The 144,179-nt window shown below is 47.1% G+C and overlaps 4 protein-coding genes across 14 annotated transcripts in view; 1 reads left to right on the forward strand and 3 right to left on the reverse strand.

Annotated features, from left to right (window-relative positions):
* Clip4 (CAP-GLY domain containing linker protein family, member 4) overlaps positions 1–17,241 on the reverse strand; it is an 89,738-nt gene extending 72,497 nt beyond the window's left edge. For 2 of the 5 annotated variants that reach the window (XR_010052058.1, XM_063261626.1), the window contains exons 1-2: positions 16,981–17,241; positions 7,122–7,185 (exon numbers count right to left, since the gene is read on the reverse strand). The gene's annotated coding sequence lies outside the window, so the exon portion shown is untranslated. Of the gene's footprint in view, positions 1–3,824; positions 4,022–4,125; positions 4,185–7,121; positions 7,186–16,980 lie in introns of those variants that run through there. The other 3 variants (NM_001013942.1, XM_063261628.1, XM_063261627.1) reach the window with 3 other exon arrangements.
* Positions 17,242–37,107: 19,866 nt separating this feature from the next.
* Positions 37,108–46,417, forward strand: Pcare (photoreceptor cilium actin regulator). 2 transcript variants are annotated; one of them, XM_006239771.5, is made up of 2 exons: positions 37,108–41,600; positions 45,388–46,417. In XM_006239771.5, the coding sequence occupies exons 1-2, from the start codon at positions 37,996–37,998 to the stop codon at positions 45,596–45,598; spliced, it is 3,816 nt and encodes a 1,271-aa protein (XP_006239833.1). In that variant the 5' UTR covers positions 37,108–37,995; the 3' UTR covers positions 45,599–46,417. The 2 variants fall into 2 exon arrangements, with proteins under 2 accessions (XP_006239833.1, NP_001386165.1); NM_001399236.1 differs by having other exon boundaries at positions 37,693–41,600; positions 45,391–46,417.
* A 12,641-nt stretch (positions 46,418–59,058) lies between these two features.
* On the reverse strand, positions 59,059–116,880 carry Togaram2 (TOG array regulator of axonemal microtubules 2). Of its 6 annotated transcripts, none has more exons than XM_017594408.3 (20): positions 116,271–116,880; positions 104,451–104,589; positions 101,829–101,927; positions 100,553–100,840; positions 99,297–99,493; positions 98,394–98,584; positions 94,586–94,632; positions 92,230–92,393; positions 89,206–89,356; positions 88,822–88,986; positions 85,213–85,369; positions 84,229–84,334; positions 82,824–83,059; positions 81,751–81,909; positions 77,098–77,215; positions 76,669–76,763; positions 74,822–75,038; positions 73,858–74,074; positions 64,394–64,480; positions 59,059–59,545 (listed from the first exon to the last, which is right to left on the reverse strand). In XM_017594408.3, the coding sequence occupies exons 1-20, from the start codon at positions 116,652–116,654 to the stop codon at positions 59,208–59,210; spliced, it is 3,555 nt and encodes a 1,184-aa protein (XP_017449897.2). In that variant the 5' UTR covers positions 116,655–116,880; the 3' UTR covers positions 59,059–59,207. The 6 variants fall into 6 exon arrangements, with proteins under 6 accessions (XP_017449897.2, XP_017449899.1, XP_002729645.5 ...); XM_017594410.3 differs by having other exon boundaries at positions 116,156–116,880; XM_002729599.7 differs by having other exon boundaries at positions 74,822–75,014; positions 116,271–116,879.
* A 16,605-nt stretch (positions 116,881–133,485) lies between these two features.
* The window catches only part of Wdr43 (WD repeat domain 43), a 39,345-nt gene continuing 28,651 nt past the window's right edge, over positions 133,486–144,179 (reverse strand). The window contains exons 12-18 of the mRNA NM_001037791.2: positions 143,751–143,837; positions 142,517–142,548; positions 141,897–141,960; positions 139,756–139,869; positions 139,180–139,249; positions 135,113–135,162; positions 133,486–135,028 (exon numbers count right to left, since the gene is read on the reverse strand). Coding sequence (NP_001032880.2) covers positions 134,855–135,028; positions 135,113–135,162; positions 139,180–139,249; positions 139,756–139,869; positions 141,897–141,960; positions 142,517–142,548; positions 143,751–143,837 — 591 coding nt within the window. The 3' untranslated portion in view covers positions 133,486–134,854. The remainder of the gene's footprint in view (positions 135,029–135,112; positions 135,163–139,179; positions 139,250–139,755; positions 139,870–141,896; positions 141,961–142,516; positions 142,549–143,750; positions 143,838–144,179) is intronic.

A 144,179-nucleotide genomic window follows, 5' to 3' on the forward strand; every position in this document is an offset into this window, starting at 1 on the left:
CCAGAAGCAATTTCTACATCTAAAGGGTTATGGCACCTGGAACCTTGATCAAGTTTAGAGATGTACTGAACTGAGTTGAGTAAGCATGTAGGCATTTTTTCCAAAATCTCCTAAGGCTGATGAGGTGAGAGCTGTTTTGAAAGAAATCATCCCTGATGAAGTGGGTACAACCACTTCTAATACTTTCAATAACGAACTAAATTCTCCAAACTTTCAGGTACATGGGATCCTATCTTACTCCATTAACTCAAATGGCTACTGAGTAAAAGCCTATGGTCATATCCCCAACAGCCCCTGCTTTTCCAAGGAGCCTGATCGAGCCTTGACACATCAGTAATGAGAAATATCAACCAACCAACTTCTGCAGAGAGCTCTGGGGGTGTCCAGCCCCCAGCTGAAGCAAAAAAAAATCGCTTATTTCTGTGAAACTAAGGACTGAACCCACAGCCTCACATATACCAGGAAAGTGCTGTACCACTGAGCTACACCCCAGCCTCTCCCTCAAATGTGCTTGAGCTAGGGCTCAAGAGCCACATATTGGAGTTTCTTGACTAACAAGGAGACCCAAGCTGTGTGCACATTTATAAGAATCACAGTCATTTCACCCAGTGTCCCATAGCAGTGGGTCATGCTGTTCATTTTTGTGAAATTCCAAAATATGACTAATTATTTATGTTTCATAAACACAACTTCAATGATCCTTCTTTTTGCTACCTATAAAACATCTGTTCACTTGCCACATATATGTTGCAAGTATGTAAGCCTTTGTTTTCACAAGGTTTAAAAACAAACCTAAGCAAATAAGCATGTAAAAGTAGGACCCTAGAGACTCGTTGACATGCTACAAATGAAACTGGAAAAGCAGCCCTGAACCCTACATAGCATATCAGACATGAGCCCTCAAGGAGTTCCATCACGCATCCAATAAACATTGTTTCTCATTAAGTCCTAAGCTGTGAGTCCCAGAGATAAGAGTTATGCACTTTCCCTCCTGCAGATGCTAGCCCAGGGCTAGGTTGCACCAGAAAGCACAAATAGTTATAATTAGTACTGACAAGAGCTGGTACAATGCCCAGTAGGACTTCTGGGCCCTAATAACTAGGGGCCGATGACAACCTAGGACACGTGGCTAGCTACATGTAGATTCTAAATTTTTAGTTGGTCTAGCTCGGAGTTTCTTAAAACTGTGGGCTAGGGAGGGGGCATCACACAAATATATAGAGTGACATACATACATACACACACACACACACACACACACACACACACGGCAATCTGAAATAATTCAGGTTTTCAAATACATACTGTGTCTGGGGCGTTTCAGACCATGCTTACAGTGTTGTCGTGTGACCTCACTGTAGCCTTGGCTCTCACCACACAGTGTGTGCACTCAGCACTGTGCATGTAGACATGCCATTCGGTGCCATCTGACATTTCCTGAAATAGCTGCTCCCACATGCTAGACCAGGTGTATGTCACGGGTTGCAGTGTTTTTACAAAATATTCTGCTCTTACAGAAACATAATGCTTTAATTGCAGAAAACAAAGACCTTTAATAAGTTCCCATTGTCGTTCCTCAGCATGTAAGCATCAAATTAGCATATTTTAGAATTAGATTTTGTTCCAATGTTCATTTCACTAATTGCTGTTTGTGTTCTAAATTTAAAAAAAAAAAATCACTAGCTGGGCATGGTAGTACATGCCTTTAGTCCCAGTACTTGGAAGACCGTGGCAAGCAGATCTCAATGTGTTCAAAGTCAGCCTGGTCTACATAGTGAGTTCCAGAACAGCCAGAGCTACACGGTGAGACCTTATCTATAAATAAATAAATAAATTTTTAAAAAATTTAAAAATCATTGACACTAAAGAGATAGCTCAGGCAGTCAGGCACACTGACTACCAAGTTGGGTTCCCACCAATCACATGGCAACTCCAGTGCCAGGGGATCCAACACCTTCTTCTGGACCCAGCAAGCAGCACCAGGCACATCTATTATCTGCAGGCAAAACACTCATGCACGTAAATTAAAAATAAAACATTTTTAAAACTCATAAATTAATTCTGGTTTTGGATGAGGACAGGATTTCCAACAATTTCTGAAAGGGTTCTAAGTACACATGTACGTATTTGTGTATATTTATAATACTTTCTATTTACGTTCCTATAAAACAGCACTGTCAGCACTGTAGATCAGTTATACAAAATGTTGAAGATACTCCATATCCTGTAGTACCAAATGTTCATCCAACTTACACACAAAAATTAACGAGCAAATCATCTCGTCAGCATGCAAATTCGTTTTCATCTTTAAACTGCAAAAATCTTATGTATACCTTTATTACAAGACAAATATATGATTTATTGTCAATAAATGTTTGGCTAGTATACATATTTTATATACCTGGGACTGTGTAACATTCCCTGTTTTAGCTGTCTGAATGTTCAAAGGGTCAATTTGCATGTGGCTAGCCAGAAGGACACTCCACCTATGGACATTCCCCTGACCACCACTGAAGGAAAACAGTTCTGCCTACTCTTCAGAGAACAACTTACAGATGCCTGAACTGAGAAATAAAGTCTGATGTGCCAAGCAAGCTTACAGCAGCATAATTATAAATAATTAAGAGAACAGTCAGACTAAAAGCAACCAGATGCTTAAAGGGTTTTAGCAGAGAGACAGGGAAGTTGATTCTGCCAACTCAAGCTCACGAATATATATTTGAAACCTTCGACTGTTATAAGCAAAGTAATACCACTATAATCATTGCTTTTTAAAAAGGCCTTGCTGTTGGGATTGTATCTGGGAATAGGAGTTGCGAAATAAATCTAAGGAACGGTGTGCACCATGTACTAAATCTATAAAAGAGATATAAACACTTCGGTTGTGTCAAGTCCATCTTTGAGCCCAAACAGTGGCCAACAAATGAAAGCATTACCAAAAAATGCATTATATTTATGTTTAATGAAACCAAGATGGTTTCAAACCGGCAAAAGGTAGAAAGCTTGGAATCTGGCCATTTCCAAGTCTCTTTCCCTCCAGTCTCTGCGTCCTATCTGCTCTTCTGCCACATAGTCAACTTAAACTGCAGCATACTCACTGACAAAAGTCAAAGCAACAGTCGACTGCAACTAAGTGTCTGATGAAGGTCTCCACTGAGGAACACATCTCAGAAGAATTTCAAAGGCACTCTTTTTAGGATATGATAGTGCTACAATGTATCCACAGCGTAGCCTGGAACGGGCACCAAGTTCCTCTCCCACCATAAGAGCATTCTGATACAAGTCAAAACATTGTCTCAGATCGGACTTGGAATCCCAAAGGCCTACCCAGAGTCTGGATGAAGTGAACCGCCTCACATCTATAGCTATGAACCGATTCGTCTAATCCTTGCAGTTCCGCACGGGACAGGTCTCACTCAGTCCACACCCTCCTGCAACTTCTCAATATGATTTGAAGTACGAAGGAATCTCAGAGCAGCTAGGTGAGGCAAAGGCAGTTCAGTTTTGAACCCTCACAGTCACGGGTTTCTTAAAGATCTAAGTCAGAAGGGGATGAGAGTGAGAACCTGAAGAGGCCGGCGTGTGGAAACCCACCAGGGTGCGCAGTCACGCGTGGGAGATACCCCAGGCGTCCCGGGAGCGCGGGCCTCAGCCAGGCACTCATCTCAGCCAGAGAGCGAGCGCCACAAGCACCCCTTTCCCCGCCCGCCCGGACACGTCCTAGGAGGCCTCCGAGCACCTCGGTGCGGCCCGCACCGCCAACCGCCTTGCGGCCCGGCCTCCCGGCCTCCCGGTCCCGCAGCCCCCAGCGTCCCGCCACCTGCCTGCTCCGGGTCCCTGCGGAGCGCCGGCTGCGGACGCGGGGCGCAGAGGCAAGGCGCAGGGGCGCGCTTCCCCCAGGGGTCCCGTGGCCGCCGCGGAGCCTCCAGCAGGGGAGCAGCAACCCGCCGCTTCCACGCCGCGCGCGCCGGAACCGGGCCCCACGCGGGTCGGCGCGCGCGCAGTGCAGCCGCCCGGGCTGCGCGCAGGCCTCGGCCCTCGGCCCCGCGCACGCGCCTGCGCTCGCTCGCCTCCCGCTTGCGCCCCTTTGCCCCTCAACAGCGGGAAGGTCTGCGGCTGCTGCACCTGCTGTCCCCCAGCTCATGGTGTCTTCCCGGAGCCCGGCCGAGCTGTGCACAAGTGGGGATCTGTCCAGCGCAGCACAACCAGGCTCTAAAAGAAACCTTGACTGGCCAGGACAACGATTTGGTGCTGCAGCCGGCATACCCTCCTCCTGCAAGGTCTTAGCTGACCCTATTTGACCACCCTTGCTTCCTAGCATCCTGGGCCGGAAGAGCTCCCGCCCACAGCATCTGGCGGCAGAAACCACATTTTACCCTTTTAAATAGTGTGGCCATGCATGGCCTAGGGTAAGATCCATCAGTGAATTATCTGTTTGCAGGTCCTGCTATGAAAAACCTTCTCAATTCCCAGCTTAGCAAATACAAAGAAAGTGCTTTAGCCAAGGGAAGAAATGAATAATCACAGCCCGCACTTATGTTCCTAGTTTCTGCTCCCTCCTCACCTACCTTCTAGTTCCCATCTCATCTGTCTTCCCATAACCGGAAGTAGTGAAACTGACCACTAGCAGATGTGGGCACTGGCACCCTAGTTCTTCCCCACGCTGCAGAAAGATGTTGATCTTTAATGGGGGGGGGGGAGGGCTGGGGATTTAGCTCAGTGGTAGAGCGCTTACCTAGGAAGCGCAAGGCCCTGGGTTATCGGGAAACCTGGTATGATCGACAAGTTTGTAAACTTGAGTGTCACACCACAGCCATGTTCTGCGAGGCCTCACAAACTATTACCCCGTTGGTGTTTCTTTGCTATCATGGGGTAACTAACATGTTGAGAGAACATATGAATGAATGTCCATCCGTACCTCTGCCAGCCCAGAGGTAAGTGCCCACCACACTCGTTAGAACTATTGGCTCTAGCGGCCAGGAAAACAAACACAAATACTTTCTCATTGCTTGAGTCCTCACAACATTCTCCCACCAAGTGGCTCTAGTTGGACACTCTTAAGAAGAAGGGACTTGCTAACTCTTAAGGTAGCTGTAATGACTGGTTTTGTGTGTCAACTTGACACTAGCTGGAGTTAACGCAGAAAAGGAGCCACAGTTGTGGAAATGCCTTCAGGAGACCCAGCTGTAAGGCATTTTCTCAACTAGTGGTAAAGGTGGGAGGACCCAGCCCATTGTCGGTGGTGCGGTCCCTGGACTGCTGGTCTTGGGTTCTATAAGAAAGCAAGCTGAGCAAGCCAGGGGAAGCAAGTCAGTAACTAACATCCCTCCATGGCCTCTGCATCAGCTCCTGCTTTCTGACCTGCTTGAGTTCCAGTCCTGACTTCCTTTGGTGATGAACAGCAATGTGGAAGTGTAAGCTGAATCAACCCTTTCCTCCCCAACTTGCTTCTTGGTCATGATGTTTGTGCAGGAATAGGAACCCTGACTAAGACAGTAGCTTAGACTAAACTTTTGCGAAACATCCTTCCTTGGGAGCCAAAATCCAGGGTTGTTTCTGCCGTGGAACTCAAAGAACATCTGAGTCCAGTTCAAGACAGAACGGTGAGCATTCTGTCCCTCAGACTGCCCGACTATAGCATGGTTGCAACCCTACTCACCAGTCTGTTGAAGGACTCCTCGGGCTGCATCCTGGCTTGTCTTGAGCCCTCTTAAATGTGATGCTCGGAACGAAACGGTGACCTGGCGAGTCCCAAGGAGAGCCTGCCACCTCCACCTACCTCTTATGCTTCTACTAACTCAACCCAAGATATCCAAATAGTTGTTTGAGGCAGTCAGACCACAATGGAGAACTGGGTGGGGCATGGGGCCAACTAAAACTCAGGGTGCTTATGCAGTATTAAATTCCACCATCCCACACCCCTGGACAGCTGTCAAGTTCTCTTTCCCTGCAGACTCTGTCTTCATGCACTCTTGAGGATGGTAATGCAACACAGATGCTTATCCCTCCCTTGGAGGACTCCACCCCACCCCCCTTTCCCTGTTTTTATCACACCCAATTCTTGCCTAACCCACCCACCTTCTCAGCTGGCTAAAAGAGAAAGCAATTTGCCTTTAGTTGGTTCTAAGTACCTTTAAATGAATCCTGTTGCCACTGAAACACAGAAACTCATAAAGATCTGTTGTAACAGGAACTGCTGGTGACATTTCCGAGCTACACAGTCTACTTTTCATGCTTTCATTAAAAGCATCCATTAAGATACCACTATTAGTAGGTGACAGGGTGTGGCAGCTGAGTTGGTCTAAGTGGTTCTAAGCTATAATGAAGATCTCTGTTAGAACCAGCCAGACTACTGCCTCTTCTTGCTACACCCAACATACACGGCACACAGGCAAATTCCAAGGACAACAAGTCACCAGGGAGGCTCTCTTAGTTGCCTTTATTCCAAAACCTGAAACCACTCCTCCGCCATCAGGAACACACACCCTTATTGCAGTGCTGTTCCCTGGCACACACACACACACACACACACACACACACACACACACACACACACATCACAACACATCACACAAATTTTGCAGCTAGGACTTGTCAATTATTAACAAGGAAATGGGACAATTATATGGGGCCAAAATTCGGAGCTTGAACTAGCCATTGGGATGGCTAGGCACTTGGGATATGACCCATCACAGGTGCTGAGCAGAATGTCACAATGAAACAAAGTGCCAAGAGGGATGGCATCCATCAGTGGGTCAGTACCATGGAGAGAAGAGGCATGGCCAACTGTCCACTATACACAACACTACCCGTAATAATATCTTGTCTTCACCACAAATGAAGTGGAACGAAGACTGACGCTAAGTATGATCTGAAAGTCTCTCAGGACCTTGATTGGCATCGCCCACATAAAATATCCTTGTAGCCACTGGCCCCAGAGATGCCTGAAAGATGAGCAGGGGTCACTCAGAAATTCAGACATTGCTCTTCCTCACTCCACACATTGGGCAAGGGCATCATTCGGAGAGAAGGAGGAGATTCACTTTCCCAAAGTGAATGCATGAGATACAGTCTTCTGGGAGAGCCAGACGTATGGGACCTCAACCAGCAGGGATGCTTACAGTGCTTAGCCGAACTCGCAAAGTCTTCTTCTCTCCTGTATTCACTGGCGATGTGACTCTCTGCCTGGAACACCCAAAAGAAATCAGCACATCATTAGAAGGATTCGTTTAGCAAGGCTGCCACATACAAGATCAGTTTATAAAACCCGTTAGTCAACATCAGCAGCCAATAAGCGAGGAGAGGGTGAGACATTTTGCACACTCACAGCATCTGGAGATTGACTTAACAACTTTTCAGAACTTTATGGAGAAGCTCTTAAAACTCTATTGAAGGACATAAAAAAAAAAAACTGAACAGATGAAGAAATATGCCATGGACAGGGTGGCTTTGCACTGTAAAAATGTCAAGCTGTTCACTAGATTCAATGTTTCCTTATAACTAAAATTTTAAGGTGCTCAATAAACATAAAATATGTAAGGACAAATATAACTTTAAATAGGGCAAATTTCTAAAAGCAAGAACAAAAGGAGACTTGCTATACTAGAGATTAAGTCTTTACTATATCATATTAAAAGTAATTGGATGCTGCTCTAGGAATAAACAGAAAAAATGACCTAGAAAGTAGGGCTCTGAAAGACAGCCCTGGGTAAGCATGTCCTTGGTGTACATAAAAGTGGTACCACAAGCAGATGATAAAATAAGTGTGAATTATATATAGGACAGTGTTGGTCAAACAGGCTTATTTAATAATGGAAACAAAAAAGAAAAGCATGTGCCAAATACATAGAGTAATTCTGCATGAACACACAAAGGGAAAAGAAAGTGTGGGAGATGCTGTGAATCTGCTGTAAGAATTCCTAATACAAAACTAAAGCTCTCAGGGGGAACGAGTGGGCCAGACATGCTGGAGGGTCTGGGGCCAATGACAAAGATGGTGGAGAAAATGCTATAGAACAACCTCATGTGTTCTTAGCAGGAACCAGGACTAACAAAGAAAAATTACAAAATTCTTCCACCCAGTAGCCATAGGTGAACACCTCCAGCAAAAATGAAGTAGAGAGACAGCTTGGCAGTTAAGAGTGCATCCTGCTCTTGCAGAAGACCTGAGTTTAGTCCCTGTACCCAAGAAAGACCAGCTTACAGCCGCCTGTAACTCTGGCTCTATCAGATCCAATGCCCTCTGCTGGCCTCAGTGGGTACTACACCACGCGTCTACCCAAATACAGATACACACTTTTAAAAAAGAAAAATGTAAGGTATGATGATAAATTGAAAGAAGCTATGTGAAATATACAAGCATAACTAGGAATTAAGACCTAAAACAAAATCAGTCAAAAAAACTATTAGAAAACTGAAGAAAGGGTAGCAGTAGACAGTTTGTGGGGATATATCTTGGTTCCCTCCCTTGTTGCTGTGATAAAACACTTTAAGAAACACAACTTTAAGAGGGAAAGGAGTTATTTTAGTTCACAATTCAAAGACTCACCACCCCAGGGAAGTCAAAGCAACAGAGCTTGAAGTGGCTGGTCACATCACATCCACAGTCAGGAAGCAGAGAGAGATGAATGCTGGTGCTCAGCTCACTTTATTTTAGAATCTACTGCCTGGGGAATGGCTCCGCCCACAGTAGGTAGGTTCTCCAGCATCAATTAACATAATTAAGATAGGCATCCTGTAGACATGCCCAGAGGCCTATCCAACCAATTCTAGATGCTATGGGATAGAAAAGTAACATAGCTACTTTCTGTCAACTTGACACATGTTAGAATCATCAGGGGTGGGGGCAGGGGAAGGGGCTGAGCTGAGAAAATGCCTCCCAAGATTGGGTTATAGGCAAGCCTGGAGAACACTTTTTTAAAGTTGGTGATTCATGTGGGAGGGGCCCAGACCATCGTGGTCATGGTCAGTTTGACCCCTCTGCTGGTGGTCCTGGGTTCTATAAGAAAGCAGGCTGAGCAAATGAGGAGGAGCCAGGCAGTAAGCAGCATCCCTCCATGGCTCCTGCATCAGCTCCAGCCTCCTGGTTCCTGCCCTGCTTGAGTTCCTGCCCTCACTCTCTGCTGATGATGAGCTGTGATATGGAACTGTGAGTGAAATTAACCCTTTCCTCCCCGAGCTACTTTTTCATCCTGGTGTCATCCCTAAGACACACAGGCTATCCAGACTGTCCAAAGGAAAGCCCAGAATGGTGAGCAAGCAGTGAGATGGGTGAGAGATAAAAACAATCACAAGATGTCCAGGAAACGGATGGACTTAGAGTGTACAAAATTAAGCAAAGTCACCCTGTCTCAGAAAAGAAAAAAAAAAAAACCCACATGTTCTCTCTCACACATGTGCGGGTTCTAGCCTACAATGTATGCATGTATGTGTGCAAACAAATGTCCTGTGGGCATAGTATATGTAAAAACAAGAGTGCCCAAGAAAGGGTAAGATCAGGCCATGAGGGAGGACCAGATGCAGTTGTGAAAGGTGATACAAAACTAATTGTTTTTCTAGTTTTAACTCATGTGCTTTTTCAATGTATGTTATATGTGTGTATGTATGTATGTGTGTCTGTGTGTGTGTTAGATATGTGCCTAAAAATATAATTGAAAGTTAAAGTATAAAAGTGATGTATATATAGACTTCTCTCTATCAGAAGCAAAGAAGTCAAAGATAATCCCAAGTGTTGGCAAGGATATGGAATCCTCCTGCACTACCTATGGGTATTTAACGTGAAAAACAGACTCTGTAGCATAGTCTAGCAGCACTGAGTGTAGTCAAGATGCTATGGCTCAGCAAGTGCTCCTATGTATACTTCAGAGAAGCCCTACCATAGTCCCCAAGCACTTCTCCATGGGGTTTCCAGGAAGCCAGTCTTTCACCGGGTGATCGCATCTAATCCATGCCTTTATATTATCTCACTTCCTAACCCCAAGCACATATTTTATCTGTGCTATATACAGAGAGATACAGATATGATAGGTACATATAGATGATATAGATATATTCAAATGTGTCCCCGTCATCTACCCTGTGATATGTCCGATATACCGTGTACAAAATGTAACCCTTTCCCGCGACCTTGCCCATGGAGACACTATATTTTTCACTTTGCTCACCGGGGTCATCCTATTTGGACTCCCCAAATGAAAAGCCCAATCTCATATTTCAAAACCTTTATGTCATCGTTTATTGAAGAAACTCACCAGTGCCATCAGCCTACAGCTGCTGAGACCCCAGACAGACCTTCCTACTGCCTCTCCTTGGCTTGCCCTTCTCTGACCACCTCCCCTCTCAAGGCTGCACATGGAGACCAGTGTTAAAATAGACACTTCCATCCATCAGACGACCACTTTCAAAGGCCAAGCTTGTAAGCCTACATAAGGAAAGGCAGGGACCAAGGGAATGTTTCACAGCATTAGGGTCAGAAGGTCAGAACTACCGCTGTGGCTCAAGGGCCTTTGTTTTCAGGGTCTGAAGAGATAGATGGCTCAGTCAAAAGGCCACCTTCCACACAAATATGGGGGGCCTGAGCTCAAATCCCCTGCCCCACATATAAAGCTGGCTGTGACAGCATAGGCCTATAACTCCAGCACTGGGGCAGAGACAGGGAAATTCCTGAGTTCCCTGGCCTACCATCCTTGTTAAAATCAGTGAGTTCCAGGTTCTTCGAGAGACCCAGTTTCAAAACAAAAGGTGGAGAGTGACCTCTGACCTCCGGGCTCACCCTCATGCATGCATGCATGCACATACACACACACACACACACACACACACACACACATACACGCACACACACACAAATACAGGAATGCACACATACATAGGCACAAGAACTACATTTTTTCACACCAGTTACTTAAATTTCGAGTGACCAAGATACCTCTAGAAACATCTCTGGCACACATAATAGCATCAAGCTACTTTCCAAGAATTTTAGTTCAGTGACCCCCCTTTCCTACCATTGAAACTGACATTGACAAAACCTCTTTGCATAGCCATCATTTTACAGAAAAGGCAAAGCTCTAAGAAATATTATCAAGAGAACATAAACGTGCCATCCAACAAACTCATATATGGGAACTTCTAGAGAACAAAGAACTCATTCCTACAAACCAGCAAAAGAACTCAGAGAAACTGCCAGAGACCAGAACAATTCAGAGCCCTATTCAGAGCCTACAGTGCAGATCTCGTTTGGATTCAAACAAATACATATTAAAAAGAAATTTTCAAGCCAGGCATGTGCCTCATGTCTATAATCCTAGCACCAGGGAAGAGGAGAATTTCTATGAGTCTCAAGCCACCCTGGGCTACGTAGTGAGTTCCATATCAACCTGCACTACAGTGTGAGAGGCCCTTCTAAAGGCAAAAAGGTAGGAAACACGAGGACCGTGAGAGGAAATGTAACCCAAAGTGGATGTTAAATTATATAAAAAATGTTTATTAATTCTGCCATCTATGATCACGACATTGCAGTTACATTTTTATTTAAAAAATCTTTATCTATTAAACAGTCATGGGGATAGGATAAAGTGTCTCCTGCCTGAGGTTGCTTTGAGGTGTTTCACTAGCAGTAAATGTATGGAAGGGAGGAGAGGTCAACAGTACTGATAAATAGTAATAATTAATGATGAATGATGACTGAGTGCACCCTCCTGCCTTCTTTTGCATGAAGTCAGAAATTCTTCTATACTAAAAATGTTTTGCTTTGTTTTTTTGTTTTGTTTCCCAGGAGCTCTAAGAGGGCAGGGATTTCATTGGGCTTCTGTCACTGCTCTGTCACAAATACCCAAGCAGTCTCTGGAATAGAACAAATTCGGCAAACATGAGCTGATGGAAGGGACCAGGTTCTTCACCCCGGTCAAGGCAGATTATACCATCCAAGGCAGTGCTTCTCAACTCTCTTTATGGCGCGACTCTTCCTCGTGTGGTGACCCCAACCATAACATTATTTTTGATGCTACTTGGTAACTGTAATTTTGCTACTGTTATGATTGTAATGTAACTATGTTACAGGCAGGATATCTGATATGCAACCCCTGTGAAAGGGTCATTCAGCACCAAAGGGGCCACAACCCACAGATTGAGAACCGATTCAGGGCCTTTAGAAGCCTAATGCTTGCCTTCCTTTCACGTGCATGCTTGACAGTGCAAGGGCAAAGCTGCCTTTGCGTCAGTTGCTTCCAAACCAGTGCAGTTTCACCCTGGGTCGTGATAAACCGTCATGGCTTTAGTAACATTGTGGTTAGGAGTTGAGAGACTATCAGCACAGGCCCCTCCCCTACTGGGGCTGCATAGGGTTTGCACCTGTCAACAAGCATCCGCTGAGTGAGTCACCTAACCAGAGAAAGCCATTGACAGACCAACGCGCTGGTTCTGAATCACAAGAAAGTCTCCTTTGTGACAAAAACAGCATTGAGAATGAATGGTTCTGGTGTCGCTCATCTAGGCATATCTGAGATTGCAGGTCATGGTCCGGAGAAAAAGAAATGTACTCTGCTTTTTTAGACTCATGTGGAGGTCAACACATTCAACAACATTCTTATAGTCGTGGTTTTAAAAGTCCACTAAATATAGCATGCATTATCTTTTTTATAATCAAGATAATCAGAGCCTTCAGGCCCTGAATAGCATTTACAAAAGCCACCAAATTATACCTGGGTCCAGCAAATTACTAGAAATGTGTTTAGGGCCTTCTACTCTGAGGTCAGCGTGGACACTGTGACCACGTATAACTTAGGTCACTCTGGTTTTCCAGTAGAGAAAGACTGCCGTGACCATAGGCCATCGTGGGCAGCCTGAACAGAACCTGAGGATCATTTCTCACCAGCTCTGCAATCCCCACCATTCTTTTACCATTTTTTTTTTTTGGTTCTTTTTTTTGGTTCTTTTTTTCGGAGCTGGGGACCGAACCCAGGGCCTTGTGCTTCCTAGGCAATCCCCACCATTCTTAACATCCCTGAACCTCAGCGTGCTCCTTTGTGGACTAAGTGGTCCCTGCCTCCTGGTGCGGTTCATCAGGCTTGCCTCAAAGTTATGTTTGCCAATGTGTGATCATCCAAAGATAAGCCGTGGACAGGAAAGCTAGGCACCTACTAAAGAAACGGGCTGGCTCTCACGGTTTTCTGAGGAGAGGCTTTCCACGCTGTAGACTGATGTGGTCAGGAAAGGCTTCAGACAGAGGCATCCTAAGCTCATAAGGAGCATGACAAGATGCTGTTAGGCGAATGAGGAGCTCGCCATCCTGGGGCTTTGTATATGCTGTGTGTTGGTGTCTTTGTGAGCCTTGGGCCTTCATGCATTAAATATCATTCAGGTCTCAATCCTTTAGTTGGAGAAGTAGGACTTCGATCCTTCAGTATAGAGTAGGGCTTGAAACTCATGATCCCTTTCACCTCCACATTCCATTAGACAACCCATGTTTCAAACCTGGACCACCTTGATCTGGGGGTTAAACTTTTTTCTCAGATTTATTTTTTATTTTATGTATGCGAGCGCTTTGTCTGCGTGTGTGTATCTGCACTGTGTGTGTGCAGAGGTCAGAATACATCAGATCCCCTGGAACTGGAGTTATAGATGATTGTGAACCACCATGTGGGTACTAGGAACTTTAATTCCTAGTGGGAACTAGAAATTCTGGTCCCCTCCAAAACAGCAAGTGCTCTTAACCTCTGAGGTGCCCCACGCCCCCAGCTCCTGGAGATTGAATTCTGTAAACATGGTGCTTTGCGAAAGAAAGCTTGAAGACAGAAAAACGTTCAAAATGGATTTAAGTTACACAAGAGTCCTAGTCTATTCTGGCTGCTTTCAGAGACTGATACAGACTGAAGGTTTATACACTAGAGATTTATCTCAGGCCTGGAGGCTGGCAAGCCAAAGATAGGGTACCAGTAGATTCTGAGTCTTGCAAGAACCTTCTTCCTACTTTATTGGCAAGCATCTTCCTTATTGCACCCTTATCTGATGGGAATGGAAGTGAGAGTTCCTACGAATGCACTAAATGCTAAAGTCATCACCGCTAAGAACTCTCACCTGGAGATTAGACTTTTAACACCAAAAATTTGAGGGGAATCCCAACACTAAAGCCAGAACAGTCGAGCTGGAGCAAACCTAACAGTGAGAAACTATGAGATGAACTAGAACGATAAGTTAGCGCTAGACTAGCCTTGAATGTCACATTAACAGCCTGAGACACTGTCCCCGAAGGTCAGGGAAAAGCTACCTCGAGTTTCCAGTGATGGAAAGTTGGGGTCTTTGTCAGTTCTGTCCTGTCCTTCTCTCAGCCCCCTGTACCTGTTACACACTATAAAGAAAAGGCAACAATTGTTACAATCACCCCCAAAATCTAAGCATTTTGAAGTAAAATTTAGCAACGGGAAATAAAGTTGCCTTGAGATCCCAGGGCTTTGCTAGCTCGGACTTTTAAGAATAAACGGATTTTACAAATGATTTCTGCCCAGACGGCTTACTTTTCATACATATAGTGTATCATCAGTGACAGCATTCATCCCAAATCAAGTCTCGATAAGCTATCCTGATGGCCTAGGTGGTTAGATCTCTGTTGTTCTGTTTCCCATCATCTCCTTAACCACTTGGCAGTGTAACAAGAATGCTCGCATTACCATCTTAATCACCGGCCATTATATAATGATATACTAGTATATAATCCTCAAGAAAGCACCCGTTGGATGAAAGCACAGTAATAATAAAGAAGGAACAGCTGTGCCACTCTCCAGAGTGATATTCTATTCATCAACATGCTAAGGGGCTTGCTGCCCCCACTAAGTACCCAGCTCCATGCGGTACCCACGTTTACGCTTCTCCAGCATCACCGTAACCCAGACTTTCCAGCAGGCAACCTCTCAAGTTCAGCTTATCAATGAGATGCCACACACATGCTAGGAACTCGTATTTTCACCAGTCAGAGGTGCTGTTCCTAGCAGGAATGGTGGTGCATCTTTGCAAGCTGTATCCAGTGACATTGTGCAAACCAGTATGGCTCTGCTATGAGGTCGGCAGCCAAGCTCGGGCAAATGGCCACCACTAAGCACACTGATCTGACGAATCCTCAGTCCAGAAACCCAAAGGGGCCCCAGAATAAAATGCAAAAGACCCAGAAAAGCCAATACAATATTTAGGAAAAAAAAATAAACTTGAAGAACTGACACAGATCAGCTTGAACTTTCAGTATAAAACTACAGTAATTGTGATAATATGGAATAGGAAAATTAGACAGGTCAAACAATTTCTCAGAAGCACACGTACACCAGCATAACCACCGTGTCTTTGGCAAAGGAGTAAAGGCGAGTCAATGTCGAGAAAATGATAGTTCCTCATCACACCTTTCACAAAAGTTGGTTATCAATTGAGCATGGAAATAAAATCAAAGCCATATAATTTCCAGAGGACACCAGAGAAAATCTAGGTGACAGCAGACTCAATGATAATTTTTTAGACACAATATCAAAGGCACAGGCCATCACACACACACACACACACACACACACACACACACACACCACACCACACCACACCACAAATAATTAAGTAAAATTTAAAGGCTATGTTAAGACAATGAAAAACACAAACCAAAAGAAAACCTTTGCAAAGTATTTATCTGATGTCACCCAAAATAACTCTTTAAACTCAACGGTAAGAAAATTCAAATTCAATAAGCAGAAGATCAGAACAGACACCTCACTGAAGAAGAAACGTGAATGGCCAATCAGGATACGAGCAGTCACTAAGTCATTAGGGAACGGAAACGTGAATGGCCAATCAGGATACGAGCAGTCACTAAGTCATTAGGGAACGGAAAACAGGAGAGGCCACTGTGCATCTGTTAGAAGGGCTAAAATTCCAAGCGCTAACAGAGGCTGATGGAGATGGAACTCAGAAATCTCTCATTCATTACTTGAGGAGGCAGCCAAATGGTACTCACACTTCACAGTATGGACTGGCAGTCTCTTAGGGTCTGACACTATGGGCCAGTAGCCATGCTCCTAGGCATTTGCCCAAGTAATTTAAAAATATATTCACGTAGACACACACACACAGACACACACACACACACACATACACACACACACAGACACACACACACACATACATACACACACACACACATACATACACACACACACACACACACACACACACACACACACACACACACACACCCTAAAACCAAGTATTGGAGCAACTAAGGCATCCTCTGCCTTCAGTAGGTGAGTGGATAAACTGTGGGAAAACACAATATTTAGCAGCAGTGATCGACTATTGCGCCACAAACAGATGAGAGGGAGTTGATTTAAGTGAATATCAAAGAGAAATGTCAAATGACTATATTGCATGTCTTCAGCTATATGGCACCTCGTCAGCGTGGGCAGTAGTGAGGTAACTGGCATCCTGGAACAGGTGAATATGGTAAACATGCATGCTCAGTGGTTATCGGGACTAGGGAAGAGAGGTTGGGTGGTGAGTGGGGCGCCAGGGATCTGAGGAACAAGAACACTATCCCGATACTGGAATGGTGAAGACCTTATGCATTTGTTAAAACACCAGATGACTTACAGCATGATGGGCTAATCGTAAATGACGGGCCCTCTTTAATAACAATGTATCGATCGATAATTTCAACGATTACGAAAAGGAAGAATAGGCTGCAGGAATTCCAACACTCTGCCCAGGTTTGGAGCACCTCCTCACTTCCTGTCGTGTATTTAAAAAAAAAAAAAAAAAGGCGTATTTCTTTGACGTACGTCTACATGGCCAGGCGGCATGTGCATTCAATAAGGATGGCCCATGTTCATTTGCCTGAGATTGCCCTGCGTGCTCTGCCGTGGTTGGGGCTATCCACCTCTGCCTTGACAGAAATGAGTTCCACGGGAGGTCTGAGTAGACACGTTTATTTATTTTTTTTTTAATACGACTTACCCAAATCATGTGACTGTCTTCTCAATGTCAAAAATGTTCAGTTCCTCATCAGCCTTCCTCAGCAGAGTACGAATTGCCTAGCGTGTTAGCTGGGGTTGTGTGGAAACGGGTGTTTTCATAATGGGCTCCCTCAGGCCCTAGGGAGATTCCGGTTCCAGAAAGCCACGGTGGTACCGGCAGCAAGCTTTGGCTTGGCTCCCTCCGGTGGAGTCCCTTTTAAGCGCCCCAGCAAGCCAGGTCACCACAGGCAACAAATACATAACAATGGCATGCTGAGGTGCTGTGGAAACAAGATTTAAAGGGCCAGGCACTAATTATGACCCTTAACCTAACACTTAGCCTAAGTGGCAGTAAGACAGGGGAAGGACCCAAGAAACCCCCTACAAGCCCTTCCTTTCACCACAGGGAGGAAGCTCCCATGCTTTAACAGACTCTTTCAAAATGACTGTCAAGTTACTGAAGAGATCAACCAACCCCAAATTCGGGCCTCCCTCCACATCAGCTTTTCTGAATATCTGGAACTTCTTCCAGTGTGTGTGTTCATGAGACAGCTTCATAGAATCCCCTACATGGAGTTCAGGCTGCAGGCTGAGTGCTTGAGTTACACTGGGCTATGTGTGACTGCTATTAGGACCCACCTTTCGAAAACAGAATTTGCCCAAATTGTCATATCACCCAAACCTAAGCTACAGGGGTTCCTTCAATTAATGAGAGACAAAGGGGACTGGAGAGATGGCTCCGTGGTTAAGAGCACTCACTGCTCTTCCAGAGGTCCTGAGTTCAAATCCCAGCGACCAGCAACCACGTGGTGGCTCACAAACCATCTGTAATGAAATCTGATGCCCTCTTCTGGTGTGTCTGGAGACAGCTACGCTGTACGTTTAGATATTAAATAAATAAACCTTTAAAAGAACAGAGAGAGACAAAGGGCACCGCAGTATTTCAAGGCTGCACCCTCTGTTGTGCTCTGAGGAACAGAGCAGGGAAATGGACATCACCGACTCTCTGTTGAGTTTCTTTCCAGCAAACAGAGGGGCCACACTCAGAATGACATCACTCCCATGCCAGGCCCAAGTTGTGTCAAGTCTCTGGAAAGATAGTCTGACTTTCAGATGGAAATCACCTGTAGTGGCATTTCCTGTAGTGGCATTTCCTAGTGTAGGCACTATAATGGTAAACCTGACACACCACACAGTCCACGGCTCTGCACACTTAACTGTAAGCCTTTTTGACCCACCTGTCACTGTGTGGTATCTGGAAGGATACCACTCACCAAGTCCCCCCACCGGAAGAAACATCTTCCAGTTGTCAGGATGATTTGCCGATTTCTAAACTAAGGTGTTCAGCTAATGAAAAACAGAACATTGGAAAATTAAGGCATCGTCCCTCAGTCTGGCATATCCAGGTGAGGGAAGGCTTCAAGCTTCTGGAACTTTCTGCAAATGGCTAGAAGCTGGAGGGATCACAATTTCCATTGAAATAATGTCGCTGGCTATAATAGATCAGAGGCTCAATAGGGCAAGCTGCCCCGAGCTTCCCTCTTTCTATCCAAAGGTGACTTCTCAGCTATTGTGAACTCAATAAAAGTGCTCACCTTAGCAGTGACTATGGCTTGCCTTAAACAGAACAACTGCACTTTAGTATCCAGAACTTTCTATTCACCATCAACACAACCTGAGCATTTCCTAGAGCAGGCAAATCAAGTAAAAAAGAAAGAAAAAGAAAAAGGAAAAAAAAGACAAGCCTTCTTATATGGGGCTTCAGACTTGTCTATAAAAGAAAACCATTCCCTTCAATCCACAGGTATTATACACCTCCCCCTAATCCACGCAGGTAGCAAAGGGTTGTTCTACAACTGTCCCTGAAGCATCAGCCAAAAACACCACAGAAGGGGTTGGGGATTTAGCTCAGTGGTAGAGCGCTGGGTTCGGTCCCCAGCTCCGGAAAAAAAAAACAAAAAAACAAAAAAACAACAACAACAACAAAAAAAAAAACCACAGAAGATGGCACAGTAGTCAGAGGAGAGTTTACAAAGGCCACTGTTTCAGGCTCGTGGGCAATGCTTTAGGAAACTCCCCATGGGAAAGAGAAGTTTAACAAGCACACTTCTGTCCTAAATGGAATGCATAGAGAACAAGAGTCCATGGGAGCTACGTAAATGTGTGGAGAAGGCTACCTGACAGGAACTATGATCTTCTAAAGGGTCTGCAGGACTGGAAGCCCAGGCCTGGAAGATGGGGGACTTAATAAGGCAAGCTCACTCTCCCTCCTCCCTCTGTGACCCTTGCCTGCCAAAGCCTATTAAAAGTCTGCGTCCTTGTGAGACACACCCTCAGGGATCCATGGCCAGGTCTCAGTGGTGTTGGTGGGGGCGGGTCCACAGGTGTTAAGCGGATTTCAACACTACCTGTGACTTCACATTTTCTTCATGTTGGTCATAGGCTGTATTCTGGACCAGGCCCCTGAAAACTTTGAAAGAAATAAGCTTTTTCTACCTCTCAAGACTTGACTCTGATTTCCGATAAAAAGAAAAGATTTTGAACGGAAATTTGAATTCGCTTCATCATGATGTCTAATAATGAGACACTGCACTGGCCTTCTGAGTTACAGCTGTGGATCAGGTAATAACTTGGAAAAACTACCCATAATGATCCATTGGTCTGTTCTTAAGATTATACTGACACCTCGCTGCCTGTAATTATTGGAGCCAACACAAATTTCACAGCCACTGACTTGAGTGTGCAAAAATGTAATTTTCTCTATTCTCCTGTAATTGAGTGTAATTTCTTCCCTGAGTCTCTCTGTTCTGCCTCAAAGCAGAGAAAATTGAATCTAGCCACTTTCAGATAAACTCATTCAAATACAGTCATGTCTTAGTCAATTCAAGTTTATAATTCAGTCACAATTAAGTTGGGAATTCTCCTTTTCTTTTTTTCTTTCTTCTCTGGAATTAAGTCGAAGCTCCTGGGGGCTAATAGAATGGGTCCCCTTCTTGGTGCTAATCATACTGTCTGCATCTTAAGATGTCAGGCGTTCCCTTAGGAGGAAGAGGCAGGAGGATCACCGAGTTTCAGGTCAGCCTGGGCTCTAATGTACTTGAAATAAATTGTCCCCGTGAGACTCGGCACTGTGTACAATGAATATACACAGATAATAAGAAAAATACAGTGGTGGTATGACATTTTGGAAGTTAATACATGTGCTCAGGACTGATGTACTGTATCTGGTACTAAATCTGCTGTATTTATGGAAGATCAAAACTAAAGTTTTAAGGGATTATGGAAAGAGTCAGCTGTAAGTATTCTTTTTGAAAATAAATGACCTTCTCTTGCTCTTTTTCCTCTCTTCCTCTCTTCCCGCTCTGCCCTTCTTTCACCATTCCCCTCCCCCTCTCCCCCTCTCCAGCTAGGTCCCCCTCTCCCCCTCTCCAGCTAGGTCCCTCTCTCTCTCTCTCTCTCTCTCTCTCTCTCTCTCTCTCTGTGTGTGTGTGTGTGTGTGTCTATGTGTGCCTTTCTCTGTCTCTACCACCCCCTCAACTCCCTTTCCCATACCCTAAATAAACTCTATTTCATACTAAAAGAAAAGAAAAATGAAAATAAATAACCTTTAGAAAAAATAGATGCCAGGTACCTAAACCTGGGTGACACATGTAAAAGGACCCCATGGCTTCTCTCTCTTCAGAATATCCTTATGTTTCTTACCTGGTCCCCACGCCTCATTCTAGACTGACTCATTGGCGCTTTCTTGCTCTGGGGAAAAAAATGTGTTTTTCTTCATGGAAGTCTTTAGAGCAGTGGCTCTCAATCTTCCTAATGCTGTGACCCTTTACCGCAGTTCCTCATGCTATGGTGAACACCCCCAACCATAATTTCGTGTTGCTACTTCATATCTGTGACTTTGCTACTGTCAGGGATTGTAATATAAATATCCGATGTACAGTATGGCTTATACGTGAAACCCCCAACACCCACTCAAATGGATGTCATGACCATGACTCACAGGTTGAGAACCATTGCTTTAGAGCGCCATAGTGCCCTCCTATGCCACTTGGACCTGTGGGAGAGAGCGGCTGCATACTCAGAGGGTTCCCCATTCTTTTGTACATAGACAGCAATCGTAATCTGCCACATCAACATGACGAAAGCTAGTTCTACACAAAGCACGATCCCTGCTCTTTCCCCAGCTTCAGACTCTGGACTCTCCAATGAGGCTTTGAGATCAGACAAAGGGGAACAAAGAAGCCCTGCATACATAACACCCGGTGGCTTCCTTCCAAACCCTTTGATAGACTCTGATGTTCTGTCTGATAACGTCTCCTTTCAGACCTCCCAGCCTTACTCCAGAGTACAGCCTTTTGGTTTATGCCCCGGCCAGAGAGGGTTCAGAGTAGACCTGGGAGGGGGCGAAGAATGGGGGACAGGAGGTGCAAAGACAGAGAGCAAGTCTGTGTTCTGATCAAGCTCTCAAAGTTTATTTTAAAAAACAGTGGCTTATAAAGACAAGCAGGCAGGAAGGCCACGTAGGACAATCCATCACTGCCACCCACTCTCCCTATAGCCCTATACCATAAATTGCAGGTATACACTGATAAGAACAGACAACTGGCTAGGTGTCCCAAGGCCAGAGGCTGTAACTGGCTTAATTTTCCTGGAGATAGGGGCCATATAATGAGCAGAGCATTCCTGGGAAGCATCCCTGAGACTGAGCATGCTTGGCTCCTGGCAGGTTTAGAAGTTGGGAATCCCAGAGACAGGTCATATGGCTGTGCATAAAAGTGCCCAGGGTGCTCTGAGGAAATCTGAAGACTATATATAACTACAGAAGAAAGCTTATTAGAATGTGATGTATTACTGATAGAACCTTCAAAGGACTAGTTAAGTGAGGTTGTCAGGGTGGCTTCTAGTCCTTAGGCACTGTAACTCATCACCATAATGGGGCACATATAGAGGAGACACCAAGAGATGTCAGAGAGGACAGCCATCTATGAGCCAAAAAAGGAGGCTTTGGAAGGAATCAAGTTTGCACCCGAACCTTGGACTTTCTTCCAAAACTTATGAGTTCTGATTGTTTAAACTAGTCAGGCTATGCTGCTGGTTTCAGTCTGGTTTTTAGAAAGACAAGATGACTCAAATGGAATTCTTACCAAAGTTATTTCATTTGAATCCAATCATAAGGGAAATAAACAAACCTACATGACAAAATAATATATAAAATATAATCTAAACTCCTGAACAATTTCAATATTCTTAAGAGGGAAAAAAAGTGTCATTTAGCCAGGTAATGCAGCACACACTTGTAATGGCAGTTGAGGGTTGGTCCTTGCTAAGTACTGAGACCCTGTCTAAAAAAACAAAATTAATGACTGGGCATGATGGCTCACCTGTGTAAGATTAGCACTGAAGGTGAGGTGGAGGAGGGGGGTCATCAAAAATTCCAGACCAGCCTAGTCTACATGGGAAGTCCCAGACAAATTATACTGCACGGGAAACACGGGAAACACCATACACACACACACACACACACACACACACACACACACACACACACGCATGTACATGTGCAAAGAAAAGAAAACAGAAAACAAAACCTAAAAAGTATGTTAAATAACACTGAAAAGGCCAGGCATGATTGTATACACCTTTAATTCCTGCCCTCAAAAGGGAGAGGCAGGAGGATCCCTGTGAGTGCCAGGTCAGCCTGCTCTACATGGCCATGGCTATGAAGAGAGGTTCTGTTTTTGTTTGTTTGTTGTTTTTAAAATAACTCTAAAAAAATTTCCCTACCTTCAATGTGTATACTGAATTTGATTCTTTTTTCTGCAAAACTCACTTTTATTTTTAATAATAAGATAAAATATAATAATACAAAACAAAAACTAACATAATCAAAATTGGATAAAAAGAAAAAGAGGAGGAGGAGGACCCCAAGAGAAGGCACAAGAAACAGAGATCCGCTTGTAGACACTCAGGAGGCCCACACAAAATGCTAAAGAAAAGAGAGAAGGCTAGGCTGATTCCATGACAGGCTTCAAATCGGCAGTTCAGGAGTCTATGCCTAAGAACTGAGCAAGTCCAGGCAAGTCAGTTTCTAGGAAAAACAAAACAAAACAAGCAAGCAAACAAACAAACAAACAGAAACCCTAGGCTTCAGATAGCTAGTCAGAAACTGCCCTGCCACTTGACCTGAGCAGATGTCTAAGAAAAATGGGAATAAGTAAAATGCTAAGAAAACCAGAACAAGGAAAGAATGCTAAGAAAATCAAGACAAGGAGAATACTCTCTTCTTCTCTTTGTCCTCTGCACATCTTTCAGAATACATGATCACATGGTAAAAAGTACATAACAAGTTTACACATAAATTCAAAGCATAAATTGAATAAGAAGTTTATAAGATGTTTATATGTATATCCATTAGGAGTACTTATCTGGCAAAACATTCACATTCATCATCTATGCCAAGCTCAACAAGGTTCATAGAGAATTAAAAACCATAACTTTTGTGACCAAGGTATTAGTGAAGTTTTGTATAGATAACCCCAGTCAATATTTTATCTTCTGTCCTAGCACCTATAGTAAATCATTAGTTCCCTTTTATGATCTTTGGTTAATGGTTTTACAACCTCATAGAATGTGCTCTGAGTAGCAGATGCCTGCTTGCTACCCCAAAAGCAATTAACTCATAACACTAAAGACTGGCAGAGTTCTCATTTCAGTTTTGATTATCAGAGAGAACTTAATGTAAGTCCCACTATAAAAGAGCTTAGTAAATACTGTTATAATTTTATGAATTCTTACAGGATCATCATTAAGAATTAAGAAGTCATCTTTTTGTCTATATAGGATCACTATAAGGCACTACATCTTTGTTGTTCTGCAGAGATCTGCTCAAAGGGGTGGACTAATACCTAGTAATTATTATATATGTTTAATAATAACAGGAAAAGAATATTAATAGCATGAATCCTTCCTAAAATGACATTCTCCTGGGCTTTGCCTACTAGAGCAAATCTGTGGTGAATTATAATCCAAGGTGGCATCATCTCAAGAAGATCACTGCTAGTTATTAGTTTCTCCTATGACGGCTCTTGACAGCATCTGTTCTCATCTCCTGCAGGAGGAAGCTTCTCTGGTGATCACTGAGCAAGACAGGGATCTACAGGTAGCAGAATGTCATTAAGAGTCATTGTATTCCTACTTTTTTTTTAGATTTTTTTTTTTTATCCTAGGTCTCTGGGCTAAATAGCCTCAGGTTCTGCATCACTCAAGCAGTATGAATTTCACCTCATGGAGTGGGACTTAATTCAAATCAAATATTGGTTGGTTACTCCCACAGGCTTTGTGTCACCATTGTCCTAACATATCTTGCAAGCAGGACACCATTGTAGATCAATGGTTTGTGACTGGTTGGGTGTTTGTGTTTTTCTTTTGCTATCCCTGTACTCTGCACTAGAGACACTGGAATGTAGGGGTGAAAGCTCTCTGAGGCACCAGCTTGACTTCTTCATGTCTGGTGAGTTATGTAGGTGTTGTTTTCCACAAAGGGGCCTTGACATCAGTTCATAGAGAGTAAACTATAGTCCCAGCAATAACTTGAGTTGTTTGGGATTCCTATGGCACCCCTTTATCCAACAACTCAATTGATTAGTTGTAACCCAGCCCTGGTATTGGAAACTTCATTTGTTCACAAGAAACACCCAGTTGGAGCTCTATCTCCTGTTGTTTGGCAATTTCAGTTAGATGGTCTTTATATATGCACATTTTTAGCGAGCTTCTACTGTAGTAGATTTCCATTCTACTTCCCAGATGGTCCTTAATTTGAGCTGTCTTTTCCCATGCTCCTTCCTTATCCCCTTCTTACCTCCCCATTCCCTATCCAGCAATGTTCCCTCATCCATTCATAACTATCTGTTCTACTTCTCTGTCATGAGGAGATCTAGTTGTACCTTCTAGTCCATTACTCTATATGTAACCTCTGTGGTTCTTGGGTTGTGGCTTATTTATCACTGATTTAACCATTAATATCCACATATAAGCAAATAAATATGGTATATTGTCTTTCTGGGTCTGAGTTACCTCACTCTGGACAACTTTTTTTTTCCTAGTCCCATCCATTTACCTGTGAATTTCATGATTTCATTTCTTTTAATGGCGGAGTAAACTCCATTATATAAATTACCACATTTTTTATACATTCTTCTTTTGAAGACATCAAGGTTGTTTCCAATTTCTGACTATTATGAATAGAGCAGCAAGTGCCTCTGTGGTAGGATGAAGCATCCTTTAGGTATATGCCCAAGAGCAGTGCAGCTAGATCTTGAGGTACATCAATTCCCATCTTCCTTAGGAACACTGATTTCCACAGTGGCTGTACACTTTTGTATTTCCATCAGCAATAGATGAATGTTTCCCTCATACCACATCCTTGTTAGCATGAGCTGTCACTTGTTTTATTGATCTTAGCCATTCTGATGGGTTTAAGATGAAATTTCTAATTGCATTTCCATGACAACTAAGGCTGTTGAACATTTCTTCATGTGTTTCTCAGGCAATAGAGTTTTCTCTTTTGAGAATTTTCTGTTTAGATATTGTATTAGTCAGGGTTCTCTAAAGTCACAGAACCTATGGGTAGTCTCTATATAGTAAGGGAATTTGTTATGATGACTTACAGTCTAACTTCCCAACAATGGTCAGTTGTGAATGGAAGTCCAAGGATCTAGTAGTTTCTCACAAGACAAGCAGGCTAAGAAGAGCAAATCTTCCTTCTTCCAATGTCCTCATGTAGGTCTCCAGCAGAAAGTGTGGCCCAGATTAAAGGTGTGTACCACCACGCCTGGATCTGGGACTTTTTTTTTTTTTTTTTTTTTTTTGGCCCACTTGAAATCATAGATTACCTTGCTTCCGTCTCCTGGGATTCATAGCCACTATGTCTCAAGATCTCCATGCCAAGGACCAGGTCAGAAACTTGTATCTCCCAGCCTCAAGATTTGGATCATAGGTGAGTCTTCCAATCCTGGATTGTAGTTCATCCAGATATAGTCAAGTTGACAACCAGGAATAGCCATTACAGATATGTACCCCATTTTTAATTGTGTTATTTTCTCTTGATATCTGAGTTTTTATTTTTTTCTTTCTTTATATGCTTTGGCTATTGTAGGATTAATGGTGGGGTCCCATGTCCATTCCCCCACAGGACTTGGGCTGCTCAGAAAGGCAGGATGTGGGAAGTTTGACAGCAATTACCGGACACTGCTGCCACTGCCCATCAGGTGTCAGGCTGTGAAAAGCTGTGGGACACTGCTCTGGGACTGGGGAAGCGCAGTCTGAGCATGGGACACAGCCAGAGCTGGCTTGGGGGTCCCTGGACCGCAAGGAGGCCAGGCCATCAGTTCTCAGACTCTTGGGCCTCTAGGCACCGCTGGGATGCCAGCACGGAAGAGCTGAGAACGGAATGGGGGCCCACAGGGCTGGATCTAGCCAGGGCAGAGGGGGGGAAGGGGGACACTCTGACTGGTCCTGCAGGGAAAATCCTTGGCTGGTCAGTGGTGGCAGTGATGGGCTTGAGCTTGGCAGGCAGGGAGGCCTTCTGGGGGAGATTAGATGTTGGCTCTGTAGGCAAGGGGCTTCTCTATGGCCTCTCATGGTGGATCTCATGAAAAGAGGCATTTATGGTTTCAAGACATTTATTGTCATGGCAGAAAGTGAATGAGTAAAACCATACCCCACTTCTCAGGGTGGACCTGAGATTAAATACCTTTTGCAGGGAAGGAATGCTTCATTGGCTAAGCCTCCAGGCCTTTAGGTTCCTCATTACAATGGAGATCTGTCTGGAGCCTATGTGACCTGTGGTCAAGTCCTCTGCCTGTGAAGGGGCTTGGGGCATTGCCCTTATATGACTGATGGTCACAAATCTATGGAGGGCTGCAGGCCACTGACCTGCCTGGCTTCCTGGGAGTCAGATCCCTTTAAGCGTCTCTGGGATTCAAAGCTCCTCAGTCTGGAACCAAGGTGTCTTTCACTGCCCCACGGGATATTAGTCCTCTCTCATATGTATATTTGGTAAAAAATCTTTTCCCATTGTGTAAGCTGCTGTTTTGTCCTATTTATGGTGTCCTTTGCCTTACAGAAGTTTTTCAGTTTCATGAGAACCCATTTATTAATTGTTGGTCTTAGTGCCTATGCTAACGGTGTTGTGTTCAGAAAGTCTTTTCCTGTGAGGTTGAGCACAAGACTATTCCTTATTTTCTATTCTATCAGAATTAGTGTATCTGGTTTTATGTTGAGGACCTTGGCCCATTTGGAGTTGAGTTTTGTGCAGGGTAATAAATATGAATCTATTTGTATTCTTCTACGTGCAGAACCCAGTCTGACCAGCACCATTTGCTGAAGATGCTTTTTTTTATTCTGGTGTTTATTTCTGACTCCTTTATCAACTATCAGGTGTCCATAGGTCTGAATTTATGTCTTAGACTTCAGTTTGGTTCCATTGATCAATATGTCTCTTTTGTTTTTGTATAATGCTGTTTTTCTTTCTATAGCTCTGTAGTACAACTTGAAATCAGGAATAGTGAGAATCCCTGTCTCAAAACATTGAGGTGGAGAGTGGTTGAGAAAGACAAGTACCACTGACCTCTGGCCTTTGTAGACATGAGTACACATGTATCTACACAGACCTGCACGTGCACACAAACCTGTACATACACATACATAAGGAACAAGAGATAGAAATTACAAGAGAGATTATATAAACTATATAAAATGCTAACTATATTATATAATAAATTTAAAGGCAAAACAAAATTTAAAAAGTAATCATACAAATAACTAGGAACAAGTAATAGTTTTAAATTTTATTATAGTGTGTGTGTGTGTGTGTGTGTGTGTGTGTGTGTGTGTGTGTGTGTGTGTCTTAGTTAGGGTTTTATTGCTGGGAACAGACACCATGTCCAGTGCAAGTTTTATAAAGGACAACATTTAACTGGGGCTGACTTACAGGTTCAGAGGTTCAGTCCATTGTCATCAAGGTGGGAGCAGGGCAGCATCTAGGCAGCATCTGGTACAGGAGCTGCTGAGAGTTCTACATCTTCACCCAAAGGAAGCCAGGAACAGACTGGGCATCCTCAGACAGCTAGGAGGAGGGTCTCCAAGCCCACCCCACAGTGACACACTTCCTCCAAAAAGGCCACACCTTCTAATAGTGCCATTCCCTGGGCCAAGCATATGCAAACCATCACAGTGTGTCTTGTGCATATCCACGACACCATGTGTATGGGTCAGATGACAACTTTCAGGAGTTGGCTCCCTTCTTTTGCCATGTCGGTCCTGGGGATTGAACTTAGATTGTCAGACTTGGCAACAAATGCCTTTCTCTGCTGAGCATCTCCCCAGCACAATAACTTGAAGATTAACAAAAATGAGCACAGCATTCTTTTAGTGAACGAAGGGGATGCACGGGTGGTTTCTGAAAGAAGAAAACCAAGTGAGGAACAAAGCACATTTTAAAATATAAGTTAGAAGGAGGCACAATTCCTCTCTTGAATCCATGGAGGCTTTCTGTGAAGATTAACAGCCAAAGCTAGGAAGCTTGCAATAATGCAGGTGCTTTCACACTGACGTGAGGAATCAAAACTGGTGTCACCTTCCTGGGAAGTCCAGTCATGAGCTACAGCAGTCTCACTAAAAGTGCTTGCACCCAGGGGAAGTGTGATTCCCCACTCCTTATCCGTAGCTGTACTCAGTGACTTATTCCCTAACAGTGCAGATGGGCGGGAAGGAGAAACGATTCTACACAATCACCCTCTATAAACTTCACCATGGCCACCAGGTGAGCAAGGTCACCGTCAGGAGTCACACATCATGTTGACAGACTGCATGATGGAGTGAAACTGGCACATTACCTTTGCGAGCATCCTCTCCCAGACCCATGACCCCATCTAGTCATGGGAGAATACATCGGAGAAATCTCAACACAGCCTATACTGTGTCTGACTGGCACTCCTCAGAATTGTCAAGGTCACCAAAACCAAGGGGGCTCTGAGAAACTGACCTCCCAGAGGAGTCTAAAGAGGCATGACTATCAAATGTAATATGTCCTGGGATGTTCCAGAATGAAAGGAGAACATGGTAAACTCCAAGTCTGAATGAAGAATGGGCTTCATTTAACAAGCGTTGTCATTGACTTGCTAATCGTAACAAAATTAGCATGGTAAAGAGATATTTATGAGACAAAGACAGACACTACCTCACAGTGAAAGGCTGGAAAACAACTTTCCAAGCAAATGGTCAGAAGAAGCAAGCTGGAGTAGCCATTCTAATATCAAATAAAATCAATTTTCAATTAAAAGTCATCAAAAAAGATAAGGAAGGACACTTCATATTCATCAAAGGAAAAATCCACCAAGATGAACTCTCAATCCTCATCTTCGGTTGGTTTATATACAAGTGTGCAATTTCTAGGCTTGAAAGTAAAATGATGCTATCTGGTGCTGGATAGAGGAGCCTTATTTTTTATTATGGCAGCTTGCTATTTTTGTAACATGGTGATTTGGTTGAACACAATAAAGTACAGTAGTAACTGATCTCCCCTTCTTCCTGGATGAGTGAGGAGATGATTAAATGTTGATGTCAGCATCCTTGAGCATATTCAGATGAGCTTCTGCTTCTGTTGAAAAGGATGCTGTGTTTGATTGTGGTCCGAAGCTTTGAAGCACTACTTGGCATCTCCTTCCTTGGAGGTCTCACTGTTTAAACATAACAGATTTGATAGCTTGTTGGTAAGGTGAGGTCCAGCTTGTCTCCACTAGGTCATCTTCATGTGAATCCGGTGGTTATACGGTTTTGTTTTAGGGATATTTCATTTTTTTTAATAACGGTTTTAGCTGACATTCATGGAGAGAATGAATCCTTAGAACTGTGCCACTAGTGAAAGGAAATCCTGTCTAGAGTATGTTTCTTTACAAAGCTGTGTCACACCATCCTTTGGGCCCTCTGCTGGAAAAGTAGAATCAAGTCTCAAATAATGCCTTTTAAATTGTATCCTCTAGTATTATAGATGTAGGACAGTACTGTATCATACCTCTGTGGATGTAAAATAGCTTGTACCTGCTTTATGATACGTAGTAGTGACCGTGCTTTATCAGAGCTGTTTTTAATGATGTTGCTCAGAATGTTTTCTTTCCAGATGATGATTGAGAAGCTAATTTAAAAAAAAAATGGTGCCAGGTACCACAAGAGTAACAGAACTGTGCTGTTTTCTCGGGTTTTGTTTTTTTAATTTTTTTTTTTTAATGGAGTGTGCTGGATGTCTCTACAGTTTTGTTCAGATGACTGCAGAACCTGGAAAAGCTGTTGCTGCTGTTGATGCATAACACACTGCTATTATTGGTCTTTTTATATAAATATAAATATATATATACAGATATATAATTTGAATTTTTTGAAACTTTAGCTGTGCTGTCAACTTTGGAAAAAAGTATCCCCGTTTACTGTGTTGAGTTGGCACTGTACAGAAATTAACAGCCATATTGGTCTAGAAATGTTGAACTTAAGTTTTTTCCATTTGTACAGGGGTAACACACTGTATTAAATATGTAAGGTCTTATCTATGTGGGTTTGATTACAAAAACTAATAAAGTATTCTCTAAATTTAAAAAAAAAAAGAGATATTTATACAAGGCAGGGAGGCGGGAGATTACAGAAACTCTGCACATTTGTCCTATAAATCTAAAACCATCCTTGAAATAATAAAGTCTATGAGGCGTTTTTAGAATGATTATTTGGTATTTACACGAATGTTAGCATGTTCGTGTCCTGATTTTTTTTTTTAATAAAATGACTGCAGATGCAGGAAAAGACGAAACTTTACACAGAGGGATATGTCAGCATTATTCACCATAGATCTAACCTGAGTGTTCACCACTAGTCTGACCAAAGAAACTAGCCTTCAATTCAATGGAATATTTTAGCATTTAGAAATGCAGTAGCCTACATATGGCATACATCAATAATCCTCAAGAAGTTAAATAAAAGCCTGACCTTCTGTAGCAAGATCCTGACAAAGAAAGAAAAGGTACAAGGGACATGGTATGGTGGCAGGATGTCTGTGAGGCCCAAGGCTCAGTCCTCAGTACTGAAGAAAAACATCAAGTATACTGAACAATATGAATATAAACCAATGACATATTAGAAGAAAAACTAGGTTGTGAAATACATAGAGAGAAAATTCTGTGCATATTAAGTCAGACATAGGATGGCCAGACAGACGGACATAGATGAAAGGCAGAGTTTGATTTCTCTTCAAGCTTGTGTTTTTTAAAATTTCCCCTTTCATGGGAAAGAACATGTAAGACATGGTTGACCATTTTAACTGTTTTAAGTTTATATTTCAGCAGCATTTAATGCATTAGCAGTGATTTACAACTTTCACTTACCTAGTTCTAGAATATGCCTTTGCCACAGAAGGAAATCCTGTCCCCAACAAGCAGTTACTCCCTATCTCCTAGGCTCCTAGGCTGACAACACCCCTCAGCTTCCCATCTCTGTGGTGGATTTGCCAATTCTGTATGTTTCCTAGGAATGAAGTACACAACACACAACCTTTTATGTCTAGCTCTATTCACTTAACACAGTGCCTTCACAGTCGATACAAGTTACGAAGTGTAAAATAGTTTATTCTCCTTTACAGCTGAGAAATATTCCAGGGTATGCACATGCCAAACCTTATTTACACATTCGTCTGTTGATAAACATTGTTTTTTTTTCTGTCTTCATTTTGAATGGTCCTGCTGTGTATATGCATACACAAGTTTTCATTTGAAAACTTTGTGTCTACAGTTTTAAAATGCTTTCCTTAAAATATATCCAACTAAGTTGTACTAAGTTCTCTGGTTTATACCACTCTGAAATTTCCTGAATTTATTTACTTGTGATCAATGATCCAGTCTTCCATTCACTGCGCATGTGAACTCTAGCCTCAAATTATATATTTGTTTTGTTTTGTTTTGTTTTGTTTTGTTTCCGGAGCTGGGGACTGAACCCAGGGTATATATTTGTTTGATTGAACAGTATTTTTATTAAGAAAAACAACATGGACAACCACACCTTTTTCATCTCACATCACAAAACATATTCATTATAGGGCGTTTGCAAGAATTAATAGGACAATATTTGAGACTGAATCACTTTATATCTCTCCTTGGAGAGTTTGGAAATGTGATTTTTATGATTTTATCCATGATATCCTGCATCATATGGACAATAATGAAGAAAACAAAATGCACCTTTAAAGACGTTTTGATTTTTATTGGGGAGGGACATTGTGGGGGTGGATGAAAATGCAGGTATGTGCTATTGTGATCCACTTGACATGGGTGCTGAGACCTGAACTCTGGGCCTCTGCAAGAGCAGCAGGAGCTTTTAACCTCTGAGCCACCTTTCCTGCCCCAGCCTTTACCCTGTGTCAACAGTGCATTATTTCAACGTTGATAATCTGTACTATGTGTAGTTCAATATTTAGTTTACCTGAGAATTGGGTTTAATAGAGCGGTGTTTAACCTGTGAGTTGTGACCCCTTTGGCAAACCTCTACCTCTAAAAACATTTACAATATGATTCTTTTTTTTTTTTTTTTTTTCGGAGCTGGGGACCGAACCCAGGGCCTTGTGGTTGCTAGGCAAGCGCTCTACCACTGAGCTAAATCCCCAACCCCTACAATATGATTCTTAACAATAGCGAAATTACAGTTATGAAGTGGCAACAAAAATAATTTTCATGGTTGGGGGTCACTATAACATGAGGAACCGTATTAAAGGGCTGCAGCATTACCAAGATTGAGAACCACTGTCTTAGGAGAAGTGTCAAGCTATTTACCAAAAGCCTTCTCATGTGGGAATACTACTGAAATATAGATATTACATTTATTATATGCATATACATACATATATACAATTGCACTGATGCACACAGCACACCAATGATCCACAATGGTAACCTCACTGAGGAAAAGACACTAACCAAAAAGAAAAAAATTAAATTAAATTATCCTATCTGTACAGAACTCTAGATTATGTTTGTTACATTAAGTTTCACATCAAAACTCATCGTACATTGAAACTGTCTCTTGTTATCTGTCTTAGTTAGGGTTTCTATTGCTATGATGAAACGCCATGACCAGAAGCACGTTGTGGATAAGAGGGTTTATTTGGCTTACACTTCCTCACTGTAGTCCATCATTAAAGGCAGTCAGGACAGGAACTCATACAGGGCAGGAACCTGGAGGCAGGACCTGATGCAGAGGCTTCCCACAGCTTTCTCTGTTTCCTTTCTTATAGAACCCAGGACCACCAGCCCAGGGATGGCAACACCCACAATGGACTGGGCCTGCCTCCATCATTTACTAATTAAAAAATGCCTTACAGCCAGATCTTGTGGAGGCATATCCTTAAGTGAAGTGCCCGCCTTACAGACGATTCTAGCTTGTGTCAAGCTGACATAAGACTAGCCAGCACACTAGCTAATTGAATCTGGGCTATTTAAATCAAAATGGAGTGCAGTTTAACTCATTGAAGAACAAGGAGCGAGCACGTTACAAACGAATATTTACACTATAGCTGAGTCCATTTTTCGTGTCATAGCTTGACCTATGACCTCCTTTTTATCGACCTTTTGAAGGTAGGGTTTATTTTCCTGGTCGGTTCCATTTAGTGTCTTCTGAATACCACAGTATGAGGAAAGTGAAGAGGCCTCATGACATAAGGGCACGGCGCTCTCTGCATCCCTCTCAGACCTCCTGTTCCAGGGAAAGCAGGCCACTATACTGTAAGAACACTCACGCAGCCCTACACTGAGTCCTTCATGACAAGGACAGAAACATGAGAGAGTATTTATGACCTTAAGCTGCTCACATAACAACAGATAATGAAAAGAGGCCCCCTTATCCAAACCAGCAACAGTTAGAACTCTCTCTGACAGGAAGTGTACAATACTGTATCGTGATTAGGAATTACGTGCAGTGTTCACAAAGTGCACCACTGCACTGTGTAACTTGAGGAATTTGTATGCATACACATATCCCTCGATAACCACCACCCAAATGAAGATATAAACTGTTTCCTCTATTCTAGGAAATTCTCCACATCCACAGCCAGTCCATAGTTCTTGCTTTAAAAAAAAAAAAATTCCTTTGATCAATAATCATAGTTTAGTTTCACCTGTTCTTGACCAGATAAATGGAATCTTCTCATATGTAGTCTTCTATGCCTGGCGTCTTTCACATATTTCTTTTTTTTTTTTATGTTTTGTTTTGCTCTGAGACAAGATGTCAGTATGCAGCCCAGGCTGGTCTTGAACTTACACTGTAGCCCAACTAACCAAGAACTCGATAATTCCCCTGGCTCATCCACCCTACTCCATATTATAGACTCTCACAACCATACCCAGGTTCCTCCTGGGGGCTGGGGTGCAGAGTTTTCCCTTTGTTTTGATTTTGGAGACAGAGTCTTACTGTGTAGCCTGGGCTGACCTGGAATTGGCTCTGTAGACCATGCTGGCCTCGAACTCAGAGAGATCCTCCTGCCACTGACTCCCACATACTAGGATCAGAGGCGAGTGCTACCACAATGGACTTTGTTTTTTTCCTTTTTGAGGCAGGTGAGACTTAAATTCAAGATTTTCCTGCCTTAGCCTCCTGGGTATCCAGGACTACAAGTGTGACCCACTGTGACCAGCACATCTATCATCATAACCAGTCTTAAATGTATCTGTGTTGTATATATTTTGTTTGTTTTCTCCTTTTATTGCCAAGTGGCGTTCTGTTTTGCACAAATAACAAATGTATCCTTCCCGGTTAACAGGCAATCATATGGTCTCCAATTTGAGGATACTGTGGATATGTCTGCAATGAATAGTCTCACACTTGTTTCTCTGTGGACATACGCATTCATACTCCTGGGGGAAAAAAAATCTTAGAATGAATGCATCATAGAGCACATGTTGAAACATGAGTTTTATCCGAAGTAGTAGCGTTTCCCATTCTCACCCCTGAGAGGTCTTTTGTTCCTGTTTCTGTTTTGTTTTTCAATCATTTGAAACAACCCCCCCCCTTAATAAGAAAGAAAAATAAAAGTTGGTTTTGATGCAAAATGAACGGCGACAAAGACAGCTTTCTAAACTATTTGTACAAGGCGAGAAACGCAGCCTAAAAGATGCAGTGCTGACAGCTCTCTCCGGGCAAACACTGTGATGGCATTCATTCGTTCGGAAATACTTTCTGTCATTTAGATCAAAGGTCTGTACACAGATAATTCACGTGGGAGACTCAAATCCCAAAAGGAGCAGAGTTTTCGTAAAGCATCCTTCAGATGCTCTTTCCACAAAGATGGTCACCACACAGGGTCCATGTTTACTCCCCAGCCCAGGAAGGTGACACATGAATCATCTCACTGCCTTACATAGCCCCGAGTACTGACTCAGCTGGGCTTCCCTTGAGCACCGCTACAAATAAACAGAGCAGGGAACTTTACTAATGATGCACTCTGGGGCACCAGCCGTGACTGGCATGGGACTCTGCACAGGGAGGTGGCTCCTCGGTCCTCTGCTTCAAAGGTGTCCTGGATCCTCAGACCTCAGAAAGGAACAACAAAGAGGGCAAAGCCAGAATACCTGCTGCGCTCTCAGGACCCTCGGGGATCACCATTGACTTTTTCTCCTATGACTCAGAGCTGACAATAAGCTAGTTGCCCAAGAATGAGAAGTGCTTATGATTAGCCCTCTGCAGAAAGATGAAGCCATTGTGTTTAAGAGCAGAGAGAGTGAGGTGAGGCATCAGAGAGTCAGGCAGGCACCCAACGGGACCTTTCCACACAGGTGGGGCACAGCAAGAAAGCAAGGCAGATTCAGAGGGCTCACAACACGCTGTTGACAGGCATTTCCAAAAAGAATTCCAAAAAAGACCAGACCTTAATAAATCATGACTTTTTCAGATGACAAGTGCTCTTGCATGAGTGTAAGGGGAATAAGAGACTAAGTTAAGTGGTTACCAGAGCATTGATTGACTTAATCCCCACAAGGACCCAGTGAATCAAACATCATTGTAAAGATGACCTCTGCCAAGCATGGCGGTACACACCTATAATCCCAACACTCAGGAGGCTGAGGCTGGAGGGTTGTGAATTTCAGGTTAGCCTTGGGTACATAGCAAGACCCTATTTTTAATAAAAACAAAAACAAGACCAAAAACAAATAAACAACAACAGCAACAAAAAGCTTCCTCAGCAGAGTTAACAAGTTTTCAGACGTTCTCCCAAACTCAACCTGCATGTTTGTACACCTGCTATATCCCATCTACTCAGGGCTGAGATAGGGCTACGTAAGCCCAAAGCCAACCTGAGATACACAGTTCCAAAAATAAAACATTGTTGTTATTATTATTATTATTATTATTATTATTATTATTATTATTAATCTCCCTTTTCTAAGTCCTTACTCTCTAGAACCTTTTGACATTACAACAGGATAGTGTCATCTATAAAATTCACACTTGAGAACTGTGCAATCAAGCCAAATGATAATAATAAATAATAATGATAAAATAATAACCTCTTAAATAAGTTTTCAGCTTCATGTTAGCCAGCATGTTGGCTGTGCCTGCTCTACACTCCTCTAACAGTTATAATGTTCAAAAGGAATCAGAGCTAGGAGTAGTGCGCACGCCTCTGATCCTAGCACTGGGGAGGCAGAGGCAGGGGATCTCTGGGAGTTCAAAGCCAGCCTGGTCGACACAAAAAGTTTCAGGCCAGCCAGAGCTATATAGAGACACCTTCACTCAAAAAAGGGATGTGGGGTGGGGTGGGGGATAGACTACATTATGTGTTACAATTATGTTCTTGGGAACAAATAACTTGCCACTGCCCAGGATTTGCTTGTTTTTCCTATAGACATTTACTAAAACACCTTTTCCCAGAAGGCCATAGCCCTGAGTCACTGGGCCCTATTGGCTAGGTTTGAGCTTGTATGACCAGACCAGGAAGAACATGATTCCTCCTATCTGACTCCATTTTCATTGCTGAAGTTCTTTCTTATTCCTGCATTTTTGTTTTATCTTGCTTTGCTTTTGTTTCTTTTTTTTTTATTCATTTATTATATATGAGTACACTGTAGCTGTCTTCAGACACACCAGAAGAGGGCATCGGATCTCTTTACAGATGGCTGTGAGCCATTTTGTGGTTGCTGGGAATTGAACTCAGGACCTCTGGAAGAGCAGTTGGTGCTCTTAACCACTGAGCCAACTCTCCAGCCCCTGCTCTTGTTTCTTTAAGACAGGGTTTCACCCTGTAGCCCAGGCTAGATTAGAACACACTGGGTAAATACGCCAGCAATCCTCCTGCCCCAGCCCCCTAAGTGCCAGAATTTCGGGCATGCATCACCATGCCCAGCTTTTGGATCTTCCTGATAAAAGAGGACCAGAGCCCTTAGCTGGTTTGCCCTTATTAAACTACGAAGGTCATTTCTTCCCCAGGCTTTACGAGCAGCAAACCCTCATTTCCCTCCCACGATGTCTTCCTAAGTCTTTTGCAATTAGGCTCGTTTCTCTAGGTTTCCTACGGCAGGCATCTGAACGGAATTAAAGCACAAGCACGTGCCAAAATAATCTGTTCCCAAGATAGTAAATGCTGAGAAGTTCTATATTGGAACGCGCCGGGCGCTGACTGGCTGGGGCGTGATTAACCTAATAAGCTTAAAGCGTCGCTTGCCATCCACATCTGTCACGACATGAGCAAAACACGGGCTCATAATCCGTGAGACCGGGGCCCCTCCGAACCGTCCCAATGCTCACTAACAGCATCAAAACTTAGGGCATCAGGCCTGTCTTCCTCTTCACTATGGCATGGACGCCAAGTCTAGGAGTTTGTACCATGGACTTCCAATCCGGCCTGGAGCTGTCCAGATAGACCAGCCAGACAGCTTCCTGTTACCAAGGATTCTCCAAAGACTGTGAAGGTAGGAGATGGTGACAAGCTGAAGCCATGGGGTGCACACCGTCACACAATGTCATCGTCAACAGCGTCGCCAAGAGTGGCATTCAGTTCTTTAAGAGGCCTAAAGCGATTTTGCCAGGATGTCAGTGGGGCAGCCAAAAATGCCCCATCCCTTTGCTAATTCAAAGTTCCACCTTCTGTGACCCTGGTGGGGAGCTGCACCCGGGAGCGAGGCTGGCAGAGGAGACAGCAAGTTCCAGGAAGCTCCCGGACATGACTGAAGGTCTTTGTCAGCTCCCAGAAAGCCAAACCTTCCACATGAACAAATCACAAAGCCGCATGGCTACAGACATTTCGTTCAGGACAGAAGGCTCCCACAGGACACAAGAAGTAGAGTTTTCTGGGAAAGAGGGTAAGGAAAACACTCCCCGGGAGACCTCAGAGCGGGGCAGAGAGCCAAAGTGCCATCCATCAGACAGCCAGGACCATTGCTGCCAAACAGTTCCTGAGCCAAAAGGCAAAGTGGACTTCCCTGAGTCCCTGGTAAAGGCCCACCAGCATGCTTACGCCTACCTGCACACCAGCCTTTCCAGATATGAAGCAATTGTGCACCTCGTCCAGCAAGCCAGCCAGACCTGGGAGCTCTTGCAGTCCATGCTTAGCTTCCTGCTGCTGGGCTTCGAGGAGGCCAGCCAGCTTCTGGGAGAAATCTCTAAAGATGGAGAGGTGCTCCTCCGGGAAGTTAGAGGGGATCTGGCATGGCCGGTGAGGAAGGGTGAGCCCTGGGAACACCCAGACCTCCTTCAACAGCTGCTGCAGTATACAGTCAACAAGCTGCAGGTGGTGCACAGCACAGTGGCCGCCCTCACGGGGAGCTTCCTGGAAGGCTCCAGCAGCTACCTCAGAGCCACTGCCGGCCACCTCGAAGGTAAGCTGAGTACCAAGAGAGGTATAGATGAATGTCTCCTGAGGGCCCTGGGACAGCTAGAGAGTCTGACCAGTGGCTCCAGTGACCCGGGGCTGCTGGGTCCACCCTTATGCTCTGAGGACAGTGGCATCGGTGCTGACAATGAGTCTGTGCACTCCGTGGAGAAGCTGGGCAAGCAAGCCAGCTGGGACTTTGCAGCAGAACTTGGAGAATGGAAGCCAGGGACTGCAGCCCAAGGGGAGGCCAGGCCGTCAGGGCATGCCTGGCAGAAAGGTCCATACTGGACAGGTCCAGACAGACCCCAGGACTGTCCACTGTCAGGCCCCAGGATAGCAAAGGTTCAACCTGCAGTGCAGGATGAAGCCCGGAGTTCGAACACTTCCAGCACTAGCCCAGAAGCAGTCACCTCCAGGCCTCCAGAGGCTGCCAAAAGCATCCCGTGGGACTCTCTGGGGACCGAGATCCCTGTGCAGACACAGCTTTCTCGACGAAGCTCAGGACTGATGGGTTCTCCGTACCTGAGTGGAGATGAGGACAGCAGCCCAGAGGAGGAAGATGAACTTGGCAGCACGGATCTGCATCCTGAGCCACAGAAAGCCCTTCCTTCAAGACCACAGTCCTCACCAGACCCCCGGGAGAGCCTGTTTCAGCCATACTCCACGAAGCTTAGGAGCCCCCAGGCCCAGGAAATGATTCTGAAGATGAAAGAGGCCATCAGTGAAAGGATCAAGTTTGTCCCCGTGCCTTCCAGACCCCAGGACTGGGCTGAGGAGGAGGAAGGGAGGTCAGTGGTCCCTCCGAGACCCAGATCTGTCAGTGGCTGCAGGAGGGCCCCTGAGAGACAAAGGAGGTCGCAATCAGAGGGATGCCTCAAGAGCCATGTGGAAGACCCCACCCTCCAGGAGCTGAGGAGGGTCCAGACAGACCTCAGTAAGAGGCTGGAGGTATTTTATGCTCTGGGTGCCACACAGCAGGGACAGAGCAGGGAGCAATGTCTGCCACCCAGGACATCACTGCTATGGCCTCCCACCAACTGCAGGGTGAGTCCCAGTAGTGCCATCAGCAAGTTCAAGGCCTCTCTCACCCAAAACTTCAGCATTTTGCCCAACCAGGACAAGAGCATCTTCCAAAGAGGTAGTCCCTGCTTTGACAGTGACCAGCCTTGCCAGGGGAAGGCTGAAAAGCTGCCAAGTGCCATCTTTTGTGGCAAGAAGAACAGTAGGGCTCCCGGAGACAATGAAAGGGACATCAGGGCCTGTCCCACCAGAACATCAGTCAAGAAGCTTATTGAAACTTTCAGTCCTACCGAGAGTCCGAGGATGCCAAGGGACTGCAGGAACTTGGGGACAAGCCCCTGCCTCAGGAAGTGGGGTGTTCCTGCCATGCCTCCCAGATTTCCTATATACAGGGGGCTAGCCCCCCTGTATCCTAAGCCCCAGATTTCTCCAGCAGTAGGCAGAGACCCTCTCAAGCTGGGCATGAGCTGGAGGCCTTCTGCACCCTTTCCCTCCCTTCCTCCAGCGGAAGCATCTGAGGGTGAAGACATAGGCGGTGAAATGGAGGAAGACCTGCAGAACCTCCCTCCACCACCTCTGGAAATCCTGATGGACAAATCGTTCACTGCTCTGGAACATCCAGAATGTAGCCTGGAGGAGACCCTGTTACCAGAGCTTCAGGAGGCCAGACGTCCAAAAAGAACATGGGCTTCCCCCAAGCTGAAAGCCTCCATGAGCCCCATGGACTTGCTCCCCAGCAAGGGCAATGGCAGCTCCCCGAGGCTACAGGGCACCAGGCCCGGGAGCACCAGTAATGTGGGCAATTCCAGAAAGTTGACCTTGGACCTTAACTCTCAGCAAACAGCTAACCCAAGCCCAGAGGCGGAGGGTGGAGCTCAGATTCAGGCACCCCCAGAGAATACGGCAGGCCTCTCCAAGCATCACCAAAAGGCAATTCCCAGGCATCACGCTAACCCTACATCTGGGCAAAGCAGGGCCTTGGAGCCCAGCCTAGCCAGATTTTCACGAGATCCACACTCTCCAGAAGCGTCCAGGAAGGGTCCAGAGAGAAGCCCTCCAGGAGTCAGAAAGGCCTCTCCCCCAAGAGCTCAGTGGGCATCCCAAGGAGGCAGGAGGCTGCAGAGCCTGCCCTCCACTCATGGACCGTCCCAGCCGGGCCTCCGTGCTGTCCTCAGCTCCCCCAGCCCACCCCTGAGCCCCAGGACACTGAGCCCACCGGCCACAAGAAAACCAACTTCCCCACCATGCCAGTACCCGCAGTCCAACCCAGCCCCAGGGAGCCCTCCTGTCCAAAGGACAGAAACAAACACCCCCTCCTCTGCTTCCTCTTCATCCCCCTCAGTGTCTCCATCTCGAGGGTCCAAGGACTCAAGTCACTCTGAGGACAGCGAAGGTACCACAAACAAAGCATCCAGGGGCACATGTTCCGTACTCTTCCCGGCCACAGCTTTCTGTGAAGCTAAATCGTCATTCTCAACATCCCATCCACAGACGCTACCAGAACCTGGGGGCCTTCTGAGGACCCCAGCAGGAGGCTGGAGGGGCAGCGCAGGGCCACGACTGAGGGCAGATTCACAGAAGAGAACAGTTCTGAACGCCCTCGACGCCCTGCCTTTTGTCAGAAGGACAGCTTCCGACCGCCAGCGCCAGCAGGGCGACCCACTTCAGCTGCCCAGCTCAGACTGGGAATCCCATCCCTGCCAAAACAGGTAAAAGGTGCCTCACACCACGGCCCACGCAGAGGGACCGTCTGGGTTAATAGATTTCAAACTGTGTTCCGAAGGAAGAGGCAGGAGAGGAGAGAGAGAGATAAAGTGTGGCCAGCAGCCAGGTCTCCCACGGATCGTGGGCTTTCACACCACCCCCAGCAGCTGGCTCACCGCCTGCCTGAACACAACAGCTACCCTGTGTTGTTGGTGCCTCTAGCGGGTTCTCTAATCATCAGGACCCTTTAAACTCTTAAAAATTATTGAGAACCCAGTAGCCATTATAAATGTGAGTTACACCTACTATTTTTATTAGAAGTTTAAACTGATTAATATTTAAATACTTTTTTAAAGAATAAGCCCATTTTACACTCACAAAAATAGCACATTCCTCAAAAATAAATGGCATTAAACTCAATCCTTCTGCCTCGGCCTCCTGAGTTCTGGGATTACGGTCATGAGTTACCATGCCAGGCCAAAAATAAACATATTCATTAGAAGGAGAGGGGGTGGAGATTAGATGTAAGGACTATTTTCATCTTGCATTTGCAGACCCGTTGGTGTCTTCTGGCTTAGTAGAAAGACAGTTGAATCCTCAGGTCTTCTATTGTGCATACTACACATCCATTGGTTCAAAATTACCCTCGAATTCCTAAGAAATGGACCAGGAACTCCTTTGAATTATGAGGGAAATTGGTTGAACCTTGAACTTGCCCCACCCAGAAGTGTCTCTGAGATACCCAGGACCCACGGACTATAATTTAAGATCAGCTGGCCCTGAAGACAGGACTAGAAATAGTGGAGCAGGTTCCCAGATCTCCAAGGGCTTGGCTCCATGTCACCGCCCACTTCAGACTTCTGTAAAGTGGGGGCATTCATGAGCACCACGGTCCAGAGGGTGAGCTGCCCTTCCTGCCCCAGGCACACTGAATGCCCAGTGTGCCTTTCTCAGCAGGGACAGGCTGATACATGCTATTGGCCCAGCCTGCAGACAGTTAGAGCACACAGCTGAGGGGTCCAGGAGGCAGGAGAAGAACTCCTATGCTTGACAGATGGTGTTACAGAATATGTAGGGGTAGGGGTGGGACGTGTTAACTGGAGGCCTATTAGAGACACACTCTATCAGGGCACTTGCGATCAGGTCAGACAATGCTCCGACACCGGCACTCCCTGTCGGTATCGCTCGCAGCCGTGTCAACCGGCAGTTAATTTCTGCCTGGGTGAATGCATCACGGGCTTCACAATGTGTCTAGGCATAAATGGTAATTTTTTTTTTTTTTACAAAGTACTCGGCAGTCAATTTTAAATAAAGATAGTATCTCGGGAAAGTTGCGCATGGTAATAGTTCTATAACCTTCCCCAGCCATTTGGAAGAAATGAAATATTGATTATTTTTGCAAGAATCTTAACATAACACTGCTCTTTTCTTTCTAAGAACTTCGATAAACCCTGCTTACTCTGATATTAGATTTCTAAAACTGTGCCCTTCAGGAGGAGAGCTTGAGAGTACAGGGACAATGAAAGGGCAGTAATTAAAAACACCAACATTCTAAAACAGCGGGAGTGTAAAATTGCTCAAGAAGAAAATAATGCCCTTCTCCCAGGCTTCTCCTCCTCCAAATAGAACAGCCTAAAAGGCTCGTTCCATGTTCTGAATCTCAATTGTGTGTGTGTGTGTGTGTGTGTGTGTGTGTGTGTGTGTGTGTGTTTAAGAAAGGAAGCATACTTGTAACTTGAAAGAAGGGTCCCCCAAGATCAAGTGGAAGGTCAATTTATCACTTGCCCCATTCCCCTTCCTTTGGATATGACCACGAAGTCTGAACACACGAAGGGGAAACGCCTACATCCTACCAACCACCCTACACCAAGGTGTGCATTTTGCACGTGGAGGCAGAAACCCGTCCAAAGTAAGCACACGGAGCCTTTGCCTCTCTACAGAAAACAAGTATCGTTTCCTACCATCCTGCGTATGAGCAAACTGTACCAGGTGCTTAGGTGTGGCTTCCCCAAGACCACACAAGTTGGTGCCAGAGATCCAGAGAGTGCTTCCAAAGCTGGTGCTTGCAAAGATATTGTCTTGCAGCTGAGTCAGGCGTGCAGACTTCAGGGCCCTAAAGTTGTCATTGACTCTCCTCTGTCACTCCATGCTGGGCAGAAGCCTGTTTTGTAGGAAAAGGGTGGCCCTGGGGATCGGGAACAGTCCTTGGGAGTACCCCAGGAAGATCTGAGCTTTGACTGAGTATATACCGAATCCCCAGGAGAGACCATATCTCTAGTCTCAAAGTATTGAAGTCGTAAGCACTCTAGAAGGCTCTAGGCTTTCTCCCTACATGCCTTGCTTCTCATCATTGTCTGACCTGAACTGGTAAGGCAGGAGCATTGTGGGAGTCCCACATGGTGCTTGGCTCAGGCTACCCAGTGGCCAGCAGGACAGCATGTAGGCAGTCTGTCTTAAGAGTTCCAAAGAGTCAGAGCCACAGCCACAGAGGGTGGGCTAGAGATCCCTGTGTGCCCTGAACAGGTTCAGGGAGAGCCCTGGGACAGTGGCTCCAAGGCCAGTGGGCTTCTTGATCCTGACATATGTGCTCTACCCTGACCACACTCTCCTCCTCCCACCCTGATGTTGTTCACCTCCAAACACAGTTTGTCCACTGGTTTGACACCCATGTGCTGGGTAAGCATAGGAGAGCATTTTGTCACAGGCAGAATGTCACAGGGATGCACAGGTAGGAGGCAGAACTCTTGTTCTGCTCTAGAAGGGACTAAGAACTCTCTAGTCAAGGCCCACTTCTCTGAGCCTTGGGTACCGAAACTGTATGATGTGTGGTCCCTAGAGCCCTTTCTGGGTGCGACTTCCTGTAAAGCAGCACTACAGAGCCAACTCCTCATTATCCACTGAGCTTGTACATGGGAGTTGTGCACGCGCTTCTCCATTTCACGCAGTACTGGTACCTGGGGGGCCCTGAGAAGCGAGGCACTGTTATGATTTCCAGTTTACAAAGGAAAAACTCAAACTCAGTGGGGTTAATTCACCTGCAGCCAGACACACCTACGGCAAGAGGAAGAGCCAAGCTTTCAATCCAGGCAGCCAGACTCCAGCCTCCCCCAGCAATCCCGGGCCAGCATCCGGCCCTGTGTGGCTTTCAGAGTTAGTCCTGCCTACCAGACTTGTTCTATGCTTGTCAAAACCACGCCCCATTCTCCCAAAGCATAGCCAATCAGCGTTGGAGCTCTGTGAGGGTCCCTTCCCCTTTCATGACCCTTAGTCAGGGCACTCAGGGGTAGGGACGCTCTAGTTTAGCCAAACACTGGGTGAGACTGGGCAAAGCCTTTTCTATTTGATTCCATTCAGGAAAGGAACGGCAGTTGTGCTGAGCAGGGATGATTCTCCCCCACACCCTGCTGTTATTGTTGTTTTTAATTCAAGCAACGAAGCCTAGCCCTTTATTAAACAAGAAGTGCTTTAGAAAAACAAAACAAGATAAAGGGTCAGTCCTCTCTGGCTCAGTTCCGAGCCACAGGATTCTAAACACAGAGGAGAGAGCAGGAACCAACCTGCTGTAGAAGTGCTGGGAGCTGGTTCTCACCATGCCTAACCAGACCAGGCACGAGAAACAGCAATCTAGCCTGCTGAGTGATGGAAAGGCAGAGACCTGGTACCCAGGCCAAGCCCTAGGCTAGATGTAAGAGGGATGTGAAGGGAAGGGAGAGGCAGAGGGGAGCCAGGTACAGGGAAGGAACCGGAAGGAACAGTAGAGGAGTGTCTGACCTGTTCTCTTTCTCTCGGCAGCAGCAGCAGTAGCAGTGAGGAGAACGCCAAGCAAGAACTCCCACCTTGGAACAACTCCCGAGTCCCAGAATTGCAGAGTAGTAGCACCAAGTGGACCTCTCCTTTGGAGCTCTGTGTGCTGGGCCATGGGTTGCAGCCAGAAGCCCGGCCGAGCCGTAGCCAGGACAGATCCCAGCCAGAGTCACAGCCCCAGCACAAGGAAGTTTCGTGATGGGTGGCCGGTGGGGTCACATACACTGATGCCAGTCACCCTAGAACACGAAAAACTAGAGACATGTTCACACTGCACCATGGGTGGCAGGCAAACCAGTCCACACCTCAGAGTTGACTTGGAAAGACCTCGAAGATGCCCCCGCCAAAGGGTCTCCAAAATCTTAAGCAACAGTTGGATTCACTTCCAGAGCCTGCTCTGCCTTGGTTTAAATGTTAATGAAAACTTTAGACCCTAGGATGATACTCTTTATCTTTCTGAGTGCTGGCCTTAATTAGAGGGATAACGTATTCATGCTCAGAGGGCCATGTGTCTTACAAGATAACCGGTGGTAATCATTTAAACCACAACAGCCTGTGAAACAGTGTCCTCCAGTTTTACAGAGAGGAAAACCAAATGTGTCGGGGGTGGGGGAAGCCCAAGGGTCAAGCTGGGGGTCAGACAGATGTGAGGGTACGGACGTAGGTGGCCTTCTTTGTGTTCCATTGCCTTTGAGTGTTCCACCCCTGTACCCGCCTGCGGCATACGAATAAAGAGAAGCCTTTTCGATTTAAGGTTAAATGTTATGACGGTTAATGTTTGGTCATGTCTGTGAGGGATTTTCTAGATTGAGTTCACTGAGGTAGGAAGACCCACCCCCACTGTCATTGGCACCATTCCACAGAGAGTCCTGAACTGCAGAAAGAAGTCAACTGGCTACCAGCATTCACTTTTTCCTGCTTCCTGAGTGGGGATACGATGTAACCAGCAACCTCCAACTCCCGCCACAAGCATCCCCCAACCCGTGAGCCAAAATAAAGCCTTCCCCCCTTAAGCCGATTTTTGTCAGCATAGTGTGTCCCATCAAGAAGAGTGACTCAGACGAGTGGTTTCCAGCCCCTCCAACCCACCCCTGCACCCCTGCTCATGCCAGTGCTACAAACACAAAGCTTCCAGCTCCTGCTTGCAGCCTCTCTTCCCTCAGCCCCAGAGTGGATCAAATTCTCCAGAGGTGGGAAGGGAATGATGCAGGCTCACATGCCTGGCTCCCTGAAGCTTCTTGCCAAGTTTATTCCTAGGTCATCTGCAGAGAACGTCTGCTGGAGCTGGCAGCAAAGCGAAAAAGCACTGTTCGTGCCCCAAACCCCTCTTCTGCCAAACAGCTAGATACTTGCTGTGGATCCTGGAATTTTTCCATTGGGAGCTGTGCAGTACTTTCTGTCTAGAAAAGAATTTGCAGTAATTGGGTGATTCAGTGCCTGCTCAGTGGGTTGTCAAAAGACAAGAATTCTCACCCACGGGTACAGCTGAGCAGGCTGAATGCACCCGATCTGCTGCAACGCTGATGTTTTAAGTTTGAGAAAATGATTGACCTCAAATCTTTTTGTAGTTGTTAAAATAGATTGTGGCCTCAAGCACATGTTATACTGGGTCCTGGAGCCTCTAGCTACTTCCTGTTCTTCTCTTCCCAGGGTCAGACTTGTGACTGACTACAAGGATCTCATGTGAATTATCACGTTATTAAAATGGGAATGATGGGGCTTATCCCTTCAGTGAATCACCATTGATTAACTAAATGACAAAGAGGCGCCACACTTGTCCCTGTTAGCAGGCCTGTGTGTATTAGTGTTGCTGTGTTGACTTCAGGGCAGTACCTGAGCCTTGAGTATAGTTCTGAGATGGAGTCTAAAACATACTGCCTTCAATCTGGGTAGCTCCCAAAATGGTTGGCAAGCAGCTTGGGGAACAAGCAAGCAGGACTGGGCAAGCCCAGGACATCAGGGCAAGCCCAGCACATCAGGGCAAGCCCAGCACATCAGGGCAAGCCCAGCACATCAGGGCAAGCAGAAGCAAGCAATACAAGTGGCCTTTGAGAGCTTACCCAATGCACTGGCTTCAGGGACCACTGATCAGCAAGTAGCTCTTGACCTTTTCTCAGGCTTAGAGCAGCAGTTCTCAACTTGTGGGTCCCAACCCCTTTGGGGGATCACATGTCAGATATCCTGCGTATCAGATATTTATATTGCAATTCATAACAGCAAAATTACCGCTATGAAGTAGCAATGAAATGTGGTTGGGGGTCACCACACCCGAGGAACTGTATTAAGGGGTCGCAGCATTAGGAAGGCTGGGAACCACGGGTTTAGAAGCAGATTCCTGGGGTTCTAATGAGACAAGGCAGAGCCCCAGCTGTTGGTATTACACAGAAACAGAGTAGATGAAATCGGGGTGTAGGGGACCCTGACAGCGGAGAAATGATGAAGGTGAGGGAAACGGAAATTCAGTTCAGCTCACATTAGTTAGCCAGTGCCGAGTCAAACTTCTGGAGTCGGATGCCAAGTGGTTTAATTATTTTTACAGTAAAACTTGAAAAAAAAAAAGTTTCCTCAGGACAATTACTACAATAAAGCTTTGGGTGTGGCTAAACGAACTCCTTTGCAAAGTACAATCTCTTTAACAGAATCCGGTACCGTTTGCACTAGAATGGTTTCTACTGAGTGGTAAGCAATGCCCAGGATTTGGGGTTTTGAGGCGAAGGCTCCGTGGAACCTTCCAGATGGGACAGGTGTCAGTTACTTCCACTGAAGAGGGAAGCCCGCGTGTGTAACGACTGTGTTCTCCCCAGTACTTATCTGTGAGCTCGTGGACCTCTTGCTCACTACACTGGGGTATACATGGCTGTAGCAGAAGAAGAGTTTTTTAAAAGTTGGAGTTTCTGAAACCCAGAGGCAAGGATGAACCTGGTAATCCCAGAGGAAGGCAGATCACCAACCCAGGCCTCCCTCATCTAAGGGCCCAACTGTAGAAGTTCAGGTTAGGTTCAGTCCATTAGTGTCTGAGAGCCTCTACTGCAGTTGTGAGAGCGAAGGCAAACAGCCTGAAACCAGAAGACAAGTTACCTCCTAGAGGGTCAGCACCCCAGACAACTTCCTGAAAGAACCAGGGATGGGCTTACGCTGTGCCTCTCCCTCCCAGAAACTAGGCCTTCCCCTTGCATGCTGTGTGGCAGGCAGAGGCAGTGAACAGCAGCTGCTAAGTACCCTGTCAGCCGCACATGCAGCATCTTACCCTCTAGAGAAGTTGTCACGTACTGAGATCCTTCGTTGGTTGGCCATATGTCCTTATGTGTGATATAATGTGAGGCCCCAACTGCCACTAGACCCAGGAAGCAATGACCAAGCACTCATATGGCCCAGTGGCCCTCAGGCTATGGGAATTCTGAGTCACCTTCTACCAGAGCATGTCAGGAGAGAGTTAAGGAGCTGGGAGCAAGAGACACAGTGAAGTTCAAAGGTCAGACATGACGAGCTGACCCCAGAGCAGGTGGCTGGCAGTGGAGGCTTGGTCTCCGTATCAACTTCACCTAGCTTAAGTTACCAGTGAGTTAGACTTCATTCGAAAGAAATTAAACCCACTTCAAGCTGCAAGACTTAAAGCATCAACTCAGGTGTATCCCTTCCAGAGACCAGGCCTTCCCCAAGAGTCAGGTCTCTGGCTTTCCATAGGGAGAGCATTACTGATAGCATGACAGGCAGGTTCCATCGCACAGGCTTGCAGAGCCTTTTACCTATGCTTGCCCACTCTGTCAGAGAGCCTTGCTGGGGCCAGATCCACTTCTTTTGCTCCAGAGAGAAAAACCACAATTTTTGTTCATTATTAAACCAATGAGTCCAACCCACCAAACACTCATGAATGTACTTTCCCGGGTAGAGTTAGAAACCAGCAAGCAACATCATTTTAATCTGCCATCCTTCATACCAGACAAGGAGGTGTCTCCACAGATCCGTGGGGTGCATCCCACCCATAGTCTTAGTTGGGCTAACTCGCCTCTGGCGGTGCAGACACAGTCTCCATCCCCATGGCAACCTCAGAGCTATAAGGAGGGAGGTATCAGCCCAGCTTTTACCCAACACATTTAGTAACACAGCAAACAGATAGGCCCCGAGGGGAAAACACAATCTTTTATTTCCATCAAAAGCATTACAAAGGGAGGGAAAAAACGGTGCAAATATAGTATTCTGACAGAGCAGTGACACCTTTTCGCAAGTATAAATACAATCCTCACGACGAAATATAACCTCTCGCTGTGGATTGTGCTGTTGTTTACCGTAAGCTATATCTGTTTTCCTTCTGCCACACACCCAGTCCAGAACCTCAAGTAATCCAAACAGATAGAAATGCATGGCAGGCGGACCAAAGAGATTTTTCTTCCCCTTCCATTGCAAAGAGCTGATGCTCAACAAGGCTTGATTCATAAATCCTACCGTGTGAATGGAAAAAGATCTTAGAAATGCATTCTTTCTTCTAAAATAAACCAGTGCTTTGCATGTACCAGGGGAGCTGGTACAGTGAGTTATGCGTGTTGACATGTTTGTCAATTGATCATCTGGTCGACCGCTTACGGGCTGCCAAGCACCCACTCTGTCTTCCAAAGGAAATCTTTTCAAAGGTAATATATTTTTAAGTAGCCCCACATCAAAGATTTTGTTGAACCACCATAAAGTAAATGAATTCTGAGCCTGTATTAACAGAACATGGTATATTGCACTACCGTTTACTTCCTGTGCCTACCTAAAGCTTAGATAAAGTCCCATCAATCCATCCAGACGTTTTTATGAAATGTAATTAAAGATGCATTGCACACGAGGAGGCGCAAACAGTTAATCCACTCAGCTCCCCTAATTCAATTTTATGGAGAACTCAGACTCTGCTGGCTTGATTACACTTGTGGACTTCAGAAAGTCACTCCCAGGGTTACGTGTGGGCCCTGCGTTGGATAACAGTAGCTTTCTACTGATCCAACAACCAGGGCTCTGAATGCTGACATCCTAGACACCCCAAAAGTCTGTTGTTTGCACCAGCATCAGACCTTAGCTGTGATGACAGGCCTTAGCTAACTATGGGATAGCCACATGGGGGACAGGGAGTGTGACCAAGAATTAGAGTAGAATTAGAGAAGGGGGGGGTGACAGAAGTGGCTCACTCTTGGAAACCAAGATGGCTCCTGGTGACCGGGATTAGGGGGGCAGGCACACCTATTTAAATCACCTTTTTGAGCATCCTAGAGATTGCCTCTCTTTCTGTCTCTCTCTCTCTCCCCCCTTTGTGTGTGTGTGTGTGTGTGTGTGTGCGCGTGCGTGCGTGCGTGCGTGCATGCGCGCGCGCGCTTTGTGTTTTGAATGTTCACCTCTGTCTGCCTTTATTTCACAATTCTGACAAAGAACTCAATATCATTGCCCTCTTCCCAGAGCTTCACACTGACCCATAAGAAAAGTAAGGAACGGCTATCAGAGAGCTGGATCTAGTAGCAAAAGTTATTCCCAGTAGTGGAGAGGGAGGAAGAGGAAGATATGAATGCCAGGCCTGCAAACATACATACATACATACATACATACATACATACATACATACATACATACACACACACACACACACACACACACACACACACACACACATTGTAGTAAAAACAAACCAAAACAACAACAACAACAACAAAAACGGTGCACCAGGTTCCCTCGCATACTGTTCCACACTTCTCCCCAGGCTCCCTCTGACCTGAGCAGTGGCTCTCTCACTAGTTCTGTCTCCGGTGGACCATTGGAACTAGTGCTAATTTATACCAGCTCCACGCTGGCCCCCATAGTACTCACTAACCCAGGCGGTGTCACGCTGTTCTGCTTTCACTCACAGTTGGCTTGGTGGGTTGTTGCCACACCAGGCACACACATCCGGATTCCATGGCGGGATTGGTGTACCGTCTCTTGAACTCAATTAAGTCGCTACATGAAAGAACACACCACACAATAACCTCTGATCCAATTGATAAGATATAATTTGCCCATCTAGACAGCACAAATCCTGTACACACCCATCCCTTAAAAATATTCATAACAACCTGTATCTTTGTGCAGAGAAGAATCTTAACATCTGCCGCCATGCTCTCCCAGCTCCTTCTCCTCTTTCTAAAACTTTTCACCTGTCCATCCTTCCTTCTCATCCAATCCTGTACCTGCCTTCCTTCATAAAGGAACACACACACACACACACACACACAAATTATCAAGATACCCTAGGGTATATAACAAATCTTTGTCTAAAGAAAGAGGGAGGGAGGAGGGAAGGAGGGAGGAAGGGAAGAAGATGGGAAGGGAAGGGAGGAAAATCAGTTGTCAGACTTTGTAAAAATTGACTGGGTTCTTTGAAAGTTTCCATGTCTTTCAATGTGAAAACAAAAGATTAAAAAACATTTTGCTCACAGCCCCAAGTCTATGTGTCAAATATACCAAACATGGGTGAAATTAAGTTTCTGATGCTCCTTCACCTCAGGCGGAGTCTTGGGGTGATCTGTCAGTCAGATAGATGGTTAGCAATTACTTTGGCCCCTAAATGGCAGCCTTGATACAGAGGCTGGAAGGAGGAAAGTCTGACAAGGACTATACCTTTTCTCTGTGTGTAACAATCTTCCTTTCCAAACTACAACTACCTACATTGTTTCATTAAACTTATGTCCCACCAGATTATGAACAAAGTATTTCTTCCTCACCTCTTATAAAAATGAATAAAAAGTGATGTTTGAGAGCTGGTCAAAGATGTGTCACCAGCTAGTAGCAGGAATTCCAAAACAGCTTCCTTCCCAACGCTCCTGCCACAAGCAGCTTCTAACAGTGACTCTCAACCTTCCTAATGCTGCCACCCTTTAACACAGTTTTTCAGGTTGTGGTGACCTCCCCCCAGCCATAAAATTATTTTGCCACTACTTTATAACTGTAATTTTGCTACTGTTATGAATCATCATGTGAATAACTGTTTTCTGATGGAACCCCGTTAGAGGGTCCTTTGACACCTGCAAGGTCTCAATCCTCAGGTTGAGAATCACTAGTCTACATGGTTCCATGGTGGGCTGAGGCAGCAGCTTCTGAAGGAGACAGCACAGCCTTCTTGGGGAGTGGAACCCATTTATAAATAGAAAGCTAATTTTCAAATCCAACCACAGCTCCACCCTAATTTTATCCATTCCTCTTAAACTAACTTGGGTAGAATTTTAAACAATAATCCTCACTCTGGACCCAGCTAGTCCCCTCTTCTCTCTCCAAACACAGACTGCTCCTAGCATTAAGTGAATAGGAGTCTTAAAACCTCACTGCCCCTCACTGCCGTGACCACAGAGTAGCTGCCAGGTGACAATATGACAGTACACAGCAGTTGCTGTTACAAGTCCCCTTCAGGGAGCATCAGTATACCCGCAAAATGGTAAAAGGTGACAGATTCACCAGAAAAAGAAAATGCAGGCCCTTCATGAAAATTGCTTATCTAGCTGTAACCCTTCCTTTGAACAGGACAGAACTGGCTGTGTTTACAAAACCCGGTGCCTTTTTAGAACTATTGTTTGGTTACAGGCTTCTGGTATCGCTCCGGAAGCTCTGGATCACTTTCTGCACGTAAAACCCAAGGAGAGCCCAAGGTGATGCTAATAACAGCTGTCAACCCACAAGGAGGTAATTATAAAGCCATGATTAAAACAAACCAAACCCTTCAGATGTCACAGCCTTCTTCAACGGAATACCAGGTTGACAGGGAATCAGACACCAGACCACCCCCTGAATAAGCCCAGGGATAATGACCAAACACATCCCCCACATGGCCCTGACTCAGAAACACCACCACCGAGCAAGCAGAGAGCACCCTGTAGCCCAGCTAGCAGCAGTACCTCCTCCAACCTCCCGCCTCCTCTTAGGTCTCATCAGCCTGGCTGTCTGATCCTCTGCAGAGTCCTGGGCCCCTCCCCCAGAGCCAGCTCTACAGTAAGACTAACCAAGCAGCCATCAGGACCTCCTCTTTTCTCCCCCTCCCCAGAGCTTTTCATCAATCATGTTTTAGGGATTCTAGTTTAGAAAATTCTGACCACTTGGACGTGGGCTCGCTTGGAAACTTAACAATAAGAGTCTTAAGAAGACAGCAGAGGTCCTGTATGGGCTGGTTCTGGGCTGAGAGGATGGCTCAGTGGGTAAAGTGTTGACCGAGTAACACGAAGACCTGAGTTCAGTCTGCAGAATTCACACAAAGAAGCTGGGCACAGTAATTCATACCTGTATCCGCAGAACTAGAGTGGTAGAGACAATTGGGTCCCAAGGGCTCACTGGCAGGCCATATAACCTTATTCGCAGTGAGCCCTAGGTCAGGGAAAGAGAGAGACCATGCCTCAAATACCCAAAGGCTCTCTCTGATCTGAGGTTTTGACAGAAAATCTCTGGGAGCAGAGTAACTCCCGGATCCCACACGTGATTTCAACAGTTCCTCTCAAAGGGCTGTGGCTGATCTGGGTGGGAGGGGAACTATCTTAAAGGTGTAGATATATATCTATATCTTAAAGGTACAGATGACCCTGGTAGGTCCAGCTCAGTAGAGAACAGGCCTGGACACACACCAAGCTCCAGCCACTTTCTATCTACATTGTAGGGCCTGATCTGAACATAGTCTGTACTTGACCAGACTCCCTGAGAACTCTATACTGGCCGAGGACTCTCAATGAACCCCTGGGTCCCAGGTTCCTCCAGGGAAGGAGAGAAATAACCTCTTCCTTCAAGGACATCAAGAAGAGTGACAGAGCCCAGCACAATGGCAGGCATTTGATTAGCAGGCTGCCTCATTCTCCAGCCTCCCTTGGCTCACTCCACAAGGAGAGCAGAAAGAGCGCTACCCTCCCCTGCACCCCTCCTTCCTCAGGACGGAACTGAATCAAAATGAGAGGAAAACTCAGTCAGCTGGAGAGTGCTCTGCCAGCCACATACTTCTGCTTCCAGCTGCGAGTCTCCTGAGGAGTTGGGAGCGACCCAGCAGGGAGGAAGGCCTTGTCAAGGTCTTCTTCCCAGTGGAAGGGGTGGGATCGAGAGATGACAAATGCCTACCAAGCAAGGACAAAGGGGCAGAAAAGACAGGACCCCAAAAGGTGAGTGGGACCTACTTCGTAACAGAGAGGACAAAAGAAACCATTTGCTGCTCTCAGCCCTCACAGGCTCCAGGACAAGGCTGCAAGGAAAGCAAAGATAGTGTCTCCAAAGCACAGACCCTCCCCCTCCCCCAACAACACCACAGCCACAGTCAGGGCTCCCTGGGTCTTATGCTAAACAGTTTGCAAGAGTTACCTCATTAGTCTGCATAGCAGCTCCGTTAAGGTGGATGTTATTATCATATATACTCCACCACCACTACCACATATTCAGGCACACAGAGGTTGACAAAAGGTCTCAACATCTCACATCAGCTAGTGGCAGTGCGTAGTCTTCAGCTCAGGCCTCAGGCCTCTGTACCTGACCTCAGTCTGTGTCTCCAAGCCCAGGACCCCCCCCCCCCCCCACCCAGAGATGAGAGGGCAACTGACAGGCCCAGCGACCCATAGAGCCATAGACATTGTGCTGTTGTTCCTGAAGTTGGACACAGATTAGAATCTCTTGAAGAAAGTAGGTGGGAGGTGGAGGAGGAGGAAGAAGGAGAAGGAAGGGGAGAGGGTGGGGGGGGAGGACAGAAAGAAGGAAGGAATAAATGAAGGAATGGATGGAAGGAGGAAGGGAAATAACCTGAACCACACCCTAGACCAACTGAATCAAAACCCTGGGGGAGGGCCCCAGCTGCTACACTCTTAGACTGCAGCCAAATGAGTCTGAAGCATGAGGTGGATTGTGAAGCTATGTTTTTCTCCCACCTCCCTTTCTAGGCTCCATTTTCTCTCCTCCACCAAGGAGAACAGAAGACCCGGTCTTACACAGAAGGAAGGACATGAATATAGGTGTTCATGTAGTTTTTGACTGCACCACTTTGTGCTCCCAGCAGATTGCACCCCCAAACCCGCCCAGGAACTATCTCGGATCCAGTGGTCACTTACGCAAAGTCCCACATGGTTGGGCGGCTTTATCTCCTGCTGCTCCTGTGTTCTATTCTTCTTTACCTCCCTGCCCAGATCCCACCCCATTCCCAACCATTAGCTGTTGGCATCTTTATTGACAGATCAAAAACCAACTGGGGACAGGACCTTCAGCATCTAGACACACAGATACAAAGCATTAGAATCAGTCTCCAACACATAAGAAGCAAAAACAAGATTAAAAAGATGGGTTTCGACAGGAGAGAGGGGTAATGCTTCCTAAAATCCCAAACATTCTGCTTGATGTAAAAGGAAGTTGTAATGATCACTCTTCACTGTTGCCTTGACTGGATTAAAAACACCCAAGACACATGTTTCTAAGGGTATTTCCAGAGAGGTTTAACCGAGTGGGAAAGACTTAACCTGAATATGGATGGCACCCATCTTAGGTATTTTTCTATTTTTCTAATAAGATACCATGACCGAGGCAACTCAGAAAATTATATTTGAGGCTTATGGTTTCTGAGAGTTAGAGTCCATGACTATCATGGCAAAGACTATGGCAGCAGCCCTGGATCAATAGCTCTTAAACCTTGAGACACACAACCACAAAGCAGAGAGAGAGAGAGAGAGAGAGAGAGAGAGAGAGAGAGAGAGAGAGAGGGAGGGAGGGAGAGAAGGAATAGCATGGCTTTTGAAACTTTAAAGCACAGTCCAGTGACACACCTCCTCCAACAAGGCCACGCCTCCCAATTCTTCCCAAACAGTTCCATCAACAGGAGACCAAGTATTCAAATATATGAGCCAATGTGGACCATTCTCATTCAAACCACCACCCTACCATTCCATGGGCTGAGACTCTAAACATAAAAAGAGGAGTAAGCCAGCAGAACAGCAGCATTGTTCTGTCTGTTTCTTTGCCAGAAGATACAATGTGGCCAACTGCCTCACCCTCCTACCCCCATGCCTCTCTCAAACCATGATCTAAATAAATCCTGCAGTTGTTGTCTCAGAAAAGGAAGTAGTGTGGGATCCTAGTAGCTATTTGCCCACCCCCAGGAGCATCTCCTGTGTCTTGTAGGGTTACTGTTGCTGTTGTGAAATAACACAATGAAAGCAACTTGAGGAGGAAAGGATTTGTTTGGCTTGTTTCTACATCACTCTTTATCACTGAAGGAAGTCGGGACAGGAACACAAGCAGGACAGGAACCTGGAGGCAAGAGCTGATGCGGAGGCCATGGGGGAAGCTTGCTCCTTGTGGGTTGCTCAACCTGCTTTCTTATAGAACCTGGGACCACCAGCCCAGGGATGGCTTCACTTACAATGGAGTAGCCCCTCCTTCCTCATGAATCACTTATTAAGAAAATGCCCCACAGGCTTGCCTACAGCCTGTCTTATGGCATCATTTTCTTAACTGAGGTTCCCTCCTCTCAGATGACTGTAGCTTGTCAAATTGATATCATAAACCAGCAAATCCTAGAGGTGGAGTTTCTGGGTCAGACAGCCAATCAATGAATGGGATGAGCCCAGCTCCAAGCCACCATTTCTGGGGTCTATTGGGACAATGCTCACTGCCTATTAACTGTGTTCATATGAGGCTCTTGGAGGAGTTGCCCAAGACTGAAGCCTGGTTAGAGCGCTATCTTCTCTTTGGTTTATAAGCAATACCCAGCAGCTCAGGCTTTCCCTGAAGCTCAAATCCAACGCACCTGATTCAGGGTTCCCGTGGTATGCCAGAACCAACACTGTGCCAGGGGTGTGGGCTGCAGAGGCCTTGACTTCCCAGAAATAGATTAGACTCTGAGATCATTAAGCAAAACAGAACAGAGCAAACTCTTCCAGAGTTGACAGTTATTTTCAACACATCCACCCAGAGAACCCTAGAGACAGGAAGCTTTGGGTTTGAAGTGAGTACAGAAGGCAGGAAATAGCATCAATCTTCAACCCCTTTTCTTTCAATTCTCTCTCTCTCTCTCTCTCTCTCTCTCTCTCTCTCTCTCTCTCTCTCTCTTTCTGCATGTGTGTGTGTGTTGTATGTGGAAGGCTCCCCGTCTTATTCAATGAGGCAGGGGTTTTCAGTCACCCCAGAGCTTGCCAGCATGGCTAGTCTGATGGCCAGCTTGCTCTGAGGATCCCGCCTTCTGAGACTGAAATTATACAGCGACCACACATCCACCAGCACTAACCTAGCTTCTGGGGATCTAAACATCAGCTGTCATTCTTGCATACAAGCGCTTTAACCACCGAGCCATCCTCCCTCTGTTAACTTTCATTTCTGCCTTCAAAAATCTCTGTTAGCCTCTACTTCCCTGGGTGTTTACCATTCAAAGGAACCTTGGAATAATCTCATCTCTCCCTCGGTCATGACAAGCAGAAAATACAGATCTCTGCCTCCCATCTCCTTCCCACGCACACACTGAGTAAAAAAGCTTGCTCAGACAATAAGCAAACTCAGTTAATTAAATTGTATAAATCCTTAGAAAGATTTACAGCTCGGCCTCTTTGAGTGTATCTGCACAGCTTCCTTTGCAAGTATTTCTCCTGGCCCAGTCTCAGATTGCTTCCGGGAAGACCTGCTGGGTCATCATCAGGTGAACAGCTGCTCTCACTGGCTCTGGATGACCCGAAGTCACACTTAAGCCGGCTATTAAAAGCCAAGCCCCAACCTGACTTCCAATCACCCACTCAGCCTGGGAGGGGCTGACCAACATTCACCTGGCACAGGGTCTGGCTCCCCTGGAGAGGCTCAAACCAGCACAGAACTCTCATCAAACCCAGAGGCCAGATGATGGATGCTGCAGGGGGATTCCTCTGGGTGGGCAGACCTTGCCAGAAAACCTGCTGAGCCTCAGGACTTGACTCTCTGTACCTGCCCTATGTGGTGCTATGTCTGAGTCCTCCACCAATGGTGAAATGTCACCCCTTCAGCCTTCACCACATCAGAGCAGCCTGGCATGTTCAAGGCAGTGACCCGAGCTCTTAAGTCCTAGTCATACCATTGCCAACTCTTCAAGGCAAACCAAGGCTATCGCAAGGATGTCCAGACCGTCCTCCCATAGTCAGGACCCCTCTCCCTGGTTTTCCTTAGAAACTAATGTTTTTCTCTGCTTTCTCGCAACCTGGCCCACACTGAACACAGCATTCCCTTGAGTCAGCCCATCCATAGCAGCCTGTGCCATTTCCTATAGCCATGCGGCACCTGAGATGGGTGACCTCTGGCTAAGGCATTTAGTGGTGCATTTGTCAGGTCCTTCCTGCTTTGTGACAAGCTGGGCAGATCCTCCCAGAAAGTCCCATGGGATAAACAGATACTTAGCTCAAGATGTCGCAGGGCTGAGGCATGACAGGCTAGAAGACCCGTGATACGATGACTTCTAATCAAGTCGATGACAAACAGACCACGTCTGAGTGAGCAGCTAGGGGCTCTGAGATGCAGGAGGACTTCCGGCTGCTCACGGATGTGGAGGCAGGGGCTGTATTCCTGCCACGTGTGGGTCTAGATGGTCCTTTCCTAGCTATTGGACACATCTAAACCTAAGTTCGAGATTGGCTTGGTTCACAAACCTGTCTACTGGAAAATTCTCTGTGGTTAAAAAAAAAAAAGTAAGATAAGAAAACCTTAGAAAAATAAGCAATTCTTTTATTCTACTTCAAAATATACTATATACATACATTGGGGACCCTAAGGGGAAACATAGGCCATGAGGTGACTCCGCCATAAAAATAAAATAAGGTAGAAAATAATAATCGCCCATTTCAGATCCATCCTTAATCCAGCTGCTGGGGACAGATGGCTCCAGTCATCTGGATGTCAGGGGCCATTCCTCCACTGGTGACCTTGTTGTTGTCCCCCAGAGATTCAGAGACTAAAAGTCCCTGGAGTGTCTTGAGGGCTTGCTGGGGCTGATTAGCAGCGAAGTCCTGCAGGCGGGACCCCATTTGCTCCTGCAGACTCCTGGCCAGCCTGCACACCGCTGTGCGGACGTTCCCGCCACGCCCAGGCAGCACGCCGTTGCCGGTCATTTTGTTCAGGAAGTACCAGAGGACTGGAAGGATGTGCCGCTCCACAGCCTGCGGCTTTCTGGGGTACACCGAGGCAACCAGCGCTGTCACAAAGAAAAGAGGGAGGGTCATTTGAGCCTCACACTCTCTCTTCCGGTCTCTGGCATCACTAGTTCCGGACTCCGAAGAGCAGGCACCCAGCAGGGCTTCCCACCTAGGCACTGTGCTCAAGCCCCATGACCATCAGAGGCCCGTTCAAATGTTTCAATTTATTTTAACACCAGAAGAGAAATATTGGTTTGTATTTATAACAGTCATAAAGTACAATTTTGTTTTTTATGAAAGGACGGACCACCAAGCCAATGCAAATGAGGTAGGTCCATGACGATCCTAACATGTTCCCTCGGACCCAGTGAGGGGGATGCGGTGGGTCGCAGTCTCACCTCCACCATCTGCCACTGTGTGAACCTGAGAAAGGCACAGCTCCTCTCTGAGCCTTTTTTTACATTCATAAAGTCAGGACCAGAGGCCTAAGCCACCCATTCAAGATCATTAGGATCCCATAATAAATAAATGTCAGGTATCTTAAACAAGCAGGCGACAAGCAGGAGCCAATATTGCATTATGTCAATCCACATGGCCACCTGTGAGGGCCAGACCAACACCAAGAGATGCTACACTAGCGATGTGTGACCCGGTCGGAGTGAAGTTATGCTAGGGACATAACCCTCTCTTTGACTACTCAACTATGCAGACAATGGCCTCTAAGAAACTAGAATTTCCCCCAAGAATCTTGTGTTGATAGAAAGAAAAGGTGGAGGACTGATGACAGCCTCAAGAGGCACTGGTCCCTGGTCCCTGCTAGACCGCCCTGCAGTAAGTCTGGAGACAATAAATATACCCGGTTTGGGGCAAGGTGGCTGCATATACCTCTATTCCAACCTTGACCCCAAAGATAGACCGGGGAAGGCCACTGGGCCTCCTTGTTGTTCCTCCCAGTGTAGCCACATTGAATAAATCTTCTTTGTGTATTCTTCCTTATAACTTGTTGTGGAGTTGGCTTCTTGAGGATAGATAACAGAGATTGGCTTGACAGGGGTACCAGGGTCCTGACTCCAGCAACTTGAGGAATAGGGAGAGAAGTCGGGACTCTCTAAAGAAGCAGTCTGGCATACAAAACCACAGGCAAGGAACAAGATCCTTCCCAGCGTCTGGACATCTACCCTCACAACCAAGCAGCAGTCTGTGAGGATAAATGTATGCAAGCCATCAGGCTCCAAATAGACCCTCCATCCTGGTGAAGAAACCCCCAAACCTGGTTATCTGAGAACACAATCCTGTAAGCCCAAGCACACTCTATCACCAAGGTAGGTCTCAGGGTCGCAGGCAACATCAAAGCCTCCCAGGCCTTCATGGGGAGGTTGCCCCGACCGGAGGCTGGTCTGGGGCCGTCCACTCTGTCTGGCATCCTGCTCAAGTGCTAGTAAAAGTCATCAATGAAAAAACAGGGCTTCATTGATTTATAAGGCCAAGAAACTAGAAGGTTCTGGAAGACTACTTCAGTCCAAGACAGACTTAAGGCTCCACTTCATGCCAAAAGAATGGATGTGAGCCCATTGTTCAGAGGAGGAAAACAAGACTCGAAGGAAAACAGGACTTTTTCTTCAAAAAGGCCTCCAAAAGGCCTCGCTGGAAACAGAGGCCACTCTGTCTTGACTCCAAAGCCTTTGCCCACACTGTTCTCCAAACTCAAGGAGTTCCATGTCTCCAACCCTAGTCTGGAGCTTTAAAAAGAATCCCCAATTTGTCCTTCCCTCATCCACTTAACATCTCCCAAAACCTAGGGTGCTCCTCTGATTTCCGGAACAGAGGGGAACCAGATGACCTGCATCCCTCCCTCAGGGAAACAGAAATGCTCCATAGTGTCATCACAGAATGCAAATGTTGGCTTGACTACCCCAAGGTTCCTGCATCCCCATCCGGGTGTCTGCTGGGACCACCACTGGTCACAGTTCTCTCGGATGGCAAGGTGATGGCTGGAAGGCAGCTTTGCAGCCTGCAGTCACCCATTAGAAATTACCTTTACACATAAACCACTTAACATGTAAAATAACAAGTAGAGGAAGGTAAGTTCCCTATAGAAGTTTTCCTGTGAAGAATTTAAAATCTCATTGTCATTCTGTTTACATAGTTTCTACTTATCATATAGTTGATTAATAAAAAGCCTCAAAATATTGCCTTGATAAAAAAAAAAAAAAGAAATTACCTTTACTAGCACTTGACCAGCCAGGCATCCACTGGAAATCTCATTGACTGCCTTTACTAGAACGGGAGCGGTTCTACAAGGAGCCTTGAAGATGTTAAATAGAAGCCTGGCTCTAAGCAAACGGTTTAATCAGTAAAGCATGAGAGCCCACGTTCAGCCCCCCAAAACTCACATTTAAATGCAAACAAACGCTTTTTTAAAAGAGCTAGGTCCATGTGTATACTGAGGCACCTGTAATCCCAGCAGTAGGGAAGCAAAGACCAGAGAATCTCTGGGCTGTCTGGTCAGCCAATCTAGCCAAATCGATGAGCTCCAGGTTCAGTGAGGGAGACTGTCTCAAAAAGTAAGGCGATGGAGACTGGGAAGCTAATTCAGTGGTTTAGAGCACCTATTGCTCTTACAAGGGACCCGGGTTCAGTCGCTAGCACACACACGGGGACTTATAACCTCATGTAAGTCCAATTCCAGGGGATCCAATGCATCCACTGATCTCCCAGGGCTCCTCCTTACATATGGTGTGCAGACACACACTCGAGAATACATACATAGAATTAGTAAATATGTATTCTTATAAAAAGAGAGAGCAACTGAGGAAGATACCCTAAGTCAACCTCTAGCCTATATATGTACATATGTGTTCCCCCCGCGTGCACACGGATGTGCACACACAAACTCTAATGCCTGCTACAGTATGGGTGAACCTTGAAGACATCGTGTTAACTCTGAAGTAAGCCGGGCTCCAGAAGATAAGTTGTGTGGGAGCCCACCTCCACCTCCAAGTGCCTGCAGTAGTCAGTCGCACAGAGACTGGAGAGTGATGGTTGCAGGGGCAGAGGGAAGCAGGGAGTTACTGTTTGATATGGTGAGAGTTTCAGGGTATTTTAGTTTAAAAGTATTTATTTATTTTATATATATATATGAGTATGCTGTCACTCTCTTCGGACACACCGTTGGATCCCATTACAGATGGTTGTGAGCCTCCGTGTGGTTGCTGGGATTTGAACTCAGGACCTCTGGAAGAGCAGTCAGTGCTATTAACTGCTGAGCCATCTCTCAAGCGAGAGTTCCAGGTTTACAAGATGAAGAGACATGGATAGTAGTGACAGATAGACAACATCGCAGATACATTCGATACCAAAGAACCTCCTTAAATGGAGATAGTGGTAAAAACACATGTTACACGCATCTTAAAACAATTTTTAAAATGAGAGAAACAAAACAACAACAACAACAACAACAAAACAAATGAAAGAAAGAAGAAATGAGAACAATCCCAAGAACAGCCCCACCCCCACCCCCACCCCCAGGGATGTTTCCTTCAGGAAAGCTGCACAATCCCTCGAAACAGCACCAGCTGGGGACTGAGGGCTCCAGATCTGAGCCTGGAGAGCTGGCATTTCTCATGGAAGTCTCCATATGTGGTTCTAGGGATAGAATTCATGCTGAACTATCACCAGACATAAACTCTCTGATTCATGTTTGTATTTGACTATGTAGTCTCCCAGCTTCCAGTTCTAGCTGCTTCCCTCCGCACCTCCCCTGTCATGGTGAACTGTAATCCCTATGGAAATGTAAGCCAAAATAAACTCTCTTCCATGCACTGATTTTAGTCATGGTGCTTTATCAAACTAGCAGGAAAATAACTAATACACCACACAGAGATAGATGATAGATAGATGATAGGTAAATAGATGGATAGATGATAGATAGAGATAGATAGATAGATAGATAGATAGATAGATAGATAGATAGATGATAGATAGATTGAATGATAAATGATAGATAAATAGATGGATAGATGGGTAAATTGATAGATTGATAGATGATAGGTAAATAGATGGATAGATGATAGATAGAGATATAGATAACTGATAGATTGATAATAGATAGATAGATTATAAATAGATTGATAGATGATAGATAGATGATAGATAGATAGATGATAAATAGATTGATAGATGATAGATAGATGATAGATAGATAATAAATTGATAGATGATAGATATCTGATAGATGATAAACAGATTGATAGATGATAGATAGATAGATAGATAGATGATAGATAGATAGATGATAGATAGATAGATGATAGATAGATGATAAATAGATTGATAGATGATAGATAGATGATAGATGATAGATAGATAGATAGATAGATAGATAGATAGATAGATAGATAGATAGATGATAGATGAGAGGATAAATAAGTAACTAAATAAATAGATGGTAATGAATAACTAAATAAACAGGTGTGGTGGCTCATGCTGAAGAGTAAACTCCAGCCAACCTAGCCTACTTATCAAGTTCCAGGTCATGAGAGACCCTCTCTCAGAATCCCTAAGTGGCTTCCTCTATGTGCACGTGCCCACACCTATGTGTGCGCACACACACACATAATACACACACACACACACACACACACACACTTTTTTAAAAAGGTTCTCACTGGGCTAGAAGAACCCAGGTTTGTAAGAGAAATAAATAGATTCCTAGAAACTATTTGGTTATCTACATTCGTGCTTCACTTTGACCAAAAACAAAGACTGTCACCTGGTAATGGGGAGAGTGTCACAGAAAAAGCAGACTATGAAAATTCTTAAATGTCCTTGAGACCTAAGGAACTATAGTACAGGAGAGAACAGTGATGGACAGGCTGCATGTGCTGGGTGTCGTCAGAGGTACTCACCTGAGAGGCGATCTGTGACATCCAGCACTGCAGGACCAGTCAGGAAACGCACGCGTCCAGCAAATGCTTGCAGGAGGCACAGGTGGTCTGAAAGAGATGGAGACACCTGTGACCATGACGTTGCCAGCCATGCCAACACACCAGGCACTCATGGTGCTAGGTGTCCACATGCCCTCATGAGGAAGGGGCTCTATGGGGAGCTGAATTAACTCTTTGAGATCTATCTAACTGCTTGATTATGTATGTATGTATGTATGTATGTATGTATGTATGTATGTATGTGCTGATGTGTGTGTGCACGCACGCGTGTACGTGTGCACATGCGTGAGTATAGATGTGTGTATATGTCTATGTATGTCTGTGTTATGGGTGTCTGTGTATGTTTATATGTGTGTATAGATGTATGTGTGTATGAGTGTGTGGATGTGTCTGTCTGTGGGTGTGTCTATGTGTCTGTGTGTTTGTGTATGGGCATGTGTATGTCTGTGTATGTTTGCGCATGTGTATGGATATATGTATGTCTGTGTATGTTTGTATGTATGTTTGTGTGTATGTATGTATGGTATGTGTGGGTGTGTCTGCGTGTGTGTGTGTGTGTGTGTCTCTGCATGATTGTGTGTGTGTAAGGGTATGTGTATATCTGTGTGTATGTGTGTATGGGTATGGCGTGTGTATGTCTGTGTACGTATATGTGTGTGTATGTGTGTGTGCACGTGCACATACATGTACAAGTGTGGAGGTCAGAGGATAACCTCAGGTGTTGGTCCTTCACTTGCACCTGATTGAGGCAGATGCTCTCCCTCACCCGTAAGCTTCCGGGACCCGCCTGCTGGGAAAACAAACGTGTGCATCCAGATCGATCTGGGCACCTGATCAGGTCCTTGTGCTTTTGTGACAAGTATCTTACCCACTGGCCTATCATCCCATCCTGGGACCAGCCTTAGAATGAACACAGGATATGGGGGAAGAGTGGGCGGTCTCAAGCAGTTAGATTGACTCCCAAACGGTCCGCCATTTACTCCCACAGTCTGCGATTTTCTAAATTGGCTTAAGGTGAGGTTTGAGATAAAAGTTGGTAGATGAATGACTGGCAGACAGAAGACACACAATGGTGGTGTTGGCAATCGGTGAAGGCAATGGGTAAGTAGACATAAATGTATTTATAGCTTCAGGGTGAACTGAGGCACTCCTGGATGCTCACACAAAGGCCATCACAGGGCTGGGGATAGCACTCAGAAGTCAAAGCTTTCATTTAGTCGGAACTCACACTCTGCTCTTTAGGACACCCCATGGCAGATAGTCATTTATTCCCACAGTGAGCACTGCCTGGTGCCCTTTATGCGATGGACTTGGAGCCCAGAAGCAGTGAAAAGGAGTCTCCCTACCCACTGCTAGGTTTCTTTGGTTTGAAATGAACCATAAGCCAGGGTGGGAAATTGTGCTCATGTAGCCAGAGCACCCAGAAGGGTAAAGCAGCACCCTTGGTCTGTGCAAAGAAGGCACAAAGCTCAGACCTGCTACCACCCCACTGCTCCTGCCATGAGCCTGGAGGCACTGCTTTGCCCAGCACCCAGCATGCTCAGCTCCCAGCATTTTGCAACCACAACAGCCATGGAATGACTTAATAGAAGGTAAGGTGAGTAGTGACTTGGCCTTCTGAGGGCTGTGGCTTGCCCACACCAGGGGGTTGGGCAGGGGGTGGGGGCAGGGCAGGGCAGGCGTGTGTGTCCTGATGCCTTAGTCAATTCTCTGCTTCCGTAATTTAAAAATAAAAAAAGAACGAGCAATTTGTAAACAATAAAACTTTATTTGGCTCAGGGTTTGGAGGCAGAAAGTCCAAGAGTAGGTATAGCCTCTAGCGAGGGCATGTGTGCCCAAGGTGGAAAGCAGGAACGCACCCCTGTGTGCGAACAAGAAAGGAAGCCAAAACCATCTTTTCTATTAGAATCCCACCCTGATAACCGCACTGTCCCTGCAGCAAAGTGTATATCCGTCCTCGGGGGCAAAGGCCCTGACCTAAGAAACTCCTGATGTTGTGCCTCCACCACAGAAGGATCTCAGTTTTAGTGGGACTTAGGGGAAGAGATAGCAAGGCAAAGCGCCTGAGGTCAAGGAGCCTGGGTTTAATAAGTGGGCAGTCTGATGTAGCGCGGTGAAAGCACTTCTGCCTCCCCAGTCCTCCCCCACAGGGCTCCTGGCCCTTGGCACAGTTGTCTGGGGCCAGAGAGAAGTGCTCCTGGGAAGTCCTTGAAAATAAACACCAGCAGATCAACCAGACCGTGCTCCTGTGGCAGCCAGCATACAGCAGGTGCTTCATAAATGCTTGCAGGGTGCATGTAGTTGAGAAATACTTGCAGAATATAGGTGCTTGAAAAATTCTGGCTGAGTGCATGTGATTAGTAAGTGCTTTCAGAGCATACCTTGCCTGGTAAATGTTTACAGAGTAGTTTTTCCTGGCTAGTTTGTGAATGCTTGAGTAGCTCACACACACACTTGGTCTGTCTTGGTTTGGTCACCTCTGTAAGGCTCACCTCCTTGGATCACATTCAAGTTTAGTGAGACAGGAAAGCATAATGAATGGGTACAAATTCTGGGCACAAGTTGCCTAGAGACTACATCTTACTTCTCTACATAACACTTGTATGAGCCAATCCCTCTCTCTATGCGTTGACTTACCTATCTGTAAAACGGGGATAATCCCAGTTCCTTTCTCATTGAGTTCCTGTTCGAATTCGATGGCTTAACATAATATTGACGATCAGCTCCATTCATATAATGTATCTGCTATTTATAATAAGTTTTGTTACTGCCCTAAAATTCTCTCAATGGAAAAATCAAATAAAAGACCAGAATCTTGATGTGACTTGTGGTAGATCAGCAATAGAATACTTGCCTAGCATGTGCAAGGGCCCTGAGGTGGTTCTGTTCTAAGCATCATTCAGAGAGAGGATGATGATGGTGGTGGTGGTGGTGGTGGTGATGATGCTGGTGTAGTGGTGGTGGTGATGATGATGGTGATGATGATGGTGGTAGTGTGGTGGTGGTGGTGATGATGATGGTAAGGATGATGTTGGACCCTAATATTTGAAAGGCTAAAGTTGTTTACTCCATTAGCTTGGCCCACATTTCCAGAGGGTTATTTTTGCCTCCCAAGGAGGTCAAGACTTGCTGTGCAGTGAAAAGAATATAAGATACTGTGCTACGAAAAGAAAGCAGGCCTGGCTAGTTGATCAGAGACCCTGATCTCCCTCGGTCCCCCTCTCTACAAAGGGACAGAGGGATCCCTGTGCGTTATCAGACTTCTTTCACTTAGAGCAGCCCTGAGGCCACCAGGACATTTTATCTTCGGACTACTTGAAAGCCACAGAAGTCGGAAGTTTAAGTCAGAAAAACAAATAAGAAATTCAACAACAAAAACCCTTAAATTTTAGCATCTTTTACTTTAGTTTTGTTTTTTCGTTTGCTTTGTCTCGGTTTGTGACTGGGTCTCAGTGTGTATCTCCCGGAGATCTGCCTGTGCACATTTGTGAATGGAATCATGACGGCATACACTTGAATTTGCATCCTGTCTAAGCAAATCAGAGCATGAGCATTTCATATGGCGACTCTCGAGCCACAGGCTGCCCCAGACACCCGTGCTTAGGCAGGACATCAGGTCCCCTCTGCGTAGTGTTTCCCGGATGGCCACACCCAGTGTGGGCCACGTGGAAGACGGTAACGTATTCAGTTACTGACTTACGATGACTGTTCACAGGCGACCATCAAGCCGCTGTGCACACTGCCATGTTTTTCACACTTTCCTGAAAGAAAACTCTTCTAAGGGTTAGGGAGATGGGCCAGTTGGAAAAGCACTTACCACACAACCATGAGGACCTGAGTTCGAAGCCCAGAATACACAGGGAAAAAACCTGGGATGGTATTGTGCCCTGGGATGTAGAATCCCAACACTAGGGAAGGAAATAGGTGGATCCCTGGGACTCGGTACGAAGCTATTCCAGATCCCAGTGAGAGATGCTATCTCAAAAATCAAAGTAGACAGATCCCAAAGGAATACGCCTGAGGTTGTCTGTGCCACCTACATAGGCAGGCAGGCAGGCACTCGCACACAAGCACACACACACACTTTTATGAGTTGGCACTGGCTATAAATGGATGTATTCTTTTCAAATGCTTTGGATTTTCCATATCACAGTAATTAAAAAGCATGACTTTCACAGCCAAAAAAAAAAAAAAAAAAGACTTTTGTGTTTACGTAACTAGGGAGCCTAAAATGGCATTGAACACTGGTTGGTGTTCATTTGTTTTCTCTTTGAATTTTTTAGACCAAAGGAGTCACATGTCACCCAGGTTGGCCCTGAGCTCATATTAATCCTCCTGACTCAGCCTCCCAAATGCTGGGATTAAAGGTATGTAGCACCAATGTCGTCCTGAATAGAATTAAATGAAAGAGCCCATATCCAAATTACATCCACTGGTGGTTTTTCACTGGGTAAACTTGGACAAATATGGACACTTAGAGAAGGCAGGGATTTTGAGTGTCTGGTGTATTGGAGAGGCATCTGGATGCAGAGTCAAGCCTGTTAACAATATAGCATCAGTCATATGATTTACGGTTACACTCGGAGAGCAGACAGCAAAACTCGATCCAAGGCTACCGGCACCCCAAGCTTATCTGGCCTCTCCACCAACGGCCAGAGGCTGAGCTAAATTAAGAGAGCGTCTCTTGGCTGTGAGAAGCCTGAATGCCAAGGTCATCTGGGGGAGACCGCGCTGTCTGCAGCCTGAGGTTTTCATCAGACAAATATCTCCTGCAACTAACCCGAGTGAGTAACAGAGTCCAACAGGGCCAAGTACTCTGCTCTGGCGCCTCCTTAGTCCTCAGAAAAACTCCCCTGATACCAGGGCTCAGTGTCTCGCTGCAAAAGAGGCACTGAGCCTCACATTCAGAGAAACACTTCCGGCTTCGGCAGGAAGTGGGTGATGAAGGGCAGAGATCAGGGAGGAAGCTGGCCCGTCTCCTTCCTCCACCCTAAGGGATTGGCCACGGACACCACACCGGCAGCTGTTATATAAACTAGCACACCAACCGAGCTTCCGTCCCTCAGGAAAACCAAGGCTGCTGGGGCAATGCTACTCCCCGAATCTCACAATGGAGGAGCATCTTCAGACTCCGTTGTCCTAGAAAAGCAGCCTCCCCATTCATTGTACCATCCGGACTTCGTGCCAGAAGACAGCAGCCTCACTTGGCACTGCGCTTGGTCCTCCTGCCCTGCAATTAGCAGAGAACAGACGGTAGCGTGCTGTGCCTCCGTTCTGGCCTTCCGAGTTTAAGCGTTGCCCAGCATTTGAGATAGCATCTCCAGTCTGGAGTCAGAATCCATGGGGGCGGTGAGGAAATGAAGCAGGTTGGCGAGGAAGCGCCTTCAAACGAGGAGTCCAGTGGACTAGAATCGCCGGCCTTCCCTTCGCGGGGTCATCTTCGGTCCCTACTGCCCAAGGCTCTGCAGCTATCACCCAATCTCCTGAGCAGTGGGAAGTTTGGTTACTTGTCACCTGGGCTAAGCTCGGCTCATTCTAGGCAGATGACAGCCTTTCCTGGGGCCAATGTGGTTCTACCCTTGTCATTCACTAGGGACGATTAAATTCTCCATGTCACTAACCTAAATCCTTATGCTTGTCACTTTACGGTCAAGAGCACCTTCAGGATCAACGTTGGTGGAGGGACTGAGAAGGTGTGTTTCACAGTAAACCCACGTGGCCCAGATGACTCATTCCCATGCCTGCTCAAACAGGACCACACTCAGAGCTAAGATAACACACATCATATAGGCTCCACAGGAACTTTCGTGAGGGTTTTATAGGACACCCTTGGACCTCTGAGACCAACATCATTCCATTCTAAACCTCAGCACTGATCTAAGGAGTACAGAAGACAGACAGACCACACACACACACACACACACACACACACACACACACACACACACACACCCCTGCATCATTTTCCCTGTACTAGAGCCTCTGGCTAGTGGACCAGAGGGGCTCTTTCCAGCTGTATCCAAGAGGACTTTGTCCCAGCAAGAAGAACTGCATGCATGCATGCTTGCAGCGTGCTGCTCTCCCAAGGTTTCTGTGTTAGGAGCTTGGTCCTCAGTTCAGAAATACTGGAAGGTGGTGAGACTTTCAGGAAGTTAGCATGAAGTAATGCGATCATTAGGAACATTGCCCATGGAGATTAATATAGGCCTTGAGAAGTGAATGTTCCCACAATGTTCTTTAAGTTAAAAAGTCTCTCTCTGTCTCTCTCTGTGTCTCTGTCTCTTTCTCTCTGTCTCTCTCTTTCTCTGTCTCTCTCTTTCTCTGTCTCTCTCTGTGTCTCTCTGTCTCTCTGTGTCTCTCTGTGTCTCTGTCTCTGTCTCTGTCTGTCTCTGTCTCTGTCTCTCTCTCTCTCTCTCTGTGTGTGTGTGTGTGTGTGTGTGTGTGTGTGTGTGTGTGTGTGTGTGTAGGTCAGAGGTAACTTTCAGGTGTCAGTCCTTGCCTTCCACCCAGTTTGAGACAGGGTCTCTTGTTTATCCACTCCATTCACTAGGCTACCTGAGCTTCCCCGGATTCTCTCATCTCTGCCTCCTGTTCCCCCACGGGAGCACTGGGCTTTGAGATATGTATGCTGCCTTGTCCCACTTGAAGTGGGTCCTGGGGTCTGAAATTGTGTACTCACACCAAAAACCATTTACTGAGAACGACCTTCTTCCCTGGGGGAAAGGTGTAGTTTCTTCCGCAGGCGCTCCTGCCATTGTGACACCACCCACCACTGTGCCATCACCACCATTGTGGTGCCATTTCACTGTGAGACCTCAATGAAAGCTGATCAGAAATTGGTGTCACACTCTTGAACTTCTACAACCATACATTAAATTTCTTCTTCTTCTTCTTCTTCTTCTTCTTCTTCTTCTTCTTCTTCTTCTTCTTCTTCTTCTTCTTCTTCTTCTTCTCTTCTTCTTCTTCCTCCTCCTCCTCTTCCTCCTCCTCTTCCTCCTCCTCTTCCTCCTCTTCTTCCCCTTCTTCCTCCTCTTCCTCCTCCTCTTCCTCCTCTTCCTCCTCTTCTTCCCCCTCTTCCTCCTCTTCCTCCTCCTCCTCTTCTTCCTCCTCCTCCTCTTCCTCCTCTTCCTCCTCCTCTTCCTCCTCTTCTTCCCCCTCTTCCTCCTCTTCCTCCTCCTTCTCCTCCTCCTCTTCTTCCTCCTCCTCCTCTTCCTCCTCTTCCTCCTCTTCCTCCTCCTTTTCCTCCTCTTCCTCCTCTTCTTCCCCTTCTTCCTCCTCCTCCTCTTCCTCCTCCTCCTCCTCCTCCTCCTCTTCCTCCTCCTCCTCCTCCTTCACATAAACTTCCCAGCCTTGGAGATTGTTGTTGTAGCAGCAGAATCTGACTAATACACAGGTTACTCTGAGGCCGACTGCTTTTCAGGGCCCTCATCCTAGGTGGATGCAGAAGGTTCTTGGGTAGGGGGCACCTGATTCTTATAACTATGGGGCCAGTAAATTCTGTTGTCCAAAGTGCCAGGTCCTTCCATGCTAAGGAAGGTTAACCTGGTAGCAATGAGCAACCTAAAGGCCTTGGCGGGGGAGTTAAAAGAGCCTTCTCCCCTGACAGGAGCGCTCATCCTCCTCAAGTGCCTAAAGCCCATTCTGCTCTGTGTAGGTTTTCCCAATAAATCCAGCGCCTGGCGTGATTTACCAAGAGCCTTGATTATCGGCAACAGCAACCTCACTCACCCAGAGCAGCGCAGCGAGTGGGCTGTAATTTAGGGCCCGATTTGTATTGTTTGTTCCACAGCCACAAACTCAGCAAATCATAAATTTCCTCCGAGATAAAAATGTGGAAATTGACGATATTTATGAACTCGGGAGACAAAAAGGGACTTGACCAGGCCTTTGATTTGTAACTGAAACTTCTGGTGGCTCTAGCCAAGGACATAGCTTCTGTCGCAGGCGCAGGAACCGAGTTCTGGCCGAGACATAGGGAGGGAGGTGAGGTGAGTATGCCAGGGGTGTCTTGCCCAGCGTGCTTTGTGACTGCCAGAGGCCGGGTGCCACCTTGCATCAGATATACAGCCCAGGCAATCTTCAGATACAAGTTCCTTCACACTGGCCCAGACATAGCCCTACGCAGGGACTCCCTTCTCAACAGACCTTAAGTTATAAGCTTGCCTTTCCCTCTAGGGATATACTAAACATCACCTAGCCAGGAAAGGAACAGGAGATCCACCAAAAAGTTCCCCCGGCTTTGGGGAACTGAGTGAAGATGCTATCAAGGGCATTCATCAGACATGCTCTTGCTTCACATGATGACTACCCACTGCACCATCCTTCCTTTCTATGTTCTTTACTCCTCTGTTACAGTGCATTACCAACCCCTGGCACAGATGAACCTTGCCAGGCCCTCCTCACTCACCCTTGCAGCACCCTGTGGCCCTGAGAAGGCCATTTTCCTCCTGTGACTGACTATAGGGAAGTTAGGTCAGGACCTCTCTCTTGCCTCCATTCCTGGCCATATAATACCCAGTAGACTGTGGCAGTCTGAACAAGAATGGCCCCACAGGCTCATATTTGAACACTTGGTCATTAAGGAGTGGCACTACTTGAAAAGGATTAGTAGGTGTGGCCTTGTTGGAGGAAGTGTGTCACCAGAGGTGGTCTTTGGGGTTTCAAAAGCTCAAGCCAGGCCTGGTGTCTCTGTCCTTATGCTGCCTAAGGACCCAGGGGTAGCTTCTCAAGCTATTTCTTGAGCACTATGTCTGCCTGTGTGCCACCCACTTCCCACCAAGGCGATTATGGACTAACCCTCTGACACTGTAAGCTAGCCCTGGTTGTATGCTTTGTTTTATAAGAGTTGCCATGGTCACGGTGTCTCTTCACAACAATAGAGCATTGACTAAGACATAACCGGAACATGGAAAAGCCTCCAGCCAGAATCCTGAAGGCCCTACAATGTCTATACCTGCTCCATACAGCCTGACATACTAACCAGAGTTGTTTGCAACTCAGCTGACCCCCACACAAAGAAAACGGGTGCGGCAGTTTGAATAAAATGGCCCCCATAGACTCACAGGAAGTGGCACTACTGAGAAGTATGTCCTTCTTGGAGGAAGATGTCACTGGGGGACGGGCTTTGAGGTTTCCGATGCTCAAACCAGGCCCAGTGTCACACTGTCTCCCTGACGCCTGCAGATTCAGATGCAGAATTCTCAGCTACCTCCCCAGTATCGCATCTGCCTGCACGCTGCCATGCTTCCTGTCATGACAACAATGAACCAAACCTCTGAGACTGTAAGCCGGCCCGATTAAATATTCTCCTTTAAGAGTCACGGTGTCTCCTCACAGCAATTGGAACCTTAACTGAGACAATGAGTGTGGTGGCCCAGACGCAGGGACTTCCCACAGCCCCACAGGGACTGCAGTGGGATGCTCACCCAGGCTGTCCATCATGGCATCCAGCACAGTGGAGGCAGCAGTGGAAATCCCAGAGTTCTTAGAGTTGAGGTTGTCTGCAGCTACGATGATGAGGGACAGCAGCATGGGGTGGATGCTCTCTCTCAGGATGGGAAGCATCTGTGCGAGGGATTCCAGCGCCCACTGGTTCACTTTCTTGTTAGAATCGTGAAGCCTTGGGGTAAAAGCATCAAAGACCTATTGAGGGAACAAAAATCCGAGTCCATGGGCTTGGCAGAAGTCAGCTGGGACTCCTCCCCCATCCCTGAAGTGGATCCCCAGACCTGTGCTAACATATTCCCAGCCTTGAGGAGCTCAACTCCTCAAAAGGGGAACAGGCAGAAAGAGGCAGGACAGACATGTGCTGAGCATGTCTCCATGTGTCAATCATCCAGAGAACCAGGGTGGGTCCTCTTCACCATTGTTCACTGATGACCTTAGCAAACCATGTTGATATTATCGCTCTCCAGTTTCCCACTAACAACGAAGGTTCCTGGAGGAGAATGAGTCTCCTCAGATCACACAGCTTGTGGGGAACTTGACTCAGCCCGGGTTGGCACCTGCCCATCAGCATCACTCCAAGGAAAAACAGGAACCCCTCCTGGTGTTTAGCAGGTCCCCAGACTGTCCCTCATTTACAGTCCAGCCACTGTCCAATCACAGGCTCTGATATCAAATATTATGCAAATAAAGAACTGAATGCGATCCAATCATTGATGACAGCACCCTCTCTGGCAGAGGGGTGGAAGCCACCCAGGAAATCTCTGAGCCTTCTAAAGATGCGCTCAAACCTCGGCCACATCTGACTATTCTTTTACAAGGACCATCTGAAAAGTGAATGCTTAGGGGCTCCCCGTACAACCCCCCCCCCAAATCGGTTCAGAGCTCTCCAGATTGAGTTGTCACCGACGGGAGAAATAAGGGAGAACACAGGTGGGAGCTCACCTGGACTAGGTTGGCAGCAACATGTTCTGGCTTGGTCTTGCAGTATTCAAGGAGCTTCCCAACGCCTTCCATGCGAGCCTGGAACTCCTTGGCCTCCAACAGCCTGGTCAGCTCCCGCAGTTGCTCTGCCATCTCCACACCACCCCGCATGGAGGAGCGGAGCCCCACCAGCCGAGGGCCATTGGAGCCAAGCCTAGGGGGAAGCAGGGGCTGACCCCTGGGGAAGAGCCCAGGGGATGAACACATCTCTCATCCCAAGCTGCATCCCACCGCCAGCTAGGACAGAAGCAGTGTGTCTCCTACAGCGGAGTCTAACCCTGGCCTCTTTTCTAAATGCTGCTTGGGGACACTGCACGTGGGGGCCTCTGGGCGTCTCTTTTTTTTCTCAAAGGACAATAAGCAAGGTCTCTCTTTCTGGTTTTGACCTTTTCTGGGGGCATGTAAAGAGTTGAGGGTATGGAGGCTAAGTAAGCATGTACCATGGACAGATGATTTGTCCAAGTGTTGAGGGCGAGATTAACCCAGGGATGATCTAATGCGTGCTAGACAGTACCCTGCCATAGAGAAGCCCACCCCGCCACAAGCCCAGCTAGAATATGTTTAACCTAAGAATAAAGAAAGGATCAAGATTCTGGAGGCCATCACATCCCACCTCTGTTGGTTCTCATACCCTGCCCCTTGTTGGCTTGGCTCTCACACAGAACAGGAAGAGAGAAGATACCTGCCCCTCACATTGGAATGGATAGCATGTCCGTCAGAGCCTAGACTGTCTCAGCCAGCATGAGAGAGGAGCTATACAGGATTCCCACCTCCCACACTTAGTTCAAAGCCAAGGTCTCAGAGCTCCTGCCCTATCCCAGGTTCCGCCCGACAGGCTCCAATGTCACCCACTCTTTCATTTGTTCCTGCAGCTCACATTCGCGCCTACTGAGTACCAACAGCTGTGTTTGGGTCCTGAGAACAAAGGGATACACAGCCTTTGCCTTAAACATCTCACAAAGAGATAGGAGACAGAGGTATGAAGAAAGGAGGCCAGCTTGTCCACCCTGAGGGTGTGGGGGCACCATGTCAGAGAGTGTCTCAGGTGACAGGCAGGCTGCTTGCTGTAGAACTAACACGCAAGCTCTAGGAACTCGGTAAACAAAGACACAACACAGCAAAGAAAGAAGGCATGAAGATAGGAAAGTGGGAGCTGATCTAGTCTAGGGAGGATAAGTTGAGTAGGGGGATACAAGATGTCACTCAAGAGCTCAGAAGGACCTTCCCAGGCATCCTGCTACGGTCAGCTACAAACCTCACAGGAGGTAGCAGAAGGGTTCACATTTCAAGCACAGGATTCCTGCTTGGTTCTTAACTGTTCCCAGTACACACCCTAGCCCTAGGCTGACCAACCAAGCACCTAAGGGACATGCTAATTTAAGTGAACAAAGAGACGCTGAGCTTAAATAGAGAGCCTAACAGAGCAGAATCGCATTCTCCTGGACTCAACATCCCTGGCAGATGTTACCAAGCCAGAATTGGGTCTGTGGGGAGGAGACCATACCCTACAAATCCGTCCATTACAGATACAATGATGAAACCTAGTTGCAGAAATGTAACTAAGTTTCAGATATGCCCCAGTTCACAACCAACTCCCATGGGCATATAAGAAATCATTGGGGGCTGGGGATTTAGCTCAGTGGTAGAGCGCTTACCTAGGAAGCGCAAGGCCCTGGGTTCGGTCCCCAGCTCCGAAAAAAAGAACCAAAAAAAAAAAAAAAAAAGAAAAGAAAAGAAAAGAAAAAAAAAAAAAGAAATCATTGGTAGCTTTGGCCATGGGACCCCAGAGACACAAAAAACAGCCATACCCCTCTTGACTAGGCAGTCCGTTCTCACACACCACCAGACTCTTCAACACTTTTCGACCTTTGGCAGATGGGAGTTCGTGATTGTCTTGTATTCCCTTGAGAAACAGACACAGACTGTAAACCAAAAGGGGCAGCCTGACATACTAGTATAAACCATAACAAGAAGGATAAGCCATCCTTCCACCTCAAAGCACCCCCAGGTCACAGTCTGGAGCCATGAAGGTAAATGGGCTGCAATCTCTACTTAAGACAAGAAGGAATGGAGGCTTGAGACACATCAGGGAAGATTCCCAGTATAAGCACTGGAGACACAAAGCACATTTAAGCCACCTGTCAATGATCATAATGAAATGAAAGTCACAGGAACCCAGACTCATTCCCCCGACCTACAGGAGGGCCGAGCTGACCACATGAGTTCCACCAGCTCACCCGTTGTTTAATGGCCGCCATGACTTTCCGTAGGTCATGAGATGGGAGGGATTGCTTCAGAAATGCATCAAACTTTGCGTTTGCCATCAAGATATTCACCATCTTCCGGCCGTAAAACCTGCCACCGGGGAGAGAACAAATGGAGAGACAGCCACTGAGAGGCTGATAAATTCACTCTACAGCTTTATACAATGTTCCCAATTATAACAGGAGAGCTTTGCATGCTTCTAATTAGGAAAGCAATCCCTACCCAGTTAAAAATTAGATTCATAAAGGAATAAACATCATCTGTAATGCCATTACCAAGAGGAAATCACTATTAAATTTTTATATATTTTCTATGCATTTACATCTTAATAGATAGCAGAATTCACGGGCAACTAGTTTCCAGACTTTTCACTTTCTTATTAATCATCTTCTTAAGCTGTGTAATATTCTTCACTTGTACCTTAGTTTCAAGATTTCCTAAAATGTATGTGCATGTATGTTTGTCTAGGTATATGTGTGCGTACAGGTACGGCAGAGTCCAATAGACAGCATCAGAACTCCTGGGTGTGGGTGATTGTAAGCTGTACACTGCTTGTACAGGGAATCGAATTTGGGTTCCCTGGGAGACTTCTCAGATGTACCAGCCCACAGACTACCTCAAAGCACAAGCAAGACACCATTGGCGCTTTGGCCATAAACATAAGAGCAGCCATACATCTTCCTGGGGAAGTGCTCTTAACCACTAAGCCATCTCTGCAACCCCCATTGGTTTCTCTAATAGATAACCATTATAGCTATTATCCAATGTATCCAACATCCATTTAGTTATATATCCAATAGAAGAATATTTGATATTCTGCTGCACAGCTATCAGAAGTGTTCTTAACTCCCCAACACACACACAGTCTGGGACACTCAGAAGTCTGTGGAATGGTATAGGATAGAATATCAACTCTACCTGGTAAATAGTGTTGACTGGGTGCAAGAATCAAGGAGAACTTGGGTTTGGGACTCAATGGATGGGTGGGAACTCACAAGTACACAAGGACTAGAAGGAAAGGGGAGGGGCATTCTAAAGTCTACAACACAGTCTGACACAACAGCTGGATGTAGTTGGAGAAAAGAGACTGAAGGAAGCCGGAGGGAGGGGTAGGCTGTATTTAGGACAATGTGAAGGGACTGGGCTTTGGCCTGTAAGTAATGCGAAGCTAAGGAATGGCCAAAAATTCATTAATCCAAATATATCTCCAGTCAGTAAAGATGTCTCATTGCCTATAACTCCAACTTCAGGGGATTCAACATTCTTTCTTGACTTCTGTGATTACCCCCCTTCTCTCTCTCTCTCTCTCTCTCTCTCTCTCTCTCTCTCTCTCTCTCTCTCTCTCACACACACACACACACATATTTGAATTAAACTAAAAACAAATTCAATCTTCTAACTCTAACAGGAAGTGAATAGGGAGGGACAAGACTAAGGGCTTGAAGACCTGTCAGGAGGCCACCATCACAGAGCAGGCAAGACATGAAGTCCAGAAATAAGCAACAGAGTGGGAATAAGATAAGGTCAGTCAGTTTGAAGAGCTGAAAAGGGAGTTGAAATTGAAGGATTTCAAAGCTTAGAGTAGACAGCATCTAGAAGAATGAGGTCCCATCCAACCTCATTTATTTATAAAACACCTCTCTCTTTTCCACAAAAGAAAACCAAGGCAAGAAAATGCTAGCTGTTTCCACTGTCTTCAGAGCCACTGCCTGGTGTGTGGAGGTTTCCAGAGGAACAAAGGTCACATGACTCGTAGTCCTTTCTTTTCTCTTGCATGCACTCTTGCCTGCTTTGCAAGAAAATGTAGAGTTTGGGTCATTCCCCTAATACGAAGTCTTGCTTTACTCATGTCTGACTGCTGCTGTGCTGCTCTCTGTCAAGGCTGTGACTGTGACCTCAGTGCCGAGGGACTATACTGCACTTCTAAGGCATTTGAGACAGAAATTAGCTCAGCATTCTCTCAACAGCACCCAAAGGGACTTCTGAACAGAAACCCCCAGTCAACAAGCGAGGAAACATTCCTAGCACCATCCCTACGGTACGAACTTTAATTTCAAAGTCCATGCAATCATCAACAGCCACCACCAAGTTTGCAGATATGCAGATAGAAAACAAAACCCAGATCGCAGTCACTGGCCGGCCAACAGCAAGTGGGAGAAGCCTCCAACTAGAAGATACATACATGCCAGTTTCAAAGATGCTATGACCTGGAGGACAACATGGCTGGGAGGATTCAGTAAAGAATGGGGATCCCCATTTTGCATCTTGAGTGACTTGGTGAGTATTGGTGACTTGGAACAACATAGGGAACACATTCTGACTTGGAAAAAAGGATGTCTCAGGGAGAAGTGATCTAGGCTAGGTTGACCTGGGAGGACATTCTTAGTTGAGTTCACTAAGACAGGAAGACACATCTGCGATGTGCTCATCTTATAGGCCCTGGCATGAGTGACAGGGGAGAGGAGAGCGCTGACTGTGCACATGCATGCAGTACCTCATTGCTTTGTGCTCGTGACAGGACTGATGCTTCAGGTCCCTACTGCCTTGACTGTCCAATGATGGACTATAACCTAGGATTTCTAGGCAAAAGGGAAAAGAATGCTTTTTCTCCTTTGAGTTGCCTGTGTCAGAGTATTCTATCACAGAAACAGTTGATGAAACTAAGGCAGAGGGCTAAGGTCATTCCACAGACCCGCCAGATGATAGGCAGAATGCAGAACTTGCCCTAAGGGGTGAGGAGAAGGAGGAAGTCCTTTGGCTCCAGAAACCAGAGTACCATAGAGGAAAATGAAATACGGTCCGCGTCATCCAGTGAGCCTTTAGATTCAGGGAGATCTTAGGTCTTGATTTCCATCCCTCCCACCTAACAGTTACCGACAACCCCAAGCCCACCGCTGCAATATTCCTCATCTCAATGAGTGGCACCACCACTGATCCCGCTATTCAGTTTAAAATCTACAAGCCATCTTTAGCTTTGATGTATCTTTTTTTTTTTTTTTTGGTTCTTTTTTTCGGAGCTGGGGACCGAACCCAGGGCCTTGCGCTTCCTAGGCAAGCGCTCTACCACTGAGCTAAATCCCCAACCCCAGCTTTGATGTATCTTTGAAAGCCACATAGCCCACATCCTGATGGCTCTGCCTTCAAATGCCCAGCCCATCTTCTGGGCCCAGCTCCCAGGATCTCCTGCCAGGATCATGGAATCACCATCTGTCTGCTATCATATGAAAAGCAAAGCCGTCAGAGAAACAACACTGAAGCACTGGGGGACGTCGCTTTCTCCTGTTAAATCCATTAAAAGGGAAGGAGGAAAAGAAGGAAGAGGTAGGTACTGCCAGTCATTGGCCAGACTGAGGGGAGATAACAGTTCAGGCATCAGGAAGGCTCTCAGGGGAGGCACTCTGGGTCATCCAGCATGGCCGCTGGAGAGTGCAGTACTGGATTTATTCCAGAAGATTCCCACTCAGCAAACAAAGAGGCTACGTCCAACTCCCTGGGCAGTAGAGGAGACAGAAGGACAGACACTTCGACCTTGCAGAAAACACTGGAGTGTGCGCAGCTTGTGTAACCAAGACCTCTGCCCCACTGATTGGGGGAAAATGGGACCTCTACAACAAAGGTGGCCTTGATCCCCAAGCCACACTCCCCAATCTCTGAAATGAAGGCATTAGACAGTGAGCCTCACATCCAAACAGACACAGTGACAACATCCCAGAAAGAGGTCAAGATCAACTGCCGTCAGCTGGTCCCCAACTCTGGTTTGGGGAGACGATCAGCCCCTGCTGTTCTTTTGCTTCAAGCCCTAACCCCACGCAATGCACATGCAAACAGACAGGCAGGCAGACAGGCAGGCAGACAGACAGACAGACAGACAAACTTTAAAATCCTCCAGAACTCTCCTACCGCACAGCTTACAGTCCAGCCTTTGACCTTGCCCTCCAAGGTCCTTCATGACCTGTGTCTGCCCACTATGAGCTAGTGTTTCTCCCAACCTGGTCATCCTTCTTTTTGTCCAATCTCTTTCCAACCTGGGGCCTTTAAACTGTTTCCTGTGCCTGCAGTTATCCCTGGCCTCTGCCTCGAGTCTTGTTCTCACATCCCCAACTCCATTTCGTTGGGTTTTGTTATTGTTGTTGTTTTGTTTGTTTTGTTTTGTTTCGTTTTGTTTTGCTTTTGCCTTGGTGCCCTGTATCTATAACCTAAACTGTTCATTATATTTATTGTTTGTTGTGTATCTTCCTCAAGTAGGAGACAAGCTTCAACACAACCAGGGTTTAATCTTTCCTATTAGTTCTCATATGATTACTCAGTGAAAAGAGTGCTTGGTAAATACCCTTGCAAAAACAGCCGAATAGACTGAGATTGGAGCTGGGGCAGATGGGCACAAAAAGCCCCATTGCAAGGAGTGGAGGAATAGGAGGTAAGAAAGAGAGGCAAAGATCACTGAGTGATTCCTGGATAGGCTGGCCATGACACTGGAGGGAACGGAGAACACAGTGGAAGGAAAGAACCCACCTCCATCTATCTGATTGTCACTTTGCTAAACTCTGAGGACAGTGAGCTCTGAGGCTGGGACCTGACCAGTGGCTTGTTACCTTGGCCACGCCCAGTTCCAAGTCCTGACCTACCTGGTGTCTTGGTTAGAGTCCTGGGCCAACCTCACTAAGTTGTGCACCAGCATGTCCGTGTTGTCTCTGGAGCCCGAGAGAAGTTTCTCTGCTCCAATCTGCTCCAGGACGGCTGAGAGATGCTTGGCAGTACATTTCCGGACTAAGGGGTTCCGGTGGCTAAAAGGAAACACAACCACAGACAACAGGTTGGTGACAGGGGATATGAAGACCTCAGACTAACATACATGCCGATCTGTAACTACAGACTGTAGAACCACGTTCACGTCAGTCATGACTGCAAAACCTCTCTTGCATGGACTGGGGCAGGGGGTTGGCCTTTGAGTACTCATTCCCAGTGACATGACTAAAGTTGACCACAGCATCAATGGGAGTGGGGAGAACAGCTACAAGAAGCCATGTGATTGTCCCCAAAGGGGCCTGTACACACCATTTCCAGGGCATTCACGCTTTTGACTTGAGGAAATTAAATCCGGGCCTAACAGTAGCTCACCTCCTCCTCCTCCTGAGAGAGGATAGTTATATTCCTGGTCCACATTTCATCAGAAAGAAACTCAGCTCCCCTGAGAGGGGCAGGAGCCCCCAGGGTACAGCTGAGGCTGCTTCTACAGCCCTGTCTCCCAAGCGTTACCATGACCACCGTGCTCTTCCTAACCTAAGCAGAGAACAGCATCCTCTCCTTCCAGCCATGCTTCTCTGAAGACCACCTAGGAAAGGTAGCAGGAGCCCACAGTGTACAGGGTTTTGCTCCCTCTGCTAAATGTGTAAGGCACTTTCGGTGAAGCCTGGTGTGGATGCTTCAGCACGCTCACACACACGCGCACACACACACACACACACACACTAACACACACACACACTCTCACATACACACACACACACACTCTCACATACACACACAGAAGAGGGGGGGAAGGAAGGCCACCAGTGTCCCCTGACACACACACACACACACACACACATACACACACACACACATACACACACACACACACACACACACACACACAGAGGAGGGAGGCGGAAGGAAGGCCACCAGTGTCCCCTGACACACACACAGGGACAGCACATACTAGACACCCGCAGATGTGAGGGCCACCAGTGCACGGGCAGGGGTCACATTTTCCACCATGGCGCCCAGAGCCCGGTTGGCTGCCCGCTGGATGAACTCGCTGGTGTTCCCCATCTTCTGCAGAAGGCAGCGGACAATCTCCTCAGCCTCCTGGTCCATGCTCTTCTTCAAAGCTCGGAAGAGGTCTCCCAGGGTGCTGATGGCCAGGCGGGATACCTTGGAGCGTAGGTTGGTGACCTTGGAGAGAGAGAGGAGACGGGGTCTCCAGGTCAGGTGTACCTTCCCAAGTGCTCTAAAGACACTGTGTGGCCCCCTCTGCCACTTCTTCATGTATGCCAAGGCCCTGCCCTCATCCTCCGCCACACTAGAGCTAAAATACTTCAGCATCTTCAGGCAGAACATACCCTCTCTGCTATCATTGGAACTAATAATTTCATTTTCATTTGTATATTTGCTTTAAATTGAACATTTTCCCCACAGGTCCATGCTGTGAACACTTGTTCCATGGGTTAGTGCTGCGTTAGGAAGATGGGGAACTTTCAGGAGTTGGAGCCTAACCAATGGAAGTAGGTCACCAGGGGCAGCCCTTTGACTGCTCTATAGTGGGCCCCTGTCTCCACTGGGCTCTCTGATGGCTGTATCTGCCATTGTGTGAACAAGGGGCATAGTACACACCTACGACCATGCATAGAAGCATTCCCGATTGCCACGCCTCCCCTGCCCTGATATGCTGAAATCCCCCTGAGACCGTGAGCCAAAATAAATCTTCCCTCCAGGCGCTTCTCTCCAGAGTTTTGTCACAGTAGCGAGGAAAGGACGGACGCAGATGGTTCACAGAAATGGCCCACTCTGCTCTTCACACCACACTCATGCCGCAGAGGCAGAAACCAACCCTCGACCACATGACACGGTCCCGCCAAGTGTCAACATGATGTCCTCTGCACCACACCCTCCCACCCCCGCTGGGACAGTCTGTTCCCAAGGCTGTAGACTGGGATCAAGCTCACGTTACTGCCTTTCAGGGCAGGACCTGGGCAGAGATCCAAGCCTTGGGAAATGCTACACCAGCCCTGAGGTTGAGAATCAACCCAGAGTACTCCATCCTTCTTCAGATGTCACAAGTGCAGAAGACAATGAGCAATGACAAATGGGAATGTATGACTTCAAATGTCTCAACTCCCTAAGATGACGAGATAAAGAAAACCCAGTTCTCAGTGCTGGCATCCGAGGGGTGGCTATGAACTCCCACCTCGGTGGCTGGAGGCTGATGAACAGGCAGAGATAGACTCCAGAGAGCCGCCGTCTCTCATGGCTGCTGTGTAACTCACCTGAACAGCACTGACAGGGGAAGGATGTGTATGGATTTGGGGAAGAGGCAAAGTACAGAAGCTGTGGGTAGGCCTCACCTCTGCAGTCACTGCCAAGGACACATCGTGCAGTCGTGTACCGAGGACCTCCGAGTGACAAGCCGCCAGGCGCTGGATGTTCACCAAGCCCTTCTCCTTCATTTGCCTGAGAAGCAAGGCCAGGCCTGTCACAGGACGGGAGGAGGGAGGTGCCCTGTTTCTCGGCACACAGCTCCCAGCAGGGTGTGATTCAGAAGCAGGGTTTCTAGGGGTGACACCCTAGCTAGCTGGTCAATGTAAGCTGTTTTATGGACTCTTGGCAGGCCCTCCACTCTGGCCACCCAGGATCTATTTGGGTCTCTGATACAAGATAGACAATGCTTAAAATGGGGGCTAAAGATCGGAAGGCTTCTGCAAGCGTTCCAGGTCACCAGTAACTGCTTTGCAGGTGACTAAGACCATATGTCTCATTTGTATCATGGGGAGACCCCTGTATGTACTTGGTTTAGATGGGCATATATCTTTGTTAGGATGCTTGCCTAACATGCACAAGGTCGTGGGTTTGGTCCCCACCACCACATAAACTGCACGTGGTAGCACATGTTTATCGTTCCAGTGCTCAGGAGGCAGAGGCAGAAGGAATAGAAGTTCAAGGTCATTCTCGCCAAGTTCAAGGGCAGTCTGGGATACATGTGTTTTAAAACACATAAATCAATAAACTTGATTTAGAGAAATAAAGCTCTGACCTTCCTTGTTCTCTTTGTTCTGTATTCAGATTCCTACCAACCATGCCTGGCTACAGCATGTCACAGAACAGTCCACGGGCAGATTTGGAAGGGCCCAGGGCATGTACAAGAAGTTAGAGATATTAAACATATAAACCTACATATTTGCACACACACACACACACACACCTTTCCATGGCAGCAGACCCTACTGGTGAGGGAACCAGAAAGTTGGGGGTGGGAGATCTTCTGTAGCCCTCCCAAATCCCACCCCTACACAGACCAAGCCACGGGACATACAATGCAGGCACCTCCTCACCAGTCATTGCTGCTGAGGCACTGAAGGGCTTCTGTCAGCCCCAGCTCTGGGTTGGAGAAGGGCCTGAACTCCCTGAGAGCTTGAAGATCCATCTCCTCTTCCTCCTCTTCCTCCCATTCAGGAGAACCCAAGGTAAGCATGGCAGGTAATGAGTTAGCTGTATTCGAGGGAGACAGCAAGCATCACCCAGGAGGACAGAGAGGCGCATGTGTGAAAACACACACACACACACACACTCCTTCACACACTGAGACTGATCCTCAGTACAGCCCCACACACAGGGAGAAAAGCTTTGAGGCTGCGAAGCCAGCGGCTGTACCTCACTTACCCTGCCTCCCATCCTATTCATACAGTGCCAACCTCGTTACATTCAGAACACACTGGCGGCTGGGCATCGCACGGAAGCTGCTGAGACTCACCTCCAGTTCTTTCCTACCTTGCTTGGGATACATAACAATGAGCAGCGGATAGACTCCTTGCTCACTAGGTAGCATTCTGCGCTCAGTTTTCTCCAGAGAACCATCCCTCCCCTGTGAGATGCCTGAGCATAGAAGCACTCATGGGCAGATGGCAGAAGGAAGATAGGGGACAGTGAAAAACACTGGAGGAGACTGTCACCTGCAGGGTCAAGATGTAGCCACACTTCCAGGAACTGACAGAAAACAGGGACGAGCATGGCTGGGGTGTGGCTCAGTGGTAGAATGATTGCTTAGCATGTGTGAGGCTCTGGGTTCAGTCAAAGACAGACAGACAGACAGACACACACACACACACACACACACGTATGCAAAAGAGAATCAGAGACAGAAAAAGAGAAAGAGATGCATGGAGAAAGCCACAGAGACAGACAGACACACAGAGAGAACAGAACATGTTTTCTTTCTTGTGGATAGGTTCTAGAATCAGAAAGTTCTAGAGCAGAAAGGCATTTCAGACACCTAACATACCCCATGAGCTCCTCTATCATGTAGCCATCACTGGGCTCCCCTCCCTCCCATGTCTTCCTTCCTGGCTAGTTCTGCTGTGAGGCTTCCTTGGTTCCCTTCCCTCAGAATGACTTCCACTAGTATACTTGCATGTGTGTGTGTGTGTGTGTGTGTGTGTGTGTGTGTGTGTGTGTGTGTGTGTGTATTTTACTGGAGAGTGAACTCATAATCTTCAAACACACCAGTCAAGACTGAACCACTGAGTTCGTCGTCAGCCCCTGTCTTTACTATCTCTTCATCTCTAGACAAGGTCTCACTAAATTGCCCAGGCTGGCCTTGAACTCATTGAACAATGCAGCTGGCCTTGAACATTCAATCCTCAGCCTCCTGGAGAATATAGTGTTATACCACCACTACTACCGCGGTAGTAGCCAGCCTCCAACTGCCCTCCCTACCTCCACACCACCCTCCAACATCCGCTCTCTCCTACCTAGAATTTAAGCCCAGACTTGCTCGTAGACACACACCCAGACACAGAAGGCCCCGCAGGGGACACTTCAGCTTCTGGTCTCTAGGGTTTGTGTTGACCATCTTGGCCTACCCTCACCCACCAGCCTCTCAACAGTGCTTGTAAGTATGGCTTCCCACCAGTGGTCCAGGAATCCCCATGTTCTGCACACACAGGAGGAGTGAATTGAGGAAATGAAGTCAAGCTCGTCTCTGGGCACCTCCTCTCCTGAGACAGGCTGCAACTTCAAGAAACTCATTAGGTACGCAACAACAGCCAAGTTCCAACCCTGAAATTCCATCACTTCCAAACTGACCAAAAGTTAGGTGCAGATGTAACTGATAAAGCAGCGTACAAAGGGACACTTGCAGGGTTGTCAGGAGCGTAAGAGGATTCAGACTTGGCTTCCAGGGAGGTCATGAGAGGAAGGCGTTGTCTTTTCCTAAATCTACCCATCTACACATGCAGCTTCAACAGTGACACAGGAACAGACAGACCGTCCTGGGTCCAAGACTCAGCGGCCAAAGTCTAAGGCTAACAGCCCACCATCACTGTGGGTGACGTGAGTCTTGAACTCTCCGTCCCACTGTCTACACTGTGAAGGCAGTGGGTTAGGTGGGTGTGAGCTTCTCAGTATTGATCACTTTCGTGATTCATTCTCTCACACACACCACCCCAGGTCACAGGGAACTGGGAATGGTGGCTCCTCACCAATCATCTGCTAACTCCAGTGCATTCTCTCCCTCTCTCATGAGAGAGAGAGAGGCAGAGACAGAGAGACAAAGATAAAGCAGAGAGACAGACAGACAGAGACCGAGAGATAGAGAGATAGAGGAGAGACAGACAGAGATAGCCAGCGTCTGAGACAGAGACACAGAGAGATAGCAGGGAGAGAGACAGAGACTGAGATAGAGACAGAGAAGGTCAGGCCTCGAACATGCTAGACAAATGCTCTCCCACTAAGCTAAAGCCCTAGGTAACCATATCTCCTATAATTCTCGCCTTTTTTTCACTCTCTTCAAGTCCAGACTCTGTCTAGATCCTAAATACATTAATTTTAAAGGGGATTTTAGGTCACAATCACAGGTAAACTAGTACTACTTGTAACATACTATGGCGTCTATAATAAAAGGAGATTAATCTTTAAAGCCCCAGCTATGAAATTTCAGCTAGCTCATAAAGTCTCTGAACCTAAGCATGGTTCTCTTTGTTAAGACAAAAACCAGAGCAAAGATAAGGGTGGGAGGATACACGCACCTGTGATCCTAGTCCCTGAGAGACTGAGGGGAAAGACCAAGGGCCACAGAGGGCGACCCAGCACACAAGCGATTGGAATAAAACCACAGATACTGAAGAAGAGTCCCAACTTAAGGCCTTCTATTTCACACAACCGAAAAGATTCAAAGAGTGGAAAAGGCAAGTCAAAAACATTTATAATACCAAAATTCTGCTTTACCTGGCCATCATTACCTGCCACGTGACAGAAAAAGGGAACATGAATCAGAGTGATTAGTTTCGACTTTTAGTTTAAAAAAAAGTTTTCAAATGAAAGAACTCTAGAATGCCTAGTGTAAAAAACAAGAGGGGGAGGAGGAGAGGAGGAGGAGGAAGAGGACAGGCAGGAGGGGGAGGAGGAGGAGGGGGGCAGGAAGAGGAAGAGGACGGGGAGGAGGGGGAAGAGCAGGGGGAGGGGGAGGAGGGGGAGGGGGAGGAGGAGAAGGGGAAGATGAGAAGGAGGAAGAAAAGGAGGAGAAGGGGGAAGGAAAAGGGAAGGAGGAGGGGGAGGATAATGGGAAGAGGAGGGGAGGGGAAGGGGAGGGGAGAAGGAAGCGAGGCTGCTTGAAAAGTGTGATGGAATGTCCCCTGGTTCCTTGGCATGTCCCCTGAGGTGTCCATGCTAGATCTTGGATTCCTTGGTCCCAGCCAGCCCTATCCAGTCCCAACAATATGAAGTCACAGGCAGGCATCCAAAATCTTCCCAGAGCTCCCCTTGGAAGTAGTTCCTTGCCCCTATCTTTGGTCCTCATATACCGATGACTTCTCTAGGACATGTCGCACTAGGCTAGCAGAAGTGCCTAGCCATCTGCTGTACAACATACAAAGACAGGTAGCCAGGGTCCCCCTGATCATACTCCAGAGCACCCAGAGGTGGCCCAGACAGAGGTCAAGTCCCACCTGATGCATGGCGGGCAAAGCCAGGCTCCTGTTTGCTGACAGGGATGTTGGGCAGGGAGGCTCGGTTAGCCCGCTTCCTCTGGAGGACTCCTATGTTGTTTCTGCGTGGACTGCTCATCCCAGTGGGCTCTGACAGGGTTCCACTGCCCCTTAAAGGAAGGAGGCCTGTGGGAAAAAAAATCCTGGTCTAAGCAGGTCCCCTACATCCCTGGCATGATGTCTCTGTGGCAATGGATGCATCAGCAGGTGTCAAGGGGTAATTCTCTGTCCTGTCAGAATGGGGAAGGGGAGAATGTGAGGGCAGCCCCTCTTTTGGAAGGTTGAGAGCCCAGGAGTTGTCCAGAAAGCTTTCCCAGTGGACATGCCCGCCCAATGCATCAGTACCTTCCTTTGCTGAGGTTCTCCATGTGCCTAAGCCCTGGGAAGCCAGTTCTCGCTCCCGCTCTGGCTCCTTTGCCCTCCGAAGCAGTTCCATCTCCTTCAGCTGCTTCAGTCGCATCTTTTCCTGGGCAGACTTGGAAATGGTGACTTGGACCTGGCACAAGGTCAAGGAAATGTCTATTAACCTTGAAAACCCAACCTGTCTTTCTACACTTTTCATTCATTTAGAAACAGAAGACTGCCTTCCATGTGTCAGCCACTGTCCTAGAGGGAACAAAAAAGAGCTAAGTCCTGATGCCCTGCGAGTGTCACGGAAGGGGTGAGGCACAGACAGTAAATAGTCAGTCTGTCTGTAATGTCATAGGAGATACGCTAGAAGAAAAGTAAAACAACAAGATGACGGCTTTGATTTCAGCGAAGAAACCCCTTAGACAGGGGACTCCCTTCAGCATGAAATTTAAATAGAGGCACAAAGGAAGACAGGAAACAGGCCACACAGTTTTGAGGAGAGAAATGTTTTAGCAGAAGAGTGACTGCAAAGTCCCTGAGGTTGGGGTGTGCTCAGAACAAGTGGGGAGCACTGAGTTAAAGCCAGCCAGGAACTGGCAGGATCCACTTTACACTGACTTTTAGGGCCAGTAACAAGGGGGTCCTGCTCTTTGTCAGGATGTAAGAGGTCATTTAAAGTCTTGAGCACAGGCATGACAGGATCCAACTCTTGCACTGGGAGAGAGCAATTTCTCCAAAGACTTATTTTCATAACATTTTATCTTTAAGTAGATTGATATTTTTAAGAAGCCATGAGGCCTAGAGAGACGACTCAGTGGTTAAGAGCACCCGACTGCTCTTCCAGAGGTCCTGAGTTCAAATCCCAGCAACCACATGGTGGCTCACAACCATCTGTAATGAGATCTGATGCCCTCTTCTGGTGTGTCTGAAGACAGCTACAGTGTACTCACATACATAAATAAATAAAATCTTTTTTTTAAGTCATGCATTAAAAAAGATGATGTAAAAATAGAAACAGGTGTAGTGATGCACACCGGATCTCTGAGTTTGAGGCCAGGCTGGTCTACAGAGCAAGTTACAGAAAGAAGAAGTAGAAGAGGAAGAGGAGGAAGAAGAGGGGGGAGGGGGGAGGAGGAGGAGGAGGAGGAAGAGGAGGAAGAGGAGGAAGAGAAGAAGAAGAAGAAGAAGAAGAAGAAGAAGAAGAAGAAGAAGAAGAAGAAGAAGAAGAAGAAGAAGAAGAAGAAGAAGAAAAAGAAGAAGAAGAAGAAAAAGAAGAAGAAGAAGAAGAAGAAGAAGAAGAAGAAGAAGAAGAAGAAGAAGAAGAAGAAGAAGAAGAAGAAATAGTTGTTGTTGTTGTAGTTGTTGTTGTAAAAGTGGGATAAAAAGGCACTTTATGCAGCCTCCACCAATGATCAACAACCATAGAACACTTTGATTCTGTTCATGCTGACTATTGAGTGGAGAGAATCAAGAGCATGGAAAGCCATTAGGGAATAATGGGGCATCCATGCAAGAGTGGGGCATGGGGGTGGACCAGGGTAAAGGGAGGGCACGGGACAGTGGGGTGCAAAAGCTGTTTGCAAGAGTTGGTTCTGCTGATGCACAAAATAGGGAGAGAGACAAGGAGAGGGAAAGAGAAGCCAAAAGTGGACCTGGTTGTTTTTGGCCTGAGCATCTAGGAGTTGCCATTCACTGGTAGAGACTTTGTGAGTTACGGATACCAAGGTAGGAGTTCTAGGCCCGGTAGACTCGGGACCTAATCAGATATTTAAGTAAAGATGCTGAAGGTAAGGGGAGGTGCGGTGAGGACTTTGACTGTCTTTAGCCTACAGTACTTTAGACACAGCAGTTGGTACCATGGACCAGAGCACACACTTCTGAGATAATCAAATATCCCAGAGACCAGAGGACTGAGCCCTCGGGTCCTCAGTGTCTGCAGGTCAGATAGATGGAAGGGTGTACAAAGGAGGGAGGAGAAGAGCTGGCCTTGATGAATCCCCAGAACACCTCCTTTCTCACTTCTGTCCCTAAGTTCAGAAGGGATGTGTCAGCCGCTGAATCAAAAGCTGGCGCAAGGCAGAGGAGAATTGAGATGTGGCATTTGGGACCTCGGAGGGGTGGTAAGGCCTGAGGCTGCCAGAAAAGGCCAACAGAGAGTCAGTGGGCTGCTGGGAGTGGCCTGGGTTCCAGGAGAATGTCCCGATATGTGGGAATGCAGGGGCACTGGGTGGGTGGGGCCAGAACAGGAGATGGTTGTGAGCAAGTGGGACCTCGGAGTTGGGATAATATGGTTGGAACCAAACAACTTGTAGTGCCCAGGCCTGTGGAATGACTGCAGAGTGAGCGGCTGAGGCGGGCTATAAGATAAAGTCATGTCATGCATAGATTTCCCATGGCTGCCCTCATTAGAGTCTGACTCTCATGTCGTCAGCGAGGCATCCGTGTCAGAGACAGAGCGCACGCTCAGGGCGGGCTTTCCAATATCTGCTTCAGAGCTAAGCTGCTATGGCTGTTTGGAAGGAAGAACACAAGGATCCCATAACAATGACTCTGTGTGACTAAATCCATCTCAATCGGGGAGGAGAAGCCACTTCCCGAAGGTCACCTTCCAAGTGCAAGGTATTTGTCAGCCTGTCAAGAACAGCTTTGGCTCACCAGCCTCTGAGTCAGCTGCCCCTCTGTTGCTATCTTGGGGGTCAGTTCAAATTACTCAGCCTGGCTCAGCTAAGCCTCTGTCCTCTTCCCAGCATCCTGCCCCGCTCCAGCCCACATGTGACCTTCTTCAGTCCTTCCCCCGTCTTCCATCTGCCTTCCTCCGGGCTCGACGAGTCCCCACCCTCGACTTCAACTTCCTCTTTGTTTCTCTCTGTCTCTGAAGCCCTCCTCCCCAAACAGCCCTGGCAAAGCTTGTTTCTGCCTCATTCCCCAGCAGCAGGCCCTGCACGGCAGATTTTAGAAGCGTGCGTGCATCCAGCCAGTTGGACCTCAGCTTGCTTCCTCCTCCTGCTTCCCTGGTACCTTGGTGCTGGACTCCCTCTGGTCTTCTTCGTTCGTCAGGGAGCGGGTTTCTTTGGCATGGCTGGAGAATGCTGTCAGAGTAAAGGTGGACTGTGACGAAGCCAGGGACGTTGGAGGGGCTTCAGCAGACTTGGCTTTGACAGCTGGGACCAAAGGCTTTGGCGCTGGAGAAGTCAAGAGCAGGGACAGAGCTGAGGACAGTGGCACCTCGGGCTGTCAACGGGTCCCTGACCCTGGGCCTGATGGATTTTACTATACAAGCCCTCCATCTTCAGTCCTTCTGGCCCACACTTCTTCCCCAGTGGGGAAGTTAGATATTCTCCAGAGTAGCACTGCCAGGGATGCCAAGAGCCGTGTCATACTCCAACCATTCACTCACTCATTCATTCATTCAGAAAGCAAGAACTGCACATTTTATTTTAAATGGGCAGAGAGTGGAAAGTCGGTCAGATAGAATAATTCTGCCAAACATTACACCAATCCAGCAGAGCTGGAAGGGGCCTGAGAATTTTTGAGCACTAGTCCAGTCCTCTCATTTCACAGAGCGGGAGCCTGAAGCACAGCCCCCTTCTTTTCCAAACAGCACCAACTCCGTAGCATCTCACTGTCACCCTGTATTTCCCAATCCGTTGACTTACAGGTACATTTTAAAACAGACAGAATAGAAATGAGTCCCCCAATTTCCTCCTGCCCTTGAATTCACCTCCTCAAAAGAGCCAGCTTACAGGGGTTCATTGAAATTGGGGCTGCCATGTGGGGATGCCCAGGACTGGAAAGGGCTCTTTGGTCACCATTTCTTTTTCTTTTTTTAATTTATTTATTTATTATATATAAGTGCACTGTCACTGTCTTCAGACACACCAGAAGAGGGCACCAGATCCCATTACAGATGGTTGTGAGCCACCATGTGGTTGCTGGGATTTGAACTCAGGACCTCTGAAAGAGCCGTCAGTGTTCTTAACTCTGGGCCACCATTTCTTTATGAAGTGTCCCTCTGCTCGTGGCACGGTGAGGAAGGGTTAAGAAGTCAGAGATGTGGGAAGAGACACAGATGTTCAGGGGCCAACGGCTCAGAGCGAGATTTGTGAGAACAAACGCCACAAGATGGAGACAGCATGGCAGCCCTTAGAATACACAGTTGAGCAATGCCATCCCAGCTGACAGCCAGAGACAAACTGTGCTCCAAGATTTTTCATATATCAATTTCTTACCCACACCCCCAAGGGACACCTACAAAGCCTTGTCTGGGCAGGTTATCCCTGTTTATGGACACCTGGTGACATGGTCTCCTGGCCTAAACCCCCGTGCCAGCCATCTGAGGGTTAGCGCACAAGGACATAGGAGGTCTCAGGTGTATCGCCTCGGGCAACCCAGACACATTCCACACAACTGAGACAGGGAGACAGGAGAGGTATCTGCCTTTGAGGTGTTCCTGCTAGGCCTGCCCCTCAGGCCCAGCTCAGAGCATCCAGGGCAACAGCCTGTCACTCTGCCAGCCACCTCACTTGCTGAGCTGACTAGTCAGGGACCTGCCAGGAAGTCTGCCACCCTCCCTCCAGTCAGCAAAGCAGTGGTCTTGTGCAGTCTGAGCTCAGAGTGCCCCTCATAGGCTGTGGCCTCTTTTCCTGCCCCCTAATTGCTCTCCAGCCACTGGGCAGTTTCATCCCACGATCTCTCCCAGCAGCAGACCATCAGCCCAGAAGGGATGACCTTTTACACCATTCCCCTCCCTTCTCCCTCCTCTCTTTCCCTTATTCCTCCTCCTTCTAAAAAAAAAACTGCTCTTGCTCCACATCCACTCTCTGGTTGGCCCTGCTCCTCTGACCTTTGACTCTGCTGACGGCAACTGCCTGAGGCTTACGAGTCGTGGTTTAATATTTCACTCTGTCCAGTGAGGGCATCTCTGTGTGCTTAACCCGGACGGAGCGAGACACCTCTGCTTGCTGTGCCAGGCCCACGCTGCCACAGTGCAACCCTGAATGCAGGTCTAGCCAAGCTGCCTAACAGCCTCCAAAAGCAGCACTGTGAGCTCACTAAGCCTCAGGGTGCCCTGGATCAAACTCCTGAGCCTGGGTCACCTGGTTCGTCCCTCCCTCGTCCCGACCGTCATGTGCTATGTGAATTGGCGTGCATCCTGGTGCTTGGCAGAGAGGGTGCCGATAAGTACCGTTGCCTTCCTGGTCTCTGGTGCAGTCTTACCACCACCCTAAACTGCGATGACTTCAGCTTCCCCATCCATCTGTGAAGTGAGAGGCCCGGCCTGAGAGCCCTGAGGTCTCTCCCCTGGCCTCATCGCATAACCCAGAGCACCAGTCAAAGGAGCAGAAACGAGATGAGCCCTCGTGGGGATACGTACCCAGAGATTTAGGGGTCTTTTCCAGAGGCCCGTTCTCACAAGTCAATCTTAAAAGTAAGAGAGAGAAAAGAGCTGTGTGAAATCCACTTAGCCAGAGACACCAGGGCCAGAAGCCTGGTGCTGCTCCAAGGAGGAAGGTAGTGAGAGGGACAAACAGATAGGCTAGCTTCCCTGTCAGAGTGGCAGGAGGTATATAGCTCCTTAACAGCAAGACTGGGTTGACTATGAGCCAGGCCAGCCTGGGAATCCACACCCAGGGCAATTCCCTGGCTCTGTAATCATCTATTCCCTAGGTAACAGAGTCCATATGCGACCTGCTGTCTTACGTTAGACCTACGTCTGTGGCTGTAGCGTAGCCCGCTGGAGAACCTGGATTTCTCCCCTCAGCTCCAACCACAGCCTCTGCCTTGTCCCCGGCTGCATGTGCTAGCTGCTTAGCGTCCTTGCCTACCCACTGGCATGTGTTGTCTGTGCCTGGCTGTATTGGTGTTTGTTGAGGAGCAGTACACATGAGGAAGGCGCACATGCATGCAAGTGTGTGTGCCTGTGTGTGGAGGGCCAAGGTTAACGCTGAGTGTCTCCCTCCCTCCCGCCCCTACGTTTTGAGGGCTCTCACTGAGCCCACGCTTTGCTCTTCCAGCTAATGTGGCTGCCCAGCTTGCTCTGAGGACTCCGTCTGCAACTCTCACACACTGGGGTCATCGGTAGGTCCTGATGTCCACCAGGTCTCATGTGTGCGTCACACAGACTTTGCCTGCCAAGCCACCTCCCCAGCCCCACAGTGGCCTTCTAACATCAGAGCTGTCTCATTCCCATTCCTAAGAGCTTTCAGTGACCCCTCGTTGCTTCAAGATAGGGCTTAGAGGCCTTAGGTGAGGACTCGTAGGCCCCTCGTAGGCTGAGCCAGCTTCGCGAGCAGATTCTTTGTAGCTTCCTAAAAGTCTCTGTCATTCCTCCCTCTCCCACTGTCCCTCCTTCAAAATTGCCCCCAAGAAATCATCCCAGCCTCACTGAGACACTTTTCAACTGGGCTTCCCAATAGACTGGCGAGACCTGTCTCACCTCCAATATCACTGGACTTGGACTCAATGATTTGCCCTCAAACCTTTCTCATCCCCCCAAAATGTATTCATTCACCCTAGTTTCCAAAACGCCTAGTAGAAAGCAGGTACTCAATTGTTTTTTTCCAAGTGAATAAATGATTAGGCAGATGAATGAATGAAGTGGCAATAGGGTGAACTCCCCTATTTGCTAGACAGCCTTACAGAGGTGGGGAAGAGAGAGCCAAGTTGCAGATGGCTAAGGCGGGTGTTGTCTATGTGACTAATCCCTGCCAGGCTCACAGCTTAGCATCACAGGATTTTGAGATATGGGCCCTAACCTATTAAGTGCCAAGTTAAAGAATAGAAGGAGGTTTTAAACAAGACGAGATAAATAAAATAGACATAAAAAAGAAACAAAATCAATTTAAGTAGCCAAGATTTATTAGTTAAATCAATGAAACAATGGAAGGGAGGTGGGGGTGGACAGGCAGTCCGTGCTGTGTGGACAAGGCAGAGGTGACCCCTTCCTGTCCTCACCAGCCATGAAAGCCAGGTGAGGTAGAGGTGGAAGGACCGTGTTGATGTGCAGGACAGAACGGTGCCACAGAGGAAGTGGCTCTGGTTCAGGAACCAGCATACTCACAAAGGAGTCAGATGAACCCTATAGAGAGCACCAGAGAAGGGAGGCTGCTCCCTGGAGGTCAAACCAAGCTGGCTCCTCTCAAAGCTGCTGGCAGCAAAATGGGAAGAAAGGGGAAGACCACAGAAGGGTTGCTCAGGGATTGAACACGGAAGGGAGGCTGAACAGCAAGGAGCTGGATAAGGCAGAGCAGGACAATTTGGATGAAGTTAAGCAGCAGCTGTCAGTGCAAAGTGGGAGGCAGCAGCAAGGACAAGAACCAGATGGGAGCTTCTTTCTGTGTGCGTTGTTATTGCAAGAAAGGCACGGGGAGGGGCACTCAGTGAGGGACCAGAAGCACAGGAAGCCAGAGCCAGGTTGCTGAAGATGTATGCAAAGGACAGCTCCTCCATCAAAGGGCATTTGGGGAAGCTCAAGGTGCTTCTCGTTGCTATGGTAATATGCATTCCCTTTCCTCCTACTTCCTCTAATGCTGACCAGCATGCCATGAGAAACCAGAAGTCCCAGTGAGAGTGAAGGGCCTCCAGGGACAGGTCAGGCCATGGCAAAGTCATCCAGAGGCCCATGATCCTGGAGGTCATGGGCATGGGGAAAAACTCCAGAAAAAAAAAATAAATAAAACAAAACAAAAACAAACAAACAAACCCAGGAATTTTGAGGATGGGCAAATTTAAGCAACAGACAAAGGCATGTAGGAGAGTGCCTGGCAGATCAAGACATGGGTATAAAACCAGAGAGAAGGATGAGAAGATGCCAAGGCTAGCCCAGCCCAAAAGATCATGAGATAGGAGGAAAGGCCTTGGACAGAGCAAGGAGAGCTGCATGTGAAGAGAAAATGGAAGAGCTCTAACCAGAAGCAAGTGCCTGGACACGCTCCCACAGCCCGCAGGATGGGCGTGTGCAGAGAAAGCAGCACAGGGAACAGGAGATCAAATAAGCAAGAGGGAAATGGGAGACTTTGGAAGATCAGGCCCAAGAAATGCAGGAAGAGGGTGTGGCAACCCTATGTAGTGGCTTATGTGACAAAGGTACCCCACAGTCTTGGCATTTGAACACTTGGTCCAGGGTGGGTGGAATGTTTGGCTAGTGTGGTCTTGCTGCAGGAACTATGCCATTTGCTGGCAGGCTCTGGGGTTTCAAAAGCCTCAAGCTATTCCCGGAGTTCTCGCTCTGCTTCCCGCTTGAGGGTCAAGACATGAGCTCTCAGTATCCTGTGCCACGATGCCTGATGCTTCCCCACCATAGTAGACTCTTACCCTCTAGAACTGTCGGTCCATATAAACTCTTCTGTAACTTGCTTGACCCTGTGGCGTTTTATCATAGCAATAGAAATGTAAACTAATCCACCACACTAGGAGAGCCAGACCCACTCACAGACACTCACATGTGTGTGTACCAACGCACACATACACAAACCTGATTACAGACATACACTCACAGGCATGTGCCTATGGATTCTTACACACTCGCTGGGGCATCAGTCTGGGCTAGCCACTGGATGCTAATAGTCATGTAAAAGGCTCTACCTGTCTTCTTTACAAGCAGATTCATGATAACCTAGAGCCTCTGCCAACTGCTTCTGGATATGGAGATCCTTTTGAAGTCAAAAGTATTATGGAAAATCCATATGCCCACACATATGCATATGCAAACATGCATACACATGAGCACACACTATATACATTTTATACACACACACACACACACACACACACATTATAGGTGATAATAGTGGTGGTTTTAGTATCCATCATCTAAGAAAACACACAATAAGAAAGAGTCACCACGAACGTGATCTTGCCCTAAAACAATGTGTATTTTATTCATCACTATGGCAACTGTAGACGCTAAGAAACTAGAAAACAGGCTGCCCACGTCGTCGCTTGTCATGAATACCTTCAGAGCCAGCAAGAGTTCAGGATCACAGAAGCTGCAACAATGCTATTGCCTCGGTGTGCCTGGCATTTCTGGGAGGGGATTTTACCCTTTCCAAACCTGGTGCCTCAAAGCTCTGCCTGCCTCGGTGACTCAGCAGTGAGGAGCCCAAGGGAGTGGGGGTTGGGGTGGGACAGGTTACAGGAGGAGTGACCGCAAACAGACTTGAGATATTAAGTAGGCCGCTTACCGGGTAGGTGGGGCCCTTGTTCCCATAAGCCCATCTTGGCCTGGACACAAAGGGCTGGAACGGGAGCCAGGCCTGCAGGAAGAGGTCCCCGTGGGCATCCGGGCCTTCGGAATGGGCGGGATCACGATGCCGCCCAAAGACTTGTGCATCTTCTCATCTGCACAGTGCAGGTATTGCCTGGAAATCTGCACCTGCAAGGGGGAGGGAGCCTGGTCCTTGGAAGCATTACTCACACTGTACTTTCAGCTCCTGGTAACCTCGCACAAAGCAGCTCCTGACAGCGGGCGAGGGGATGCTGGGAAATGTCCTCTTGTTCCCCTTTTCAGTCTCTTAGCCCCGCTCCGACTCTGGGAAGATCTCCCCTTCCCACTCACTCCAGGTAGGAAGACTGGGAAAGCCTTTCTGTTGTTTTAATTATTTTTTGGATTTTTTTTTTCTTCTCGTTTCAGAAAAATCCTTGACTGTGTAGAGCTGGAAGGGACCCTCTAAAACACCCAATTCAAAGCTCTGGTTTTACAGATGCACAAAATAGGGTCGGGAAGGAGGTGGTCCCCCTATGCCAACAAGTTGGCATTAAGCAAGAGATGACCAGAAAACTGGGAAAATCCCAAAACATGAAGAGGAAAGAAAACCCAGGGGCCACCAACTCCAGGACAGATAGAACTGTAGCCCCTGCACCTCTCAGGCAGCCTCTGAACACTCTCAGGCCAGCCATAATGGTCTGGATCGCTACAGGGAGATGTGAAATGAGGGCCTAGAGTCTCTCTCAATGCCACCCTAGTCTTAAGGACTGTCCTGAGACACTCGCAGAGATGCACAGAGGACAGGGACAAGAGTTGGTAAAGGAACAGAGAGCAGGTAAGGTAACTGCAGTAAAGACCTGAGGCTGCAGAGCTGCCTTACCTCCTGGGCACCGGCTCCTGGTCTGCCTCCAGGCGGGTCCAGGTCCTTCTCCTTGGCACTGTTGGCCTCAGGGGTTGTGGGGATGCTCTGGATGGGAGGCATTGGCCTGGGTACCCTCAGGAGCCTCTGTGAGGCAGTACGGGGAATGGTGCTCCTCAGAGGAACTCCTTTGGGGCCTCCCACCGGATCCAGAGAGACTGGGCAAGGGTAAGATGGGGAACGAGTTAGTACCTGGAGAAGAGAGAGCTGAGGATGATAGCTATACTAACTTAGGCCTCATGTACTGGGAGAAGGGATGATGGAGGAGGGGAGGGGAGAGAGCCGGGCTCACTCCAGCCCTGTTCCCAACATCCACCAGAACACTAGGTAAGCAGCAGGTTTTGTGGGTCCCTTTTCATTTCCATACAACTTGGTAGAAATTCAAATCAAAGTCAAAGATGGGTGGAAAGGCTAGAGCAGTGTTGAGCTAAGAGAGGGCAAGCTGGCTCTGGGATATGACCCTTCATGTCCCTCCCTACCTTCAGATCTAAAATGTCCCTCCTCAGACTCCTGCTTGGAGCACTCTCTCCCATCTGGCTCTGCTATTTGGAGCTGCTGAGGAGGCTTCAGGAGATGGAGGAGGGATGGGAGGAAGTAGGTCACTGGGGGCAGGCCTTTGAAGGTTACAGCCCAGACTCTGGGTCCAACCTTGCACTCAGCTTCCTGGTTAACCTTGACAGGACCAGCCTCAGCCATAAGCACCCACTTCCATGAATGGCGCTCCCCCACCCTGCCTGCCCCACCGTGGACCGAAATGGCAAACCAGCAGAGATCTTCTCCCCTACAGTTGTTTCTGCTCTGTGTGCTGGTCAGAGACTTGAAAGTGATGATTCAATGTAATCCATGAAAGTTGAAGGAACACACTCCAGAGAGAAGTCAGCCATGTGTCTGTGAGTGCCCACAAAATGCCAATGTGCTGCCAGGCAGACTCAGTGGCTAATCAATTCCTTCTTCCTCCCCACTTCTTCATCCACCTATGTGAGGTGGACCTGCCTTGACACCCCTAAGCTAACCTAAAAGACACATAGCCTCTCTCCATCATTTGTTCAACGTCATCCTCAATGCTACCTCATATCCCACAACAGCACCCACCTCGGCAGAAACCCACTGACCAGCCCCAGTGGATCCCCAAAAGCTCAAACCCCTGCTGACCCTCATAGCCTAGGTAGCCTGGAGTGCTTGATCTCAGAGTGGGCGGTGGCTGGGCCATGGCTCACCTTGAGAAGATGCTGCCATGCCTTCCGACAGCCGTCTCTTCTTGAGTTTGTCCTTAATCTGGATAGTGTCCCGGGCCACACTGCTGGCCTCTGATTCCAAGGAGGGGATAACTGCCAAGGGGTGGGGCCCCAAGGGCAGAGCTCTGAGGTTCCTGGGGTAGCCATTCCTGGCCTGCCAGCCTTTCAAAGGAGCATCCAGCGTGAGGCTGCTCTGGTCCTCATGTCCACTCAAGAGCTGTGATGGCTTCTCACTGCTTGGCAGGACACTTGACACCGGCTGCGGAGAGGCTGAGAGAGAGATACACACAAGTGGCTTTCCCACCAAAGCTAATAGGTTCAAGGAAGATGCAAAAGCTCTGCCTCCACGCAGAGCAAAGAGACTGAGCTCTGCCCTAGACAGCCTGTAGCTAGACACCAGAGCAGAGTGGAAGAGCAGGTGACAGAGGCGCTGAGTGGAGTCAAGACAAACAGCAGAGCAGGGCTGCCATGCTTGTGACTCCGCCTCCTGCTACCGTCTTGCTGGAGTTTGAGGGGCCCCAGGTTCCCGGAGGGCTAATCCATACTGAGAGCACCTCTTACCGATCCCTGGGGGCCCCCTCTGCCACCCTCATTTCCTGCCACAAAGCAAACGCTTTGTGTTGCTCTGCGTTGCTTCTCTACTACTGAAAATAACTCTTAAAAGTAGACATCACTCCACTCACCTAAAAATTGGTAAAAGAAAGTTCTGTCATATTTAAATGCTCATGAGTGTATAATTTTCAGCTTTTTTTTTTCTTTTAGACAGAGTTTCATGTAGCCCAGGCTAGCCTCAAACTTATCATGCAGCTTAGTATGATCTTCATGAACTTTGCTTCCTCAAACGTCCTGAAAATTGTCTCTAGGAGTATTTTAAACAGGGCCATGATACAAAAAAAAAAACAAAAACAAAAACAAAAACAAAAAAAACAAAAAAAACAAAACAAAAAAAAAACAAAAACAAAAACAAAAACAAAAAAAAACCCTGCCACAGATGGAGAATGTCCAAACATCATCCAGACACCAGACATCATTTCCTCCTCAAGCCTGGGCTCTTGTTCAACGTCATCCTCAATGCTACCTCATATCCCACAACAGCACCCACCTCGGCAGAAACCCACTGACCAGCCCCAGTGGCCTTCTGTGGCCAGAAGCCTTGACTGGGTAGTTTCTAGGGGATCCTCTTTCGGTCCATGCCAAAGCCCTCAGAGAGGCCAGCAGAACAATTTGGTGTGACCAAGTCACCAGGCTAGGTCCTCACCTTCACTGGAGTCGATGCTTCCAGGTGGGGGCGCTCGGAGGCCAACACTAGTCCGAGGGACACTCCCACAGTACACGGCCACCGGAGCCACAACTTTGGCTGGGGACAGAGTCACAGGAGAATGGTACCTTAGAGCCCTCTGGGGCCAAACCAGAGTGTAAAGGAAGAGCAGGAGTAACCATAAGCGCTACCATCTTCTCTGCTAGAAGGACCTAGTCCTCACACCAGAGCCTGGTCCACTGGTCGGGGTACCAGCCAGGCAGTAACCTCAAAGAAGCCCACTAATCCTAGCAGCCCTAGCCTTCGCTAGCATCCCTCTCTCCTCAAATCCCTCCCTCATGCCTTCTCCCTCTCTGCTTTTGTTCTCTTTGTCTTATTTCTTCCTCTCTGCCTGCTTTCTACCACCCTCCAGCTTTGAGTCAAGACCCCTAGTTAGGCCTCTTTTTTAGCCTCTTTCAGAGTCTCCTACCTCCAGGAGCCAGTAAAACTGATCCCTGCTGACCGTAGCCCTGGCCTCTGTCACAGAGGTTCTCCCTTGCCACTCTCTGCCACCCACTACCGATAACTCCCTTTGCCTTGGCGAAGCCACTGGTTCAGAGCAGCCATTACCTCCCTCTCCCCCAAAGGCCTCAAGCACTGATCTCTGGTCTTCCCTCCACTGCCTCCTTGGTTCAGCAATTCCCTTCATTTCCTAGTACCTGCACTGTGTGGGGATTCTGGTCTGTACACACAGACTAGGGTAGCAAGGCTGACCTGGTCCTCCTTAGAGGGGTCTGGAAAGCCAGTGACAGGCAGGTGGTGTAGAATAAGCAATAACACAGCAAGCCCTGGTACAGGGCAGGGATGAGAGGCTTTCCAGTAGGGGAGGAGGCAGAGCAGAAACCAGGGACAGAAAGGAGAGCTGGCTGGGGGGTCTGCCTTTAAGACGCCTTCATCAAACCTACCACTGCTTGCAATTGATGCCTGCTAGGAAAGGGGAAATCAGTTTTCTGCAGTGGAGCAACATTAGAGACATCAACCAAACTCCAGGGCAGGCTTCATGTCCGGGACAGTGGCCAAGTGAAATCTCGTGGTTGTGAGCATGTGGGTGGCTGGGCCCAGGCACCCCTGTTTCTGGTGGAAACGGATTTCCCTGTGCTCGGGATAGAACGGATGACTGTCAAGTGTAGAGTTGGCTGTACGGTGTGTAGTTGGTTCTGATGTGGGTTCTTTGACTCATTTTGTTGCATTTGGATATTTTTTTTCTTCTTGGGTTTTTCGTGTATTTATTTTTATTATTTGTTTTGAGGGGGAGAGAGAGAGAGAGAGAGAGAGAGAGAGAGAGAGAGAGAGAGAGATGATAGAGTTGGGTGGCTAGAGAGGTGGAAAGATCATCTGGGAGGAGTTGAGGGAAAGAAAGAATATGAAAAACATATGAAAAAATCAATGAAAATTGGAAACCTTCCCCTGCCTTCAGCCCCACAGGCCCGAGTCCTCTCCACCAGCACTTAACAGGTGTCAGCACCCCAAGTTCAGGCCCAGTCCCTCCTAAGTACTTCTCAGAACCACCTAAGGGCTCAACCAACCAGCAAATAAGCCCCACATCCAGGGGACACTCAGTCACCCTCCTACACAGACACACACACATACAGACACACAGACACACACATACAGACACACAGACACACACATACAGACACACAGACACACACATACAGACACAGAGACACACACATACAGACACACACACATACAGACACACACACATACATACAGACACACAACACATACACATACATGCAGACACATAGACACACACATACAGACACAGACACACACAGACACACATGTACATACAGACATACACATACACATACATGCACAGACACACACATATACACACACATAAACACATACATACACACACACACACACACACACACACACACACACACACACAGATCAGGACTTGGGAGTATCGGTTGTTCTTGTTTCTATTACTGTGCAGCCTTGAGGAAATAAACTATCCTCTCTGGGACTCGGTTTCATACTTGTAAAACAAACCCATTTGGACTGTTCTGGAGTTCATAAATACCTTCATCCTGTCCCTAGATTTTCCTTAGGCTTTCAGTCCCTTTTCCTTTCTCCACTAGACTGAGGCCAGGCTAGAAGTGATTAAGTTATTAACTACCAAGTTGTTTTCATAGTCTGCAGTATACTGCCTAAGCAGTATGTATCTTGTGGCCACTAACTTCTTTACCAAAGTCCCCTGTACATACACCTGCTACATCTGGGCCTTTCTGAGGTTAACGGCAACTCTACACTTAACAATCACCCTTTCCATCCGGGGCACAGAGAAATCCATCTCCACCAGAAACAGGAATGCCTGGACCCAGCCACCCACATGCTCACAACCCTTCAAGGAACCAACCCACCTTGTCTCAGAGCAGATACAAAACCAGCCAGAGTCCCCAGGGCACCCCACACCCCTAGAAGACCAGGGAGCCTTGTAGACAGTCAAGGCACCTGAAGTCAGGAAACCCATATCAGCCTGTGGTCAGCACCACCTGACTGTATCTCCCTAGGAGAACGTGACCCCTGGACTAACTAAGGAAGCTTCCCATCCAATCAAGGTCCCCCTACCTAGAGTGACATCATCACGGGTGTCCATGCCCTGGGTGGGGAAGGTGCCCACCAGGCTTCTTAGAGGTAGCAGTTGTCCCTGGGCCCTGAGTGCAGGCCTCCGGGATCCAAAGGACGCTGGTCTGTGACATCCGGGGCCCTATGTGCAAACAGAACAGAACAAAACAAAACATTTTTAAACCCTCTGTGAGATCCAGTGACGCTAAAGCCTGGCTGCGGTGAGGAGGTCAGTGCCAGGCCCAGGGTGCCCTCCTGTCTGTCCTGACCCTTTGCTCTCTCTCATAAATGCCCTGAAGAGTCCTGAGTCCCAAGGTCATATGACCCTGGAGAAAAGCTCATTACGAAGAGTCTTAATGGAGTCCAACCTGTCACCCCTTGTCAATTGGACATGAGACCTTCAAGCCTCGGGGAAAGTAGAATTCTGTCCCTTTCTTCCAGTACTTTCTATTTTCTTTCGAAGCCTGGAGCCTTTGGTGAATATTAACCCTCAGCTTAACCTTGGGGTGTCGGCAGGGTTGCCTCAGCACCGGCTGCTCTCAGGTGAGGCCTGTCTGCACCTGCATGAAGACCTTGATGCTTGTTCTCACCTGACTGGACAAGCCACATCTCTCCCTCTCGGCCACCTTGACATTCTGTTTCTTTACCCCAGCTTGTTCTCTCTGAGCCTCTTCCCCATCTCCCTCAAGCCTTTGGGGTCAGCCGTCAACTCCTGTCCTTCACTGGGCTTCACTTCTTTGAGAAGGGTCTCAGTGCAGGCTCTGAAACTCCATACAGTGTGCATTTCTTCTTGAAACAGGGTGACAGGCGAGTCTGGGGATGGCCAGACTAGCTTAGTGGCAGAGTTGAGCCTCCCATTGTCACTCCCAAGAAAGCCTCCCTCCAGATGCTGTCTGGATACAGACAAGGGCACTGTGCCAGCTTCCTTTTGTTGAGCAACAAAACCCAGCTCAGGAACTGAGAAACCTTCCTTCTCCCTGGGAGCCAGCCTGCCACAGGCCCTGCCTGGCCCCAGAAGGCAGGGGAGTGCCTGGCAACGTCTGGCCCCACAGGTTGGATGAGGCTCAGGCAGACCCAGCCTGACCCAGCCTGTCTCCCTGCTTAACACCATAAGCCCGTTGGGTTCTCTGTCTCAGAACTTTCTTCAGTGACTATGAGGGGGATTGAACCACACAGTGGTGACAACAGCCGGGAAGGTCTGTGAGACAAGATGCTTCTTCCAAGCCAATGGGGAAGATTCTATTCCACAGAGACAACACCCGATCCTTTAGCCAGAAAGATGGGGAAGAGGCTTAAGATACTGGCCAGGAGGGCTGGAGAGATGGCTCAGTGGTTAAGAGCACTGACTGCTCTTCCAGAGGTCCTGAGTTCAAATCCCAGCAACCACATGGTGGCTCACAACCATCTGTAATGAGATCTGATGCCCTCTTCTGGTGTGTCTGAAGACAGCTACAGTGTACTCATATGCATAAAATAAATAAATCTTTAAAAAAAAAAAAAAAAAGATACTGGCCAGGTCACCATCTTCCCCGATAGACTCAGGGCTACTCCTCCAAGGCTTTGGAAGCCCTAAGAGTTGACGCTCATCAGAGGATGCACTGTGCGGACAGTCTAAGTAAATGAGAGACAACTCTGTAGATTCTGGTTCTCAGTCATGGCTGAAGCTTTCAATCACCCAAAGTTTGATTAAAATTACAGACTGAGACACCACCACACAGGCCTGCCCCCACTGAATTATCTAGTAAGCAGGCTAGGAGGATGTGCCTGCTGTTTTAAGTCCGAAGTAATTTTTGATGTTCAAACAGGACTGAGACACCGGGCTATGGTTCAGCCTATAACAAAGGCTTTGCTCACTTGCTCTCACCATAGGCTGTCCAGGTACTTATTGGTAGTGTACTGTGGTGCCTCAGTTTACCCAAAGTGCTCCTTCCTAAACAGACAATTTGGAGTTGCCCAGCACAGATGATGTAACTTTTTTACAGTCCTGCTACTGCAATGCCTTGTGAATGGGACTGTCCGTGCCAGCTGATGACACCGGCTACCTCTGGGAAGTCAGAAGGTCCACAGCCTGAGGCAGCCCCATTCCTCCACACCCTGGAGGATTCACAGAAAGGAAGCCATTGGCCATCGCCTGGCTTACCACAGTATACTCATCAATGAGCCCCAGTCAGGTCTGCACCTTCAACTCCTCAGTCTCCAAGGATCTACAGAGCGGGGTCTCCCAGCACCTGCCTCCAGAGGAGGTGGCCACAGTGGCTAATGGACAAGCAGACATGTCCCATGTGACAGCCATGAGTGGCACACACACACACACACACACACACACACACACACACACACACACACACTTGCACACGCTGACACAGGAAGATCACTGAGACCCTAAGACAGAACTCTGGACTTGGCTCGAATGCCACTCAACTCACTCCTGTCTCCTCAGTAGAATTCACTAAGCTCTCATTTGCACACAGCACTCTAGCTCTCTTCGTTTGCACACAGCACTATAGCACTCTTCTGGCCATGAAGGTTTTACTCTTTGCCTGTTGGACTAAGGGATCATCCAGCCTCAACCCAAAGACCTCAAATGGCCAAAAGATTCTCATAAGCAGGATTTTATTCTCACTTCTCAATGCTCCACATTGTCCCCAATAGCTGATCCCTTACTCTCAGCCTCAGTTTCCCAGTGCAAACAAATAACTATTGTCTGCTCCTTCTCTTAAAGCTGTGGCCACCGGGGTTCCATGGTGACCCACGCTACAGGAGTGAGGCTATGGGACAGAAGAGACTCGGGTTTCAAGTGGAATGGAAACAAACAGCATTGGCTCAGGAGTGCGTCAGCTCAAGAACAAAGTTTGGTTGCCCCTGTGCCTCTGACAGACCACAGGAGCCAGGGCCAGGGACACACACACCTTGTTCCCCCAGGGACCTACTGTCCCAAAGAGAACAGCAAATAGTTTGGTAGGAACAGTGCTGGGGTGAAGGACGATTGGGAGGAGTTGGGGGGGGGGACAAACGCTCACTCACACCACCTTGAAAGTTACAATAAAGAGAGCCCTCCCACCCTTCAGAGCAGACTGATGACGGTGTTTTTGCACATGGAAGAGACAGGCCTCAAGTTCAAACTCGGTTTCACTCCACATACACCCTTTTATTTTTCTTTTCTGAAATAGGATCTCAGTATGTAGTCCAGGCTAGCCTAGAACTCAAGATCTTCCTATCTCAGCCTCTGGAGTGTTGAGGTCCCAGGTATGTGTCACCATAACTACCTCAGATATCCCTTTGGCCTCCTCCAGGGCTCACTGTGAGTCCATGTTTCTATGTGAACACACACTGTCACCAAGGCAGGAGGAACAACACTTTCTGTAAGAGCAGGAGAAGCAAATGGACACTCACTGCCACCCTGTGTGGGACAAGTACTTATGCCTTGTCACACCAGTCAGAATAAGCATTCACTGTCATGCCGGGAGGGACTGAGGGACACTCACAGTATCTGGGCAGGTAGGCATCCGAGAAGTCAACTGAGGGAAAACTGCCTTGCTGGGGCCAGACTCAGGATGTCAACCACTGGTCCAGGCATGGAGGGACAAACACATCTGTGAGTCTGGGGACCCAGAGCTCTAGCCTGGGAAGGCGGTGGTGGTTGTGTTATAGACCCTGGAATGGGTCCCTGGAAGGACATATTTAAAAAGCAATAGTTTTGACCAAATCTAAGAATGGAAGCTTCCAGATTCTGCACTGGAACTCTAGCACAAACCCAGGAGATAAAAATCAGGATCAAGACCTACCTGCTAGTCTAGGCAGGGTGTGGGCTGGATTGAAGGCTCTTTTCTTTGCTCTGTGCTTTGTCCCTGGAAATGAGGAGCAGCCATACACCTCAAAGCCCTCACCCACCTCTGCTTCTATGAGACAGCCCAGCCATAGACCTCCAGAGAAAACCCTGCTGTCCTCAGGTGCCCTGATCACTCTAATCTCCAAGCTGTCACTAGAGGTCTGCAGCTCAAGCCAGTCTGCCATGTCCCAGATAGTAGGATACGAGGTCTGTGAGATCACCCACAGCCCCTGAGCATGGTGTGACTGGAAGTCCCTTGCTCACAGCCTTTAAAGCCCAGCTTCTGCTGCTGCACAAAGAGATGACCCCTGGCAAACCTCAGACCCTATTCAATAAACAGAGATAATCACTTAAGGTGGGGTCTGACCCCTCGTTAGTGATCGGTGCGCCTGGGCATTAATACAGCTGCGATTAACAAAGGCACAGCCGAGACGGCTCAGTCGGCCCCGGTAAGCTATGGAAGCATGAGGACTCCAGTTCCAATCCCCAGAAGCCACATAAAAACACCTGGGCACACACCTGCAATCCCAGAGCTGGGGACACAGAAAGAGAAGGGTGCCCAGACAGAGGCTTGCTGGACAACTGTCCAGACCAGTGCTTCTCAACCTTCCTAAAGCTGCAACCCTTTAATGCAGCTCCTCATGTTATAGTGACCCCCTCGACCATACACTTATTTCTTTGCTACTTCATAACTGTAACTTTGCTATGGTTGGAGCAAATTATCATGGAAATATCTGATATGCAGGATACCTGATAAAGGACCCCAAGGGGGTCGTGACCCACAAGTTGAGAACCGCAGGTCTAGACAAATAGAACGACCCAGCTTCCGTGAGAGACCTTGTCAAAAAAACAACTGGTGCAGTGACTGAGGAAGACATCCAATGTCAGATGTGGAGCTGGGGACAGGGGATGATGTACAGATGGGAGAGCATGAAGCTGACACAATGAGCGGGCAATTCCTTGACGTTTGTCTAAGAAGGTGAGGGTGCGAGTGGGGGAGCTGGAGACAAGGGGAGGGTGGAACCTTTAAGGAGTCGGGCAGGCCTCCGCCATCTTTGATTACTGAGGGAGATAGGGGGTTCTCAGCTCCTCTCTCATGGTCTCTTTTCGTTCTCCTCCGCCATGAGTCGAGCCGCTCTGCCCCGCCCTATACATCCTACGTGATGCTTACCTCCCCACCAGCCCAGATACACTGGCTAGCGACCATGGACTGAAACCTCAGAACTCATGAGCCAAGATCAAATCTGTTCTTCAAGGCAGATTTCTCAAGCATTTTGTCACAGCAATGGAAAGCTGGTTAGCACAGGTGCCAAGTCACCTCCACCCTGGCCACACCCACCACACCCTACACGAGGCATCCCAGGCCCTCCCACCCACTCGGAGCTCCTGGTTCCCACTGAGGCCGGCTTGTAGGCCAGCAAGAAGAAAGTTCTGAGAAAAGCGCCCGTACACAATCGGGGGCCCCTCCACTGTCTCTGCAGCCACCCACTGCCTGCCGGTACCATCATCCTCCATTATAAGACAGATGGAGCTGATATTCCTGCGAGCGCTCGGCTGGTAGATAACAAGGTAAGGCCTGCTAGCAGCCTGCAGGAGTATGAAAAAGGTCCCGGGGAGATGGCCTGGTGGCTGAAATGCTTTCTGGGCAGTCATGAGAATCCAAATTCAAACCCTCCGAACTTGTTTGTTTGTTTGTTTGTTTGTTGTTTGTTTGTTTGTTTGTTGTTTGCTTGTTTGTTTGTTTTTAAAAAGGACAGGTACAGTGGCCTTGTAACTGGGAAAGCAGAGATGTGTGGATCCCAGCCTAGCCTACTCAGTGACCTTCAGCCAACAAGACCCTGACTCAAAAAACCAAGGTGGTCAGTCCCAAAGAATGACATCTGGGGTGGGCCTCTGGCGTCCACATGCACCTACACACAAACATGCTCCTAACACACACTTTCACACACGTGTGCACACTCACAAGGGAATACAAAGGGCCAAACACGGTGCCTGGTGTCTAGCAGTACCTCAATAAGTGTGAGTAGTGTAGGGAAATGAAGTCAAGGTGGGAGCATGTCATCACCGTCTTGCCAAGAAAACTCTACGTGAAAGAAATTAACGCCCTTCAGTCCCATGTCACTGTGCTTCAGGTCCTGGGTGACGTGCTTCCAAGAATGACATTCGCCTTGGAAATAGAGCAAGAAAGCAGATGTTCTGACCCTCGTTTTAAAGGTAAGATGACAGAGGCTCAGACAGGTCAGGAAAGCAGGTCAAGGCCACACAGCTGCAGCAGAAGAGTAAAAGCCGTCACTTCTGCAGAGCCTGACACGCACCGTGGTGTCAGACCGTTCACTCGGCCACTCGGGCGCCAGCGGACAGATCACCTGCTGACTCCGTGGCCTCGGGCACATCAGTAAACCTCTATGAACTTCTGTCTCATGGCGAAATGAAATTAAAAGCATCTATCTCACGAGGTCATCAAGAGAACCGAGGGGGCTGGAGAGCTGGCTCGGCTACTAAGAGTGTTTGCTGATCTTGCAGGGGACCTCAGTTCAGTTCCCAGAAGCCACAGCTCACAGCAGCCTGGAACTCTAGCTCCAAGGGATTAGACGCTCTGCAGCATCCACATACATACACACAGAGACAAGCAGAAAGACAGATGGACGGACACACACACACACACACACACACACACACACACACCCCTAAAGAAACAATTAAATCAATTTTTAAAATAAAGGAGGCAGGAAATATAACAGGTGCTTACTACTCAGTCCTAAATGAGACACCAACCTCAAACCCCCTCCCCAGGATCGGGAACATCAAAGAAAGGGAAGAACAAATTCAGGAGCTGGAGGGTGGGGAGGGGGATGTTGACGCACTGCAGCTACTGCTACCTGAACAGGATCAAGGCGGCCACAGCAGTCAGCACAGAGTAGACTCAGTGGACCCTTTAAAAGGATGTGAGGCAGGGAAGGCAGTGTGTTGGGGAATTTTGGGTGGTCAGAGATGGATAGACACATTATACACTGTATATATATATATGAAATTGCCAAAGAATAAAAGTAAATATATTTTACATATATGCATAAAATTATAAATAAAGTTTGTGTTATAAAAATTCTATATAAAATTGATATGTTACATACAATATAATAATTTATAAATTATACATTTTTTTGAACATGCCTGATGGGAAGCTGAAGGAGAGAAAGTTTAAGGCTGGGCTTTAAGAGCACTGACTGCTCTTCCAGAGGTCATGAGTTCAATTCCCAGCAACCACATGGTGGCTCACAACCATCTGTAATGGGATCTGATGCCCTCTTCTGGTGTATCTGAAGACAGCTGCAGCGTACTCATATACATAAAATAAATAAATCTTTGGAAAAACAAAACAAAACAAAGTTTAAGGCCAGCCTGGGCAACTTAGTGAGACACTGTCTCAAAATAAAAAAGAGAAAATAAAAGTTACTTAATAGTAAGCATATTTTCCATAATCTGTAGAGCTGAAAATCAAAAGCCCATCACGGAATGCTGTATGGAGCCGTCTCTGTCAACAGTGGGCACTGTTTGGTAAGAGTCCTGCTGGGTCAGCAGTTCCCGAAGGGGACCCTGGACCCATTGAAAGGCTTTAGGGCAGGAGGCTGAGCGGTCTGGCTGAGGTCAGGAGTAAAGCAAAGATACTCCCTAGAGAGCGTGCCAGACATATCTCCAGGGTTTTCTGAGCCGAGCAGGTGCCGGCTGAGGCAGGGCACTCGGAATAACAGATCTGGTGCTGTTCTGCTGAGAAAATCTCCAGGAGACTCCTTTAAAGAGCACAGTCTGTAGAGGCTGGTAACCTTGTGATGACTGGCTGAGACAGGATGCAGCATGCTGCCAGGAACCCACACACATCCCACACCCACAAACAGCGCCTTACCTAACCTTTTTTAATATGCACCACACACTCAAGAAATGTGACTGTGTGTGTGTGTGTGTGTGTGTGTGTGTGTGTGTGTGTGCATACACATGCGCTCCTGGAGGAAGAGGACAGGCATGTACCCATGACTAGGACCATAGAAGTTGAACAGCTTCCACAACCTCCCACATAGGGAATTCTGATATAAGAATCATGGGGCCAAAAGATGCAGGGGAAAAGCTAAGGAAATAACTCAGCAGTAGTTTAGTGTGCGTGAGGAGCTGGGTTTGAGACCCAGCCCTGAAAGCGAACAGAAGAGATACAGAAAAGTCCATGCGTAAAGGAAAGCTAGACTGTTTGTGACCATCAACAAAAGTGAGTACAAACACACTACACGCTGCTTTGCCTGCTTGTCCAGGTCGCACACGGTGTCACGATCACGGGACAACACCCACTCGATACACACTACTGTCATCCTTTTACTTTTCGGGATGAGGAGAAGGACTTGAACAGGCGAGCTATGGCCCTAGTGACAACAGGACTCCTAATTTCTGTTTACATTCACAAATTTGAAAGTCTGCTGGATGCGAGCCCATTTTATGGGTCACGTGGATGCCCAATATAAATGAGAGATGAATCCAAACACGTACAAGGCATTGGACACAACACCTGGGTCTGCTGGGCCTGCTATGAACGTTCAAGTTGGGAGGGGGTTGGAGGTCAACTATCCCTTCCCCAGTGTGTCTGGTCTGCTGCTCCTCTGTGGAAGCCTGCAGGGTGCCGCCTTCAACAACAGATAGAATTTCTGTGGTTTCGGGCTGCGGATGCCAAAGTCAAGGTGCTGGGTGATTCAGGCCCGCTGAGGACCTGCTGATTTGCTGAGGGTTCTTCTTAGGATGCTCCCACAGAGCAGAGCAAGGATGAGCTCTCTGGTTCCTCCTTGTGGGGCACTCAGCACCTCATGAGGACTCTATAGTTATGTCTTGAACTTAACGACTCCCATGAAGGCCCTTCTCTAGCACTAATTTATGGGGAAGGGTTATCAGTCACTCAGTGTGAACTTCAGAGGGGACACAGTACCCAGTCATAAATGTAAACGTGAGGTTACTGGGAGCCAATGCCTGTCCCCGGGGGGTCTACCCCTGAGGACATGGGGTGGTCACCAGCTGGCAAGGCCTCAGTGAGAAGGGGGGAAATCTCCCTTCCCCAGTTCCCACTAAGACCTCTCCCTCTCTCTCTCCAGTGGTCACCGGGACACCAGGTCCTGCATGGTTTGGCTGTCCAAGTACCCTGCCCATCTCTGGAGCTCAAATTATCCAGTTGTGGTCCACAGGCACAGGCCGGATCCCAGAGGCTCAGGAGCCAGCGAAAGGGGATGAAATATTGGTCCAGACGAAGTCAGAGCAACTTGTTTCCACTAATCCATCTGAATGCCTACCTGTCACGTTCTAGGACTCTCCTCAGAGCTCCTCAGAAAGGTCTAGCAAGACCCTCAGGGAACTTCCGGCTACAGCTCTGTTCTTTCCCCAAAGGCCTATCCTGAGAAAGCCAACTGCTGGGCTAACAAGATGGCTCAGAGGGTAAGAGTTCTCGCAGCACAAGCCTGACAACCTAAGTTCAGTCACCCATCCGTACCTACAGCAGGAAGAGAGAACTGACTCTTGTAATTGCCAGGGTACATGGGCAGATATCATACACATACATGCACAATAAGAGTTGCAAATGAATTTTTTTAAAGAAGACTATCAGCCATCCTAGCAGGGACCCATGGCCACAGGCCGGCTGTTACCTGAGACTCTGAGGGTGCGTTCATGGAAGGTCATTGTATTCTAACCTTGGATTGAAGAGAAATCCCAGGGTAAGGAAGGTGAATGGAGCCAAGAACCGAAGGGCTTGAAAGAGGCCAAATGGAAATTGCAGTTTCCAGAGCTGCCTTGGAGCCCAGGGCTGCATCTCAAAAACCAACAGTAACCAAGCTGGCTGGAGACTGACCCTTCAGCAGGAAGAGCAGGAAGAAGACAGCAGCCCACAGCCTGTACACAGGGTGGGGCTAAGAAAGCAGAGAATGAAGGAAACCAGGACCTACAGGCAAAGGAAAACGGAGGCGAAAGAAAGGTAGGTGCTCGTTCCCACAGTGACCAGAGAAATGCTAGAAACACAGTGCGGCCCACTGCTCTACAAAGACTGGCGTGCATTAAGATGAGAACTGGTCCCAAATGCTGGCATGAGTGGAGAGGGATCGGAACCCATGCTGGCCAAAAGCAAGTTGCACATGGTCCTTCACCTGGACTCTGGCCTGCGTCCTCTCACAAAGCTCAAGGTGCACGCACCCCATGCCAGCAGCTCTGTTCCCGGGTGATCTCGTGTGCCTGGTCCAGGGACGAAGCACAAGAATGTTCACAGCAGCTATGAGACGGCTAGCCACCGAATCTGGAAGCAATCCAAATGTTCACTGGGAAAATGGAAGGATGTGTTGGGGAGGGCTCTTCACATGACAGGGCCAGGAAAATAAAAGATTGCTGTATTTATTCAGTGCCAGAGATGACCACAGCAGCGAGTGCAGCAGAGGAAACCAGGCCCCAAAGGAAGACTACCTATGGCTGTTTACTAAGCACCGCAGGAAGGCAAGCGTGAACTGGGTCCTTGGGAACGTATAAGTGGGTGGTAGGGCTTTGGACTAAAACAAGAGGAAACTAAGAGAGTAATAAGCCCTACTAGGGAGGTGGCTGTGATAAGGACAAAGAGAAGTCCCATGGGCCTGGGGTCTGCCATGTCTAGCTACACATGGGCAGAGCCCCCCCCCCCCCGCAGGATTCTCTTTAATGCTGTCCCAGAACCCATTTGTGAATTGAATTATAAACAGAATACTTTACTGTCTGACAACAGTGGCCCTCGGGAATGATGAGAGGATAGTGTGCCTTCAGAGACAGGTCTCTTTAGAGCCCAGGTTACATCCTCCTGTCCCTGGTCCTCCTCCACGTTCTCCCCTGGACTAAACTCCAGTCAGTTGTGGGAACAATGTCTAAAGCAAGATGTTCTGGCTATGGGCCTATTGCTTCCCTACCTGGGGCCAGGTGCCAGCATGGTCTATGGCTACCTCACCAATGCTCAGACAGACAGAAGCCCTGTTTACCACTCATGCTTCTGAGGAAGAATGAGGCCTTCTGAGGGCCAGGCACAGTAGCTCACACTTGTGATCGCCACACTCTGGAGAGACAGGGGTACTAGAGATTGAAGGGCATCCTCAGTTACCTAACAAGTCTGAGGCCAGCCTGCACTACCCTGCCTCAAAAAAAGACAAACGGAAAATAAACAAAATCACCCTTCCAAATCCCCTACCATCAGTGTGGAAATCGTTCTGGATGGCGGCCAGTAGAACCATAGTGTTGGGAGACCAAAATCAGTCAAGCAAGAAACACACTGACAAAAGAATAAAAACTTCACTCTGCCCTTGGGCTGGCCAAGTGTCCCCCTATCTCCACCCTCAAAACCAGAGTCAAGAGAATATACAAGGAAACTGAGGCTCAGAAGCGCAAACTCCAGCCCCGTATGTCTAACAAGTGTGTCTGGTGTTAGAATTCAAACCCAGAGCAGAATCGTTCCAAACCTTCACTGTAACTCAGTGCTCTGGTCCCCAAGCCACTGTCCCCACTACTGCCAGCACCATCATCATTCTCAGAACCCCTCCTCCCCAGGGAATTTAGCCCAGAGGAGCAGAACCAACCACCACCTAAGGTCACAACCCTGGGGAAGGGAACAGCCCAGAGCAGCCATCTTCCTGGCTCACCCCAGCCAGACAGCAGCAAGTCGGGCCTCATTTAGAGAGACCCAGAGAGGGGCAGGGATCTCCTACAGTCACACAGCTTCCCTCTCCCCTCTTTACGCACTCTTTCTGCTTGCGCCAAGTTAGGATCTCGTCCCCCTTTCAAAAAGGATTCCAGAGGCTTGGCCCTCCCATCCAAACAGCTCAGCAAACAAACGAAAGCCATTATCTCTCACCTCTCCGTCCAGAGGCCAATCCCCAGTCAGTGGAGGAATCCAGGGTCCTTAGTCTCTATTGAGACTATGCCGTCCCTCAATACAGGGAGGCAAGAGCAGGGAGAGCATCACCCACCTGGCCTGCCTTGGCCCTGGCCCAGCTTAGGAGCCTGAGGCCACGGCCTCCCGTCCAAGCAGGTACAAGAAAGCCCACAGCCGCTGCTGGCACACTCCTGCTCTCTGCCAGGCTCCTCTTGAATAAACACCGCTGCATGGCAACCGCTCTCTGAAGGAGCCCAAGTCCCCGTGTGGGGGAGAGAGAGAGAGCTAAGACTTTTCCCCTCGGTCTCATTTCCCCCGTGGCTCCCCCAGGTGCTGGGCATGCCCCAGAGGCCAAACTGTCCTCTAGGGCCGTGAGGCATGGGGGAGGGATGACACACGCAAGCATGCTAGAGTCTGCTGGGATCCACTGGGTAACGGCTGCACCGAGAAACGTATAGCAGACTGAGGCAGGAGCCATAGGCACTGAATCTATGCACACGGAGGCAAACTAGTGAGCAGAGGCCCAGGTAGGATTCCCCGTCTATAAAATGGTCCTCGTAGAGTTGATATCAGGCTTAAATAGCTGCCAAGAAGAAGCAGCATGGGGGTCTGTCTAGAATAAAGTAGGCCCTCTGTTTATCTCTCCAGAAATATTTACATAGCAGAAAGCCGTGGTGTCCTCCCCAGCCGTGTTTCCCCGCACAACACTTGGGAAATATGAAGTCCGTCAATCTGTGTGTGCTTCCTCACGGTGCCCCTCCCTGCGCTGGTGTACCATCCCCTCAGACAGCAACAGCTCCCGCCCCTTGCCCTGCCCTCTCTTGATCCGCTACAGCCCACCCTCCAAGGCACACAGGGGAGGAGAGGAGGTTTCATTGATTTCATAGAGCTCTTCAAAGAGCCACTTGCGCAAAGACTAAGGATTTTTTAGGTGAGCCCCCCCCCCCTCCAACTTCTTAGAGAGGAGTCAGTTTGACAGACACAAGAATAGGGAGCAGAGGAGTCCGGACAGGCTGCCTTGCTCCCGGGAAGCCTAGCTGCTGAAGAGCTTGCATCCAATGCAAGGCTTTTCTCTCTGCGGTCCATGGGGGTCACCCCAAGCCTCTCTAAGGAGCAAGCTCCAAGAGCAAGAGAGGCCAATCCTGGCACGCCAGTAAGAATGGAAAATCCGTAGGACGATGACGGCGCACGCCTTTAATCCCAGCACTCAGGAGGCAGAGGCAGGCGGATTGAACTTGAGGTCAGTCTGTTCCAGGACAACCAGGGCTACAAAAGGAAACCCTGTCTCAAAAATATCAATTAAAAACAAAAAAAAAAAGTACTAGATCTCTACTTGCAGAGAGCAGTGACCCCGCCAGAGGGCGCCAGCAGGGCCCTCTGAGGGAGAAGCTGACTGCTGCCAAATTCCTGAGCTTGAGGGGCCTCCTCCAGGGTACAGGAGACACCGCAGAGAGCACAGGCTGCCCCTGGAGGATCTGAGCGACCAGACGGTTTACTATGCATGCAGAGCCATATCACCTCCACCGAAACTCCTTCCCTTTTTTCTTTTCTTTTCTTTTCTTTCTTTTCTTTTCTTTCCGAGACAGGGTCTCTCAATGTAGACCTGGCTGTCCTAAAACTTTCTATGTAGGTAGTTCTGTCCTGAGACTTTCTATGCAGCCCTGACTGTTCTGAAACTTTCTATGTAACCAGCCTCGCCTAGAACTCTCTATGTAGCCCTGGCTGACCTGAAATTCTCTGTGAAGACCAGGCTGGCCTTGAGCCCACAGAGAAACGCATCTGCACCTTCTTTCTGAATGCTAAGACTAAAGGTGTGCCAGCCTCACAGAAAGTTCTGCACTTGAAATACATTAAGTACATAGCTTAAAGATGTAGCCTCACAAGCTCACCGACACATTCAAGGACTTACTTCCTCCACCTTGAAGCCTCCGAAGAAGGCCTCTGTCACTTCCTGGGCCGGCAACTTAAGTCAATGGAAAATGATTCTGACCCCGATCCAGCGTAAAGCTTTAAAACAGTTCCTCGTGTTGTGATGATCCCCAACCATAGAACTATTTTTAGTCATATTTCATAACTGTGATTTTACTTCTGTTATGAATCATAATGTAAATACCTGTGTTTTCTGATAGTTTAGCTGACTTCTGTGAAAGGGTCCTTTGACTGCCCAAAGGGGTCTCAACCCACAGGTTGAGAACCAACTGTTAAGGGCCTAAAACTTCAGCAAATATGTCACAGAGGATCCTCTTGGCCATTGCCAATCTGCGAAGTGGTGGGATGTCCATGTCTAGCAATAGAAAGATGTAGGTGTCCTGACCCCATGCCCTACAGCAGGGCAAGCACACCACCTGGGGTACAGTGTAGGACAACCTTTAAATCACACAGACAGGCTCAGCCTAGGAACTCTGCCCTGCCCAGTAAGCTCTGGGTACCACTGTCCTGCCTCCTCTTGCCTTTCTATTCCCTCCACCTGAAGACCCTTCCTACCCACCTCACACAAAGAGCATCCCCTCCATAGCTCCCTCCATCCACTGGCTCCCAGGACAGACACACAGCCACCTGCCATGCTGTGACTCCTGGGGACTGTGTCACATCTCATAGCACTCACTAGCCAGGCTCTCACAGGACTGGAGAGAGCTCTGATTGTAGTGGGAGAGGGTATAGTTCGTCCCTAAGAACTCCTTTTTCTCTGACACATGCCACTGTCCCCAAGTCCAGACCTTATGTCTAGCCTGTAGAACCTGGGCTTTGAACATTGTGGACTGTGGAGTTCTGATCCTCTTGACTTTCCCATGACAAAGCAGGATGACCCCAGCCATGGCTGGAGGTGACGTGAAACATGTGGAGCAGAGGGATAGGACGCTTGGGCTGTGACTCCCTTCCTATCACAAGTGCCAAACAAGGGGACCTGAGAGATTTTACTCTGTGGTTTCTGATGAGCCCATGTTTTCCCCAGGCTTTCAACCTGCCATTCAAATCTAAGAACCCCACATGCTGGGTGACCTCCATCAGCCAGAGAGGGGGACTCTTCCTCACCTCCACATGCCACTTCTCAGACGGAGACAGAGGCAAGAGGCACCACCTCCAAACTGACCTTGCTGCTCCTAGTCCCCTAAATCTCATTCCTATATCCTCACCAGAACCCCCAACCCCTAAGCCTGGCCTATGAGGTCCACTGCTCGCCTCCATGGGGTGAGCCATATGTACCTGTTCTCCCCACCCTCCAAACAGGGTCAGAGAGGGGAAACAACTTCCATCCCACGGTCACAGCAGAGGGTTTAAGGGAGGATGTTTCCTCAGCTATACACAGAGGGGGATGATGGGATGGGGGGTCAGTGGAATAGAATAGGAGAGGATGAAATGGATAGATGAATAGGGACAGACAGACAGACATGATAGACTAAACAGATGGGACGGGATAGGAAAGCAGAAGACAGGAGGGTTTTGTTCATCAGGAAATTATGGATGGGAGGAGAAATGATGGAGGAGACACTCGTGCGAACACATAGTCAATGGATACACAAGTACGAACTGAACAGAAGTTAAAAATGAAGGTGGAGGGGCTGGGGATTTAGCTCAGTGGTAGAGCGCTTACCTAGGAAGCGCAAGGCCCTGGGTTCGGTCCCCAGCTCCGAAAAAAAGAACCAAAAAAAAAAAAAAAAATGAAGGTGGAAGTCCAGAGAGGAGGTCACTCTGAGCCCAGGATCAAGAACGACTGGTGAAGTCCTTCTTCTTTTAGACCCGGTTATGTCTACCACACAGCTGTGTGGGAGTCCCGGGGGCTGTGGAGGAGAGAATGCGGTGGCTGACCAGAAAGCCTGTCAGATCCTGCTCACTGCCCTGACAACCTAATCCGACCCACCTGAAGCCAGATTACGTCATCAGTGTGGACGTCGGCGAGCTTTTCCCAACACAGACGAGAGCTACTCCTCTAGGGAGAAGGTTAGCGAGCTACTGACTTACCCAACCTGGACCACAGCCAGGCAAAGGCCATGCCCTAACCAGGCCTCAGAAAATTAGAGACAGAGAAGAAAAGAATTCTGAGAGCAACCAGAGGGGAAAGGCCATTGTCTATAAAGGACCATGTTATGAACAATAATGGATTTCCTGTCAGAAACCATGCAGGTCTGACTTAGTGTTTCTATTGCTGTGATGAACGCCGTGATCAAACAGCAAGCGGGGGAGGAAAAGGTTTATTCAGCTTACATGGCCACACTGTAGTCCATCACTGAAAACACTAGGGCAGGAACCTGGAGGCAGGCCCTCATGCAGAGGCCATGAGGGATGCTGCTTGCTGGCTTGCTCCTCGTGACTTGCTCAGCCACCAGCACCACCCACAGTGGGCTGGGCCCTCCCTGTCAATCACTATACAAGAAAATGCCCTACAAGCTTCCCTGAAGCCCAATCCTATGGTGGCATTTTCTCATTGGAGGCTCCCTCCTCTCTAATGCTTCTGTCATAAAACTAGCCAGGACAAGGCCCAAGGAGGGGCCTCCAGGGCACATCTCATGAGGAGCGGTGAAGACAGAATGGGGACACAGAGGTTGGTCATAGCACCACTCAGCCTTTTATCAAAATCGCGATTGTTAGATTTTACCAATGAAGACTCGGGGGCCAGATGCTGAGGTGAGAGCCTGCTGCTCAGAGAGGCAGAGAAAGCATGAGAGCCTGCTTCTCAGAGAGGCAGAGAAAGCATCGGCTGACCCTCCTCCTCAACCCATGTCCCAGAATGAATCCCTTCTCTCCTGCCACCTCAAAAAAACAAAAAACTCCTTCAAACCGAATGTCCCTCCCTTCTACTGCCTGTGTGTCTCTCTATCCATCCTCCTGACTTCCTTGTTTTCTTAATAATCTATGTTCACTTCCTATCAACCGGTTGCTTGCTCCTCCTCTTGACATGTGGATTTTTATTTGACATGATTTTCTTTAATCCTGTTTACAGAATTCCAGCAGAAAGCTCTTGGATTAAAGATGTGTGCTAAGGCTGAGCCACTCCACAACTGAAAACAGGTTTTTCCAGAAAATAGCACAAAGTCTTCACAGTTGGAGAATCAAAGATCCTGCAACAGAATAACTAGCCATGGTGGCCACAAGGCTGCAGGAGCTTGGTGTGGAGGAGGGTCAACTCCTTAACACACCGTTTTAACATCAGCACTCAAAGGAAAGATACAGTTTCCCTGACCCTTAGAGATGCTCAAGAAGCTAGATCACCTTCTAGAATCTTCACTATATGGATTCTCGGCCTTTTGGTTAAGATCAAGTGTAGAATATTCACTGTAGACCGGGACTCTTCCCACATCACCTCTCACCTGTCTACCAACCCTGTCAAGAGCCTTTGCAGATCGGAGATTCTGGAGTGTGGAGGGAAGGGCAGGAGCTGTCCCCTGCACGCCAGGCAACTCGCATGCTTTCCTCCCGTGTGTCTTGAATCGTGTCCTTGGCCAGGCCAGGGCTAGTGAGGCGCTCCAGTTCCCTATTCCCCAGCTGAGTTTTGCATAATAAATATGAAAGCAGACACGAAAGGTTCTACAGAGGAGGCATAGACAAACTGGCAGTCGATCCTGTTCTGCTTATTTCTTCCCTCAAGGATGCTCTGTGAGCTGGGGAGGGCGCAGCTTTGCTCCAACAGGGTTGGAGTGTGAAGCAAATTCCAAATCCACACAACCATGGAGCCCAGTCTGTCTGTGCAGGAAAGGTTCTAGAGACCAGGGTTTTAAAGAGCCCTTGTGAATCACAGCTCTCATACATTGAAAAGGATCAAGACAACTGGCCAGAGCTGCTTGAGCACAACCGAAAATACATTTATTATTCTGTTCAAATACAGATATTGTACCACGTAAGGCTCCAAGAAAAATCAGGTCCCCAGGAAAATGTACACATTTGTCCAGGGTGCTCTCTCTCTGTCTCTGTCTCTGTCTCTCTGCCTCTCTGTCTCTCTATCTCTTGGCCTCTGTCTCTCTCCCTCCCTCTGCCCCCCCCCCACCAGCAGATACAGAAACAACCTCATCACTCCCCTTAAGCCACTACCAGAGCCAGGAAAGGAGGCCACCACAGAGAAGATTGCTAAAGATGTCTCCTACCAATCCAGTCTGTTAAACTATAAACAGCCACCATCCTAAGTGTATTGGAGTGGTTTCAAGTCCCTCCCCTGAGTGACGGACAAACACTTCCGATCTCTCAGGTTCAGAGAGATGCTGCCTGGTTTCCTTTCCAAGCTGCTGATCCCCAGTGGATCAAGCCCTAACCACAGGCTCCCTAGAGACAGTGAGTGGGGATGGCAAACACACACACACACACACACACACACACACACACACACACACACCACACACCACACACACACACACACCACCACACACACACACCACACACACACACCATACCACACACATACACCACCACACAATATACACACACCACACCACACACACACCACACACACACACCACACATACACCACACACACACACAACAACACACACCATACCACACACACAACACACATCTACACACACACAACACACATCTACACACGCGCCACACCACACCCACAGACACACCACACACATACACACACACCACACCACACACACACACACACACACACACACACACACACACACACACACACAAACATGTCTTCCAGGAGAAGACAAGTCAGGACTGGCCAAAGGGAGAGCAGCCCAGTAGTTTTAGGCAATGACTCTATTTGATGTGAATGGGAAGAAAAGACTTGTTTCTCACTGTTCTCCTGGGTGACAGTAACCATGGATATAAATCAATTTTTGGAACCTGTCAGCTGCCAGTTGAATGTAAGGAGCATCTTTTCTCATAGCCATGGCCAGGCAGGCAAGAGAAATAGACACGGCCACCCAGGCCAATGGACCCTCAGACAAGAAGACAAAACAAAACTTCTGTCTTTATAACTAACCCACCCTGAGGGATTGTGTTACAAGCAAACAGATGATGACAGCAGCCTAGGTAGACTCTGTTAATTATTTATTTACTTAAGGAGGAGAAGCCCAGAGGATGAGGGAAAATACTGTCAGAATTAGAAAGCTAGGCTGGGCTGCATACATCTGAAGAACAAGGACCTGAAAGGCTGAGACAGGAGGATTCCTTGGGCACCGGACAACCTGGCTAACAGAGACCCTGTCTCAAAAAACTAACAGCGGGTTGGGGATTTAGCTCAGTGGTAGAGCACTTGCCTAGCAAGCGCAAGGCCCTGGGTTCGGTCCCCAGCTCTAAAAAAAAAGAAAAAAAAAGAAAAAGAAAAAGAAAAAAAGAAAAAACTAACAGCAATAACCGATAATATCAATAACAATAACCTGCACACAAAGTCAAGTAGGCAAACCTTTAAGATGGACGAGGTTTGGGTGGTGCTGCAAAGATGGCCCAGTGGCTGAGAACGCATATTGCTCTTGCAGAGGACCTGAGTTTGGTTCCAGCCCCCCCATTAGGCAGCTCACATCCATCTGAATTCCAGCTCCAGGGGATCGGACACATTTGACCTCAGTGGGCACCTGTACTCACAAGCGCAGAGCCGCACGCAGACACGCAATGTAAACATAATAAAGGTAAATCTCTTCTAAATAAATTCAAATGTCCTTGAAACAGGAAGATTCCTGATTGGACTGTGGACTTGGTGGCTCTGTGGTCTTGGTCTAGCATGGGCCCTGTGCAGGGCGGGTTCCCAGACATGTCACAAACCGCTCTAACTCCCCTCCAGAGCTGTCTGAGGTGCTCCATCCAGTCCTCCACGTGCAGATGGAAAAATTGGCACTCACAGGAGGTAAACAGCTCGCCCAAGGCCACAGAGGGGCAGGCCTGGCCGGGACACCGTAGAGTTTTCAGAATGCTCAGCTCCTTCCCAGGAAAGGGAAGGCCAGGCCAGGCCAGGCCAGGCCAACTATGCTGGAGCCAACAGAGGACAGCTTGCGGTAAGAGCTACCAAGAGTTAATGTATACCATTTCTTTTCTTTGTTTTTTCTTTCTTTTATTTTTCTTCTTTGTAGCAGAATGGTTGTCCTTGTGTTGCTTTAAAAAATAATAAATAATATTATTAATATTAAATAAATTAATAGATAAGGTCCCAGTTTTGTTTTTGTTTTTTTTTTTTGTTTTTTTTTTTTTGTTTTTTTTGAAAAACAAAAAAAGTTATCTGGTTTTGCCCATTCACTTAAGCAATGCTTTTAAAACCAAGTCAGCCACTCACAAGACAGAGGCAAGGAAGCCAGCCTGGTGCACAAAGCAAGTCCCAGGCCAGTTGAGGTTATATGAGCTGTTGTCCAAAGCAAATAAATAAATAAATAAGGAAGGAAGGAAGGAAGGAAGGAAGGAAGGAAGGAAGAAAGACCTGGAGCTAAAAAGATGATTCAGCAGTTACAAGTACTTCCTGCCTTTCCAGGGCACTGGAACTCTGTTCCCAGCAACCCTGCTGGGCAGCTCACATTTGCCAGCAAGTCCAGTTCCAAGACAGTCATCACCCTGTTCCGGGCTCTGTGGGCACCTGCATACACATGGCAGACACACGTACAGAGACGCGAATTCACATAGACATCAATAAAATTGATTTAAAAAAACCCACAAAGCAAGTATCCAGAACCCGATGACACACTGTGGTAATCCCAACACTAAGGAGGCAGAGACAGGAGGATCGGGAGAGGGCTCATTGAGAGTTTGAGACTAGCCTGGGCTACGTGAGGGCTTGCCTCAACAAGGAAAGAACTAAGTGCCTTGTGAACCTGAAAATGCACTGCAAGTTTCTACAAATGAATGTCTTTTTCTCATAAACTTGTACATTCGCCGACCCAGAGACCTCTAAACACAAAAGAAATTCAGTTTTTGTAATGCTGGAAATCTCTCAGTCTATATTTATAAACACCTCTGAAACGCAGTGCTGTCCTGTGAACCTCGTGGGGTGCAAAGCCCGGGTGGATCACGGTATTAGAGCCCTCTCGCGGCAGTCAGTCTGGCCTCTGTATTACGGACACACAGTCACAGAGACGTCTGGAAGGACACATGCGATAACACTGGTCTTGCTTACTTCAAGATCAAAATTAGTGGTGACCTATTTCTGCCAGTATGTACAACCCTGACTGTCCTGCGGTTTATTCTGCAAGCTCAGTCCCTTCATAGAGCAAGATGGCCTCAAACTTAGAGACCCACCTGCCTCTGACTCCCAAATGCTGATATTAAAAGCATGCCCGACTTATTCTTTTCACTTTTCAGTAGACTTGAAGTTTTCAAAAGTTTGGAAAAGAAGCCAAGTGACAATTAAAATTATTCCTCACGCTGCCATTGAGCGAATGTGTAATCCTATCTCTTATGGACAAAGTCCGTGCAGCGGGGAGAGGGTGGTGAGCTGGGGGCGGGGGTGGGGGGGTTGTCCATTATGGAAATGAGGGGGAGCCTGCAGTCTCTGGTGCTTCACTGTTACACACTACAAGTCGCCCATGCTGCTTCTGCCAAGCTGGGTGTTTGCTCAGGCTAGTCCACTGGGTCTGTGTTCAGGCCCAGGACATGAGAATATCAGCTTGGGGGCGGGGGAGGGAGGCACTGCCCACTTCGGAGAAGCTGGAGGGAATTGGAAGGCGCAATCGGAAGACCCTGTGTCCTCCAAACTGGGATGCATTTCGGGGGCGGGGGGGAAGAAAGAAAGAAAAAGAAAAAAAAGAGAAAAAAAAAAAGAGCTGGAAGCACCTTGGAGATTCCCGAAGGCTGTAGGAGAAAGCGGACAAGTTCACCAGGGCAGCGTTCTCAGGCAGCCCCACTTCCTGCGGGTAATGGCGTGCTGATAAGAGAGTTGCCCGGAGGAAGACTGACACCTTGTGGTTCACTTTGATTTTGACGATTTCCACTTGGACCCCAGAAAGAAACCAGGGCAACTGGACAGGCCTAGAGAATGAACATCCATTGGCATTCCTTGACTCTAGGCGCAAAAGCAATTCCACCGTGTTCACGAAACTTGAGCAGCACACTGGATTATACTGCAAAATCCACAGCCAAGATGTCCGCTGGAAGAAGGAGGCCTGGGTCCCGAGAACAGCCATGCTCTCACCACCTCACCCGTTTGGTTTTTTACAAGCTGAAAATCTCTCCGTTAACCGAGATTAACAGAAGGCCTCAATTCTAAGGAGTTTTAGTTGCAGGTTTCCAGAACACCTCTATCAAGGAACTATTTGTCCTGCCTTTCCTGAGGCACTCATTCATGAGGTAAGAGTTGGCAGGCTCTGGTCATCTGTCCCAAATACCCAAACCTATGAAGGCAGAAGCAACAGGCATGATTTTTCCAAAGTTAAAAAAGAGAGGTCTGGAGAGATGGCTCAATGGTTAGAGCATTGGCTGCTCTTCCACACAGCTCTCTGTACCTCCAGTTCCAGATCTGACTCCCTCGCACAGATATTCATAAAGACACAACACAGACACAACAATGTGTTGTTATGTTAAATGGTTAACAATAATAAATTTATTAAATAAATGGTTAGAATAATAATCAGTTCTTTCTAAGCAAAGAGGAATGCATTCAGTTATAATATTCCAAGAAATCAATTCTCATAAGCCTACTGACTGTCAAAGAGCAAATCTAATTTCTATAGGATTTATGTTTAATTTGGGTCAGGAGTGTTTGCCCTGTGAAACTTGACCTGAAATCTGTTGAAGCCAGATGAGAGGCAACATGACAGATCTATGGAAATCTCAAGTACCAAAGCCTGCACCCAGACTCCTACCTATCTGCAAACGTTATCATCTTTATCAAATTTGCGGCACTTAGAGTCACCCAGGAGACACTCTGGGCACTCCTGTGGGGACATTTCCAAAGAGGTTTAACTGAAGAGGAATACCCCTCCTCGGGTAGCACCATCGCACAGACTGGAGCCCCAAACCCAATAAACAGGAAAGGATACAGAAAGTGAATGAGTGCTAGCATTCCTCTCTCCCTGCTTCCTGATGGTAAGCAGTGTGACCAGCTGCCGTTTTCCTGCTGCCGAGCCTTCTGTGCCTTGATGGGCCACATACCCTCAAAATGGTGGATCAAAACAAGCTCTCTTTTCTGAAGTCGAGTTTCAGCATCCTAGAAAGATACTGGCACAGCACCTACACAGTAGCACAAGGGCCCGGGAAACGCCCTTATTTTATCAGGGCACTAAAAACAGCCCATATGTCATGGATCAGGAAATGCTCCGACAGTCTGAAACTCCAGGGTGGGACAGTGCCTTAGTTAGGGTTTTACTGCTGCGAATAGACACCAGGACCAATGCACTCTTATCAGGATAGCATTTAATTGGGGCTGGCTTACAGGTTCAGAAGTTCAGTCCATTATCATCAAGGCAGGAGCCTGGCAGCATCCAGGCGGGCATGGTGCAGGAGAAGCTGAGTTCTACATCTTCATCTGAAGGCTGCTTGGAGAAGACTGGCTTCCAGGCAGCTAGGAAGAGGGTCTCAAAGCCCAAGCCCACAGTGACACACTTCCTCTGACAAGGACACACCTCCTAATAGTGTCACTCCCTGGGCCAAGCATATTTAAACCATCGCAAACAGGAATTGGTATAGGAGTCCCCACACCCTGAACTGATCTTGACACACTTGAGAATGGTGAAGTTTTGTTCCTAAATTGGTCAGCTCTCCAAAGCGCATTGCCTAAGAGTTAGACCACAGACTGCTACATACATATAGGATACCATCCGTGTGGAGACAAAGAAACCAATTGCCTCTCATCAGCGCATCTGTCTGATGCAGATCCACAGAGAAAGATGAAGAGGGACCAAGGTCAGAAAGAACTGCTGTTGCCTCCACATGCAGTTGAAGAGGATTAGGGGTGATGGGCTCTGGCCTAAGCCACAGCCTTTGTCTTCTCTTTAGAGCAGTGGCTTTCAACCTTAACGCTGTGGATCTTTAACATAATTCCTCCTGTGGCAATGACCCCCTAAGTCTAAAATTATTCTTGTTGCGATGTCATAACTGTAATTTTCCTGCTGCTATGAATTGTAATGGAGATATCTGTTTTTTTCAAAGGCCTCAGCCAACCCCTATGAAAGGGTCCTTGACAACCTCCAAAGGGTCAAGACCCACAGGTTGAGAACCACTGCTTTAATAGCGTGCATTCTACACCACTTGCCTAGTTTAAGTAGCTTCTAATGTTAGGCTGGCCTGATGTCTCAACAACGAAAGGCACTCACCTCCAAGCCTGTCAGCCACTGACACGGATCTGCCTATGAGTTGTCCTCTGACTACATACATGACATGAGATGCAAGTGCACATGAGAGAGAGAGAGAGAGAGAGAGAGAGAGAGAGAGTGTGTGTGTGTGTGTGTGTGTGTGTGTGTGTGCGCGCGCACACTCACCCAAAGAGGAATAATGGTAAGATCTATCAAAAATGAGCTTTGTTTCCTTTAGAAAGTTTAGTATTTTCCAAAATCTCTTCAATAATGTCATACTTTCAGAACTATATAGGTTTTTTCTTTCATTTTACATTTTTTAAATTATAATTGAGTTACATTTCTCCCTTCAAACCTACCCTACCCTCTTTCAAATTTGTGGCCTCTTTTCTCGCTGTTCTTGCACACATATATGTACGTACACGGGTATGCCTGTCTGGTCTACATAAATGTTACTTGTATGTTTTCAGGGTTGACTGTTGGTGCTGTCCAACAAATCGGTGTGCTCTTCCCCGGGGGACGATAGCTCTCCCATTGCTGGCTTCCTCAGTTCTGCGGTTGTGTTGTTTCAGCCTCATGGGCTCTCTGCCCACTTGGGCATGTCTCTTGGCCTCGTCCCATTCAGCTCATGTTGCTGACTTTACGGTTGTAGCTTCTGACGTTACCAGGAGGCACAGGCGCACAGAAAGCTCCCTGGTCCTCTACCTCTTACAATCTCGTCTGAGCCCTTTTCTGCAATGCACCCTGAGGCTGAGGTACGGATGGGAGTGTTCTGTAGGTATACCCACTGGGGCGTGGCTCCACAACTCTGCGTTTTGATTGGTGTAAGGTTTGCTGTAGCAGTCTCCATCTGGTACTAAGAGAAATTTTCTTGATGAGGGGTGAAAACTAGACTTATCTATCCATAAGGATAAATATCTATAAATTGTTAGGGATTGTGCTGGTTTGGTAAATCAGTGAGTAAGTTCTTCTCTAATAACCATGACCTCACTAGCACGGATTAGTTAGCTTGGTTTCCGGTACCAGGCACGGCTTCCCTCTTTATGAGTTCTTCTTTTAGAGAGCTGTTGGTTACCAGCAAGGTGTGCCCGTCACTACTGCACCCTTTGATTACCGTGCCATGCTGGTTGTTGATGGTGACCATTGGTGTCATGGCTGAGTGGGACTGTGGGGTAAGACCTTTGGGTAGAGCTGGGTCATATGGTAAATTTATTCCTAGCTTTTTTTTTCTTTAACTGCACCAGTTTGCAATCCCACGATGGCTCCAGCATTTGTTGATGGTTAGAACAGTAGTTTTTAGCTTTAGAAAGACTTTGTCTACTCAAAGGGCTAAATTTCTTTAAAGTGCCAGACTTAAACAGAAATTTTCTCTATAACCTACCCCTTACTCTTTTCTTCCCATACTAGGAAGGAAAATGTCTAACGGTCACTCTGAAAATAATCCCTTAAACAGCCCACCCTTGATCCGAGGTTCTCTCCTTTACTGTCTCACTGGGTTCTTGCAGCATCCTTGAGGCAGATGGCATGGCAGTTCCTCTCCTGTCTCCCACCAAAAAAGGAAAGAAATGAAGTCAACATTGACAGTTTTCATGCTGTACTGTGAACCCGGAATTGGTACTCCATGTTTCTTTCTGTCCCTTGGTAGGCTCCTCTCATGATGAACTGAATCATATTCTGCTGATCCTCCTTTCTTATACCCAAATCTATTATAAGTCACCAATTAAACAGGCTGCCAGTTGTACAATGTGACAGCCCAAGACACAGAATTTTACACCTAAAAATTGGTTAGAATGTTCACCTTATTCATGTGTATTTACCACAGGCGGGGGGAAAAGACTTTGCCTGGCTGGGAATAACTATCAAGATCAAAGTCTAACTGAATCTGTCATTAGATGCAACAACACAGACTGTGGGGGAACCGGCAGTCACAACAAACTACCAGGCTCACAACCCTAGCCAACAGCTTTAAATGGTACCTAAGGAAACCGAATGTGGGCAAATCTTTTTTTTTTTTTTTGGTTCTTTTTTTTCGGAGCTGGGGACCGAACCCAGGGCCTTGCGCTTCCTAGGTAAGCGCTCTACCACTGAGCTAAATCCCCAGCCCCAATGTGGGCAAATCTTAATTAAGTCACTGCCCCTTAGAAAAGGAGAACTGGGGTAGAGGGAGAAGACCAAGCACTGCCCTTAAGGAGGCCAAGACATCAAAACCCACCATGGGGAAGCGACTACAGCTTTCCCCACCAGCCGCTGTGAAAACCTTCCTGTCCATCTTTCTACCGCAAGGTCACACACTTGGTTCAAAGTCATCAAGTGACAAAACTGGGTTACCATGCAACTTTCCTGTGTAGGAAGTAGGAACACTCACCCGGCATGCATTCTGCTGTGGCCTTTTTTCTTAATGAACAAATGACAAACATTAGCACAGTGACCACCAGGCTAGCTAAGAAGGCTACAAGGTCAAGCCTCATCGCCATGACTGCCTGAAACAGTCCACACTCTCCCTCCACTCACCACCAGCCCCAGATCCAGGAAAGAGGAACTAGGAAACGGACAAGTGTTGTGGGACAGGCCAATGGCAAACACTTTTGCTATCTCTTCCTAAGAACCGTAAGTGTTTACACCTGTAAAGATCAGGAATTCTTCCACTTTAAGCCATGATAACCTACAACAATCAAGCCAACTCTGTGGGTTTTGAGATAAAGCTTTAGTGCTATTGCCCAGTGTGAGTTTAAGACCCTCCTGCCTCAGCCTCCTCAGTACTGTGATTACAACAGGTACCCACAACTTCTGTACTTTTCATTTGATGTCCGTACCTCCTAGCAACTTTCAAGCAAACTTCATTTTGCATGGGCTAATTAGAAATGCTATTGTCTCAAACAATTTACAAAACAGAAATTACCCACTGTTATCAAAAGGCTACTGAGTAGTCTGCTCTCAGCCAGTCAGCTTTCACCAGATAGACTGCTCACATCCGTGATGCAGGCTTCCTGTCTGAATACGTTAACAAGCTTGACAATTGTTAACCCATCAACGCCTCTGTGGCTTCATTCCACCCACCGCTCTGTGAATTGGTGTAGTTTTGTCAGCACAAGCAGTACTGTGAAGTACCACGGTCAAGACCACTACAATAGACTAAAAATCTGAACTGTATGCCTGAGATGCCTTCAAAGGAGGGACCAACAAACGGTCACTTAAAAGGAAATGTAAAAAAATCATTGTCTGGGTGGGTTCAGTTGGAGACCTGTCAATCACAGTTCAGAGAACCTTCAGCTAAGATGTTAAGGATTCAGATCTGAAGAGATCGCCAGAACCAATCACTTCTCTCTGGGTGTCGTTTTGCTTTTGTTTTTCCTGCTGGAATGCTGGAGCACACCATGCCTTGTGCTTCTCATTACTCACCGTGGAATCTCGAGACCGCTCTGTAGCAATGGTGCATCTGTGTCAATGCTGAGCTGCTATCCCCGTTCTAGTCTCTCCCAGCATCACTAGTTGACAGCATCACTGCTAAGCACTCCAAGTTGCTGAAACGGGCCTTAGGCAGCAGTGCTAGGTTGATGCCCGAGACATGGCTCATTTCAGTAGTCAGGGTCCTACCAAGACAGTCTTTCTGAACTGTGGCAGTGGACCTGATGCCTGTCACACGTTCCCAACAAATACAAAGGTTAACTTCAAAACAGCCCAACAACAATCCCCTCCAACCGCCTGACCACCACCTTAGTCCAAGTCACCAGTGTTTTCACATTAAGCATCCTGTCCTGGGTAACTGGATTCTCAACTGGAAAAACTGAATTCTGTTCAAAAGCAACAGCCTTTCCCTCCCATTTCTGAGCATAAACCACAGAGCCAGTGCTCACCTCCCTGGCCTAGCCTCACTCACGGTTTCTCTCTTGCTGACCTTCCAGCGTGACCTGCCCTTAGGCCTTTGCTAAGGTTCTCCCAGAGAATGAGTGCACTTGACCCACCTCCTCCAATGTTCAGATCTTTCAGTAACCAGATTGTTTTATGTAACCTACACCTTCCTACCAGACTCCCTTCCTCCTTAAGTTTTTTTTATTCAACACTTATGTACCAATTTTCTACACATTCATCCCTACCTCCCCGACAAGCCATGGGCTCAATACTGTAATAAATATTGAGATAACTTATCTGTGGCAAAACACCTCCTCAACCAAGAAAGTTAAAGACAAAGTGCTCAGGGTGAGTCCACACACACGAGCCTCAGTCACACTAAGAAGGGCGAGGGGGTTGGGGTTGCAGGGGATGGGAGCCACAGCATATCTTAGCTTTTAAGGCCTCAGTCTTTAGATCTATTTATCCAAACCATGACAAGCGAATGGGCTAGTTTGCCATTGTTCATCGATATAAATACACTGTGCACCTAGAACCAGTAGAGTGGACGATGAGTCAAGTGAGCGATGTAGCAAGGCATGCTGGGAATTGGCCTTCACAGGGATCACAACTCACCCATCAATTCCAAACCTTCCACATTAAGGATTCAAACTCTCACAACCAGAAGTTTTGACATCTACTCACATAAAAACATTCCATACTCTGTAGTTGTCTATATATACCCAAGGCAACCAGCACACAACCCCAGTACTGTACAACACAATTTATATGAACCCCCCAATACCAAAAATAACACAAGCTGAGACCAAGTAGGACATGTGATCATGGACAATGGTTGCAGGCTTCAAAGTTTTCAACAAAGAAGTAGGAAGACTGAAGGCACCACACAAATAAATTTCATTCTCAACTGGTAGGACACGACTACCAATTGTCTAGTGAAATATTCCTATCATGAAAATAAGTAGTGTAGGTCTTAGTAGATTCTTCTAAACCGAAAACAAAAAACAAAAACTTCCCTTGTCTCCTTATCCCTAAATTAGACATAAATGCCTCCTGTTTGCCTAGAACCTTGGAATACCGAGTTGCAACGCAACCAGATGAGACTAAAAAAATAACCAGATGTCACTGGCGAGAGAGTAAAACAACATGCCAATTGCTTTACTGTTGCAAATGTAATTACACAGCAAACCTTAAAGTATTTACCTGTGAAGTCTAGGCGTGAAACCACCTTAAAACCCTTCACACCGTGATCCCTAAGCCCAAACACATGGCTGTACATTCTCTATACACACCACGAGACACGCGCTGGGTAAAGATGAGCATTTATTCACTTTACAAAGAGAATGGTATTAAATTGCCATAAACAGCTCCATTTATAGACAAAGAACAACTGTACATCAATCGCACCAGCAGCTTGCCCAGGATGCCCTTCCCGCTTCGGCTGTGCAGCCTGCTCTGTCCCTGATGGAAGTCCTCCCAGGGAGCACTTTTCTTAGTCACAGGTGGGAAAGCCTCGCATCTGCTCAGTCCTTCTGCAGACGACAGCTCTCCATCTGCACCCCTGACTGAACGAGTTAGTACTGGCCCACTCTTTAGAAACAAGACAAATTACTGGTAATTTGAAAAAGCTGTGTAGCACACCAAAATACTTATTTATACATACATAAAAAATCTTGAGTAAGATTTATCATTTTGAAAGATAAACAGATACCCTAGCCCTGCTAAGAGCGGGTAATGAAAAGGAACCAAAATGTTAAATTACTGAATTATAAAAATAGTCTCTTTGGAAAAAAATTCCAGCAAGGTTATTATCTAAAACCAAAGAGAAAAAAAAATAAACAATTGTTCTCTGATCCATTAGTCATTTAAATAAAAATGGAAACCTTCAAAAGCAGCTAGGACAGAGGGTTACAAATGGCATGATGAGCAGGTCTCATCTGTGTACTGATGAGCCTTTACAGTCTGCAGACAAGAGCCTTAGCATGGCTGAAGCTTTGCTTCTTTAATTACCATTATTTTGTTTTGTTTTAAAAAATATCTGACATGACACTTTAAAAAATAAGTGGTTATTTGGGGAAGCCCTCCAACCACCCAAACAGATCTGGATCAGATCACAGTGAGTGCTAAGCTAGGGAGACCGTGACTTTATTTCTGTAAATCACCATTTTCACTTGAACTTTTAGTTATCCCTTCATCTTTTATGAAAATGTATCAAACGAGACGTGCCGGATTAAAAACAATTCGTTAATGCTGCTTGGCATTTGGACCGAATGAAAGATACTAACCTGAGACGAGACCTGACTCCTTCACAAGCGTCCATTCCTGCCCCCTATGGCATGTCTGTACCCCCCAAGTCAGTTTCCGATAGAACCAAGCACACTAGAGTATTATATTATAAAAATATACCATATATTGGACACTCGTGTCAGTACATTGCAGAAAGTGTGTCTATTTACTGTGTAAAGTTTATTAACATTTGAATGAAACACTCTTATTTACACAGTTACAGTCTGGGCACTCAGGACAGGAAGGAGGTGTGGGAATCGCCTCAGTGAATTGGAAGCATATGGTGGCCTCTTGTCTGCTGGCACTGGGCAAGCCTCCCTGGGAGGACGCGATAGACAGCACTGGGCAAGGCGAGCCAGGATTCTTGTGTAACTGGCTGTGTCTGTCTTCACTCTTCTTCACTCTCATTTTCAGGATCTAAATCCGAATCTCCATTCAACTCTTTCTCACTCGCCGCTTCTCTGTCCTCATCTTCCTCGTCGACAGCCTCATCATTCTCACTGTCTTCGTCGACAGCCTCATCATTCTCACTGTCTTTCTCTTCATCCTCATCCCAATTATCCTGGTGGAAACAGCAAAGAAAGGAGTTTATGAAGCTTCCCGACAGTGAGGACAAAAACCAGACAGACCAGAAAACACCACTCACATCAGAATCCTTCTCTGGAATTTCATCGTCAGACTCCTCTTCAGAAGACTCTGAAAGAGAATAGCAGAACAGTGCTAAAGACAGCAATGCTTACACGAGCCACCGAGCACCAAATGCGCAGCCAACGAGCGCTCTGCGCTTCGCATGGTTGAAGCAGGAGCTTGTGTGGCCCGGACAGGCCTGGAGCTTGCAGTCTCCCTGCTTCAGTCACCTAAACTGAGATTACAGGTATAGGGCATACTCCTTCCAAATTCAGCTTCTAACTTTACTGTGACCCCCAAGCCCCTTGTGTTTCTGAGACTGGGTGTCACTGTGTAGCCCTGCCTGTCCTAAAACTCACTCTGTTGGCCAGGCTGACCTCAAACTCAAATGTATCTGCCTGCCTCTGCCTGCCTCCTTCCCTCCCTCCTGCTGGGATGAAGGTGTGCACCACCACCCGGTTTACTACTTCTACTGTTAACACTCATTTTTATTTTAAAATAAAATAAAATGTGCGTGCGTTTGTGTAGACACCTGTAAGAACAGGGCCAGCAGGAACCCAGGGCACCAGGGAGGTGAGTTACAGGCAGCTTTAAGTATGTGATGTGGATGCTGGGAATGGAGCATGCTCTTTACCCCTGAGCCACCTCCAGCCCTAAGATTAGAAACATTATTTCAAGTATCAACAGACTATAAAATCTTATCTTAAAATAGTCAATCATTTTTAGACCACCAATAGGCAGAGGGTGTGTAAATATTCTACACAAGAAATGGTGGGCTATGCATCTATCTAAAACAAATGCTTCTGCACGGTCTGACCCGTAACAAAAAAGCACAAGTTACAGGAAAACAGCCTGCCGTTAATTGTACAGTTTGAGAAATGAAATGCTCAGGGGTGCAAAATAACAGAGCCACAGTGTTACCTAAGCACCTGGGGAATGTAGAGGAGCAAACTGAACGGGCTCTTGAGGAGGGCAGGACAAAACCACCTGCAGGGGTGGACATTACATGAAAAGGGACTGGAAACCCAACTCAGCCTCCTTCATCCAGTTCAAAACAATTTCAGCATTTACAGGACAAACTAAAGTACTTCAAAGGTTAAAGAGCCATTCTTCAAGAGGTCCTGAGTTCAATTCCCAGAAACCAGATGGTGGCTCACGACCATCTGTAATGTGACCTAATGCCCTTTTCTGGCACGCAGGTACACATGCAGAAAGAACATTTATATACATAAAGGAAATAAATAAATCTTAAAAAACAAACAAATACAAAACACAAATCCACAATCACACACAGGAGCATTCTATGGAATCAAATGGTGTCTCTTCAGTAAATTCCCACTCCAACATTAAGATACGAAAGACTTTTACAAACCAGATTTAATGCCAGGTCAAGGCTGGTTTGAATAAGCAAAAACATTTTATACATAATTGGGTTTTTAAAAAAAAGAAGGAAAAAAAAGGAAAAAAAAAAAAAGGAAGCTGACACTGGATAAAGTTAAGGCTGTGTTGCCAGTACCAACACGACAGCTTGGGCACACATACATGAGGCGAAATGTTCAAACACATAAATTAATCTAGGCGTGGTGGTACATGCCTCTAACCCCAGGACTCGGGAGACAGTGGCAGACAGATCTCTGAGTTCAAGCCAGGGCTATAAAAGAAAACCCTGCTTTTCTTTTTTTCGGTAAGGCAGTTAATACCTAAAAACTGTATTCCTACCCTTTAACTTAAATATCCTGGCCACACTTATTTATTCAAAATAAAATAAGTTTTGTAAGCCACTGTGTGCCGTATCTGAGCCCATTCCCCTACAGAGCCACCATGTGACATACACTGTCTGTCATGCATGCTGCTATACAGTGGTGAGGAACACTGCAGCCGTACGTAAGCTGTGTAGGTCGGATTACATGCTGTGTGTGCTGAGGGGACCCCGCTAATGAAGAACCGTTGTTTGTAGTCACCACAGTATTCCATAAATAAGACCGTGATGTCAAACCTACATAACTCTTCTTTCAGAAGTGCTTTAAAGTTGTTTTTCTCCAGTCATAACATACTCATTTTCAAACCTGAGGTCCCCCAATGGTTTTATTTATGAGCTAAGTCTCATAATGAGATACTTATCTCATTAAAAATTAAAATCCAATTTTTAAATGTCAAAATATATAATGCAATTACAAATAATGCTGTCTACCTGCTATCTATTTTAATGAAAAATTTTTTCCAAAGGGTGAGGATGGGGGAGAAAAGTGTCTGCTTCCTCCAACTTTTGAAGATTTGGTACTCCATTTAAATTTTCTTAAGAAAATCTAGCTCCAAGCAGTCAGAGCCCAGAAGACATCAGACCATACAGACCCATCAGAGGTCCCTCAAGCATGCCTAGGCTCTGCTGGCCATGATGCAGCACTCAGTCAGACTCTTAGAAGCATCCAAATGAAAGTGAATACAGCAACCTTCAATCCCGACGCCTTACAAAGCTGCCCTATACAAAACACATAAATCCATACCCTTGCCCCCATGAGCTCCCACACCCCAAACTCTTGCCAACATCGAATCTCAACGCTGACATTTAAAATGTGTCACTGCATGAAGTACTACCTCACTCATGCTGTAGTTTGCACTTCTCTAAAGTCACTACACTTTTACATTTCGTAGGCTTTAAGGCATGAAAAGCAGAATGACCAGTGTGACACAGCAGTCTTCTGCACCTCATAGTCAGTGTTTGCAGCATTTCCTGACAGGCAGTCAGACCTGACACTGAGCCTGCCATGGATGCCGCCTACCAACAGCCTGGCACAGTTCTAGACATCAGGGCTCAGTCGGGATGTGCAAGAGAAGCCTTCCAGCCCTGCTCCTCCTCTATGTCACAATCCCTGTGATTTTCTTGACTGACTCAAGCAAGCAAAATTATTAAACAAAGTAATTTGGAAGTTACTAACAACGTTAAAATACAGGGAAAATTACCGGGATAGCCTTAAGTTTATAGAGGTATTATTATTATTATTATTATTATTATTATTATTATTATTATTATTATTATTATTATTATATTACTATTCTCTATAAACATTCTACCTCACATGTTTCCAGTATTCCTGGTTTTGACTGCTGCTATAACGAGGTTTTTCTGAACAGTCCTTGGGTATAGTAACGCTGACTGTTCGCTGCTGGTCTTGGTGCTCAAGACACCTGCTGATGTGCACAGCACCTACTAACAACAGCCGACTGCGGGTTCTATTGTGCCGAAGGATAATGTATGTGAAGTCCAAGGTCTGGAGGGCTTTGACATTGGGAAGAAATAAAAAGTACATTGCTAACTGGTTACTGGCTTCCCCACTTAAGATGAGGAAATTCCTTGTAACCCCGTGGGTGCTTTGTCATTGAAGATGTGTACTTTCAAACTCATCTCTACGCTTAGTGTTCTCCAGGGGAATGTTCAACTGATCACGGTATTAGCAGATTTCTTGGTACATTTTGGAACAACTGGCTTTTAAGTCGGTTTTGGTCATCGTCATTCTTGTTCACCAACACCATAGTCTCCTACACTCAAGTTCTTCTTCAGCCTCTCTGACTAGCACCCGTCACAGACCACATGCCAGTTGCTTGCTTCTCTTGGGTTTTGTCAGAAGTTTGTCTATTTTCAAGAGATGTGGCGGCGAGATTTCACATTCTCACTTACATGCAGAAACTAGGTTTAAAAGGATGCACGTGTGTACATATGCCAACTTATAAATGCAAAATAGTAAGACGTTCCTAAGAACCGGTGTGTGTGGTGTGTGTGTGGTGTGTGTGTTGGGGGTTGGGGTTAGTGTCTTTCTTCAAGGAGTGGTAACAAAGCAGAAGAGAGGACTACCTAGGTTGAGGGGAGGTGATGTGGGGAAAAGCAGTGAGGTGGGGGAAACAGGTGAAAACTACATGAGGACACATGTATGTTTAAAAATTCCATGACAAAACCCATCATTCCAAATGCTAACCTAAAACATTAATTTAAAAAGAAGAGAGTCCATGGGCGTTTCTACAAAGGTAAGGGAATCACATGACTGAGAGAAAACGAAGACCGCTGGCCGCCAGCCCTACTCCAGCCCTTACCTTCTTCATACACCAATTTTGCCTTAAGTCCAGGGGAGGGCATTTTTTTCGTCTTTTCTGATGCTGTAACCTGAAAGAAGAGTTATAAAGCAATTATAACCTTATTCCACATATAGACAACAACACACTCAGCATCCAGTCCACCCTCTCCCACTGCCCTCCTCCAAATGAATGAAGGACCCAAACCAACTTGGAACAAACTGAAGACAAATACAAAAGGGGAAATGGCTCTAGTGTCCAGAAGCCTTGCGCGTGCAGTGGTGAGAGTCCTCACTGCACCAGACTGTGAGCGAGCCCCTGTGAGCCCCTGTGACTCACTGCGCACAGTAACAAGCTGAGCCCAGCACACTGGGGAGAGACTGGGCATATAGTTGGTGAGTGCTTGCCTGTGCTGCGCAAGCAGCAGGCATGGACAGTCAGGCTTCTCTGCTGCCACTCAGGAAGTCACAGGTTAAAGCCGGGGCTCTGACTTGCCAACTTCTTATTGAACTTAGTCTCTTACTGCTTGGGTAACTCTGCATTGCCCTCTCCACTCTCACACCCAGCTCTGAGCCCAAGATCATCTGATTTGCTCACTTGCGTGACGAGAAGAATGAGCTTCCCATGCAGGTGTGAGAGCTTCTGGAAAGTTTTGACTCTGCTTTCCATTAGCTGGTAGAGTGTTCCCAACTGGTGCACCAGGTCAGGCAGCTACAACAAAACAGACAAGTAACCACTCGGCATCATCACATTCTCAAGAGGACACACCACGCTCAGCCTAGCCCAGGAGCCAGCCCTATATAAGGAGGTGTCAGAAGTTCTAGCAACAGCGAGGGTTTGGACACAGCCTTTCCAACAACAAACTTTCAACAGAAGGTTGATAACCACTGCACATCTCTTAGCTGAGAGGTCTTTCCTCTGACTCTTGCCCAGTATCCAGAACATCACCTACACTTGCCATAGGCTCTGAGGCACCAGGAGCTCCTCCCCACTGTCAGGACAGAGCAATGGAGGACAAGGTGAACCTCACCCACAACATTGTACAGATCACTCCTATTAGTCACACCGAAGAATTAATTCAGCAGGAAACCTTCTACTGTCCCTGTAGATGGGGGAGGATCCTATACTCTGCTCTTAAGTTAGACTTTCCTGGCCTCATTCCCAACATCGGAACACAAAACAATTATTGCTTGTCTCCCCCCTTCTCCAGCATCCTATCAGTGTTCACCCGGGATGTACAACAGAATGTGTGCCCATTTAGAAGCACTGAGGAGAGGAGCTAAGATGAGGAAGAGCCGGCCACAGTGCAGGCAGGACATTCGTGAGCCTGTAGAGGAGAGGCAGGCTGAGCTGCACCAGCAGACCCCAGAACCCGTGCCACTGTCAGGCAGGAGTGGCCACCCGCCCCAACACCAGCCTTCTAGAATGGGCTGGCAAGCCTTGGTGTGAATGAGACCTTCCCTCAAGTAAGGCGGAAGAGTGATAAAGGAAGATTCGTGACACCAACCTGGGGTCTCCACACAAATCTAACATGTGCACGTGTGTAGTCCCACACATATGATATATATACACATAAGGAGAGGGGACCTATAACTTAATTACGGAACATTTTCCTTAAGCTAAATGCTAAAACTTTTCAGGAAAATGTACCATAAACTGCTAAGCAAATAAAATTATAATTTTGTTTGTAGGGTACAACCTGACAGCTGTGTGTGATGGCTCATGCTTCTAATAGCAGCACTTGGGCTGCAGCAGACACAGCGGGAGTACAAACAGATGGCCATACAGAGAGTTCCAGGCCTGCCCCAGGCTACAGAGTGAAACCCTGCCCCAACACAAAACAAAACCCGTGGGATGGGGCTGCAGAGAGGACTTGGCAGTTAGAGGACTGAGGTTGAGGTCCCAAAACACACCCGGTGGCTCAGTCACTGGTAACTCCAGATCCAGGATACGCAATGCCCTCTTCCACAGGCATCTGGCATAAATGTATATATGCAGACAAAGTACTCAGACACATAAAATAAAATAAAGGAAAATCTTAATGCGGGCCGGTGAAACGGCACAGTAAAGCTGTTGATGACCTGACTTTGATCACCAAAACCCACATGGTACAGAGTTACATTGTCCTCTGATGTCCACACTTCACACTATGGGCAACCCCCAACACAGAGATACACATACAACATAATTTCTTTAAAATTAAAAACTCAAAACATAGCAAACATATGCAAATATACCAATGTGTGCAGAGTCCAATCACAGTGTAACAGAAAAAGATGATTTTCCTGGCATTAAGATCTTTTTCATTTATTTGATTTATTTATCTATTTTGGTGTTTTATTACAGGGTTTCTCTGTGCAACATAGCCTTGGTCATTATGAAACACACTATGTAGACCAAACTGGCCTTGAACTCACAGAAGGCCACCTTTGCCTCCCAAGTGCTGAGATAAAGGCTTGCTGTAAGAATCTACCTCCTCCCAGGAGGTGATGGTGCACGCCTGTAATCCCAGCACTCTGGAGGCAGGGGCAGGCAGAGCTCCTTACGTCCCAGGGCAGCCTGGTCTACAGAGCAAATCCTAAGACAGGCAGGACTACAGACTGAGCCTCCCCACCCCAAACCATGATGATGATGATGATGATGATGATGATGATGATGATGATGATGATGATGGATAAACAAAAGTCTCTAACCCTTACCAAAGCCTAATCGGTTACTCACCCTCAGAAAAGACTTACCGTGGACAGGTATGACGCATGAATCGTCAGCACACACTTCAGCCACTGGACCATTAAAACAGCACTAGCAAAGAAGAGAAACGCAAGTAAAGGGCAAGCTCACTGATACAAAACAAACAACAAACTAGGTCAGGAGATCTGTGAAGGAAGGCGCCTGCCAAACACTGTATGTCCCCGGCCCTCTCTGTTCTGTCACAGGTGAATCTAATAAAAATGTCTGTAATATATTGGCTTTTGCAGATTCTAGCAATAAGCAGGACAGTCCCACCCCCCGCAAACCCAATTAATATTTCAAAACTGAAGACCAGGCTCTACCTCATATAATTAATTTATTCAAGGACAGTAACAACCATCCAAATATACTCAAATGATTTTCCATTTTATAATCACATTTGAGCCCACCTATAAAGACCAGGCCGGCCTTGAACTCAGAGAGCCACTGCCTGTGCCTCCAGAGTGCTAGGCTTAAAGTGTGTGCCGGATGAATGCTGCTGCTCTTAATTCCTCTACAGAACAGTCGTTTAGCTCAGAGCAGCAGCGCACACCCGCATTCTAGGCCAGTAAGTTACATAGTAAGTCTCTGTGTCAAACCAGAAACTCAGGTCACTGAAACAGCTTACCTATTGGGATGTCCCTGCAGCCTCTTCGTAAGCTAAAGGAGAGAAATACAGTTAACATCAGCACTCCGAAGACAAGCTTTCTCCACCAGTTCCCCAAATGCAATGATGGCTGTGTACAAGCTATCCCACCTGGCAAGCTATTTTTACTCAGCACAACAAATTTGAATTCATTTTCATAAGAGTAATTACATGACAGAAATATAGGTTAAGGTTTGAATGAAAGTTCAACAGACAAACGCACAGCAACTAAATATAGACTGTGACTGCTATAACAGGAAGGCATGGGGTGGGTACACAGTCACCACTAATGGGTACAAGATGCTTCTTGGATTGACACTGAGACGATGTATGAATATGTTATTCATTTTAACAACTGCATCGTATATTAGGAAAGAGTTAATAACTTCATGGTTTATAAACAGTATGTCCATTTTAAAAATACATAAAAAGTATGGAAAAATGCAGGGAAAGCAGATTTTAATTTGGAACAGACAATAACCCAATACATGAGTTGACGTCTCTACAGTTTTTAAATTTTCCTGCCAATGGTGTAAAAATAGCATACACTGCTAACAACTCTCACAGCACTTCATCGTGTCACAGACATAACTTCTCAAGCACAGCTCCTGTCACAGAGCATTCGTCCTTCTGTCTAACATTTAAGAACAGACACCTTGTCTTCTACTATTTCAATAGAACTATACTTTTAGAAAATAAAAGTATATTGCAAAATAAACTTTTAAAGGAAATTAAGTTTTCCCTACTATAACTAGTAAATGAACACTTAAACTGAATCCAGCACACTGATGGCCTGAGGAATCTACTGTCCCTGACACCCAGAATGAATGCTGGTCCCGAGTTTCCATCTCAACACTTGGTGCCCCCGCTGCTTACTGTCTGGGTTTCTGCACTGTGCCACTCCCTCCCTCTCTTAGCCTAACGACTCCCCGTCTTTGTTAACACAGTTAATAGTTACTGAAGAAAAGGCAGAACTAGCTCTTGCAGGAGTCATGCAAGTTACTCTGGTGTCAGAGGCTGGTCCTCTTAGGTAATCTTAATATTCTCTCCAATTCACATCCAAACAGAGGGAAAAAAACACACAGAGTACTTCACAGGTATAAATGGAGAAAGAAAACAAAGAAAGTGGGGTTCCATGGTGGGCTACTTAGTTACAACCCCACACCAGCACAGTCTACACAGCATCCCCGGGCTCACTTTAAACAGCAGCAGTTACCTCCTGCAGCAGTGGGATGACAGCATGCAAGGGCATCCTCAGCACAGTCTTCTTTATCAGGTTTACATTCCTAGTTTGAAGCACTTTCTGTGAAAAAATAACTGACAATTAAGACAAGCACACTTCCAATAAGGATACAGTACCTAAAAATGCTTATGTACGGACTGGAGAGACCAAGGGATAGAGCATGGACTGAACTGGGCAAATCAAACGAGAAGTCAGGTAAAGCTGCCTGCAGGTGACACTCAGAACATCGGCCTCTCCAGACACTTAGAAACCAGCATGTGCCACTCTAGGGATGCTCTCCAACTTACATTTCACTACATTAGAGCTGTCCACAGAGTGACCTAAGGAAGCTTCTGTTTCAAAGAGAGCTCTTTTAAACTGTTGTCATTTGATAAAAATGTAAACCAATCGAATGATTACAGT

This window comes from Rattus norvegicus, chromosome 6, assembly GCF_036323735.1.
Source record: "Rattus norvegicus strain BN/NHsdMcwi chromosome 6, GRCr8, whole genome shotgun sequence".
NCBI lineage: Eukaryota > Metazoa > Chordata > Mammalia > Rodentia > Muridae > Rattus > Rattus norvegicus.

Bases quoted from the DNA above. Each gene is read 5' to 3' on its own strand.
- Togaram2 (XM_017594408.3), bottom strand. From the start codon at position 116,654: ATGGCTCCTGCCTCAGTCTGCTATACGTTTCTCGGTGCAGCCGTTACC. The intron at 99,494-100,552 runs GTGAGCCATGGC...ACCCTTGCCCAG, and splicing joins CATGGCAGCATCTTCTCAAG to TCTCTCTGGATCCGGTGGGA. The intron at 84,335-85,212 runs GTGAGGAGGTGC...CTTGCTTCTCAG, and splicing joins TGCCTCAGCAGCAATGACTG to GCAAATGAAGGAGAAGGGCT.
- Pcare (XM_006239771.5), top strand. From the start codon at position 37,996: ATGGGGTGCACACCGTCACACAATGTCATCGTCAACAGCGTCGCCAAG. The intron at 41,601-45,387 runs GTAAAAGGTGCC...TTCTCTCGGCAG, and splicing joins TCCCATCCCTGCCAAAACAG to CAGCAGCAGTAGCAGTGAGG.